Raw genomic sequence first — 144,179 nt, forward strand, 5'->3', positions numbered from 1 at the left:
CAGGTGAGTGAACATTATGCTCAGCTGTTCCTTAATCCAGCGGTGCGCAACCCATGGGAGGGGGTAGCGGCTGTCTTCTTGGGGGGTTGTAATGCTTTGATCTGGGTCTGCTGGTGGCGGGGGAAGTGGCAAGGGAGTAGACTGGTGCTTTAAATTAGAGGAGCAACAACAAAATGTTTCCGGCGAAGTTGTTTGTTTTTTTGCTCAACAAAAATTGTCCTGGCTCCGGGGGTCGTGAATGAAAAAAGGTTGAGCACCAAGGCCTTAATCGAAAGCCATTAAATATAGGGCCAGTCACAGGAGAAACAAGTCCCTTGTCTCAACCCAGCAGTACCTGAAAGACTGGGAGAGCACCCAGCAACACTGGACTAGCTCCACACCATGCAACACTCACCACATCAGGATCAGCTTGGAGGGTACCTAGTCACAGGAAATGCTGACCCTCATTTTCAGTCAGGCCTAGTCTACACTAGGACCGTAGTCCAAAATAACCCTCCCCCCCTCAAGTTCGAATATTTAAGTGGTGTGCCCACATTACTAAGCCTGTTATTCCAGAATAAGGAGCTGTGCAATTGGAACTCTGTACTCCTGATTTTCACAAGGAATAATGCTAATTCCAAACTTGCAAGTCCAAAATAACATTAGTGTGGATGCTCCGGTGCCACTAATTCCAATTTATTTGCCTCTGGAAGGCCTCCTGCAGCTCCCCATAATACTTCCTAGGGATCTGAGTCCAAAGTAGGCTCTGTTACTGTGGATGCACTAATTTTGATGTTTCCCCGTAATGAGGACACGCAAGTTTGAATTTGTTAAATCAGGAATCCATAAGTCAAATTTAGTAAATTTGAAGTAATTTCCTAGTGTAGATGTGGCCTCCCTGGCCAGCCCCCTGTCACAGGTAAAAGTAATGACATCACCACCATAGCAGACTCAGCATATAACTGACCTGGCTCCACATGAATCATCTGACATTCTCTCACTGAGTTTTTGCATAACCAGTTTTAATTATTTTTTCTTTATGTGGGCCAGCTCACATAATGCATGCATAGCAGGGGACGGATGTCTAAGGACCTGACCTACTCCAGTTTAAATCCCAAGCAACTCCCCTGAAGTCAGTGAAATTATTAAGTAAAAGTTAATCAGGTTTTTTTATTAGCTCAACTCTTACTTCATTGAATTTCCTTCTACTAATAATGTTCACGGGTCAAAATTATGAGAGGTCTTTGTTAATAAAATTGTTATTGTAGGTAGCAAAAATGGTATTTCCCATAAATATTTCAGCCACCTCTTTCAGACACTTCTTTCTTCAGTTTCTCGCTATATTTCTTGGGGTCTCTTCAGCTCATAAACTCTTTCATAATTCAAAGGCGAGGACTGCATCTTAGGGTACATCTACATTGCGGCGCTATTTCGGGATATTTCCGGTATCCCAAAATAGCTATTCCATGTCTTTAAAGCAAGCCTGTTATTTTGAAATATAACAAGCTCACTATCCTAACATCCCTGTAAACCTTGTTCCATGAGGAATAAAGGACATTATAAAATAGTGATTTATTTCAAAATTGGCACTGTGTAGACAGCACCAAGTTACAAAATAAACTATTTCAAAATTAACTTGAAATAAGCTATGCACTTTGCGTAGCTCAAATTGTGTAGCTTATTTCGATTTAAGGGTGCAGTGTAAATGCATCCTCTGTGAGTATTTAAACAGCACCTATTATACTACAACCTTTGCCCTTTGTGACATTTGGGCATTATGATATGTAAATACAAAACAAAATAAAGAACAAAACTGCACATATACTGGGAGAAATTGGTTAAATTCTGAATATTAACTTATTCTAGGGAAGTAGCATGTTTCATTACAAAAGACTGTGCTTCCTTTTAAGCATTGCCAAAGGTAATAGTTTTCCTGGAATATACATTTTAAAGCGTTTCTGTGGAAAGGTTTTCACTTCACTTAACTAGAGACAGGGACACAGATACCATGGTGATAAGCACTTCAGCAATTCCAGCAGAATAAATCAAAACCATTTATCAGACATTTGGTGCACAAGTAAAACGGGACTCTGCTTTTAGCTTTACAAGACCTAAACACGACCAACACATTCCTGCAAACCACCCACCCCCACGTCCCAGAGTCATTTATTTCAACATGTGAACCTTGTGGGAGTTGGTTGAATGGGACCAAGATGTGAACCTACCCTGGGTTTGGCTTTGCAAAAACAACACTATTTTTAGCGGCAAAGGGAAAAGGCATCATAGAAGTCATAGGTTTCAGAGAGATTTAGCTGATGTCTGGAATTGTTATAGCAGATTGTTTGCTATTTCCCCTATATGTGACTTTAATTCTTCCAGTTTTAAAATAAAAAAAAAATCATACTACCGGTCTTTGAGTGAAAAAAATTAATGGTTGTTATGGATGCCACCATTTTGCATTTCATTCATACATCATGGTAAAGCATGCTAGTGCTTATTTTAAGGGAAATTTCAAATGCCTGCTGTTTCCAAGTGACTCAGGCATGTATAATAGTGATAGAAATGTAGCCGTGTTAGTCTGGGGTAGTTGAAGCAAAATGCAGGACAATGTAGCACTTTAAAGACTAACAAGATGGTTTATTAGATGATGAGCTTTCGTGGGCCAGACCCACTTCCTCAGATCAAATAGTGGAAGAAAGTAGTCACAACCATATATACCAAAGGATACAATTTAAAAAAAATGAACAAATATGAAAAGGACAAATCACATTGCAGAACAGAAGGAGGATGCGGGGGGGTGGGAAGGGGGAGGAAGGAAGGTAAGTGTCTGTGAATTGCTGATATTAAAGGTAGGGAGAGTGGGATGTTTGTGAGTTAATGGTATTACAGGTGATAATTGGGGAAACTGTCTTGATAATGGGTGAGAAAGTTCAAAGACTTGTTAAGTCCTTGTTGGTAAGTGTCGAATTTTAACATGAATGACAGTTCAGAGGATTCAGAGTGAAAGACTCTGCCTCACACTATCCAAGAAATTAAGAAACCACCTGATAAGTATTTTATACAAGAAACAGAAAACCATCAAGAATGACATTTCTAACTTAGATCGTCTCATCTCAAGACAAACATCCACACCGACTGACACCTTGCAAGACTTTTGTTCCACCAGACAAGAAATCTACTATACACACTTCTATTCCCTACAACAAAGAAAAGACAATAAATTTTCTAACCTGCTCCATACCACTGGCTACAACAGCAACTGCCTCAACCCACCGGATAATATTGTTAACCTCTCCAGCTACAAACTCAATCCAGCAGAAGAGTCTGTCTTGTCCCGGGGTCTCTCTTTCTGCCCCACGTCCCCCACAAACTGGATACAATTTTGTGGTGACCTTGAGGCTTTTTTTCGCCGCCTCCGTCTCCGAGAATATTTCCAAACCACCACTGAACATCAATCTGACCTACCAGATCCCCCCTACCAACACCAAAGGAAAAATAATTCTATATGGACTCCCCCTGACGGTCGGAATTACAATCTGGATTTCTATATACACAGCTTCCGCAACAACGCACAGACTGACATTATTCACAAACGACAACAAGCGACACACAATCTTAGCCGCGCTGAACACCATGCCATCCAGAGTCTCAAAAACAACCTGGACATTGTAATCAAACCAGCTGACAAAGGGGGTGCTGTGGTCATTATGAATAAGGCCGACTATAACCAGGAGGCAACCAGACAACTCTCGAACACCACATTTTACAAACCTCTCCCCTCTGATCCCACCTTGGACTACCAAAAGAAACTACACTGTCTCCTTAAAAGCCTCCCCACAGCTACTCGGGAACAAATCCTCACAGAATCACCTTCTGACCCCCGACCAGGATTGTTCTATCTACTTCCCAAGATCCATAAACCTGGGCACCCCGGACGTCCCATCATCTCTGGTATTGGCACGCTCACTACTGGTCTATCCAGCTATGTAGACACTCTTCTCAAACCCTTCGTAACCAATACCCCCAGCTATCTCCGAGACACTACTGACTTCCTAAGGAAATTACAAAACATCGATAACCTCCCCAATAATACCATCCTTGCCACCATGGATGTAGAAGCTCTATATACCAACATCCCACATGAAGACGGATTACAAGCAATTAGAAACACTATCCCAGAGGACACTACTGCCAACCTGATAGCAGACCTATGTAACTTTGTTCTCACCCACAATTATTTCCGGTTTGAGAACAACTTATACCTCCAGATCAGCGGCACAGCCATGGGTACACGCATGGCCCCACAGTATGCTAACATCTTTATGGCTGACCTAGAACAACGTTTCCTCAACTCCCGTCCCCTTTCACCCCTCCTCTACCTACGGTACATCGATGACATCTTTATGATCTGGACACATGGCCAAGAAACACTGGAGATATTCCACAGAGATTTCAACAACCTACACCCCACCATCAACCTCAGCCTGGACCATTCTACACGAGAGATCCACTTCCTGGACACCACCGTACAAATCAACAATGGAAAATTAGACACCACTCTCTACAGAAAACCCACTGACTCATACAGTTACCTACATGCATCCAGCTCCCATCCAGAACACACCACACGATCCATCGTCTATAGCCAAGCCCTTCGATACAACCGCATCTGCTCTAACCCCACTGACAGAGACCAGAAGCTTCAGGATCTCTACCAAGCATTTATAAATCTCAACTACCCACCCAGAGAAACAAAAAAGCAAATTGAAAGAGCCAGACGAATACCTAGAAACCATCTACTTCAAGACAGACCCAAGAAAACCAACAATAGAACACCACTTGTCATCACCTACAACCCCCAACTTAAACCTGTCCAACACATTATCAAGAAGCTACAGCCTATATTGGAACAGGATACCATACTCAAAGAGGCTCTGGGAGACAGACCCATAGTCTCCTATAGACAACCACCTAACCTCAAGATGATTCTTACCAACCACCACAGGACATACCACACTAATACCAACCCTGGTACCTTCCCTTGCAACAAACCCCGTTGCCAGCTTTGTCCACATATTCATTCTGCTGATACCATTATTGGACCTAACCAAGTGAGTTATAAGATCAAGAACACATATTCCTGCGCATCCAGAAATATAATCTACGCTATCATGTGCCGAAAGTGTCCGTCTGCTATGTACATTGGACAAACATCTCAGACACTTCGCCAAAGGATTAATGCCCACAAAACAGATATTAGACAAGATCACAAAGAGAAAACAGTTTCTTGCCACTTTAACCAGAAAGGACACTCTCTAAATGACTTAGCCACCTGCATTCTGCTACAAAGACCTTTTACATCTGCACTTGAAAGGGAATCCTCTGAACTGTCATTCATGTTAAAATTCGACACTTACCAACAAGGACTTAACAAGTCTTTGAACTTTCTCACCCATTATCAAGACAGTTTCCCCAATTATCACCTGTAATACCATTAACTCACAAACATCCCACTCTCCCTACCTTTAATATCAGCAATTCACAGACACTTACCTTCCTTCCTCCCCCTTCCCACCGCCCCGCATCCTCCTTCTGTTCTGCAATGTGATTTGTCCTTTTCATATTTGTTCATTTTTTTTAAATTGTATCCTTTGGTATATATGGTTGTGACTACTTTCTTCCACTATTTGATCTGAGGAAGTGGGTCTGGCCCACGAAAGCTCATCATCTAATAAACCATCTTGTTAGTCTTTAAAGTGCTACATTGTCCTGCATTTTGCTTCAGGCATGTATGGGTTTAATGATAGAGGCTATCCTCACTATGGCTATGTCTACACTGCACGGCTATTTCAGGATACCGGAGGTATCCCAAAATAGGTACCCAATGTCTACACAAACTGCCTGTTATTTCAAAATAATGGGCATGCTATTTCACCATCCCAGTAAACCTCGTTGCACAAGGCATAAGGGACGGTTTAAAATAGCATTTTATTTTGACATTTGGCGCTATGTAGGTGCACCAAATTTCAAAATAGATTTGAAATAAGATACACAATTTGCGTAGCGCAAATTTTGAGTTTAGGGTGCTGTGTAGATGCACCCTATAAGTCCAAGAGACATTCCAAAAAACTTGGACTTATATCGAAACAACTTCCAGTGGGGAATTCTTTTCCCGCGGCTGACTTCCATTTCTGCAAATTGGGGTGGGTTTTTTTGCGTGACTTAAGAATGGGGAGACTTATAACGCATCAGTTCTTACAAATGTCAACAACTTTAATGCAGAACAGATGTATACTGGGGCGACTTATGGGTGAATGCCCTGAATTCAAGTGAGAACTGCCTGAGCACGCAGAAGTGGATTCTACAACAGACGCTGGCTGGAGTTCAAGCTACAAGTGCCCCTCATTTGGAGTAAAATAAACCAGTTTTTTCCACCTTCCTCTTTCTCATTGACTTATTAGCAAATGTTATTAACTGTTGTTAACAATCTGCATCACTACACATAGCTCCCTCATATATAAAACATCAGAACAGTCAGAACTATCAATTTATGTCTCCAATTCCCCCATTTAATGCCCATAAACTAGCTACCCAATTAAATATAAAACAATATAAAACACAACTGTTGCATGAAACATTCTGTCCAACTTAATTAACATTCTAAATTGTGTCTGTGAATGTAGCACTTAAAGGGACAATGTCAAACAGTAGAAAGGACACAAAATGTGACTGTCACAAATGGCACAAAGAGTGCAGAAGTTACTATTCTATTTCTCTAAATTCATCAAAATGATTCTTTGGGAGAGATTTAATAATCCAGTTTCCTTCTGCTTATTTATAAGTGGCTGTTGCTTGATGCTATTCTCTGAGCCGACTGCATTGTTGATGCTGGCATTCACATGGAAAAGCACAACACTGGTGGGGAAAAATTTTATTTTTAAACACCACTGAGTTGGAAATAACCATGGAAAAAGTAAAGAAACTGTGACCGTGTCCTGTTAAAAGTCAAATCAGGACTCAAGGAGATTTAGCATAGGAAAAACAAATCCATCCACTGCTTAAAATTGGCCATCATTTCTAAAAGTGCTGTGGTAAAAGGTAAGTCTTAAACAATAATGTTAGCAACTAAGGGTAAGAGTTACAACAAACAGGAATCAGGAGATTGCTGACACAGTTGCCATCAACACACATACTGTGGAAACAGACTAAATGGTATCACAGTACCCACATCATAAAACAAACTCACATATTTGCAACAGATATCTCTCATATAAAAACATTCAGTAACATTTAGGGGGCATGTCTGTCCCCTCCACGTGTAAAATATTAAATAAACATTGTGATAGTTGGTCTGACATTTTTTTAAATATCTACAGAACACATTTATTTCTTGCCAAGGTTAAAAAAAAAATGTATTCAAGGACTTAATTCAATCCAAGCTGAATTTTTCAGTATTTCCACCTTTTGCTTGCTTGCCGTCATCCTTATTAGCCATTGGGCCAGGCTGTCACAAGACACAAGAGTTTTCAATCCTTTACAGTCTTTTATCAATGCTCTGATCTGTAAGTAGGGAACGTGTCTGTTCGATGAAGCTTCAGGGGGCTTGAAACATCTTCACCAAATCAGATACAAGAAAAACAAGCACAGTTACTATACACAGCACTTTACTGTAGATCTAGCTAAAGCATGAGACATGCATTAGAGTCACTTTAGTTACTTAAGGAAAAGACTGTCACTGCAATCTGCCACACTGCCCTAGGAACTGACCAAGAAAAGAACAGACAGCCACAAATCCCTTTTGGGCTCCTTCCTCCAGGGAGAAGCAATCTGCTACTGGTGTCTGCATCTAGGTAGACTGCTTCCCTAGCCATGCTAATTCAGCTCTAATACTTCTACCTGATGTGCTAAGCAGGGTCTCAAACTCATGGCCATCTGCAGCCTGAGCCCTCTTCCCCCTCTCATTGCATCCCTTCTTGCCAACTCCACTCTCCTGAGAGATGCAGCCTTGGTAATTATCAGGGGGGCTGGCACAGGACAGCAGCAGGGGTTGTGCCTCCCGCACTCATGAGGCTGCAGGGACTCCCAGACTGTGAAAGCCCTCAGGCTGCAGATGAGCATGAGTTTGAGACCCCAGTATTAGGGCAAAAAGCCGAGGCTCCACCCATTCCTTTCTCGAAAAAGGGATGTAGTTTAGACATACCCAGAATGTGTAGAGCAAGCAGCCATTTTGCCCTAAATTAAATAGAAACATAAACAGAGCCACATAGGCTGGGTCTAGACTACATCCCATTTTTGGTAATTAGGCACGTTGATATTGCAAATGAAGTTGGGATTTGAATTTCCCGTGCTTCATTTGCATAATGGAGGCTGCTTTTTTTCAAAATGGGACTTTTTGGAAAAAAAACCTGGCAGTTTAGACGGGGCATTTTCGACAGAGTACAATGAGGAGTACAGGATCTTTTGAAACAGGGCATTTCTGTCGAAAATGCCCTGTCTAAGCTGCCGTTTTTTCCCCAAAAAGCCCCGTTTTGAAAAAAAGCAGCAGCCGTCATTATGCAAATGAAGTGCAGGACATTCAAATCCCGGCTTCATTTGCAATATTGATGTGCCTAATTTACATCACTTTACCAAAAAAAGGATGTCGTCTAGACGTAGCCATAGTGCTGTATGTACTAATGCTGGGTGGTGCCTTACTTCAGAGGTCATCCCTGGACGGTCCATGGTTAAAGATGGTGCAGAAATGGAAATTTGAACATTAGCAAATCAGTTTCCAGTCTGAATTGGAACAAAAAGTTGTAATGACAAAACATTTCACAAACCAATGGCATACAAAAAGTTTTGAGTCATCAGTTCAACACAAGATCAGGTCATTTTATTTTAAATGTTGATTCAAAATGGAAAAATCATATATTTTGGAAAATTCACCAAAAAAAGTGAAATTGAGGTTTTTTGCTTTCGAAACTTCTTCCCCTCACAGCAATTTTACAAATATCAGCCTTCTCTGCTTCTCACTTAATAATATACTACTCAACATATGGAAAGGTATTGAAACTGGGCCTATGTTTACGACAAAGTTTATTTTATACTATTTCCTTTCCCCTAAGTAAGTTAGTGCATTCTACGATTTTGGTGAATAAAATTGATTACATATGTTACAGGTACTGTGTGAAAAGCAGTTCTAAATATTGAGTGATACAATAATCCTACAGGTGTTAACTAATGGGAACACTATTTTATGTGTTATTTATTTCTAGAAGTCCCCGGACTTACCAGAGAATTTAGATCCATTAAGCAGTCCCAGCTGTAGATTTTTTTCAAGGATCCTTCTATTTAGTTTATCAAATCTAAGCAATTTTTAAGTACAAAAAGAACAGTTTCTACCAATACTGTCTCCCTATGTATCTGATATCAAATAAATTGGTGTGAAATTATTTCTTTAATAAGGGGCTTTATCATAAAATGCAGTAAGACCAATCTGTTGATTATGGAGGCAGTGTTTCTAATAATCTTTTTCTTGTTGTGTCACAGGCTGGCATCACCAGGTCATCCTCACATGCCCTAATTTATGGGAGCAAATTCAAACAGGCATTTAAGCAAAATACTGCTTTTACTCTTCATCCCTTTTTCAAAAAATTTGCTGCTATTATGTTATGTCTGCGCCCCCTAGTGTTCAGATCATCTTCAAAGACAGCAGGGAAAAATCTACAATGCTTTATTTATAAGCTGGTGATAAATGAGGCAGGAGAACAAGAATGGTCCAGGCTATCTCTAGGCTTGGCAAAATTGGATTTTTTTTACTAAATACAATAAATAATATCAATGTTATATTACATTTCTGTACTTTTATCAATTTAAATTTTCACACTTGTGGGAAGCTATAGGGGGTCAGACTCTAGATTCTGAGATTCAAAAAACTAAAGCTTTATAACTACTAAAATACAAACTGACATCGTATGTCAAACTATGCAAAATAAATATCCTTATATCAAAATCTCAAGTTCTCAAGTGTCACTTTTCTTACTTTGCCTAGCTGTAAATTTCAGTCATCAAAGATGGTAATAATTTTTTGTCGGTTTGCATGTGTACAAATTGTCTGTGAAACTGACATTTTACCAACACCAATAAAAAGTTTCAAGTTTAATCTATATCGCAGTGTTGCCATCACTTGTGATTTTTTTTGCAAGCCCTTGTAATATATGGTAAACCCAGTTCCTAGAGTCATTTGAATGTGTGAAAATCTCAGCTTTAATTTAAAAAAAAACCCTGTAGTGCAGACAAAAGATGTGAAAACATGAACCCCAAAGGCTCAAAACTAGGTGGAAAATAAAAAGTACCCCACCTTTAAAAAAAGAAAGCTCATACTTTATGCCAATCTCATGATTTTGTTAGCGCTGACTCGACATTTGAACCCTTGAGCAAAAGTGATATTGGTACTTTGCTATCAGAGCTGCAGTGTGCTGCCTAGCTAGCCCCTCACTGACGAAGCCCTCAACTGAGGAAAAAGACACTTCCCACATTCTCCTAGAACATCATATACTAGGGGAGCCCGGCTTAGTAGATTTTGTGTGCTCCAACCCCATGGTGGAGCAGCATGAGTGCTGGAACGCCAGTGTGGACTCCCCAGTGCAGAGTCTGTCCACATGATCCCCTTCTCCATGGGACTCAAATGCAAGCAAGAGCAGAAAGGACTTTACTTCTTCAACTATTTCTCTTTCTGGGCTAAATTGTTGTCTGACTTCCCAAACAAGGTTGCTGGTAGCCTCCCCCGTACATCATCCCTCATGGGTACCGGCCACAATTGTCTCAGAGTTCTCTGAACAGCAGGAATGTTCCCTATTGGTGCTCTCTGCAGTGCAGTAATCCCAAGATTACCCTATCCTTCAACACAGTGAAGAGTTCATGCTGCACCCTCTTGAGGGTCAGAGCAGCCAATGTTTTCTTCCTGCAAGTCAATGAGCTCAGGGAAACATTTTACCTCCATGCTGCATGTCACTGGAGCCTCCTCCTCAGACAGTACAACTCCACTCATATAAAGGGTTGAGCTCAGATAACAGCGTCTAGACTATTACCTCTTCAATATCGACAGGTAGCAAAGCTATTTCAGTCCCTCTTCATTAATTAAATGTAACAAAGAAACTGTCCAAATTTTATTCCAGCGTCCTCCAGAGAGAAAAATCAGGCCAGAGGGGTTGTGACAGCTTTGGGTTCCTGCCATCCAATAATTCACTACTGTTGCCTTGTTTAAAATAATACAAGGGACAAAGTAAAATTAAATTATACGTGAATTAAAAATACATGCACAATGTAGGGCCTGATCCTGAGAATAACTGAGCACCCACAATTCCCACTGAAGTCAAAGGTAAACAAAACAGTCCAGACATGTATGGAGCTTAGTGAAACTACATCATGGATGTATCTGAGCCAACAGATGTACAATATATTGGAGATGTTGCGGTATAATCTTGTGGGATCAGCTTTTAAGTGATAAGAGTGGGATTCTCAAACATGTTTAGCACTGCTCTGATTCAGCTCCTACCGACCTTGGTGGGAATTTTACTAGTAGATTTAGATCAACACTGATCATTTTAAAAATCACATGCTGGACACTAAAGGTAGGACCATCTCTTCCTCCGTGTGTGTACAGTGTCCACAGCACACTTACCACTCGACTTTCCTACCTGATAAATTAGAGCATGGAATTGGCCATCCGGATAAAGACTCTTCCTAGCCACTAGATGTCCTCCAATGATCATGATAAAGGAAATAAAGGGCTGTATAGATCTGATGAACCGACCCCATAGGAAAATCTAATGACTGAAAACTGCCCAGGCTCTCATGAGAAATCTCACAGAGTGGTCTGTGTTATCACTGCTACGTCCCATGGTCAGCCTGTCCGAAATACACTAGCCAGAGGAACTGCAGCTGGGCAGCTGAGATTACAAGGAAGCAGTTATCCCACTGCAGAATTCTAGATGAATTATTCCCAGCAAAACTACCACACTGTGTGCTTTACTGTACCTCCTTTCCCTGGTTTTTGTTGGAGGGTCTGGACTGAGAGAGATGGACAAGAATGGGCATGGCTGTTAGCGGGCGGATAGCACATCTGAATGGTGTGGATTTAAAAAAAAAACCAAGCAAATCATTTTGATCAATTTAACTCACTTGGTCTTTTCAAACCCTTTGGTTGTGAGAATAATTTCAGTTTGCTGTAATCAACTGACCACTCTCATGAATAAGGCATGTTCCAGGACTGGACCACCAGCATGAGCCATTTTTTCAAAGGCTTATAACTTGGCCAAATTTGAGCAGATTTACCCAGAAACAGCAATGTACATAATCCTGACCCAAAGGCCATCTGAAGACACATTTAAGTCCCTGCTCCAAAGCATGGGGGTGCTAGAGAAAGAAAAGGCCTCTAGAATTTTTTAACAGGGGCAAAATAAAGTATTTTGTGTAGATTTGTTCTTGGACATGGCTGGAGCATTTTAGCTGAAATTTCCTAATCTAATTCAGCCTTAGACACAGGAGCCAGTGTTCCCTGTAAGCTGTGCACTTTGGCAGCCATCCAGGAGAGATTCACATGCTGCCCAGCAGATTAGCAGAGCACCCACAGCCGTCAGCATGTGTTTCCATTGGTGGTGCACATCTACACATGCCATGGTGTACATGCAATTTATTCTGCACATGGATGGGGGGAAAAAGAGAGGAACATTGCATGTGACTTAGTAAATTTCAGCCTGAATGGTTAAAGTGTGGGAAATTATAAGCAACTAATAACAGGATCTTATAATGGGACGTGCAGGGGAACCATAAATAGGTGATACTACCATCTCTGCCTATAACAAGAATTGTTTCTAGCACAACAGGTGCTCAAATGGCTCTTTGGTCCTGTTTGTGACAGTTCGACCCTCCCTGCACCATCTCTCCCTTACCTTGTAGGCCATAGAGCTGGCCCGCACTGTGCTGCCGTGTGATGTGCTGCCAGTAGGCACTCCGAGGCAAGGGCACTATGGTGCTGAGGGAGACAGCTCGTTCGCTCATTTTCATCTGAAGCTGTAAGAAAGCAAAGGGACAGGAGGATGAAAGCACTACCGCAGGGTTTCTAATAACCACCAGAGTGTGTTTATTGCTAAGGCAATAGTTGCACACAAAAACCCTACTGGAGCATTTGGTGAAACTGCCAAACACGTAGGTCCAAGACACAAAGGTTTAATAATTGAAATCTTTAGCTGACCCAGAAGCATGCCTTGGATTACAATTACTATTAAAATTAGCAATAACAGAAATGCTAAAAAAGACAATGCCCAGTTACGCTCTCCTGAGGAGCAGGTGGGTCATGATGGACTTCTCCAGTCTCCATAGGAGCTTCAACTCCCCTTTCAATCTACCACATTTTATGCACACCCAAATTACATATTTCATTAGTTCTCATACAAACATCCACTAAGTATTATGAATATTTTATGGTTCATGCAACTCGTGTAAACTTCAGATTACATTATTTTTGCTGTTCTTGCTACTTTTGTGTTATTTTTAATTTATTACCACTGACTATACACCAATGTTATATGCTTGACCAGGCCACTTCTATATTTTACTGGCTATCAGAGACTCATTTTTCTCCAATTAGCTTTTGGTGGCATATTTTGTATATTTATTGTCCTCCAAATTAAGCACATCCTATGGAAAAACCTCACAGTTGTCCTATATAGCCGCAGTTTTTAGTTTACTTAGTAACAACATCACTAAGAAAACACTCATATCAAAACTAGGTTGAAGCCAGCCAAATCGCTACAAATATAATTTAGAAATGAGCCATACATCAATTACTAATAGGAGCTTCTAACAGAATGATAGTTTCATCCCTCCATCCCCAGCTCTTGACAAAACTGCTTTAGTTTTATACTTTGCACTCGTAGCAGTGACTCAGGAAATTAGGGGCCAGATTCCACACAGCCAGATGGAGGCCATGTCTTCATTAAATGGAAGATCGACTCTGCTGCGATCGATCTTCTGGAGTTCAATTTAGTGGGTCTAGATAAGAATTGCTAAATTGAACTCAGAGGGCTCCCCCATCGATGGCCAGTACTCCTGCTTCTGCGGGGAGTAAAGGAAGCTGACGGGAGTGTTTGTTTCTATTGGCCTCCCGCGGTGGGGTTGGTGGGGAAACTTGAAATGAGGTAGATCAACTCCAGCTACGTAATTAACATAGCTTAGAATTGCGTATCTTGATTTGATCTTTCCCTTTAATGTAGACTTAGCTTGAGAGAGGGGAGCAAAGTCAGCTTAAAGCTCATGTTTCTTCTTCCTGGTCCTGGGCCAGCACTAGTTCCCCTCAAGGCTGTTCTAAGCCCCAAATGGTTGAAAAAGAAAATCAATGGAACACTGGTAGTTTCTAGCCATTCCCCCTTTGCCAGCAGCAAAACCTCCTTGCCATCAGAAAATTCCACTTCAGTGGGGATCAGTTAGCCTGGCCTACATACTGTAACTGAGAATCTGACCCTATGTCTTTTTCTGTTGGGATATGGTTAGGAAGTCGTTCTTGTTCTTTGTGCATAGTTTTTTTTTCTTATTATTCTTGTTCTCTGTCTCCTCGCTCATCCGTAGAGGAACAAACATCCTTCCCTCACATGCTCCACTGAGAATGACAGAAGAAACCAGGAATGGGCAATAAACCAGACGTGGCTCACCAAGGCTATCCCCTAGCAGGCCGCTGGAGCTTTATTCATCTGCACCTCCACAGGTTGAAGCTTAAAGCTCTTTTTTGGTTGCTGATCGTTGTTCCCAGCCAATGAAAGCTGCGGGAAATGGTGTCCCGGTCTGCACCACTTCCTGCAGCTCCCATTGGCCAGGAACAGTGATTCATGTCAAATGGGAGCTTCAAGTGGCTGTACCTGTGGAAACGCAGGTAAATAAAGCACTGGCTAACCCTGGTGAACTATGTCCGGTCCGTGAGTCGGTTATTGCCCACCACTGCAACAGAACAAATCCATCCCTGATGCACCTTCATTGAGCTAAATATCTGGGCTTGTCCATCTCTCCAGAGCTGCACCAACACAGCTACACTGTTACTGTGCTTAATAAAGAGGACATCTATATAACCCCCGAGAAGCCCTCCCTGTCTGCAGTGGGAGTTCAGTTGGTATAACTGCAGGTTTTCCATACTTCTGAGGAACACAATTATACCGATCTATGTTTGTAGTGTAGACCAGACTTCAATACAGCCAGATCATCAGATTTCCACAGTGAAGAGAGCCACAGAAACACCTAGATAGGGAGTTAGTGTGAATTGGGCCTATTCAAACGACACTGGTCTGAAGAGAAAGGCTGACAAGATTGTGATGATTAAATGCTCTACATTACACAGAAGCCTTTTCAGCAGAACAACTGGGGTGGGGGTGTTAATATTGTGTTGGCGGGAGCGTGTATGTGGAATGGCCAACCCAGTTTTGAGCAGAGAAAGCTTTCAGGTGACCGAACAGAATTAACAAACAGGCAGAAGTCTGACAAAGACAAACTGTTCTCATTAGTGACAGAGTCAAGGCTGCACACCATCTAAATGTTAGGATGTGAAGAGTAAACTATGTATGTGAACAGGGCTATGGCTACAGCATTTCACACAGAGAGTCAGAACAGCTGGCATGGACTGGTCTGCCAACTAAGCCCACTGCCCCCAAATGTTTAAGAGACAGGTAGCGTCATGAAAGAAGGACCTTGTGGCAGCACTCCCTATAAGCTGAGCGCTCATGCAGCCACTCAGGAGAGATTCAAATGCACCCACCTGATCAGCAAAGTACCCACGGCTAAGCTGATTGTCTGTACTGGTGGTTCACATTCACACATGCCTCTGTGCAAGTAAAAAACATTATTCCACACATGGATGGAAAAGATTAGAGGGAACATTGCTCTGTGACAATGCAGAGGAAGTGGTGGGATATGGCAGAAGGGACCATGCTAAATGTATCCTACCCATGGATACAGCTGGGTGAATCTTCCACAACCAATTCATCTTGCTTTAGGGATTCATTATGAACTTGGCCTTGGTTCACTAAGGTAAACCCAGCACAAGTAGTGGGTGGATATTGCCCAAGTTACTGATGAACTCTTTCATCCCTAGCTTGGTAAATGGCAGGTTTGGGCTGTATTGTATTGAATTTGGGGGATTCATTCAAGTCTGAGACTCAAAATGAAATAAGGTTTGTCTACCATCTTCCAAAAAAAGACACTGCTGAACTTTACACACCTCTATTCCGGAAGGTCTTCCCTGGCTTCTTGGTCTTTAGGGCTAGTACCAACAAGGAACTAATACATTCATTTGATAGCTGAGGATTTTCAAGTTGTGCTGCAGGATGACATGGTTCATGCCTTACTGCACATTCATTTCAACCGACAAACATGCAGGACTTTGGAAACCAGGCATTGTGTAGTATTAGTATGGCACAGCCTACAGCATTTTTATAGTTTGCTCCACTGGAAACAGGAAAGTTAACCAATTACTGTAATTTCAAATCATATCAATCAACCAACTAAAGCCCTTTGCAGTACCACATTCTTTTCATGATAAGGGCAGTTTCTAAAAGGAGACATGTCAAATTATAAATGCCAATTTTTTTGGCTCTCTTTAAATGTTGTGCACTGACAGACTGCACCTGCAAGACTTGGGTATGCTGCCATTTTACAAATGCAAACAACTAATGAATGCACAAATCAACAAGCCACCTCTTACCTCCATTCTACAGAAAAGAAAAATGGAGGCAGAGAGAAAGTGACAGCTCAGATCAGAGAATAACCATGTATAGCAGAAAGAGGAAAGAACCACGTCCTGTTCCTTAACCAGTAGGCCATTTCCCCCCTCCCCCCCATTTACTCCACACTTGAAGCAAAATATTGAAAGATTAGATAATGCTATGTGTATTTGTCTCTGTATTTTGTTATATATGAGACCAAGAATGGAAATAGAGAGATACTGAGTAGCGGGTAATTCTTGGGAGATTTTCAAGCCAGCCTAACCTGACATCTTGTTCTCATGATATTTCCTGCCTGATTTTCAGGCCAAGAAGTTTTGGATGTTCAAAGCATGTTCTAAACTTTTAGATGCTTCCATGAACCTCATTCAAACTTCCTCAGCTGTCCAAGCTACTAGTGTGAACAGGATCAAACAGTTGCTGGTATCTTTAAATGAGCAGGTGAATACCAAAAAAAAAAAAAAAAAAAAAAAAAAAAAAAAATCACAAAAGCTAACAACATGTAAAATTCAAAAACACGAAATAAAACTTGCAGAGAAAAGTGATCATCTTCCTACTTCATAGTCAACAATACAACACAAAGATTCTCTTCCTCATGCAGACCTAAATTCTGTCAAACCTTTTCATCTGCAAAAAAACCTTAGCACATAGATACACCTTGCAGCTACCTCTGAAGGTATAGGTAGACCCAATGTATTTCAGATGAAGGTAGAAAGCTGTTACCAAAGCTTAGGGACCCTCAAGGAGGATGTCCTACCTCCTGACCACTTTTTCAGCTTGAATGTCTCCTCTGATCACTACTGTGTTAGTGCAGTATCAGGAAAGATGTGGAATCTCAAATAGAGAAGTCCCAGGCCACTTAGGATTCTGGGGAGACCACCTGTCTCCTGCTGATATATTTCTGCAATTCAGATCAGTAAATACATTTGAGCTAAAACTATCCCATGGAAAACCCAGCCTCAGGCCCCTTCCCTTACCTGGGACACCCTCAATTATATCCCATAAGTCTTTATTTTAAAGTAGGCAGCACTGTCAATGATACCATGCGAAGATACAACCATGCAGGAGCGCTGCACTACAGCTGTTAAAAATATTCTGAATTTTGACTTTGAGGAAATTTTTCATCAATTCCATTTTAATAAATGTATTTTCTCCTGCTTGGGGAGGGGAGACAGGATTGCTGGGGTCCTGGGCAACATGGGAAGGGCAGGGCTTTCAGTGGACGGGGACAAGCTGCTCCCAGACTGTGCCATGCCCCTCCTCCCTACTGAGCCACCCATGCCTGGCAGCATGACGTGTGGCACTCCTGCAGCAACTTAAAGGACCTGGGGTGACACAGTAGTAGCGGTGGCAGCCTGAAGCCTCAGGCCCTTTAGAATCACCAGGACCTGGGGCAACTGCCCTTTTACCTCCTTCTTCCCTTGTCAGTGGGCCTGTTCCTGCTAACAGTAAGCTACACAATTCTCCAACTTGAATTCTGTGGCACTGCTTCCGGCAGGGCTGGATTTAGGTGGGGGGCAAGCTGGGCAGCTGCCCGGGATGCCAACCAATGGGGGGCGTCTGATGGCAGCTGTAAGGGGCACTGTGCGCCTGGCCACGCAGCACTCCTTAGAGCTGCCATCAGGTGCTGCACGCCCGATTGCTGCTGTAAGGTGTGAAGCGCGCCGAGGGTGGGGTGCACATGTGCCATGCGCCCAGGAGCAGGGCTGCTCACGTGTCGAGCGCCCACTGCCTGGGGCACAGGAATGGCTCGAGCCAGCCCTGGCTTCCGGTTCTGTTCTGAAAGCCAGACTAAGGGCTCTAAACCCCAAAGTTTAAAGAAAAAAAATCTGGAGCGTGTCAGTTCCGTGGAGAAGGGATGATCTTTTTGTTCTGTGTTTATACAGAGCCTGTTGCAATAGGGTCATCTGTACAACTAAGGCTCCTAGGTGTTCCTGTCATAAATCATATATTTTAGAAAGCATGTTATATGCCAACATAGAGCATAATCTGAGGCTACATCTACTCTGCAGCCTTTTGTCAGCAGAGACAATGCAAATGAAGCGGTCATTAGCATTTGTCACGCTGTCGTTTGCATATTCTCTGCTGATGCTTTTTGCGGTAGAGGTTTTTGCGCAAAAACACACAGTGTAGACGGGGCCATTTTGCACAAAAAAAACCCCTTTTGCACAAGAATCCTTATTCCTCAAAAAAGCAGGTATACAGGATCTTGCACAAAAGGGTTTTTTGCCCCATCGACACTGCGGGTTTTTTTGTGCAAAAACCTCTTCTGCAAAATGGATCAGAAGAGACAATGCAAATGAGAGCACAATAATGCTAATGGGCACTTCATTTGCATGGTCTCTGCCGATAAAAGGCTGCAGTGTAGATGTAGCCTAAGTCTGGGTCATTCCCATTCTCTTGAAAACTGTTACACTGGGAGCAAAAAGCACAGTAATATTTCCATGCTATGCTCCTTCCTTGTGGAATTATGTTCTAAAAGACATGCTTCAAGCTGGGTCTGCATTTTACTTTCCTTTAAAAGAAATCTGTATCTAAGAATGGAGGGACAGAATCTTTACAAAATGTGTGTATTTCACAGAGGAAAGGGAAGGGGCTAGCAAGAGGCAGAGAGAAGGGCTGGCTCTCTCAGAGGAGACAAAGTAAAGGTTAGAAAGACAAAGTGCAGAAGGTAAAGCTGTGTCTAGACTACAGGGTTTTTTGGAAAAAAGTGACCTTTTTTGAAAAAAATTTCACCTGCGACTAAACTGCTGCCACGTTCTTTTTAAATTTAATCGAAAGAACACGTAGTTTTTTTGACCGTGGAAAACCTCATTTTATGAGAAATAACGTCTTTTTTTGAAAGTGCTCTTTCTGGTTTCTGTCTAGATGATCTATTTTGAAAGAAGCTTTTTCGAAAGATTCTTCCGAAAAAGCCTCTTTCAAAAGAGGCTTGTAGTCTAGACCAGTGTTTCTTAAGACCAAGAAGCACCAAATAATAATTGTTTTTTATAAGGAACACCAAGGATTTTTTGTTGGGGGAAAAAAAAAAAAGAGGTCAGGGAAAAGTTTTTGAGCCCTGTAAGGGTGGCTATTGTGAACTCTATTGTTCTCCGCAGCACACCTCCAATAGCTTTGCAGCACATGGAACACAGTTTAAGAAACACTGGTTTAGATGTAGCCTAATATTTTTTAATGGACCAACTTCTGTTGGCAAGAGAGTCGAGCTTTCAAGCGTAAACAGAACACTTCTCAGGTCAGGGATGTAGCTATTTAGAAGAAGTCATTCACTTACACCCTCATTCCTGTGAGGTGTGGACATTGTGCCTGGGATCTGAAGGAAAAGCTAACGTCAGGTCAACTACTGATCTTTAAAACACCCACGTCTTAAGTTGCTAATATTGAATCACTCTAAACAATACACATTTCCACCTCCGTGATATTTATTAAAAACACAGTCGCTTCAATAAAGTATCAGCAGAAACTTCAGTGTTAGAATACATTTCAGCACCATGGAAACAACAAGGGATCTATTCCAGGAAATCTAAGACTAGAACTCTGTGATTTTGATCATTCCCCACCTGCACAAAATCTTTTAGCTGCCTGAATTCTATTTAACACGGTCTCTGAGGCCTGCTCTATAGTAGACCAGACAGGTCAGTTTAAGGTGCCAGTTTAAGCCGTGGCAGCATCCACGTGGCAGGAGGCTGACAGGAGCACACATACCCATCGGCTTCCTTTACTCCTTGAAGAACAAGGAGTACTGGACACTGGTGGGGGCTGCCCTCGGTGTTCGATTTAAAGGTCTACATTAGACCCACTAAATTGAATGCTAGACGATCGACCTCCAGAGCATCGATCTTCTCATTATTGTAGACATGCCCTGAGGTAGGTTGGGGCAGGAATGCTGGAATAATTTTGATAGTGGGGGGGTGCTAAGAGCCATTCAAGCAAACTGTAAACTCTGTATATAATGGAAACCACTTCAAGCTGGTGGAGCTGCAGCACCCTCTCTCCACTCCCTCATCTCTAATTCCAGCCCCTATAGATGAGAATGGAGTTTAAGTGACATTACAGCATTTGTGAGGTAAGTGGAGTTAATAACTAGACATCCTTAGAGTATGGGAAATAGACTTGAGAGGAAGAAGATTTGATGAGGAGAAATCAAGAAGCCAGAAGGAAAGCCTGCTGTGAGTTGTGACCAAACAGGAAGGGAAATGGGCTTGGAGAGATAAGAAGAAGCAATTCTATGGGCTGACTACAAAAACTGTGTTAAGAAAGCTCAGATTTCATGCAAACCCTTCCTTGACCATAATTAATTCACTGGTATCCTTGCAGCAAGAGAAGGAGCTGGAATGACATGACGATTTGGCTGGTTTTATTGCACATAAGCCCTCAGTGCTGAGAAGTGGGTTGAAAGCAGTAGGAAACGAAACACTTAGTGTGCAGACACACAGTGGTTACAAGATGGCCAGGAGCAGAGAAGTGTGAATCCATGTTGCATCATCTTGATGAGTTAAAGGACATCACACTCAAAATTTATAATGTGAGGAGTATTGCTTAGATCAGGGGTCCTCAACTTTGGAAGTCCCAGGGACCACAAAGATACTCACAGTACATGCTGAGGGCCACAATGTAAGTGGGGTTGCATATACAGGCAAATATATATGCAAATATATGCAAATAGCTTATTTCATGCTGACGGGCATGAATACAAAGATTAAGCCTTAAGTCGTGGTGCCGGACTCAAACGTGGCCAGTATGAGCCAGTCTGCACCTCTTAGACTCTGACCACAAGGCTAAGCAGCCTGGTGCTCCTGGCATCTCCTCCAAAGGGGCTAGAAATGCCGACACCCTGTCTGTTCCAGCCAGCCCATCCCACTTGCATCTTTCAATGTTCACTCACCTGGGTGATGCCTTGCCATTGTGGAATGTGTTCTCAGTGGAGACCGTGTTCAAAGGATCCCATGCACGGGCTGCATGTTGAGCCCCACATAAACCCAAACCACACCACGGGCTGCCAACGAACGGGCCGCATGCTGCATGTTAAGTAGCCCTGGATTAGATATTCCCTTTCATGTCATTGGTTAAAGATTATCAGGACCCATCCAGTCACATCTCATCCGAAAGATATTGCCCTTTTCCCTGGTGGGACACCATCTTCACAAAGAAGATACTGTGGCGCTTGTGAAGGCTTGATAGTGAAACCTGCACTAGCACAAAAATACTGTATGCTAATGCATGCTTTTCCATCAAGACAAACATTTATGCTCAACCTTACTTCAGAGCACTTCTTGTGGTGAAATCTTCTGTTAAGGGCAATGAAAGGGACTGGAATTTTTCTGACCTTTGTAACAGACACCTGCATAACAGAGTGTGGAGACACTCTCACAAAGACTGACATTTTGCTGGCTGCTTGGATGCATGACCTTGGTAATCACTAGTAGTGATTTCGCCGTATGCTGAGATTTACTGTCAACCTGGATGGTGTAGTCTGTTGATAACGTTCTTCTGCTGCATATACCTCATAGGAAAAGCAATTCAGAGGCATTCAGGGGTCAGTGATGGCCCCATACCATTTCACCATTAGAGGCAAGACAAACGCTGTTTTGTAAAACAACACAGTATGATGGGATGTTGTTGTATGGCGTTTCAGGCAACCATGGAATTCTGTGCCATGTTAGCAAATCTATTCTGCAGTAAGAGAGTAGTAAAAACACAGCGGTGAAAAGCAAGTTACTATTTTAGTTCATATTTCAATACATTAATGAAACGGTATGTAATTCAGTTTCTTCTTGAACCTTCTCTGGACAACTGTTTCCACATCTTAAATCTTTCTCCTGAGCAAGGTGAGCCTCCCTGACTGCTTCTTCCGTAGGAGTGCCCTTGTCCAATGCCTACAATACTTTGCCAATATTATCTGTATCCACTCTTATTTGTTCACTGGAAATAAAACAAATTATTTCTACTCAGGCTTGCAAGCATTTGAAAGTTTTCCATGGATACGGGGGGGGGGAGGGGGAGGGAAGGGGAAGGAGAAGGCCAACTTATGACTTTTACTGTGACCCCGTGTGTCATTCTAGGGCTGCAAAAGATGTGTAAATCTGCCCAAACTCTGCGTTTGAGAATTCCCCTGGCATGGGAGCTGTATTAGAGACCTATACAGAGGACAGTTACTAAGATGGAACCTAATCCTGGGGATTGGTTCCCAGCAGTTTGAGGAAGTCACTTTTGTACCTCCTCTTGGCTCCTACATTAAACACAGCTCATCCAGAATTATTAAGAAAGGGATAGAAAATAAGACCCAGAATATCTTACTGCCTCTGTATAAAACTATGGTACGCCCACATCTTGAATACTGTGTACAGATGTGGTCTCCTCACCTCAAAAAAAGATATTTTGGCCTTGGAAAGGGTTCAGAAAAGGGCAACTAAAATGATTAGGGGTTTGGAACGGGTCCCATGTGAGGAGAGGTTAAAGAGACTGGGACTTTTCAGTTTAGAAAAGAGGAGACTGAGGGGGGTATAGAATCATAGAATTACAGGACTGGAAGGGACCTCTAGAGGTCATCGAGTCCAGCCCCCCGCCCTCAAGGCAGGACCAAGCTCCGTCTACACCATCCCTGACAGATGTCTATCTTACCTGTTCTTAAATATCTCCAGAGAGGGAGATTCCACCACCTCCCTTGGCAATTTATTCCAATATTTGACCACCCTGACAGTTAGGAATTTTTTCCTAATGTCCAATCTAAACCTCCCCTGCTGCACTTTAAGCCCATTACTCCTTGTCCTGTCCTCAGAAACCAAGAGGAACAAATTTTCACCTTCCTCCTTGTGACACCCTTTTAGATATTTGAAAACCGCTATCATGTCCCCCCTTAATCTTCTTTTTTCCAAACTAAACAAGCCCAGTTCATGAAGCCTGGCTTCATAGGTCATGTTCTCTAAACCTTTAATCATTCTTGTCGCTCTTCTCTGTACCCTTTCCAATTTCTCCACATCTTTCTTGAAATGCGGCGCCCAGAACTGGACACAGTACTCCAGCTGAGGCCTAACTAGTGCAGAGTAGAGCGGCAGAATGACTTCACGAGTTTTGCTTACAACACACCTGTTGATACAACCTAGAATCATATTTGCTTTTTTTGCAACAGCATCACACTGTTGACTCATATTCAACTTGTGGTCCACTATGACCCCTACATCCCTTTCCGCCATGCTCCTTCCTAGACAGTCGCTTCCCATCTTGTATGTATGGAACTGATTGTTCCTTCCTAAGTGGAGCACTTTGCATTTCTCTTTATTAAACTTCATCCTGTTTACCTCTGACCATTTCTCTAACTTGCTAAGGTCATGAGTGGTGTGGAGAGGGCCGATAAAGAAAAGTTATTTATTAGTTCCCTAAATAGAAGAACTAGAGGATACCAAATGAAATTAATGGGGAGCAGGTTTAAAACTACTAAAAGAAAGTTCTTCTTCACACAGCGTGTAGTCAACCTGTGGAACTCCTTGCCAGAGGAGTCTGTGAAGGCTAGGACTATAATAGAGTTTAAAGAGAAGCTAGATAATTTCAGGGAAGTTAAGTCCATAAAAGGCTATTAACCAGGGGATAAAATGGTGTCCTTGGCCTCTGTTTGTCAGAGGCTGGAGAGAGATGGCAGGAGACAAATCGCTTGATCATTGTCTTCGGTCCACCCTCTCTGGGGCACCTGGTGCTGGCCACTGTCGGTAGACAGGAAACTGGGCTAGATGGACCTTTGGTCTGACCCAGTATGGCCATTCTTATGTTTTTATGTTCTTATGTAAACGCGTGAGCCAGAAATATTTTTTTTTAAAGTCCAAAAAACCACAACTCACTACCACCACAGTCTGCATGTGTTTTCTCATTCTCTCTCTCCCCCTCAAAAGAAAAAAAACTAGGCAATTTACATAAAACATGAAACATTTGTTACTAGTGTGTGATTGGTTCACTTAGTACACATTTCGGAGATTTATCAAACAATCTAATTATAAAGTACCTGAACTTGCATCTGGTAAATCTTAGTCCTGGGATTATTATTTTGAGATTAGGGTTGTCAATCACAGTTAATACATGTGAGTAATGCAAAAAAAATTACCGAGATAAAAATAGTTGTCATTAATCACAGTTATAATCACACTGTTAAACAATAACAGAATACCAATTAAAATGTATTATACATATTTAGGATGTTTTTCTACATTTTCAAATATATTAGTCTTAATTGCAACACAGAATACAACGTGCACAGTGCTGACCTTGCGTTACTTTTATTATAAATATTTGCACTGGAAAACAGATAAAAGAAATATTTTTAATCTCATAATTAACTCTGATTATTTTTTAATCACCTGACAGCCCTACTTGAAATGGGGCTTTTTTTTCTGCCAGGTGAAGTAGGTTCATGTAATCAACTCAAACTGCTTATTACAATCATTGCTTATTTGAGGCAGCTACCAAATCCACTGCAAAATAAATGCAAATACAGTATGTGACAGACCCAGATCAGTTGCCTGCAGTAGCCTGGTAGAAGGTAAGTATACTGGTCACTAATAAATATTTTTCTGTTTCCTGAGTGACCAGGGCAGAAGCTGCTCCAGAACAATCAGGAATGTACTAGAAGCAATTAAGTCAGGTGGATATCATAAGGCACCTAGAGCCAATAAAGAACTTGCTGGAAGCAATTAAGTGACACAGGATGATTAGAACACCTGCAGCCTATTAAGAACCTGCTGGGACTAGTTTAAAAGGCTCCCCTTAAAGGCGGGTTGCTGGTGAGGAGGTGGGAGTAAGGTGGTGCACTGTTGAAGACAGAGAGATCATGTCTGTTTGGAGAAGAAGCCCAAGGCAGGGCTAAGCAGGTGCTGCATGGTGGCCAAATGCCCCTTTGAGAGACTGAAGGCAAGACGGAGCAGTCTCTATGGCAGGCCTCACTTAAGACAATATTCTCATGGTTATTGCAGCATCTTGCATTTTGCATAATGTGTGAGAATCCAAGGGGAAATTGTTTGCTCGGGGGTGGAGCACGGAGGCACAGCACTTGGCTAGAGAGTTTGAGCAGTTAAATACTAGAGCTGACTGAGGAGCCCAAAGGGTTGCTGTTAACACCAGGGAGACTACACAGGGATACATGCAGCTCACAGAAACACAGCCGGCCTCCCAATTTTCCATGCCCTCAGCCCTGCACTCCACAAGCCACAGCCACTTATCCTGCATCTCAGCCCCCTACTGCATGGTCTCTGGAAAGCAGCTGCTCAGACTGACTACGTCCCTCAGCAGTTATTTATAAAAGAAATCATAATTATTTACTACTTTAGTAATCCCGAGTGCTAAGCAGTGGAGAACACTTCCTGGCTGCCAGACACACTTAGTAACCCTGGAGGGAGCTCTGGTCCTCATCTACCTCAACCTTCTCATCTGCCATTTTATCCTCTGGCTTAGGCCCTCTGCCTACGGCCTCTGTGTCCTCCAAAGTATCCACATGGTTCTTAGTGTAGAGGTGGGGTCACTGCCGCGATAACGTCCAGCTCTTTATAGAAATGTCAGGTCTTCAGTGAAGCACTGGAGCATTGTTTTGTTTCATGGGCCTGATGACAAGCTTGTCTCAGGTCTTTAATCTTCGCTTTGCACTGCGTGTCCTGTCACACCCCTTTTCACACACGAATCGAAAAGTGTGTCCGTACATGTCCCAGTTCCTATGGGTCACTTGCAGATGGGACTGGATAGACTCCTCTCCCCATACACAGATCAGATCTGACAGCTGCATGGTGGTCCAGATGGGAGAGCGTTTGGTATGATGACCAGGCACAGGCACCTGGGAAGATGGCATAAAACCACTGCACATTGAGCCAACCCACGGGGAGCGGGAAGAGGTCCAGGTGTTCAGGCTGCATAGGCCACCATGACTTCTAAGGTCAGCCTTGTATGTTGCACCTCAAACATTACATCAACTGCCTCAAACACCACGTGGATGAAACCAGTCACTATCCTCTCCAATGAACTCACACAGAAAAGCCAGCAGGAAATACGATTTAAATTTTGCTAGACTTGCAAAGGGGAGGGGCAGGTAGCTGGTCACCTGGCTGTATGGCAGCAGAGTTTACACTGCTGACCAGAGCATCTGATTGAGAATTATGGGGAACTTCCTGGATGCCAGAATCAGAGACAAAACACCTGGAGGTGACTAAATTGCATGTTTGTCGACAACGCAGGGTAGTGGGAGTCTCTTGTGGAACTGTACATTTGTCAGTGAAAATGCCCTTTTTTCCCCTGACGGAAGTCGCATTGCAGTTTGAACACTCACACAGCTCTGTCACCAAAAGGCACTTTTCCTCAACAAAGCTTGCAAGTATAGACAAAAGCCTCAATCTCTTCCAACACTAGTCCTTGTTTCCAAGGTGGTGTATGAGCCATGCCAGGCTATTTTTAATCTGTTTAGTTGAGAGATGAGTGGCTCTGTTACATCAGTAAAATAGCTGCTAAGTCAGGATAAACAAATTAATTCTCACCATTTTATCCCCTCCTCCCCCCATGATGAAAGGATGACATTGCTGTTGAAGACCTGAAAATAACTTATTGTTTTAACCATCACAAAGTCATCAATACAGCTCTAAGAAATGCACCAGTGGAAGATACTGTACCTCACCTCAATACATTTGTGGAGGCAGAAAAGCAAAGTGTGTCCTTGACATGTCCTACCCAAACTTAGCCTAACTGAAGGTTGCATTGGAAATTGCTAAATTTTCAAGGCTTCCGAAGGGGCAGAGGTTTTACAGTTGCACTTGGCTTGGCATGCTGCATCCTGTGCTACGATAGCACAACAACAGTGAATCTCCTATTGACAGCATGACACTGAATATATAAGAAGTCAGCCAACACCATGTGGATCCAACAGAAGAATCTTGCCTTCAACTTCTTAATAAAAATGTCCTTGTATTCCTAACCTACAAGATGATCACACAATGCTGATTAAGCAAATGTGAATACGAGGCAGAAAATCTAGAAAAACTACTTCAGTAATACTATCTGTGAAGTGTAAATATTAGCTACAAATTAATATACTGGAAACAAGTGACTGTTCTATTACTGGACCTATTTAGGTGAAACAATATATAGTATTACATTTTGTTTTAGTAGACTCACCCTATCTCCCGCCCCCAAAGATTTGCAATCTATAGCAATGAACTATTTCTTAGCTTGGGTGCTTGACTGAAGTTTAGCTCAATTATCCAAATCTGCAAAATTAGGCTTGACAATTTAAGAGAACAGTTATTCTTTTTCCTTTCAGGATTTCTAGTTTTTCCTCATTCTGGGTGAGATGGAATTACCATGAGATCAGCCTCTCTAGCTTTGTTTTTTACAACTCTGATTCCAATTCCTGGCCCACATTCAGAAGAACAACAAACAAACAAACAAACAAACAAAAAAACTACCAGAGATTTTTTTTAAAGGAGGAAAGGAAGAGGGGGAATATTAATTCAATATATTAATTTTCCAAAAGTGGCCATCTTTAGAGGAAATTTCAGAGAATGGTTTTCATTTTATTTCAACCAATTACTCACCACCATAATATATCACTTAGACCAGTGGTTCTCAAACTGTGGATGTGGACCCCAAAGTGAGTCATGATGACTTCATTTTAATGGGGTTCCCTGGGCTGGCATTAAGCTTGCTGGGGCCTGGAACCTAAGCCTAAACTTCATCATGCAGTGTTGAAACCAAAGCCCAGAGCCCCATTGCCCGGGGGGTGAAGCCAAAGCCCAAGGACTAGGTTACAGGCACCCAATGTGAGATTGAAGTGCTTAGACTCTGGGTCCCATTACATGGCTCAGAGGTTAAGGCTTCATTCCACTCTTTTGCTGTCAGAAGGGGTTCACGATGCAATGAAGTTTGAGAACTTCCAGCTTGGACTAAGAGCTCAGAAGGGTTCTGAAAAGGATTAGCCGTTAATATGGATAATAACGCCATCCATGTTTACATTAGGAAGGATAAGAATACTTTATAAATGTCTAAACCAAGGGTGGCCAATAAGTAGCCAGGCCCCTACTGATACCCGCAGCGCCCGGGCTCCACGTGGCGCTTGACCCTAGCCAAGCCCTGCAGCTGCGCTCAGCTGGGGCCAAGCATCACATAGAGTCCGGCTGCCGTGGCGCTTAGCAGGAGCCAGGCATCCTGTGGGCTCCTCACAGTCCTCCCGCCGAGCAGAGAAGCGCTCTGCACTCAGCTGGTGGCTGGGAGGCAGCAGCAGGGCATGGTGGGGGGAGGCAGGCTGGGGTGAAGAGGGCAGTGGGGGTGGGTCTAGTGCTGGGAGGCTCTAAAAGGTGGGTGGGCTGACACTGAGGGGCACTGTGATATCCAGGATGGGGAGCTGGCACTGGGGGGCTCTGGGAGTGGGGCTAATAGTGAGGAGGTTAGGGGGCAGGGCTGGCACTGGAGACAAGGCTAATATTGGGGACTAGGGGCTGGCATGGGGGAACACGAGTGGATTGGGTGCAGTGGGGCTCTGGAAACAGGAGACTGGCACTGAGGCATTTGGGATGGGAGGCTGGCACTAGGGGACTTTGAAGGCAAGAGGCTGGCACTGGGGGGGGGGGTGCAGAGGTCTCTGGGGTCAGTAGCTGGCTCTGGGCGGTAGTGCAGGGGTAAGGGGCTCTAGAGTTTAGGGCTGGCTCTGGAGGCCGGGGCTTTTGATACCGTGAACCGGTATAATTTTATTTGCATGTTGGAATATTCATTATTTGCACAATGAATATACAAATAAAGCATTACTAGTCCGCCAAAAGTTTGTGAATGGGTTTACTGATTCCCGGTATAAAAAAGGTTGGTAACCACTGCTTTAGACAGCATGCTCTCTGAGACAGGACAGTAGACTAGATATGCCACTGGTCTGATCTAGTATGCCAGTTCCTGGGTCCCTATCGGGCTAATTTCTCTAGTTTTGTAAATCTCAAAAAACAGGTCAGAAGTCAGGATTAAAGCATTTTACAACCCCAGGAAGCAGAGATCTTTTGAAACTCTAGGCCAATATTTGTTTCTCCCTAACAAACCAGGCAGTTTGGTTTAAAACAACATATGACACTTTCTAAATTATTCTCGAAGTGTAAACATCAATTAATAAATGGAAAACCATGAGCCAGCCACAATATTTTGGAATTCAATTTATGACAAACACTTCCAAATAAACTACTCCAGTTGCTGATAAATAATGGGAAGCTAATAAGAATGGAAAACATGTGCCTACAGGATGCAGCCATCTTTTCTGTACCAATTTACACCACTGATGGTTTACAAGTAAGGCAATCAAGGAATATAATGCAGAAACTTCTCTCCTTTCAGTTATTTAGAAAAGAAATCAGAATTATTTACTACTTTAAAAATCCCAAGTGCTAAATTTAGTCAGAACTGAACACAATAACACCTTAACTAGAAAAAGAAGTAAATCGCCATACCCTCAAGCTATGTAATATCAGTAAGTAAAAAATTAAGACGACGCTCAAGAACAGGGCTGAGGAAAATATGGTCTGCGGGCAGCTCCTGCCTGAAAAAGCCTCAGCCAGTTCCCTGTGTGCCCTGCCCCCACTCAGCACTCAGTAAAGCCGGCTGTGGGGCCATATGGGCATCTCTGAATGCTGAGAACTAGGGGAGAAGGCAAGAACCTTTTATGATGCCCCCATCCCCAGTAACTTCCATTGTGGCCAATAGCAACTTCCTGTTTATAAGACAGGCCGTATGTGAAGTGCCCCTCCTCCCTCATCCTCTGGGCTCACAGAGTTTACAGCAGCAAACATGCCCCTTCAGCTGCTCTGAGTACATACACGTGGAAGGCCGGGACCCTGGCTCAGGAACCTGCTGGGCTGCTGGCTGGGAGCTGCCCAGGTAAGCATCTCCCAGCCAGCGCCTGCTTCTGGCACCTGAGCCTGTCCCTCCCCCAACCCTCTGTCCTCCTCCTGAATCCCTACCCCATGTACCCCATACACCTTCCCAAACCCTGCATCCCCTCCTACACCCTTCCCAGACCTTGCACCCCACTCTGCTGTCCCTGGTCACAACCCAAATCCCTCCACCCCCTCCTGCCCCAGATTACCACCCCCTCCCAGATCCTATGCTCCCTCCTCCTATACCTCTCCCCCCAGGCCAGAAGCCTCTCATGTGCCCATACTCCTCCCAGACCCTGTACCCCACTCCCCTGACCCAGATCACAATCTCCTCCTTCACCCAAATTCCCTCCCAAATCCCACACCCTAATCCCTTATCCCAAGCTCCTTTCTGCACCCATCCTCCATCCCAGACCCCTGCATCTCCTCCATTAATATAATGGAAGAGTACAGCCCTTGACCACTTACTAAATTCTTGAAGTCACCCCCCCCCATAAAAAATTATTTCCCACCCTTGCTCAAGATGGTGGTCTATGGACTGTGTTAGCATTAATGTTGAGTGGTGGCAACATTAATGATGACAAGCACAACTAACAATCATACCACTGAATTTTTCACACTCTGCAGTAAGCGCTCGTGTTGTTCTGCTATGGCCAAAGCAGCTGAGTGAACCTTCTGATAAATCGCTTCCCCATCTCTTGTCTGAAAGATGAATAGTCCTTCCCCAGTGTCACACATCCTGCCAAAGCAAGAACAGAAATGATCCAAATGTGAGATTTTCATTTCTTCAGGGTGATTTGTAAAGTATGTGTTTGGCAGTACTGCTGTAAAAAAAGTGTTATCAAAGCAAAAGGTAATAAAAATAACAAACGACTGTTTCCAATACAGCACATGGATTTAGATACAATTTTATACGCATATATACAAACCACTGGAATAGGATATAACAATTGCTCATCGTTATTAGAAACATACAAGCTAGATTCTATAACTCATATTTGTGGAGCAGTATTTACTTATGCACCTAATTGCCTTTCAATATAAATATTACAGAATCAGATCCTTTGTGTATTCCAATATCAAACTACCTATGCTTGAAAGGGTTTGATTCAGCTGTGAAACACAGCTTCTGTCTAGAATCTAAATTATTGAACTAAATTATTGTGTTTATCGGTTTAGATTTATTAAAGACGATGTTAGAAATAGGAAAGTGTTGTTTAGAGGAAGCCACGTGTCTGCTTCTGACCACAATAGATACTAAGAGGAGAAATGTTACCTCCACATGCACTGGTGGGTTTGAACTTTAATTGAGGAGACCAATATGAAAATTTAATGAAAAAGTAAGTAATTAGGCTTATATTATTTGCACCACTATAAGAGAGCACAACATTTCCTCTGGGACTTGTGTGAAGTTACCAAACCATTTCTCTTCAGATTTTTGCTCTTTCAGGTCTGCAAATGAAATATCCACCATAGTATAAAACATAAGGTTCTAACAGGAACTAAAATGGCATTTTAACACTAACACCGACTTGCAACTGCATCGCAGATCCTGATTCCACTAAGTAGTTCTCCCTAATTGCACAGAATTTCAGAAAAGTTTTGGGAGCAGTTTGCTTCAACTTAAAATACTTGTACTAGTAGATCCATTAGTAACTCATAATTACATCTTCATGTCTTATTGTTAAGGAAGAAGTTATCAGTACAATAGCAAATATATCCTCTTTATCAGGGCTCTCTTATGGGGAGATGGAATTTTATATTCTAATGTCTTTTCCATTTCTAATTTCTATGTTTTATTATGACACTTCTCTTTTAACCCTTTATTTTCCCCTAATTATATAAGTTGCTATATCAGCATCACTTTCTAAATCATTCAACTATTTAGCTTGGTAAGAGAATCTGTAAGTTCAGCCTCAGAAGTGCTGGAGCTCATTAAAACTTAGGTAGAGTCCCTCCAAAACACAGAGTTTCAGCTGAATTCCTTCAAAATTCATTTGTCGAAAAAATTATACAGCCTTTCAACATTCGTTTTCATTTGCTGTAGGGAATGGCTTGATATTGAAAAGCTCTGAAATTTAAGATTCACTTCTTTTGGGGATAGACTCACATATAACTCTTAATTCAACATAGTGCCCAAGTGTCAATCTTTATGTTGTACAAATTACTGGCAGAGTATGATATTCATCTCCATCTTTAAAATCTGTCCAGCCAATTCTCTGTGCTTTTGTACAACATTTATTAAAAATAACTACACAGTAAAAACTAGAATCAGTATGAAAAATGTGTGCTTTTTTAAGCTGTAGCTTAAAACTATCCATATCAAAAGGATGAACTACGAACTGTTTTCTGCACAATGTGTGGAACACTCTCTGTAAGGTTCTTCGTGACCTGTACACACTCGTTCACTTCAGTATGAGGTGGGGAAGCTCATAAGTACCACATACAATTAACCCCTCTGCCCTTATGAAAACAGCTTATAGCATAATAGCAAACCAAACTCACCTCCCTGCTTCAAATGTAAACCAAGTCGGGTCTCGTCCATACCGTCGGAGGGCACTTAATGGCCAAGAGATGAGTTTTACTCTGGGATTTTGGATATCCCAAAGACAGATATGCTCAAATGTTATCTGCAAGGTGCATTCCCCATGCACATCTAAATTGGGGGATGGCATCAAATATACATTGAATCTTTCTGGAAGAAAAACAAAAGGTTGATCTAAAGTCTCTAAGTTATATGTTGAAGACATTATAGGGTTTTACTTTTTTCTTGTATTCAGAATTACCAAGATGTATGGCCACTTTTAGCAATTACTCCAAGGATAAAAATTCGCTTCCCTCAATTGATTGCATCTGTTTATAAAATGTATAGGCAGTTTACTGCCTGTAACAAGTGTAGTTATTCAGGACAGCGATACAGTAAACTCAGGATTGACTGACGTGGCGTCCTGACAGGTCTCCTGCTCCGTCAGTGATGATAAACATTTGGCTGCATGCATTTTCGTATGTTCCCTCAGCAGACTGCGCCAGCTCTGCGCAAGTAGCAATAAGCAACTCATGGGCAGGATATCATTCACTAGAATGGCCTGCAGCTCCCATTGGCCAAGAATAGCGATCCACAGCTAAGGGGAGCCGAAGTGCAGGCAAAAAAAAGTATCTGGTGGCCTGCCACTGGCTAACCCTGGTCAACCATGTCCAGCCCGCAGACTTCTTGTTGCCCATTCCTGGCCTATATAGTGAAGCCATTTAAACACCATAAGAACAGTACATTGCAGTGGTATCTTAAAGTTAATGAAATGTTATCAGCATGACCACCTTATAAAGCAAATGAGGATTCAAGCTCTTTGGGGCAAGTGTGTATTTTACTGCATATTATGTAGGAAGGGCCTAATAGCATCATAGATTCCAAGGCCAAAGGGGATCACTATGATCTTCTAGTCTGCACTCCTGCATAACAGTCTGAAAAATGTCCCCAAAATAATTCCTAGGGGAGATCTTTTTGAAAAAAAAAAAAAAGTCCCATCTGGATTTAAAAATCAGTAGTGATGGAGAATCCACCATGAAACTTGTTACATTGTGCCAGTGGTTAATTTCTCTCATTATTAAGAAAAAAAACACACCCCACACATTTTTTTTTCAGTCTGAATTTGTCTAGCTTTGACCTCCAAACACCAAAGGAGAAAGTTCAAGCTGTCAAGATTCAACATGTGGGGTTGAGAGGGTAAGAAACCATAGAGAAGCCACATAGTGGAATTTAACAGCTCTCTGAATGCCACACAACTACACTCTCCAGCGACCTGGGAGGTGAGGTCTGGTATAGCCTGGAGCAGTGTTCCCTGTAAGCTGAGCACTTGGGCAGTTACTCAGGAGAGATTCAAATGTTGCCTAGCTGATTAGCAGAGCACCCACAGCTGGTAGCATGCATTTCTATTGGGGGTGTACATTCATACATGCCTCGGTGCACATAACATTTATTCTGAGAATGGATGGAAAAAAAATAGAGGGAATATTGGCCTGGGAAGTGTCTGGGACATGGCTGATGGATCCAGACCTACACAAGTTCACTGACAACAAGTTCACTGCTTAAATTTGACACTTTATGTATGGGTCTCAACAAAGATGCTAATTATCTCACCCATTACAAAGATAGCTTCCCCAATTATTACCCCTAATGTAATTACCTCACAGACACTATCTTCCCTCCTCACCCCCCACCTCTGTTCTAAAATTTGATTTGTCAATTATATGTGTTCACTTTTTTTGATTGTATCACTTTGGTATATATGGTCGTGCCAATTTTCTTCCACAAATTGATCTGAGGAAGTGGGTCTGACCCACAAAAGCTCATCACCTAATAAACCATCTTGTTAGTCTTTAAAGTGCTACATAGTTCTGCCTTTTGTTTTAGCTAGACCAGACTAACACAGCTGCATCTCTATCACTGACAACACTAGCTACCTATGGCTTTCAGGGGGAGCTGTGAAACTCTCCAATGCACTAGCCCTAGTTAAAAACAACAAATGGTCTGATAGCACTTTATAGACTAACAAAACAGGTAGATGGCATCACGAGCTTTCGTGGACATCGCCCACTTCTTCAGATGACTCCAGTCATCTGAAGAAGTGGGCTGTGCCCATGAAAGCTCGTGATACCATCTACCTGTTTTGTTAGTCTATAAAGTGCTACCAGACCATTTGTTGTTTTTTTCTGTAACAGACTAACTCGGATATCCCCTGTAGCCCCAGTTAGGATTGCAAAGAAGATTCAGCATTCTCTACCCAAATAGGCTTTTTATTAGGAGAGATCAAAGCCTATTTATTCAGACCTTACATTCAGAATATGTATGTTATTGTGAAGAACTATAGTAATGAACTTCTCTTCTAATAATTATGGTTGAATTATAAAAAGTCACAAGAATAGTTTAAATGCAATGCAAGTCTGCATTTAATAAGTCTCTAATGTATGTTCAACATTGCTTAAAAGTCTATATAAATGCAATTTGGAAAGAGGATTCCTTCAGTCTACTTCTCATACACATGGAATTATCCAGAGCTCCTCAGTTGCTTGTCAAACTGGTCTCTTCTCATTCACCACCTTTTTTATTCATTTGACTTGGTGCATATATTTTGGACTGAATGAAAATGAGTAACAATCAGAATCGATAGAGGAAAGTTGCAAGTAAATCAATATGTTTAATTAACATGTTAAAAAATACAATCAATATATAAACATTAATAAATATTCAATTTCAAGCAAGGATTGTATTTTAGAGGTTTAGAATCTGATTCTCCACCCTGTTACATATGTGCTGTGATGATATAATTCTGTTTAAGTCAGTGGAATTGCACTTAGACAATCGAATGAAACAGATTTAGATTTTTAACTCTGAAATCTGATTTTTTAAAAGACGGGAAAAAATCCTGCTAAAAGGAATTCCAGATTTTCTTCAGGTGAAAGGACAATCTAAGCCAGTGGTCACCAACCAGTAGATCGGGATCTACCAGTAGATCTTGGAGCCTCTGGCATGTGATCCTGACTGGTTTGGATGGGAAGCTATCAAGCTGGCACGTCAGCTGCCCCTTCCCCCACTGTCATGCTGCTCCTGTCCACTGCCTTGGAGCTGCCCCCCTCCCCCCCCGGGAGCCTCTTGCTTGTTGTGCAGGGTGTGGGAGGGAGAAGAGGGGGGCGCTGATGTCAGGGTGTCTCTTCTCCCCTATCTCCACACAGAGAGAAGGGGATGGAGGGAGCTTGGCAATGCAAATCTCTGTCACTCTCACAAACACACACGGTCCTTCGCTCTCATCTCCCAACCCAACACATACGTGGGTGGTGGTTGTTACTTCTTTTACTGCTTGCAGAGTGGGTTATTTTGGGGTTTTGACTGGTCTGTGCATTTCATCATTTTCATTTCTCTCTTACACTTAAATTTAATTCTTTGACTAGCGAGTTCTAAAATGCTGAACCTGTCATAGCTGGAGTCATTATCCTGATGATAATTGCTGCTCCTGGAAGTGGTTGGCATGTTCCTGTAGCCCCTGAGAAAGGCAGAGCAGGGGTTCTCCACATGCCGTCCTTGCTTGCAGATACCACTCCTGCAGCTCCCATTGATCAGTAACAGGGAACCATGGCCAATAGAAGTTGTGAGGTCAGTGCCGGTAGATGAGGGGCAGCACATTGAGCACATTGCTGTACATGCCACCTGCTTTCAGGAGCGGTGCAGGGCCCGGGCAGGAGTAAGCCTGCCTTAACCCCACTGCTCCACCGCCTGGAAGCCATCTCAAATGGTGCCCAGTCAAAGCCTGCTTCCTGAACCTTGAACCTCCTCCTGCCTCAGACATGAGTCCCCTGCACCCAAACTCCTTCCTAGAGTTTGCCCCCTGAACCCCACTCCTAGACTCCAATCCACTGCCCTGGGCTAAGCCCGGAGCCCCTCCCACACGCCGAACCCCTTGACACAAGAGCCTGCCCCCAACCCCTTACCCCAGCCTGATGAAAGTGACGGAAGATGGGGGAGTAAAGCAGATGGAGTGAGCAGTGTGAGGCCTTGGAGAAGGGGTGGAGCAGGTGCAGGGCCTCAAAGAACAGGCGGGAAGGAAACAGGACAGGAATATTTGGGTTTGAGGTAGATCTTACATTGCACTTAAATCCAAAAAGTGATCTTGTGGTTAAAAAGATTGGAGACCACTGATCTAAGCTTTTAAAATTAACTCTTTTAGGTTCATCTGACTATGAGTAAGTTTGGCCAGTATACAGATATGAGTGGAAATAAGCTAATAATTAGGGCTGCTTGAAAGGAGGAGAAATTCCAGCCTATGCTCCTCAAGGAGGAGTGTATTTTCAAAGTGTTTGGGTATATGCATGTGCCCGCACAAAAGGAATTCACAACTATATTTTCCATGCAGTTAGTGAAATTGAGTGCAGTAATTAAATCATGGAAATCCCCTGTGAGCATACAATTAACTGATTTCCATTTGCACATAAAATCCTTGAGCTCAGATTATGTATGCAATTATTATTTATTATTTTTGTTGCAGGAGTTATTTCAATTTCTGCCTAGGAGCCACAGTCATGGACTGAGACCTTATCTGGGTTGGGACTTTCTTAATGCAGAACCAAAATGCATTCTCTGCCCCCAAAAGAGTTTACAAAGCACCTAATTTGCCTGAAAAATCTAACCAGAATGTTTCTAAAATCTAGATCAGTGTGGGTATGTCTACACTAGAAAGTTAGTTCGAACTAACGGACGTTAGTTCGAACTAACTTTCCTATGCGCTACACTAGCGCTCCGCTAGTTCGAATTTGAATCGAACTAGCGGAGCGCTTAGTTCGAACTAGGTAAACCTCATTTTACGAGGACTAACGCCTAGTTCGAACTAGCTAGTTCGAACTAAGGGCTGTGTAGCCCTTTAGTTCGAACTAGTGGGAGGCTAGCCCTCCCCAGGTTTCCCTGGTGGCCACTCTGGCCAACACCAGGGAAACTCTATGCCCCCCTCCCGGCCCCGGACCCCTTAAAGGGGCACGGGCTGGCTACGGTGCCCGTGCCAGGTGCAAGCCTGCCAGCACCCAGCTAGCAGACCCTGCACCTGGCACGGCACAGAGCCACCCACCCGATGCCCCCCAGCCCACCCCCTCTTGCCGGGACCAGGCTGGCGGCTCCCAGGAGCTTGCCCTGGACCGCAAGAGGCGGGCACCTTCCTGGGCTAGTGCGGACATCGTGGACCTCGTCCACGATCTCCGCACTAGGCACAGGAAAGTGGCCGTCTAGGGCAGGAGAGCTGCCAGCCTGGCCACCCAGGACCAGGTGTGCATGAAAATCAAGGGGGTCCACTGAGACCCCCGACACTGAGCCCTGAGCTTACAATGGCCGTCCTGGGTCAGACCAAAGGTCCATCTAGCCCAGTAGCCTGTCTGCCCACAGCGGCCAACCCTAGGGACCCTGGAGGGGATGGACCGAAGACAATGACCAAGCCATTTGTCTCGTGCCATCCCTCTCCAGCCTTCCACAAACTTTGGGCAGGGACACCACTCCTACCCTCTGGCTAATAGGACTCCATGGACCCAACCTCCATGACTTGATCTCACTTCCCTTTAAACTCTGTTCTAGTTGTAGCCTTCACAGCCTCCTGCAGCAAGGAGTTCCACAGGTTAACTATTTGCTTTGTCAAGAAGAACAACTTTCTCTTACTAGTTTCAAGCCTGCTACCCATTCCTTTCCTTTGGTGTCCTCTAGTCCTTCTTTATGGGATCTCAGGAAGAACTTTTCTGAATGCACCCTCTCCACCCAACCCCTGCTTTTACAGACCTCTATCCTGTCCCCCCTCCGTCTCCTCTTTTCTAAGCTGAACAGTCCCAGTCTCTGTAGCCTCTCTTCATCTGGGACCTGTTCCCAACCCCTGATCATGTTAGTTGCCCTCCCCTCTCCCAGCCTTTCTCTTCCCCTCTCCCACCTCCTTTTCCCAGTCTCCCCCAGTTTTTTTCAATAAAGACAGAGTCAATGTTGGAAGAAACGTTATCTTTATTTTGTACATCAAGAAGAAGGGGGGCTAGGGAAGGGCGAGTGGAAGGAGGTGAGGGAGGAATGGGGTACGAGCCCCCGATGGGGAGGACTGGGCTGGCTCTGCGGGCTTCTGGGGGTGGAAGCTCTCCTGCAGCCCCCCAATTACTCCCTCTCCCCAGATGGCAGCCTGCGGCAAGTGCAGCCGGGCTGATGGCCGAGTGGTGTGATGTGCCCAGTGTGGGCACTCAGGGCACTCCAAGCCAGAACTTCTTTGCAAGCGGGGCACCCCTTAGAACTGTGTGTCCGGGGTGGGGGTCGGGACCCTTTAAGCGCAGCCCTCGGCTAGCCTGAGACAGTATCTCCATGCTCTAAGTCCTCCTTTTATGCCCTGCCGGCACTGCTTCCGGCCATCCTTAAGCCCTGTTCAGAGTCCACTCAATGTGGACTTACTAGTTCGAACTAGCAAAACGCTAGTTCGAACTAGTTTTTAGTTCTAGATGCGTTAGTTCGAACTAGCTTAGTTCGAATTAACTAATTCGAACTAAGTTAGTTCGAACTAGCGCTGTAGTGTAGACGTACCCTGTCAGAGTAGCAGAACAGATTAATGCTAATAAAAATCAGGAACAGTGTGGAGGGTGGGGGACTTGGGAGGGCACCAGGTTGTAAAAGCTTGAGTATGTTTCTGATTTCTATGTGCATGGCCCAAACATTTCAGTAATTGAACCACGCACTCAGGGTAGGAATTATATTCTAAAATGCTGTACACACTAAGTTCAATATTTGTATACATACCATTTTGCTCCCTTTCTACCCCAGTTGCCAACAAGTCAGGCTCTCCAAGGCTTATGTCATTAATTCGCGTTCCTAGGCATTCCATCTGCAGCACTTTGCACCACTCATCTGCCTCGAGTTCTGTATAAATGCCCAGAAAATCTGTGTGTAGGTACAATAGATTTATAGTTCACAATTAACATTCCAGTGTTTTTTAATATACTGTGCCAGCTTACCCACCTGATTCACATGCAAAGGTTTTGGAGGTGTCATCATTAAAATAAATGCCTACAGCATGTTTCTTCGTGCTTTTGGGCAGTCGTGAGATATTCTTCACATTATTGAGTTCTGTGACCTGAAAAAGAGCAATTTGGAGTTCTCATTAGGAGCCTTGAATAATGACTACTGAACAGAGGAGAGAAGAGAAAAGCATTAAGCCAAGCTGAAAAGAACAAAGAGAATGAGCCCAGGAGCACACTTAAGAAGCAGCCATCTTGACCTGAATCAGGCTTTCAGATGAACTTGAAGATTCTAAATGATGGCGCCATATTCTGTCTCATATTCTGTGTGCAAGCTCCAGTGAAACCCACTAAAAACAGATTTATATCACAGGAACGGTGGAATTCTCTCTCCAGGAAGCATCATTCGCACCAATGCAGGAAGCACTCCTATGAAGTACATGGGAAAGAACAAACAAGTGCAGCAGAAGTAGCAACAGGACCAAGAGAAAAGGTTTCATTTGAGCCATTCATTTAGAGCTGTGCTTCTCAAAGTGTTCTGCGGGCCCACGTTGGGAAAACCGCTAACGGGCCCACGCCACTTAGTTTACTTAAAAGATCCCTTACCATGGAGCCTTGTAGCTCCCGTTGGTTCCAGTCGCCATTTCCAGACAACGGGAGCCGCGGGAAGCAGTGCGGCCTGGATCGTTACGCTTGCTTTAGCTTTCCCCATTGTTCACAACCATAGCAAAGAGGAAGTGCAAGATTTGTGTAAGATTAGTGGTCACGCAGAGGTTGTATTTAGCTCCTGCCTCCCCTGGTAGTCATGGCAGGTCCATTGATATGGGGTTGAGGGAAAGGGGATAACTGCACTGAACCTGGAGATCCAAAAGGACACAGGGCTCCTAGCTGCTGCCACACGTGAGCCTGAGCCCTTTAAATCGCTGCTGGAGCCCCAGGGGACATACCTTCGTATGAATGACATTGCTCTACTTCAGGGTAGTCAAAAGATGGATCGCAGGCCAAATATGGACTGCCAGATGCTTAAAAAATGGACCTTGAAATCTTTTTATGCACTTACTATTTTCATTGGCATCTGAAGTTTGACCAAGAAATTTGGCCCTTGACAAAGCTAATTGACTATCCTTGCATGACTTTGTAGAATGTCCTTCACAAGCTCCAGTTACTGAACACTTAACCAGACTGATGTTAAAAAGAGTGTTGTGTTGGTCTGCAGAATTTAAATTGATCAGGTGAAGCAACCTAATTTACTCCATATGGCATTCTTGCAACAATTTAGCCTTTATGTTGTGGTTGGTAGAAGACCACCCCATAGAGGAAGACCACTGCCAAAAGCGGGTATAGGCATTCGTTCAAGGATTTCTGTTAGACTTGACATATCCAGAACAAAGTTTTCTTGAAAGTTGTCTTTTTCTAGATATTTGGTACACTTTCATAAAGGCCAGATTCTGCTGTCTGTACTCACTCTAAGCACTACCTTACTGTGTAGGAAGTACCATTGATTTGTAATGTACTATTTCATGAGGATTGCCTAATGGCACATGACGACGACGACGACTAGGGAAATAAAATCCTGATGAATCAGTCAACCGGTTAAACATTAGATTAACCTGATGTTTAACAGATTAACTGAATAAGTGGAATCCTGGGCGAGGGACTGCTCCAGCTGGGTTGGGGTGACCCCCATCCTGCAGGTTTCCTGCACCCAGGCCCCATGCTAGTGCTAGCTGCCGCTTACTGGCTCCTGGCCCCCATGTTGGGACTGGGGTCAGCTGCCAGATCCTGGCCTCAGCTGCCACCTGGAGCAGCCCTACGCCCGCCGCAGGCTGTGGGTGGGGGATTGCTCACGAGGAACCGGTTAATGGTTAGCCCGTAAGCATCACCAATAAGGCTGATGCTTACTGGATAACCAGTTACCTATTCACATCCCTAATGATATTTCACAGAGGCTTCCCTAATGCATATTAACAAGACTATCAATATAAGCATGGTGACCTGAAGTTCTAGAGAACAAGGAGCTCTCTGTTCTGATTTGTTGCTGAATAAGGGAAAGAATGGCCCCAGAGCTGCATCATCTGCATAAGCTTTTTACCTAGAACTCAGGAGGCAGGTCAGAAGGAGCTTTCGGTCCCCATTTATTGGTGAATATAAGAAGCACAAGCCCGCTGCCAGGAGGGGCAAAGGGGGCAACTGCCCTAGGGCCTGACAATTCAAAAGGGCCTGGGGTGCTTCTGGCCACTACTACTACTGCATGAGCAGTGGCTGGAGCCCCAGATGCTTTACTTCAAATAGCTTCATTTGCATAACCATTCTACCAGTAATTCCTCTAGTGATATTATTGGAGTGGTTCAGCTGGCCAAGGGCCACTAAGGATGTGAAGTAGGTAACTGGCTAATCGTGTAGTTGATACAATTTGCTCTTATTACATTTAAAATGCAGAGGTGGAGTGGTCTGGGACCTGACCTGAACCTCCCCTGCCCTCCAACCCCCACACTGCAGAGATGGTACTGGGGGGAAGTGGCTTTTAAGCACAACACCGACTTCTTGCTTCTCCCCTCCCCTCCTCCCGCTGCCTCGGATACAGAGGAAGAAAGGCAGGGAAGCAAGTAGTCGACTCAGCTAGTCGTTTACATCCCTAGTGGCAACATGCTCAAAATTTATTGTGAAGTGGAACTGAACTGAAAGAGAACTGGGGAATCCTATCTGGTGTCAAGGAGTGGATCCATAATGGCAAACACTCTGCTCAGGGGACTTATATGCAAGTGGTTTCCCTCTACTGGGACTCCTGTGCCATTGAGAGAACTTTCTGCTGAAGCCACAAAAGAACAAACACCAGAGCTACCATGCAAGAATCTAAAGCAAACAGATTGGATGCAAGATTTCAGCCTTCATCATCTTAAATAGGGATTAGCACACACTTACAATAAACCATGTGCTTAAGTGCTATTGTAGATTTGTAGTCCCTCTTCCACAGGCCTTCCCAGGCCAGCAAGGAGCAACCTTGTCAGGTGACTAAGCTTTGAAAAGCTTCCAATAGAATTCTTTTGATACAAATATTAAAGATTTTTTTTCGAGAGACCAGTCTACAGATTTAAACACGGGTTTTCAGTTGTTCAGCATAGCATGTCTAAGGAGTTTGGGAGGAATATACAACAGAAGATGGGGGGGGAGGGGAAGTACTGACATTATCAATTCATCTCAAAGGTCATGCCGCTATGAAGCATGACGGTGGTAATCCAAAAGGCAGAGCAATATGTTTCAATAGCAATTCTGTATGCTTCAATTCATGCTTGAAATTCCAAAGTTCATCCATTTGAACAGTAATTTTTTTTCATTCAATTCCTTTTTCCTTTCACATTAGCTCTTTATGAGCATACCATGTCACAAAGCAGAGAAGATTTTCTGTACTATTCACTCACTTTCATCACTGTTAACTTCATGGTGCCCAATACTGCATGTGATTGTAAAATCAGTTACGGCTTCTGTTTGTAAATATCCTGCTTATACACTGGGGCTATGTCTAGACTACATCCCTTTTTCGGAAAAGGGATGTAAATTAGACGTATCGCAATTGCTAATGAAGCGGGGATTTAAATCTCCCACGCTTCATTAGCATAAAAATGGCTGCCGCTTTTTTTTGGCACGGAGCTTTGTCGGAGAAAAGCGCCAGTCTAGATGCTGATCTTGTGGAAAATAAAGCCTTTTCCGAAAGATCCCTTATCCCTTATTTCAAAAGGGATAAGGGATCTTTCGGAAAAGGCTTTATTTTTCGAAAGATCAGCGTCTAGACTGGCGTTTTTCTCCGACAAAGCTCCGTGCCGAAAAAAAGCAGCAGCCATTTTTATGCTAATGAAGTGCGGGAGATTTAAATCCTCGCTTCATTAGCAATTGCGATACGTCTAATTTACATCCCTTTTCCGAAAAAGGGATGTAGTCTAGACGTAGCCTGGGTGAAATTCATTGATTTTCTATTGCTATCCATGGATATTCTATTTCTATTCTCCAATTGGGTCAGGATTTCACCCCGTGGCCTTAATTTTTTTAAAAGTATTGACTGTCTGCAGCTAGTGAAATTATAGCTATTTAGCTTCTTTGAAAATCAGGTCTGTGTGTCTAAAATTTGGCATCTAAATACCAAGGAACTCAAAATTAAGTCCAAATTTCCAAAAAATACATGCACTCCCAAATTGTCTTGCATGCAGTAGTCGGCAGGGGCTACTCTGTCATTAATGATGTCTACTCTTCTTGTCTTGGTGGAGTACCAGTGTTGATGGGAGCACGTTCAGAGATCAATTTATTTGTCTACAGCAGACACAATAAATTGATGGCTGATGGATCAATCGCTGCAGCATTGATCCACTACGTAGTGTGGACAAGGTCTTACTTGCATCTGCCTTTGCAGCCACAAACACCTGCTAACAATCTAGCATCTGTTTCAAAATTTAGAGGGCCACGTATACCACACCTTTCTTAAAAAGGCAAATTATCAGTCATTAGATTCTACATTTGCTTGTGCAAAACTTCATGCACATAAGGCTGTTAGGGACTGAAATCTGACAAAAATTACATTATATTTCATAAAGCTTCCAGTTCTGGCTTGTCGAAGGCTTAAGGCTAAAACCACCTATTGAATTTTGAGACTGGATTTACTAGTAACATATCACCAACTCTATCATTCTCAGAACTAGTCCCTTGGTTCATATGTTCACTCAAGCTATGCTTCAGATCCATAACCACTGGCTACCAGTTTTATATTACTTGTCGTTTCACGGTAAGGAATGGCACATATATTTTACACCACAATATGCCTGATAAATCTTAATGTATGATATTCCAATAAAGACACCAAAAGTGCCCTGCCAATCTTTAAGTCTCAGACCAGACTCTTATTATGAATAAAATGAAAGTATTCATTAAAATAAATGCTTAACAGCCAGTGATTAGCAGAGCGATCATACTTTAAATGTTTAATTTGCTACCAATATAGTTTTGCATTAGCGAGCTTGGAAAACAATTACAAATTACACAATTCAATTTTCCAAATGGATTATTTTGTAACTAGACAGAAAGAGTGTTTAAATTACTTCTGCTGTTTCAAGGGAAGATTAATATGACTGGATTAAAACTCAGATCCCCTTGAGGAATCGGTATATTCCTGTCGGCATTATGCAATTAGATGGTATAATATTGGAATATTAAGACTGTTTCTGGTATGTTGCAAAGTCAAAAGAGATTTAGAGAAACAAGAATTAGATATTCTCCCCTCTTTTTGTTTGCATATGGTAATCTGTAGATGATGATTTATTTATGTTTACCAAATGAACATAAGACGGTTACCTAAAAGGCAATTTTCTGACCAGCGTTTGTAGCCTGTATCCTAATTATTTTTCCTCCCTTGTGGGACTGAATGAAATAAGCGGCCAATTTGTTTGTGTACACAAATTTGCAGCCCACTTCTTAAGCTTCAAATGACTTTCTTACATAAGTCACCAAACTATAGCCTGGCCCCAAATAAATCACATCTATAGAGCCACTTAACCTTTATACAGTACATGGTAAAAAAATAATAAAAGATTCCAAAGTTAAACTGATGTTATTTGTAGAACAATACTTTACTAAGGTACTTATTTCAAAAGGATTTTTGTTCTTTTATCTTAATGAGGCATTGATTTTTCTCTATTAAATACGGGACTGTTCCCTGGAATCTGGATCAGTAATGAAACTACTGAACCCTCCCCATGCATTCATAGAAGGGACAGCTAAAATCTGGTAATTAGCAAATAAATTATGCTATACAAGCGAACATCCACAGAAATTATTATGCTTTGTTCATCACCATAAGATTTGAGCACCTGTTTTATAGAGGAGGCTAATGCCACACATACATACAAGGTCCATATACCATTAACCTTTAGAACTAACCCAAAGATTAACCTGCTTTTTTCTGACCTGTAATGCTTCTCTGCTATAGATATTTTAAACCATATGTAGGGCTGGCAAACTTTCAGTCCTGATCTTAAAATCCGTGCATATACCCCTACTCTGCAAATGAAAACCCAACATCTGCTTAATTTAAACAGAGGGGTAAAAGTAATTTTAAGTTTCTTATAGCTACTGTTGTGTTGCAGTACGGGGGCCTGAAGGGCAGAGGGATAAGGGGATGAGATACAACAGAACCTGTAACAAAATGTAAGTGTGTGGGGCTCAGGATATGGGGTGGGGCTGGAGGGGGGGGCTGGAGTCAGATTGGGGGTGTGAGGAGGGGCTCAGGGCAGGGTGCTGGAGTGTGGGGTGAAGGAGTCAAGGTTGCAGAATGTGGGGGTTCAAAGGCTGTAAAATCCCACATAATGTTTAACCAGTTAACCGATTAAAAGGTGAGTGGGCAGTGGGCTGTCCCAACCCAGCTGCTCTCCTTTCCCTTCCCCTATCAGGGAGCCAGGGGACAATGCACAGCATGCTGCATTCCTCCCCTGCCCCTCCTCTGGGCAGTTGGGAGAGAGGATTGCAGCAGGCTGTGCACTTTCCCATAGCTCCCTGATAGTCAGGGGAAGAGGAAGAAAAGCATGAGTGACCTGGTGTGTGCTGTTGCAGTTCCCCTCCTGAAATGGCTCCCAGTGCACGGGGCTCAGGGCTGGGGCAGTCCCAGCCTGGTGGGGATGCACACCTCCAGCCAGCCTCCTTAACCTGCCTGGCTGCCTGCTGCTTAGCACAGCAGTCTGCAGAAAGACCAGGAGCCTGGCTGGGGTGCACTGCCACTCCCACTGCAGCAAGCCGGCCAGCTCCTTGCCAGAGTGAGGCAGTGGGGTGCACCAGCTTACTTTCATTTCTGTTTACACATTGAAAAATGGGCATGCAAAATACAAGGACCACAGATTGCTGGGGGAAAGCAATTTTTCAGACAACTTTTAGCCCTGACCTAGACACTGCACCATCCCTGAAATCCTGACTAGGATGGTTTACACATTATGCATTACAATGATGGGGCCCTGCCACCCTGTGCAATTCTCAGCCCCAAGACAGACAGAAGCTCCCACACCATTTTATGGTGAGAATTTGGCACCTAAGAAAGGGATTCGCAGAAGCCAGCAAGATGAGTAACCACCTGGATTAAAATTCCAAGTACGAGGGTGCATCTTGGGCCCAGACCCACAAAGCATCTGTGGGCAAGTACAAAGCCATCTGGACCCCCAGGGTATGTATTTGAGTGTCTAGCCCATGCCATCCCTGTTTACACTGCTATTTTTACTGGGCTTGCTCAAGCAGAGCTAGTGAGTCTGTCTGCCGGAGCTGAAAAGCAGGTTCCTAGTTATGTCCTTCTATGTAGAAATGTCCTTATTGACTGGCCAGAAGGAAGCATCTATCTCTGCCTGAGATTTTTGTCCATGAACCTTCTAGTGTGGGGTGAGTAAGCCAGGTCAACTCTTTCGCATGAAAAAAAATCATGGGGATGAGACACAACCCTACTTTAGGTTGAATCTCTATCATCCAGACTTCCAGTCTGGCAACACCTATGGTCTGTCAACACCTATGGTCTGTCATACCACAGTTGCTCCCAGCTGGAGCCCTACCTGGGAAAACCAGTACCACACTCAGCAATTCCTCCCCTGCCCTCACAGAGCTTCTGGAGTGCTGCAAATAGCACATTGATGACACTCAAGGGCAGGGAGGAAAGGGAACAGGGGAGGGGAGGAGAAATACTCCCCACGGAGCTCGTGGCCGGGGGCTTTTCATCCACCTGACTCTTCCCCCAAGCACCTCCCCCCAGTCCCTGCTCAGTCAATGTCAGCCCCTCTGCTGCCACCAGAGTGGAGTCCTGCACCCAGCAGCAGTGGAGGAGCTGGCATCATACTTCCCCTGGCCTGATAGAGTCTCTGGTTCAGGACCAATCAGGTCCCAAGGTTGCTGACCAGGGAGGTACAACCTAAGGATGTTAAATTGCATTTAATCAGTTAATCGAGTAGTCGATGCAATTTCCATCTACTATTATATTAGTCGATAAGGGGGGGAAACTGCGGAGCCATATCAGGGTTAGCTCCCGACCCTGGGAGCTAAACCCGCTGTGGCTCTGCCTTTCAAATGTAGTAAGAGCTGGGCAGATCTTACTACATTTAAAAGGCAGAGGTGAAGCAGGGGACTGGGCGCAAGCCAGGACTCAGTTGACCCGGCTTGGACCTGGTCCCAGACACTGCGCCTCTGCTTTTTAAATAAAGAGCTGTTAGGCTCACTCCCAATCCCCCGTTGCATCTCTGCCTCCCCTGCAGAGACAGTGCTGGGGGGAACCGCCTTTTAAGATGGTTCCCCGCAGCACTGGCTCCTGCTCCCCCATTAGAGAAGCAACTAGCCGAGTAGCGACTCGACTAGTCACTTAGGGTATGTCTACACTACCCCGCTAGTTCGAACTAGTGGGGTAATGTAGGCATACCGCAATTGCAAATGAAGCCTGGGATTTGAATTTCCCGGGCTTCATTTGCATAAGCCGGGCGCCGCCATTTTTAAATCCCAGCTGGTTCGAACCCCGTGCCGCGCGACTACACGCGGCACGAACTAGGTAGTTCGAACTAGGCTTCCTAGTTCGAACTACCTAGTTCGTGCCGCGTGTAGCCGCGCGGCACGGGGTTCGAACCAACCGGGATTTAAAAATGGCAGCGCCCAGCTTATGCAAATGAAGCCCGGGAAATTCAAATCCCGGGCTTCATTTGCAATTGCGGTATGCCTACATTACCCTTCTATTTCGAAATAGGAGGGTAGTGTAGACATACCCCCACATCCCTAGTACAACCTGTAGTCAATAGCCCAGGGTATTAAGAACTCACCCAGGATGTGAAAGACCTACTTCAAATCCCTCCTGTGCTTGACTTTAATCAACATCTCTCATAGCATTGGCAAGAGCTTAACCACCAGACTTAGAGGCTGATCTGGGTGGGTCTCTCTTCTCTGTAAACTTAAATATTCATTAGGCCCTGGAGGTGGGAAGGGAAGCAAGAGACTTACTCTCTACCTGGAGAGTCAGGTTCTAGTCCCTGCTCCCATGAAAATATAATTTATACAATGTGGAACAGCTTCAAAACAAGAAAATGAGAATGATCCACATCTGGGGGTGTGCTAGACAACATTTTTCTTTCGAAAGAAAATATGCAAATTCAGCAGTAATTTACATATCTTCTTCCGATCGCTTTTTCGAAAGAGTTTTTTTTTTTCAAAAAAGCAAGCAGTTTAGATGCGGTTCTTTTGAAAAAAAAAATTTTTTTCAAAAGAACCTGTAAACCTCAATTTTTGAGGAAGGTTTTTTTTTTTTCCCCAAAAGAACAGCGTCTAAACTGCTTGCTTTTTCAAAAAAAAAAACCCTCTTTCAAAAATGTGATCGGAAGAAGATATGTAAATTACCACGGAATTTGCATATCTTCCTGTGAAAGAAAAACGTAGTCTAGACGCACCCTGAGCTTTTTACTGGGAGAAGGGAAACCTATTCCAAATGAGGCAGAGAAGGTCAGACCTGAGTCAACTACACTAACTCCTGGACTACTGGATGTTCAGCCAGATGTGTGCTTACCTCAGTCCCCAAAATTCTCCATTTGCTCTCTCCTGTCCTGCGAGCAAGAAAGCATGCTTTGAGGATGCCTATCAGATTGGGCACTGCAGATGAAGCAGGCAGGGGAATGCCTAGCTTGAGAATCCCACCAAGCCCAGGGCATGAGCTAAGGCTCCAAGCAGCTCATTAGCTGCAGGACAATATAGTGCAGGCCCCTCAGTAGAAATGTAAGCACCTGTGGGAAATGATTCATCCACAAGATTAGACAACACCCGAGTGGTGGTTTGATGAATGTCAATGGAGCATAAATGTTGGACTCTGGCATTCAACGAGGCAATTAGGTGTGTAAATACCTCTGTGAATGTGGCCCCAAATGACCAGGCATAACAAGCAGGGCTATGAATGAAAGATGAAAACAATGCGCTATAACTGAATTTCCCTTTACTTGCTTGTCCAGTAAAAGACCTTTGACATTTAGAGGATTAGTTGGAGGAGCGGTCAGAGGCATTATAAAAATTAAAAAAAAAAAAAAAGAAATCTAGAGAGTCTTTTAAAAATAATGTGAAATTGATCTGAGGATTTTAGACTTTTCAGGATTTGCCATTGGCCGTAACCTCACATGAGGTGTTTTCCCTGACCTTGGGGGAACATTCATTTTAAAACATCTATAGCGTTCCCTTATTCATATTTCTCTTTATATACATTTTACAGCTTTTTGTCTCTCTCTCCATTTATTCAAGAACTAATCCTAAACGGTAAGAGCCGGGACCACCAAATCTGGTAGGCAGCTTCCTCTTATCCTAATTTAAAGCAAAGTCAGGGATTGGTTATGCCAAGAAAATGGGAAGTGCCAGGAATGGGACTGTTTTCCCTAACGTGGCAAGGAAGAGGCACAGAGAGGAGGGACGTGATACGGAGAGTGGCCATTGGAGGCAGCTAGTACAGGGGAGAGCTATCCTGCAGAGAGACCCTGGGGGCAGCCGCACCTCCAAGGGAGTGGCCAGCAGGGATGGGGCTCTGCCAGATAGGGTTAAATAGTGCCTCTACTCCAACCCTTCCCCCCACCACCAGCCCTTGGCCATAGAACCGGGGGTGGGGGCGGGAGGTGGGTGGAGGGGGAAGGCCCCTGCCAGACAGGTAGAGCTGGGGGAAAAACAGAAGACGCATGCGGATCAGGGGCCCAGCTGGGGTGGGGGGAAAGAGAAAAGTCCTCTGAGCCCCTGTGGCAGGCAGAAGGGGAGAAAAGGCTCCTCCAGCAAGGGAAGGACAGAAAGCCTTGCTGGATGGGACCCCCTGCCCTGAGCCCCTCCTCAGCCCGCTCTCAACCCTCACCCTCCACACCCCCAGCCTTCTGCCCTGCACCCCCCACACCTCCAGCCCACTGCCCTGAAGGACCCAGGCAACACCAGGTAAGTCTTTTAGTCTTTAGATAAATATCTGTATGTTTAAAGGCCAGATAAGTTAGGTGTGCATAGTATCTCTGATTGCATACGTACAGTCTCCTAGTTATTTGGTTGTGCATTTGCACTGATTGGGGAAGTCAGGGTCTGGAAGTTGCAATTCACTGCTGGCTTCTATAGGCTCATTCTGAAATTCAACACCAGTTACGTCAGTAAGCCATACAGGCACTCCATGTATGAGACTCACTAGCATATTTTTCACATTTAGGAAGTGTCCTAATGCAGACTTAAAAAAAAAATAATGGTCCAAATTTGTGTTGTACAGCACAGGAGATACAGGCCAGCATGCGGGAGTGGGAAGAAAAGGTGGCTTTATACTTCCACCTCTTCAAGGCAGCCAAAACAGCAGTCAGTGTCAATGAGAGCAACCCTCAGACTGTCTATGGGCTGTGCAGCATATCAGTATCTCCACAGTGACACACCCTATCGCTAGGCCTCCTCCCACTGACAACCCAATCTCTGCCTTGTATCGTACCTTGGGGCTTGAGAGGGGAGGAATGAGACAATATAAGAGAGTTTGTTATCCCTATGTTGCTTCCACACCTGAGGATCTCAATCAGCCCCTTTCTGGTCCTTTACAGCCCCATCCACCACAGAAGTGGCACACAGGGGCCAGAGTGGACCCCAAAATCCTGATCCGGGTTAAGTCTGGGTAAACAACTCATCTGAACTGACTGGTCAGCTATGCCAAACAGAATACATATATCCTGGGTCTGTGATCAACGGTCTCAGATACTTCTGTGTGATGACATCATTCCAGAGCCCACCGATTGAAACCTCAAGTGGTGACATAATAAAGTTACCAGACAAGCAGAACTCAAAAGAGTTCTCAGGCTGCAGAAATTCAGGCTCTGAACCCAGATCCAGGACTACTGGTACAGTAACTCCTCACTTAATCTTGTCCCGGTTAGTGTTAGTTTTGTTGTGTCTAAAGGGGTGCATCTACACACCAGGGCTTAACTTGAAATAAGCTTCGCAAAATAAGCTATGTCAATTGTGTAGCTTATTTAGGGACAGCTGAATTTGAAATAGAGCTCTCTTCCTCCAACTTCCCTTACTCCTCGTACAATGAGGGTAACAGGTGTTGGAGTAAGAAGTCCTCCAGCTTGACAGGATTTCGACATTCTTCCGAATTGCCTACTGTGTAGACGTGGACTAAGTTATTTCGAAATAATGTTGCTGTGTAGATGTACCCTTAGAGAGAACATACTCATTTAACATTGTGCAATGCCCCCGATAATGTTTGGCCTCCTCCTTTGTCCACTATTTGTAGGATTTTCTGGAAATGCTGCCTGTCCATGTGAGGTTTTGGAAGCAGGGTGGGCCAGCAACCCTCCATCAGGTTCCATAAAGGGTAAGGTACAGTATGGGGCTGGGCAGCTGCCCCTCCCCCCACTGCCATGCTGCTCCTGCCCTTGCCCCCAGAGCTCCCTTCTTGCTGTGAAGGGGTGGGGGGAGGGGGTGAAGGACAGAGACGGGCTGATGTCAGGATGTTCCCCCCCCCATATCTCCTCTCCACAAAACAGTTTCCAAACTGCTACAGATTCCTGAGTCTCAACTAGCTGACCAATGTAAAGCGGCAATGCACATATCTCTCTCTACACACACACACACACACACACACGCACACACGCACAGCCATGTATGCACCATCCGGAGGAGAGAGTAATGCACTCTAGTGGGATCGGATGGGTTCGTCATCATGTTTAGTTTCTGCAGCGACGTGTTTGCAGCCAATGCCATGTGTCTATTGTTTCCTCTCACTTGCCTCAGTCCTTGCTGCCTTGTAGAGTGTGTGGCTACATTCATTGCAAAGTGTTAACTCTTGAAGGCTCAGCCAAGTGTTAGTTCATCATTTAGTTGCAAAATGTTCCTGGGGGAAAATTCCAAACTCTGACTCCACCACCTCAGCCAAGCTTACCAAACATTGCTGTGTGTAGTATTGTTTGTTTAAAATTGTTTAAGACTTATACTGTCCATATATATACTGTATTTTGTCTGTTGAAAAAAATTTCCCTGGAACTTAACCCTTCCCCCACCCCATTTACATGAATTCTTATTGGGAAACTGGATTCACTTAACATCATATAGCTTAAAGTAGCATTTTAAGGAACATAACCACAATGAAAAGTGAGGAATTACTGTATCACAATGCCGTGGCAGCAGATGCTCAGGAAAGAGCTCTGTCCTATTACAATAATTTGAAATCAATACCTGCAGTTAAATCTACCATCAAACCAAAAAACAAAACAACCCACCACACACTATAAGAAGAAAAGATTTAACAGTTCAGTGACGATTCAAGTGCTACCAAAATGGCTGTTTTCATCATTTTTCCTTTTCCCATCTTTATTCAAGGGTGGAGTTACGACAGCAGCGGTGCGTTACCGGGACATGGCTTGCTTTTCTTCCCGTTCCCCAGACTGGAACGAGGGGAAAGTATTTGCATTTTGTGCATGCCTTTCACTCCTGGTTGGTGAAGGGAGGGGGCAGAGGAGTAATTCATGGAATGCAAGTACTTTCCCCTCGCTCCCTTATCAGAGGAACGGGAGGAAAAGCAAGACACCTCCCGTTATTCACAGCTGCTGCCCATCCTGCCCTCCCGAAACTCCACCCTTACCATTACTGTTTTTGTGATGGTGTAAAACTTTTCTTGTGAATGATAATGTGAACAGAGGCTCCTGGTGTTACTAGATTTAATGTTACATTCGTCCACATATGAGTGTCATTTTTCAGGGTCCAGGAGGGAGGTTAATAACCATATTTCTTAAACATTATTAATGCAAAAATAGGGTTTCCTTCTACAGTATCATTTGTCAAGCTGGACTTCATTCTCTTGGGATTCATTAGCACAATCTCTTGACACGGGCGATAACACCAGGTATAGGCAAGCTGCTTTCTCATTTGCTGTAACATTGATGCCTATGTCATAGCTATTTAAAAGCAACCGTATAGGTATTTAATGAGACTATCAGCAGAAAAGAAACACAAAGCTATTACCATATATTTACAGCCATTCTTGCTGACCAGTGTGACTGTATATCAATAAAAGTGCCATGATTCCATGTTCATATCATACATCAAAGCAACAGAGCATAAAGATGATGCCTTAGTACAATACATCACCAAACCCACATTACTCTAATGATATACACAGTGAAAAACTGACCAGAGGGAATATTAGCTGAAGTCTTTGCTCTGTAAAATTGGTTTTGAATTATTAGCCGTGCTGTTCCTAGCACCAGCCCACGATTCTAATAAAGCCATAATAAGGATGTGGCTATTTTCCCCCTCTTCACTTTATTAGATTTAGCTAGTATTACTATTATTACAGACATATTTCGTTGATTATATCCCTAATTGGAATTTCACACATCTACACAGTAGCCCTCACGCCCTGACTCATGTAACCAGGCAATGCTACAGTTCTTTTGGCTAACCATGACATCATTGTGAGTAACATCAGAAAGCCTGTGCTCTACTTCTGAGCCATCATCTTCACAATTATAATTCCAAAATGGCTATATGCCTAGTACATATGCAGGCCTGCCTATGGAGTGCGGGGGGGAGGGGCACCTGTCCAGGGGCCCAACTATTCAAAGGGGCCCAGGGCTCCCAGTCACTGCCTCTGCAGTAGCAACAGCAGCAGTCGCTGGAGCCCTGGGACCTTTGAATTACCACCAGAGCCGCACGTAATGTGTTGCAGAGCTCTGGGTGGCATGCTTAAGACAAGGCAGGGTGGGAGGGGAACCGCAGAATGGGCGGTGGCTGAGGTCTAGCTGCTCTGGCCCCATCCCTTCCAAACAAGACCACACCCCTTCCGAAAGCACAAAGCTAGCCCTCCTCATACAGGCCATCAAATCTATCAGCTTGCCTGCACCTATATGAGCAGATGCAGAGAGGAAAAAAAAAACTTTTCATGACACGTGGGGGTGGGTGGAAAATGTAGCTTAAAAGTTGGCCCACAAAGTCCTCCACACTGTATGTGCTACTTTCTGTAACTACACTAGCCTTTGTTCTGATGCCACAGACTGCAAGAGAAGAAGTTCTAAAAACGTTCAGGCATCTCCTATAAAATATACTCTTTTGGTAACAGTGGGAAATGCTTGCTTTTGGGGCTTACTTTTGGGTGTTTTTTTTTTTAAACCAAAACATTTCTTAACAACCCAAAATATTTTTCGTTAACATTTTAAATGTTATTTTTACTCAAAACTTTTTTTAAACTAAAAGTCCGTCAACCACATCTACTGTTTATTTTGTGTCTGCAACTGTTTCTGGGTATAAATTTAGCTGATTACAGGTGAGATTTTCTTAAGTACTCAGAAATGGCTGAATTACGTTCCTATTGAAATCAATGGGCGTTTTATCATTTGTGTGACTGGGAGCAAAGTCTGGCCTATACTAAAAGCTATTGTAAATACCATCCAAGCTGTCTGAGCTCCCAGTTATATCCATAAATCAGTTACTTGGCATTAGAATATATCTTGCAACTTGATTTATGTGTCCAGATCCCTATGCCTTTATGAAATCCTTCTGAAGTTAGTGGTAGCTCTGTGTTTTAGTGATCCATTTGGTCAGCTCCTGCCTGGATTACATTTGTAATAAACCTGCAAATGCAAAAATGGATATCCTCTTAAAGAGGACAAAAAAATGGCCTTAGGTATTTTGTTTCCTCGTGGATCTCAAATCCAGTCTTAAGTTCAAAATGTTTCAGGCGGTGATGCATCTATTGATGATACTCTGCTTGAATATTATAAGAGATTAAATTAGTGTCAGTAATTGTCAGAACTGCACCATCATAGATGTTACACATTCCACACAGAGCTGAAATTTATCTACTCTAAATATATACTCTGTACTGATCAAATGGGAAAAAAATGTTCACTTTTCCTTGCTTTAGCAAATTGCTTATTATAAATTTGTATGATCTGCTTTTTCTGGAGCATGATGTACTACAAATAGCCTGGGGTTTTATGACCAATCCCTTATGAATTATGTAGAACAGAGATACAGATGGAGACAAATAGGAGAGAATTCAGATTCAGTATTCCCTTCAGATTTCCTCCTAAATGTCTCACAAACTGGATAAGAGAGGATCAGCCTCAACAGCTCATCTGCATTCTCAGGCACTTAGGATGTTATGCACATAATTCTTAATTTCCTAACATATTAAGCTTTTACCAACAAAGATTATAAATTAAAGCGTATTATTTCCAACACCATGCCCAGGGGAATTACTCATGTAAATTCTCAGATGAACTGAGATGAGCAGAGGACTCAAGAGAGAAGTGATTAGAAAAATTAAGAAAGTCTATTGGTCTGAAAGGAACCTAACAAGGGCTTTCATATTAACATTGAGTCAAATTCTCTAACTTCAGCAGTGTTCAACTAAGGATGAATGTGGCCCTTTGTATTTCCAAGAGTTTGCAAAATAATCCTTGCCAATATAGAACATTACAAGTTCAATTAAAACTTGGGTCTAAAGACCTGGTATTAAGAACCCGTACATTCATGATTATCGCAATTATAATTTAGACTAACCTTTCTAAGTCAAGTCTCAGAGGGGTATCCATGTTAGTCTGTATCTGCAAATATAAGGAGGAGTTCTGGGGCACCTTAAAGATTAACAGATTTATTTTGGGCATAAACTTTCATAGGCAAAAACCAACTTGTCAGATGTATTGGAGTGGAAATGACAAAGGCAGGCATAAATATACTTAAGTATATTAAATATACTTTCAGAAATGTGTGGCTGAATTGGAAAGAGTCCACAAAACTGCAACAAAACACTACACATAAGTATATTTATGACTGCGTCTGTCATTTCCACTTCAATGTATCTGACAAAGTGGGTCTTTGCCCACAAAAGTTTATACCCAAATAAATCTGTCTTTCAGGTGCCATAGGATTCCTTGTCTTTCCAAGTCAAGAACTCCGGGCCTGATTCTTGTTTACATTAAGGACTTTTTAAATTCAGTTAAAGTATTGATGGCTCTTAAAGTAGGTGTAAATATTAACTTACTCCAACTTAGGGTTGCCAGGTGTCTGTTTTTTATTCATGGCCCATGTCCGGTAAAACCAAAAAAAAAAACCCAGAAAATACCGGACATGTAAAATGGACGGAAGGCTGGGGTGGGCAGAGCAAGGAGATTTTTAAAGGACCCTTTTTTTTTTTGGTTCAACAACTTTGGTTGGTCCCCTGGGTTTTTTTTGCTCAACCAATTTTTTTCCTGCCATGTTCTGGATTTTTTGTGAAAGCAGCTGGCAACCCTACTCCCACTTACAACTTTGACGGCGTAAAGAGATCTTTAAGTGGCCTTAGAAGATTTGAACTGTGTTTGGCTCATTATTCTTGCCATGCTAAGAAACTCTGGCTTTGATTCATAAAGATACTTAATCACATCAATGATGAAAAAGAGGGGACACTTCTTGTGAACACTTTTATGATTTTTTCCCAATTTTTCAACCAGCCTGGAAGTTCATAAATGCAACACAGTTAGGACAGAAACACAAGTGAGCCAACTATTTTGAATATCTTGATTTTTTAAGTTCTATTCACAACAGATAAGTTGTCAAACTATGCAGGTTATAAAAACCTTTTATTTCACTGGAAAGTTTGTCTATGAAGTAGCAACAAAACTAAGCATTCTTGGCCTCTAAATATCTGTGGAAGCAGTGTAGAATTATGAACTCAACAGAAATTTGATAAGCTTACAAACAGCCAAATCTTACCTTGTGATAGCACCTGAAATAGGCAGCACGCTCATCTGAAAACTTCTCCAGTCGTTTTGGCCCTTTGCTTGAAGCTTTCTTGAATACTAACCAGCATCTCTGATAAATCTGGAAGCAAAAAAGAGTAAGCTTGGCATCTCCAATGATTTGAATATCATTGACATTTCTTAAAATCTTTTCTTTGTTATGCTTTAGCTTGTAAATAATTTACAAGTCACAAACTAGTTGTTGCTTATAGTAAAAATAAAACATTCTACCCACCATGGATCTTACATAGATTTACTGAAATCAGAATAAACTGAAGGTACTGAAGACATATCCAGGGGGAAAAAAAAAATCTTTCTTGATTTGATTCAGATCATAATACAATGGTATGAAGAAAAATCTTCAGAACAAAATACTTGCCTGATCATTTACTTTCATGCTAACCACTAGAAGCCAAGATGCAAAATCGTGGACTTGCTAATGAAAGATAATTTCTGATCCCAGGGGATCAATGCTATCGAGAGAACAGCTGAATTATTTTTATTTATACATATTGCATTATTATAGGGGAGTAATTAAAATAGATATTGGATTCAGTCTTGCTACATGTACTTCAGACAGTGACTTTGTAAAATCTTGATCCGAGCAGAAAGGCATCTATGGAACTTCCCTAACAAGGACAGGAGACCTCATTCTGTGTTTCAGAAGGGATTGGAAAAGTTACTGCACAACACAAGAGCAAAATCACTCAAGCATCCTGGAATCTAGAACCAAAGGGTGGAACCAATGAAATCAATGGGAATTTTACCAGAATTTTGCCATTAATCTTCCTCATATGTTTGCTGAATTCACCTGAATTTTTCTTTTGAGTTTCTTTTCTACTTAATGGAATACAAGGGAAGTCGAAAGAGTTTTTCATAGAGCCCCCATGAACCTAACCATGTGCCACTAGCCTCTCCATCTACTGCTCTATTTCTCTTAATCTGTCCCCCTCTAAATTCAATTTTGACACCCTTATTATAATTAATTGTACTATGGTTGCATCTGGGGGCCAGCCAAAATTGACACACTTTCCAAAAATGTGTGGCTAAGTTAGAAAGAGTCCCCAGAACAGCCACAGAAGTGATTAAAAGGTTAGAAAACTTATGAAAAAAGGTTAAAAAAAACTGGGCTTGTTCAGTCTTGAGGAAAGATGACTGAACAAGGGACCTGATAAAGTCTTCAAATATGTTAAGCCTCTAAATACTAAGGCCCTAAAATTGTGATTTCCTGTGAATGCATTTTGAGGGGTAAGTACTAATTTTACAAATTTTACAAATTTGCTTGTGTGATTCACACACAAAACTGGACGTCGAATGAAAAATCTCATTTTTAAAGACAACAAGGAATGCTAACGTTAAAAAGTCATCACATTTTCCATATATTCCCCTGCCCTTTTTCGCAGATTAAACATATCTCAGACTTGCATATATTTACTCATAACACAAACAGAAAATGAAGAATTGTAAACGGTAATATCAAGAGCTTTGATACCTCTATTTTTAAATATTTGTAATCATGTATCAACTATGTCACAATTAAGCCAGGGGTGGGCAATAAGCAGCCCATGGGCTCAACGCAGTTTGCAAGGATTAATCCCCGGTGGGCTGCCAGACGCTTTATTTACCTGTGCGCCTGCAGGTACGGCCACTTGCAGTTCCTGTGGGCCATGGGTCACTGTTCCCAGCTGTGAGAGAGCTGCAGAAAGTGGTGGCCTAGTTCATGATGCTCCAAGGCCAATGGGAGCTGCAAGCAGCCATGGACGCACAGATAAATAGAGTGTCTAGCAGCCTGCCAGGGACTAGCCCTGGTGAATGGCCTCTGGCCCGTGCGCTGCTTATCGCCCACTCCTGACTTAGGCCATGGTTTTGCATGACTTTGGCAATTCTTATACATAGACCTTCTAATCAGTTTACAGTGTTATTGCTGACAGAAGATAAAATGTGTTAGAAGATGTAAATAAAGAGAGAGTCACAAACATGTAAGGATATATTTAACATCCTCCCCCACTTTTTCTAGGAAGACCCAGGGCACAGTGACACAATGTGACCCACAAACTGCAAACCCAGCAGGAAAAATACAGATGATGGGTAACTTGAAGCTTGCACATGCATAATATATGGATTACCTAAAATCCAAAGGGCCGATGTGCTCTAAACCAATGGGAAAAGATTAAGTAATTAGTAACAGAGAAATATTAAGTGAGCATAGCCCCTAACCAGAGAAACTCCAAACTAGAAACAGAGGAACGGGACTAAAAGACCAGGACCAAGGACCAGACGAGACCAAGGAAAGGTGGAAGAATATCCCAGTGCTCCAAATAAATTGGTAAATTGAAGCCATTTATCAGTTCTGTCTTGTCTGGAATTATTTGGCTGGAATAAATAAATGTCCAAATGGCATAAGAGACAGTAACAATCAAAAACTGTACAGGGAAAGGCAAAAATTCATTGAGCCTAAATTGGGCAGGGGGATTGTGATTTGGTTTCTCAACTTTTACTCTCAACAGCTGTTATAAAGGGGAGCATGATCAATTGTTCCCCATGCCCAGTGAAATTAGGAAAAGTAGACACATGCTTAATCTGCAGCAATGGAGATTTAGGTTAGATATTAGGAAAAGCTTTCTAACTTAACAGCTTTTAAAGCTGTGGAACAAACTTCCAAGGGAGGTTGTGGACTCCTCATCACTGATGGTTTTTAAAAACAGGTTGGACAAACACACCTGTCGGGAATAATCTGGGTTTACTTGATCCTGCCTCTATGGACAGAGCAGGAGTAGGCACTAATTCTGAAAGGGGCCTACTTCACAAAATTCTGAAGTGGCCCCAGGCCACTCTGGAAGATGCATGGCCTCGAGCAGAAGGGGTGGAGCCAGGAGATTTCCCATGCTCTCCTGCTCACAGATCCTGATTGGCCTGGGGATAGGGAAGCGCAGGAAGTCTTTGCCCCCCACCCTCCCACCACACCTAGGGAGAGCCACCAGCTGTTTTGAACAGCTGGAAGTTCCCTCTAGGCGCTGCGTACTCCTGGAGGCGGGAGATTTTACACTCTCTCCTGCTCCCATGCCAATCAGGGCCTGGGGGTGGGAAAGCGCATTAAGTCTTTGCCATCTGCCCCCACCTTGCAAGGGGTGCGCGGTGCCTAAAGTGAACTCACAGCTATTCAACAGCTGACAGTTCTCTTTAGGCAACGCATGCCCCTGGTGGAGGGAGGAGACTTTGCATGGTCCCCTGTTCCCAGGTCTCAATTACCATAAGGGCAGCAGCAGGGTGGCCTCAGACTGGATCAATCAGCTTAGTGGGCTGGATCCGGCCCACAGAGGCTGTCTTGCTCATCCTGCCATAGGGCTTGACCTGATGTCCCTTCCAGTCCCACATTTCTATGATTCTAAACTCCTGAGGCCCATTATGTACAATACTGTAGAAACACAGATTGGTAAATAGTCCCTGCCTAGAGATTTTATAATCTAAAAAGACAAGGGTAAAAAGGGGGATATAGCACAAGCAGAATAAAAAATGCGGTGGGCTGAGAACATCATGTTAGTGCAATGGTTTTTCTACACTTCTGGGCACTGGTCTGTTACAATTAGCTAAATGGAAAGACAAGGGAAAGGGGAAGCAGGAGGGAGAAAGAGCAGGGAATAAAAACAATGAATGAAGGAAGTGGGAATGAGAGGAAGAATTGTCCAGTGGCTAGGGCACTAACCTAAGATTTGGGAAAGTCAGCTTCAATACCCTGCTCTGCCACTGGCTCTCTAGCATTGGGCAAGTCACTTAAGAAACTAAGGAACAGTCTATCTTTAAAATGGGAACAACAATGCTTCCCTACCTCATGTGGGTTTTTCCAGGATCACTGTATTTAAGACTGTTATGAGGTGCTCAGATATTAGGTTGATGGAAGCATTTAAGTGACTTAAACAGAAAGAAAGTGTAGTGGTATGTCAGCTTTGGGAGGAGAAAGTAGTTCTTTGTTCTTACAGCTGTTGCTTCCCAGCTGTGTCCTCAACCTCCTTCGGTCTGAGATGTGTTCTAAACTTAACTCTTTAGTCGAACTAGCTCAGAATTGCCTACACTACAACACTACAGAAGCTCCATGGCAGTGTAGTAGTTGTGCCAATATAGCATCTATAGTGTAGACATAGCCTGATTCTCCCTTGTCCACTACCAAAATCCTCTCAGAGGTCTTTAGTTACAGTACTGCATTATAGCCAGATCCCAGACTTCACACTCTTTGAGCCCTCTTTTGCTTCCAAGAAGGTGGGGCAACACATGTTTTGACATCTTATCCTTTCTTGACGTCTCGGACTTCATCCGTTTCTTGTTTTCCCAATACCCTGGATTTCTCCTTCAGTATCTCTCCAGGGCTATGTCTAGACTACATTCCTCTTTCGAAAGAGGAATGCAAATTAAGCTAATCGAAAGTGCAAATGAAGCATGGATTTAAATATCCCACGCTTCATTTGCATATTCGTGTCACAGCGTTCTCAAAAAAGGGTTTTTCGAAAATGAAAGTGCAGTCTAGACAAGGTTCTTTAAAAAAAGAAAAACCTTTCAAAAGAACCTGTACTCCTGAAAAAAATGAGGAGTACGGGTTCTTTCGAAAAAGTGTTTTACTTGCACTTTCAATTTGCCTAATTTACATTCCTCTTTCAAAAGAGGAATGTAGTTTAGACATGCCCTAGGTGAGTATCTTCCTTCTCCTCAGCCACTGTGCATGAGGGCTTACACAGGCACCACCATCTCTACTTTGCATACATTCTCTCTCATTAAAGGTAGAGCTTTAATTACCATCTTGATGAGGATGACTCGCAGATTTATTTTTCCCATCCAATCCTGACCATCTGTTTGTTGCTCTAACTTCTTCCCCTGGATGTCTGGTGCAGGGGCTCAACCTGAAATTTCCTAAGACAGGGACTACTAGAGAGACTGTAACCATCCAGGGCTTCTTGTCCCCAGATCCACCAAAGAGATCAAGACGACCTGGCCCTCTTCTCCACTTCTGCTCTTTCCTGGTGAGATTTTCTATTCCCCACTCTATCATCTTGGAAGTCATCTTCAAGCCTTTTCCAAAACTCTCACACATATTCAGGTTATATCTAAATCTTCCTCTACCCGATCTGTAGCATCCATTCTTGTTTCTCTCCAGACAGTTCAAAACTCTTGTCCACACCCAGAAGAGCTGACAGTTTCCGTGGGTCCCCAAGCAAGGTGTGTGAGGGTCTGGCTTCACACCTTAGTAGGAGCGGGGGCAGCCAACCCTCAGCACTATCCAAATCACGGCGATGGATCTCCCCTCCCCCTCCAGTCCTCAGAGCTGCACAGAACGTGCTGTGCAGCTGTCTGGAGGCAATTTAAAGAGGCCCAGGCAGTGTTCCCTTTAAGCTGGGCAGCAGCCCTGCCCAGCCAGCCAGCTCCATGCATGGATTTCTGAGCCTCTGACTGAGAAGGGATGATTAATCACCTGTGAAACTGTGCTGCTGCCCAGTTTAGAGGGAACACTGGGCCCAGGGCTCCAGCAGCCACCAATGACACAAAAGCAGCAGTGGTGGCCAGACCCCTGGGCCCCTTTGAATCTCCAGGTCTCACGGTAACTACCGCCTCCTCTCCACCCACCCCCACATTGGCAGGTCTGGCCACACCATTAACATCACCGGTCTTGATTGCTGTAGCCCCATCCTCTTTAGCCTCCTCCCAGCGTACCTTGCCCAAACAAAGTGGCAGTTTTGGATGCACAAGCAATGCATGATCAACATTTAAAAGAAGGAAAAGGTGAGTTAAATTGTAACTGATGTAATGAATGTAATCATGTCCGTCACTTCAAAGCACAGAGCAATGCCAGTAACTGCAGCAGTCCTGAGATGATATTGTTTTCAGGAGCTAGGCAATTATAACCAGAGAAACGGACTAAGAAAATCCAGTAACTGGATGAACATTTTCTGCTTTATTAAAGCAGCCATTAGATTGATTGTAAAGGTTAAGTGTGAGGATTTGAATCCGTAAAGTGAATAGCCAGAAGGCAAATATATTTATTTGCTGAGTGTAACAGCTGGGAAGACATTAATTTTCAAGTCGGGAATATTAATAACTTTTCATACATTTATAAATCCCGATTCAAAGGTCTGTGAATCTCATACTTTGTACTTGACTTTCTCATGGTGATTCCAAATAAAACAGTCTCGGAGAAAGATGGGCTTGTGTTTAAGGTGACAGTATGAGAATCAGGAGATCCAAGGTTGCTCAGCTCTGCCACAAATTTCCCGTGTTACAAGTTATTTGTGCACCTTAGTTTCTTCATCCAAATAAGTGAATGATAAAATATTTCTCTCTCAAGGAATTGTTTTCAGGATAAATTTGTTTGTGAGGTGATCAGGCAGTAAGGTGAAGCGCACCACTACACTTTAAATGTTTGTGTGCATTAGATATACACTTGTAAAAAATGATCCATTTATTGTGCAATTATACTGTAGACTGGCTATACTGAAAAACAGGAGACATTTCACATGGGTTTAATCAGGCTGTAATTTTATTATTAGATGTCTGAGACTAACAGTGTTCAGTGCAGTTCCGCCTCCTTTTCCATCCCTGTCACTCAGGCAAATCCATTGCCGGGGGGCTTATCATACCCCTGTCTTCCATGACTTTTCAAAGATAATCACTAATGGCTGATAATCACTAATGGCTCAGTCAGTTCCTTGAGAACAGCCTAGGTCTGGTGTCACATTGCAATGAGCCCGCGTTTTTGCAGCTTTCTACTTGAAAAGAGTCTCATTGATGTTGATTCCACTTTACATCTGGGCCTGTTTGAGGTTTCTGGATGACAGCAGGAGTTAGTAACATTCTTCAATACTTAGTTTGAAATACCATCCTGAGAGTTTATAGGACACCTGCTAATCAAGTCAGTAAGCTATTGATTGTCTTAGAATAATGTTCCAAATAGCAAACCTTAAGCAGGTATCTTTATGGCACTTTAAAAAGGTTAGGGCAAAATATGAAAGTACTGTTGAAGATAATGGCTTCTACTTTCCATTTCCTTTGATCTATGTTTCAATTAAAGACCAGAGACTGTATATACACACTAATGTAATTTAAAGCTTGAGTTCACAGTAGTAAAAAGTAGGATGTACGACAGCTTAATTTAGTAAAATTCATAAATGGATCCATATGTATTTTATGACCACTGTCAACACACATTAAATCCAACAAAATACAATGGCAAGTAGTCAAGACAAGAACTAGAGATTATGTTTTGAAACTAACAACATACAGAAAACTCAGGTAGAACTATTCATGAAAAGGATTGGGATATTTAGATTATAAACTCTTTGTACAGTGTCTAACACAACATGGTCTTGGCCCATGACTGGGGTCTTTAGCATTATGGTAATACAAATAATAAAGAAAACACGTCTGGAATAGAACAACAAATCAAATAATCTTAAATGCATTTAAGAAACAACGGGCATTGAAGATCTCCCAATGTATGGACTCTGCTTAAATTATCTGACATCTGATGGAAACAAACTGGGGCTGTGCAGCTGTCTGGCAGCAATTTAAAGTCAATGGGAACCTTTTCATGGATTTCAATGGATCCATGGATCAGGCCTTTGGAAACCAATCTATGGTGCTTACTCTGGCTAATTCCAATGGAAATCAACATGAAGCTGGCTGGAGTAAAGACTTTGGGATAAATCTTTGAATTAAAACAATTTGGAGTTCAGCATTGGGAGAGAAATATCACTCAATCTGGATTTACATGAAGAAAAATGTAACATTTTTGGGCCATACATTTTTGGGCCTATTATTTTGAAAGTTGTGTGCACAAGAAACTGATTAATATGCATTTTCTATTGAGTACGTACATACATACACACACACACACCATTTGCTATATCCATGTGAAAAACACCCGTAAAGGCAAAGCATCTGGCACTTGTAGCAAAAACACTGTCTGCCTTGTTTTCCTGCTAACAGACATAATAATGCAGTTCTATTGCATTAGGGGCTTTGAGCAGTTTGAAGGAAATAAAAAGCAGCATTGCCAGGTTCCCTTACCAGCTCAGATAACAGTATCTCTACAGAGACCTCATTAAAAAAGTACCACTAGCTGTACCCATCCTACAATTTAGATATAACCAAACATTTCTGTGAAATAAGTATTTACATGTCTGCATTGTTGTTGTAAACCAAATTATGTCATAAAGATGGAAAGCAGGAAACATGTTGCATGATGACTAAGAAAAGAGTTTTTCAGATGAGCTTTTAAAGGTGAGTTGGGCATCCAATGCCCTTGAAATTATTGGTCACTGGGTGCCTAACTCCCTTGGGCATTTGTGAAGACCTCACTCTATAACTCTGATTCAACAAGCAGGGGATAATCCCACTGACTTCACTGACATTGCTCATATGCTTAATATCTTGGAAGCCCAATAAGCTGAAATGGTACATGCTCTGAGGAAATAAAGGATCAGCAAAGCGAACGCAACCTACAGTAAACTTAGGAACATTTGGAAATGTAATACTGTATCCTTACATACAACTCAGTCGTTGCTGTAGCCATAACAACCTACAGTAGCAAAATCTGGTAATTTAAGAAAACAGATGCTCAGAAGTTAGATGTGTTTCATCATAAGTGCTTGCAGAAAATATTAGGCGTTAGCTATGAGGAAAGAAAAATGAATCATAAGGTCAGAAAAGTCACTAAAGTGAGGCCTATATCGCAAATTATTTGTAAGAGAAGACATCAATGGCTTGGGCATATGTTACAAATGGATCGTAACTGACTACCAATTATGGCTCAGTTGGAAGCAAGAAAATCCAACAAGAAAGAGGGGTGGACTTCAGATGACTTGGAAGCGTGTGATTATCAATGACATTGAAAATTTTAATTTGAAATGGGAGGACTTAGGTCACATGGTAGCTGATAAGCAAACATGGAGAACATGGGTAGCCCAATGTGCTGAGAAGCATGGGATGGACTAAGGTCAGGTAAGTACTTTGCTCAATCAGGACCTATATACTGGACAAATACTGGCTTATGAGAAGTGATTATTTTAATGAAAAATTGTATTTTTCCCTTGCTTTTCACTCTTCCCCTGCTTTCCATTCTATCTTTTTTTCCCTCCGAGTATTGCTCTGTTCTTCTAATAATTCAGATTGTCTCCCTTCCCCAATGAAGAACAGTCAGGCACATTCACAGCCTATAGAGAATTCTCTCAGATGTTTTGCTTCATTGGCAATTCAAGAACACAGTCTGTTGAACACTAGAGTTACTAGAGTTTGGGTATGTCTACACTAGCTCATTAGTTCGAGCTAAGTAGGGTAATTAGGGCAAGCAGAGTTGCAAATGAAGCCCGGGATTTAAATATCCCAGGCGCCGCCATTTTTAAATCCCCCTTAGTCCGAACTCGGTGCCTGCGGCTACACGCAGCACAGACTAGGTAGTTCGAATTAAAGATCCTAATTCGAACTACCGTTACTCCTCATTCCACAATCCATAGGGATCTTTAATTCGAACTACCCACTCCGTGTCGTGTGTAGCCGTGGGCACGGAGTTCGGACTCAGGGGGATTTAAAAATGGCGGCACCCGGGAACATACAAATGAAGCCCGGGATATTTAAATCTCGGGCTTCATTTGTAACTCCGCTTGTCCTAATTACCATACCTAGCTCGAACTAACAAGCTAGTGTAGACGTACCCTTTGTGAATTGCATTGTTTACGGATTTCTAAAGAGTGACCAAGATTAAACCCGTTTAATCCAGAAATAGGTCTGACAAAAAACACACCACACACACACACCCTCTTCTGCATTTACCTGGGTTTAGCACTTCGCACGTGTGCGGCAATTATTTTTTTTTTCTAAGTATCTTTATTATTTGTTGCAGAAATTTTAATAGGCATAGCAAGGAATAGGGTACTGACTTTCCCTTGTGCCTCTGAAAAATCTTCCCTTATTAGTATTATCATGGAACCTAGAGGCTCCAGCCAAGAACACGGCCCCCCACTGTGCCAAACTATACAAGCAACAGAGGAACCATGCCATGAAAATCATAGTCTATTTTAACCATATAAACCCCTACAATTTGTGACAATTTGGGAACCAGACTGGCTCCCAGTTAGGGAAAAAAAATAAAGATTTTTATTATATATACGTATATAATAAAAGATATATATATCTTTTTGAGTATTGATCCAGTTATCTCATTTACAAAGGAAACAACTATTTCAGTTCAGAAACTTTACAGCTCAATAAACTGAACAATAAAAGTCACATAATACCTCTTTTTTAAAGCATTATAGTCTTGAGGAAAACAATTGTACTGGATTAGTGGTGATACCTTTATATATAAAATTGATTAGAGGTCTGGTCTTACCCAATTACAATAAAATAGAGAAATAGGGCAATCAAACTTCATTGCCTTTCTTACTAAAAATGGGCTTTTTTTAATATAACAACAGTCCATAACGAAGAGAGCTATCCAATACCCAATCCTTATGGAACCAAAGCTTGCTTCTGACAACAAGTTTGATCCCAGTCCAGCCCAATTCAATCAATAACACAAACTCACATTCTTTTATAAATAGAGTCATAGCTGACAATCTATAAATTTCTCTTTTTACATTAAGACAATTATGCATAGCCACTTTTTTCTGGAACATTGCACATTTCCAAATCCTAATTGCAATATACAAATTTTCTATACTAATGCAGTTATTACATCTGAAAGTTAGAACTGTTGTTCGGATAAATAGGATAGTATGCTAAACTTTCCATTCTGAAAAAAGATTACAAATTATTCATCATGCTTGCTAAGGATTTGATTCACTGGACAGTAAGACTTTATATAATAACAAGCCCTTTGATTGAATGGAACAGAGCACTAAGATTACGAACTACAAATCTGTTTCAGATTCCAACCCTTGTCTTGCATACTGGCTTTAAGATTTTACTACAATTGGTGTGAAATTTGATTTCATCCTTAAACCTTATGTTTCCTACACTGATTAGAATGTTTATAGCTGCACATTTTAGACTGATGTGTACCTATGCATCTTTCCTATTCTAGATGTGCTTGCCTTCTCAACCCCACTTCTATCAAACAATGCTGACCACATACTTAGTTATTTTTTCTCCCTAGAGAAGGTTGACGAGCCTGCTACTGCAATAGGATTAGTTATCATCATGTAATTCTACCGGATGTATTTAAGATGGAGAAAGCAAATAAATTTAAAATGTCCAATTATACTAACAATAATATATCCTAAAGAAAGAACAAAGATTGAATCTGATCACTAATTGTAGTTGTTTTACTAAATAGGATAGACCTTCCCAGGGCTGGCTCACAACATTTTGGCACCTGAGGTGGGAGGAACCGGGGGGGGTGTAAAATGACGCCCCCATTCTCCCTTCGCTTGGGCCAAAATTTTGAAAGGTTTCAATTCTGCCTTCTTCCTGTCTATTCCTCTCATGGTTCTGCTACCTACCTCAAAGGAGAACTAACAACTTAAAATGCCTTGTTCAAAGATTTTAAGTAACACTTAACTTTCAAATGCCTGAACAGCAAATTGCAGGACAATGTAGCACTTTAAAGACTAACAAGATGGTTTATTAGATGATGAGCTTTCGTGGGCCAGACCCACTTCCTCAGATCAAATAGTGGAAGAAAGTAGTCACAACCATATATACCAAAGGATACAATTAAAAAAAATGAACAAATATGAAAAGGACAAAACACATTGCAGAACAGGAGGGGGATGCGGGGGAGGGGGGGAGGAAGGAAGGTAAGTGTCTGTGAATTGATGATATTAGAGGTAGGGAGAGTGGGATGTTTGTGAGTTAATGGTATTAGAGGTGATAATTGGGGAAACTGTCTTGGTAATGGGTGAGATAGTTCAAATGTTTGTTAAGTCCTTGTTGGAAAGTGTCGAATTTTAACATGAATGACAGTTCAGAGGATTCCCTTTCAAGTGATGATGTAAAAGGTCTTTGTAGCAGAATGCAGGTGGTTAAGTCATTGAGAGAGTGTCCTTTCTGGTTAAAATGGCAAGAAACTGTTTTTTCTTTGTGATCTTGTCTGATATCTGTTTTGTGGGCATTAATCCTTTGGCGAAGTGTCTGAGATGTTTGTCCAATGTACATAGCAGACGGACACTTTCGGCACATGATAGCATAGATTATATTTCTGGATGCGCAGGAATATGTGTTCTTGATCTTATAACTCACTTGGTTAGGTCCAATAATGGTATCAGCAGAATGAATATGTGGACAAAGCTGGCAACGGGGTTTGTTGCAAGGGAAGGTACCAGGGTTGGTATTAGTGTGGTATGTCCTGTGGTGGCTGGTAAGAATCATCTTGAGGTTAGGTGGTTGTCTATAGGAGATTATGGGTCTGTCTCCCAGAGCCTCTTTGAGTATGGTATCCTGTTCCAATATAGGCTGTAGTTTATTGATAATGTGTTGGACAGGTTTAAGTTGGGGGTTGTAGGTGATGACAAGTGGTGTTCTATTGTTGGTTTTCTTGGGTCTGTCTTGAAGTAGATGGTTTCTAGGCATTCGTCTGGCTCTTTCAATTTGCTTTTTTATTTCTCTGGGTGGGTAGTTGAGATTTATAAATGCTTGGTAGAGATCCTGAAGCTTCTGGTCTCTGTCAGTGGGATTAGAGCAGATGCGGTTGTATCGAAGGGCTTGGCTATAGACGATGGATCGTGTGGTGTGTTCTGGATGGGAGCTGGATGCATGTAGGTAACTGTATGAGTCGGTGGGTTTTCTGTAGAGAGTGGTGTCAAATTTTCCATTGTTGATTTGTACGGTGGTGTCCAGGAAGTGGATCTCTCGTGTAGAATGGTCCAGGCTGAGGTTGATGGTGGGGTGTAGGTTGTTGAAATCTCTGTGGAATATCTCCAGTGTTTCTTGGCCATGCGTCCAGATCATAAAGATGTCATCGATGTACCGTAGGTAGAGGAGGGGTGAAAGGGGACGGGAGTTGAGGAAACGTTGTTCTAGGTCAGCCATAAAGATGTTAGCATACTGTGGGGCCATGCGTGTACCCATGGCTGTGCCGCTGATCTGGAGGTATAAGTTGTTCTCAAACTGGAAATAATTGTGGGTGAGAACAAAGTTACATAGGTCTGCTATCAGGTTGGCAGTAGTGTCCTCTGGGATAGTGTTTCTAATTGCTTGTAATCCATCTTCATGTGGGATGTTGGTATATAGAGCTTCTACATCCATGGTGGCAAGGATGGTATTATTGGGGAGGTTATCGATGTTTTGTAGTTTCCTTAGGAAGTCAGTAGTGTCTCGGAGATAGCTGGGGGTATTGGTTACGAAGGGTTTGAGAAGAGTGTCTACATAGCTGGATAGACCAGTAGTGAGCGTGCCAATACCAGAGATGATGGGACGTCCGGAGTGCCCAGGTTTATGAACAGCAAATGTAACTTTTCTTGTCTGCATAGTAAACACTGGTATTTTTATCTATTTGAATAATCAAAGTGATGTTTCTGTGCCTTCTTGGTTGCAAAGATTTGAACTGCTTCCTGAAGGTCCACAGTCTGGGCCAGCTCATGCTTTAGTGAGATGGTTGCAAGGCCAATCAGTCTCTCCTGTGTCATTGTGGAGTGTAGATGTGTTTTTGTTCATTTCAGCTTGGAGAAGCTGCATTCTTCACGGGCAACTGTTACAGGAAGTGTTGGAAGTATGTGCAGAGCAACAAAAGCATTTGGAAAAAGTGTGGTAATCTTATTTGTGCACATATATTCCAGAACAGCCTTAGGAATTGATCCTACTAAAATGTATCTTGAAAGGGCTTTCAGTTCATCACCTAAATCACTCACATCAATATCGCACATGTCCTCATGTGTCAACACTACCTCTAGTGCCCTGCATTGCTGGTGTAGGTCTTCTTCAGGTATAGTGAAGAGTTTGGGAATATCATACAACATCCCAAATATAATGCTGTATTCCTTGAGCTGCATGAAATGTTCTTCAACTGACTATATTGCACAATCTAGCACCTGGTTAAAGAATTCAACTTTGAATTGTTGTTTGGGGTCTCTTATGGGATTATCCCGTGCCTCATAATCAAAATGTCTTCTTCTTCGGTGACTCTTGTATTTTTGAATGGGTGGGAAAATAGCTTCAGTGTGAAGTTCCTCTGCCAACTTCTGTGCACTCTTCAGAACATTTTGAAATCCCTCATCTGACCAGGAAGACTATAGGTATGACTTTGCTTTGTCCAGTTTTTCCATTGCTCCAGATATATCAAGGTCAACACCTTGGAGTCTCTTGCTTACAACATTTCTTTCAAACAGTATGTCATGCCACAACAGTAAGCCACACAGAAATTTGAAGTTATGTATGTTTCTGGTGATTCCATTTTCCTCTGCCACTGTTCTCCCATGAACAGTTCCTGTCATAGCATTACCCTCGATAATGGCAACTATGACATCATCTATCTTCCTAATTTGGTTTTGATAGGTTTTATCGCCTCCACTCGACTTTCCCATCATGTGACACTCAGTAGTTTCAGTGTCAGAGAGGATGTTCCCAGATGTTGCTTCAAAATTTGCCACCGATGAGTTGATGCAGAGAAAAATACACAGATGCTTTGAATTGCATTAAAAAAAATCAGCAGCCTCACTAGAAACTGATGCTGCATCACTGTCCACAGTCCTGGATCATCTAGACTTAAGGAACTAAACTCAGCAGCAGCTGTTTCTTGTGCCTCCACCACACTCTTCTCTGATCTACACTTTTCTTCAGGAATGTGCATGGTAACATCCATTTGAGATGGCGATATGGATGCTGCAGTAGCTGCCAGGTCACTGTCAGCCGACGGTCAGGGCAGGGTGTGGTGTGTGTGTGTGTGTGTGCTATACACTCGAGACTTCAACTGCTGAGACTGGGGTCCCTTGCAGCGGGCAACCTGGAGGAAGTTGACGGGCGCCCCAATAAGCTTACAGGGAGAGCTTATAACAACTCAGATTTTAGCTGCTAGAATGCACGATCCCTTCGCAGCGGGCAGCCTGGGAAAGACTGAGAGATGCCCCAATGGATCTGTCACCTGGGAGTGACACAAATCCAAACGCCCAACCTCTCCCTATACTTGTCCCTTATGACCGGCTGAAGTTCTTTTAAATTGTGCTTGGTTCTGTTACAGCAACTGAAGGAGTCAGGTTAAAGCTTAAACAGTTACAGGTTTATTAAAGAAGCTTATAAATCATATGGTTACAATGGCTATTGCTCTCTCTTAACTGCTAGCAAATACTGTATAGATCTTAAAAATGGTTACAAAGAAGATAAAGATAGAAAAATAGAAATAATAGTACCAAGTAACAGCTTAATCTTTAAAGAGCTCTAAGTCTATGTGTACACTTAAGACAGAGGACCACATCCAGGTCCAATTTTTACCCCCTTCTGTGCCTCTCGACTCCAGCGTGTCAGGCCAGGGCCGGTCCCTCAATTCCTAGGAAAGACAAAAATACGAGGTGGGCGTCCCCATAGAACCTCGGGAGGTCAAACACCTAACCCGACCAGCAGGTAGAGGGTAGATTGACACTCAAAATGAGTGTGCTGCTGGACCCATCTTTATACCCATGGGGTCACGTATTTCTCTTTCTTATCTGTGATGCCAAATAGTGCTGGTCTGCCTTTTGTGAAACCAGTTCTTACAAGGGAGTTGTGAACTTAATTTACACTTGTAAGAGAGAGTTGAGAGGATTAAACTGGAAGTACTGGAGATTCTTTTCTCAGTGGGGGATTCCTCTCCCAGGGACGGCTGTGTGTGTTCGTATCAACATGGGTGCCAGCCGGGCACTTCTTGCAGCCTCGAGCTCAGCTTATTGCCTTAATCGTTCTCTCCTCATATCTATGTTTTCAGCTTACTCAGAGTCAGAGAAACTCGCATATCCTGATCTCGCATCAAAGCAGATCAAAGCTTAATGGCTATGCTGATTTTTCTTATTGTTCCTTCTCTGCCCTGTATACAGGCATCTCAGAGAGCAAGCAAGATGGATGAGATGGGGGTGGAGTCTGTCTGGCTACAGTCACCTGCACTCTGACTAACTGGAAGATCAGGCATCTCCTCACCTCTCAGATCTTCACTGGGGCCAGAAGTCTCACCGTGAACATTTGTGTCTATGTATCTCAGGAGAGCTCCTTTCTGCTTCGATAGGAAAGCGTCCTTTGCTTTTTTCTTTTTCTGAATGTAGCCCCAGAGGGGCGTTTTCTTCTTTCACTCATGACTGCTGTTCTGTGCCAGCTATAGTGGCTCTCAACACTCAGCTGAAGGGGACAAATAAGCAGACTGGAAGCAGGGCCTGAGTGAGGGAAGATATCAGCGTCTTAGGGGCCTAACTGGCTCCTACTACTTCAGTTGACTGCCTGTTCTCCTCAAGTGGGTTCAGGGAAGCAGCAAGAAACAGGAAGCTCCCTGAGAAGCTGGTGTTAATCAGTCCCGGCTCCTGGGGGTGCTAGAGAGGTACATAAAAGGCTCCTCCTCCTCCTCTCTCTCCCTGCAGCTCTTGCTGCTTTCTGTTATTCCCTCTCACCTTTTCTCCTGCCTGCCTGTTATGTCTCTTGTGCCCTCCTTCCTCCAGCACAGCACTCCACCATCTCTGTACATCTAGAGCAGAGAGAATACATATGCACACGCAGCAGACACAATTGTCTAAACTCTGGGTCCTAGTGCCCCTCTCTCCGGGTATGTCTACACTACCCCGCTAGTTCGAACTAGCGGGGTAATGTATGCATACCGCACTTGCTAATGAAGCCCGGGATTTGAATTTCCCGGGCTTCATTAGCATAAGCGGGGAGCCGCCATTTTTAAATCCCCGCTGCTTCGAACCCCGTGCAGCGCGGCTACATGGGGCTCGAACTAGGTAGTTCAGACTAGGTTCCTATTCCGAACTACCGTTACTCCTCGTGAAACGAGGTGTACCGGTAGTTCGGAATAGTCACCCTAGTCCGAACTACCTAGTTCGAGCCCCGGGTAGCCGCGCTGCACGGGGTTCGAAGCAGCGGGGATTTAAAAATGGCGGCTCCCCGCTTATGCTAATGAAGCCCGGGAAATTCAAATCCCGGGCTTCATTAGCAAGTGCGGTATGCATACATTACCCCGCTAGTTCGAACTAGCGGGGTAGTGTAGACATACCCTCCCACAGTCTGGCACCTGAGGTGACTGCCTCAGTTCACCTAATGGTAAGGCCAGTCCTGGGCCTTCCTATAAAACTTTATCTCCCTCATTGACAAAGTTTTTTTACTTGGATAGTCAGCATTTTACAAAGACATCACCGAGGTAATGTTAAGTAGAGAAAATACATTGTTCCTACAGGAATGGGCATAGCTAAACCCATCCAGTTAGAGCCCAGAGAAACATGAAAAAGAGTTATTGATCCTCCTCTGTGACTGAGAGGAGTGTTAAGGTACACATGGCACTGTAGTCTCCTGTCGCACCAAAGGAGAAAGGAGGGGATAAAGGGGGAAAATTGCTCCAGGGCCTGGAAATTCTAAAAGCCCTGGGGCTCCCATTCGGACCCCTTAGAATCGCCATGAAAGCGCCATATGGCACTACACAGCCTCACACTATGCACTGTGACTAGCTCTGAGGGTAGGCAGGCGTGGTTTTGTGCTGTCCGGTGGCACTGGGGCCCAGCTGCCACAGCTCCACCCTTTCTGCCTGAGGTCCTGCCCCTTCAGGATATGCATAGCTGTCAACCCCACATTGCCCAGGGCCCCGGCAATCCTGTTGGCTCCTCTGGTAGTCTCCCATCCAGTTGGCAAAGGACATGTCTATTCTCTGGAAATATTTAACATGCAGCAAGGTGACCAGTTATGAGAAATGTGGCTAGATCAAAAGATTTGGAAGAAAAATAATTTAGAAGGAAGACGTTTTGGGAATTTGTTGGTGCCACCGCAGTGAGCAAGTTTTAAATACCTAGACAAAACAGATCAATACATCCACGCTCACCACTTCACTTTCTTTGCATCTGAACAGACAGGAAGAAAAGAAATGAGGACAAGGGAAACTAACAGTGCACTGAAGGTTCCCTAAGTGCAGATTCAGAGATATAATTAATTTAATGCTTAAATTAAAATGGAACCATAGCAATACCTTAATACTTCGATATTGATTCAGACACATGGCAGCTACTATAGCAAAAAGCTTTACGCAGCTAAGAAATCTTGTATGTCAAATGGCAGGAATTAGTTATGGGTGAAGAGATTCAAACAATGCTTGAACTAATATTAGTGGGAAAGAAGACTTCTGAGGCACCTGGAATTCCCCCATGTCCCAGCTCAGGGCTTGATTGGAGTAGCTAACTACCAAGAACCAGAGAACGAAAAGATGGCATTCAAGAGTTCAGTCAAAAAAAACCTTGCTGAGATAGTAACAAAATCACCAGAGACTTCATGGGCACAGCTATGAAGAATTAGATCATTACAAGAGAAAGAAAAAAATAATCACATGGTAAATCAGTTATCTCCAGGGTATGTTAAATGAGAGTTTTAATCCTATTTTGATATTGGGATGTTATTTTCATGAAGGATATGAATCTAATTCAAAGGTAGAATACCGCCTCAGTTCAACCAGATTAAAGATTTTTTTTTTAAATCATTATCTGATTTTTAATGTCAGTAAGTAAATGCTACATATTGTCATGTTTACACGTATGATGCAGTAACGTGCAGAGCCAGTCAAACAAAGCACTTAAGCAAACTGCAATTTAATCCACACACCCACTGTCCCACGTAGTGGCACTTAGACCACTACGAATATGTCTATACTACAGAGGAAGAACAAAGCTGACGATGTCAATCTTCCAGAGTTCAAATTAGCAAGTCTAGTGAAGACAGTTAATTTGAACTGAGAGGGGTGCTCCACTCAATCCCGGTAGCCCTGCTTTCATGAGGAGTACGGGAAGTCAAAGAGAGAGTGTTCTCCCTTTGACGAGTGTTCTCCCTTTGACTTCCTACAGTGTGGACAGCACCAAAAGCCGAGTTAATATACGTTGACTTCAGCTACACAATTAGCTGAATTTGCATATCTTAATTCGACTTTGTCCTGTAGCGTAGACATACCCTATGAGAGAAAACGAATTTGCTCTACTACCTTATCTGAGAGACAGCTGGCTTTTCGCTCAGTCTGAGTGGAGGCTCGTGCACTAAGCTCCAGAGGTCCCAGGTTCAGTTCTGCCTGTCAGCATTACACAATTACAGATAGAGACCAGACCATAAGCACATTTATAAATTCTACCATTTACTATGCAAGCTGCAGTTCACACTTTCATAATCATACATGGAAAGCTAAATTAGCCTATTACAGTACTGCAATCAACAACAAGCAAGCTGGATGGGAAACCAGAAAAAAAATCTTTGCTATTTCTCCCTTCCCCATTCTGATTAGCATGAACCAGAGACCTTTGGAATTTGTCAAGGCTCAACTGCTCCACCTATGCCAAAATAGAGTCCCATAGCTAGACCCTTCAGGAGAGATATTGAAAATTCAAATTCAAGTACCCACTCTGCCTAACTCAGAGGAAGGACTTGAATGTGGATTTCCCAGGTGAGGTCCCTAACCACCTGGCTATTTAAGAGGGGAGAAGGACAGAAAAGCCTCTGTGTAGCTCTCTCTCCTCCTTCCCACATCACAAACAAATTCAAGCCTGGAACTGAAAAATTCTTCCCAATGAAAGCTCATGGAAATGTATCAACTTTAACTCAGCACTTTCTAATGAAACCATTTTTTCCCCAAAAAAATTCCCAACTAGTTTTTGTGCCCAAATTTGATCAAATGAGGAGACTGGGCCAAAATAAGAGGAAGATGCTACACAAGTTTTAAAACAGATAATTTAAATTGCTTACTTTGGGGCATCATTGCCAAAGGCTGAGAATTATCAAAAGCGGCTGTTCAAAAGTAGGTAAGTATGTGCATCTATGGATTAACAAATTAATCTGCAATTAGCAAGGATCTGTCATTTCACTAACCAAAGGATAATATTCTTAAATAGTACTTTGATTGGAATTTATGCTTCTTAAACTAGGAATACTAGAAAACATGGTAACATGGAATGACTGTGAATAAGGTAACTGGATCCCTTAATTATTTATTTACAGACTAACACTTTAATGTTGTGTTGCACAATGCAGTCTGCAGCCCACTCCGGGCATGTCTACACAGTAGGGCTAAAACTGAAAGCTACGCCACTTGAGTTATGTGAATTGCGTAGCTTAAGTCAAAATAGCTTATTTTGGCTTTTGGTGCTGTCTACACAGCAGGAAGTCTAAAAAAGAGCACTCTTCTTCCAACTTCCGTTGCTCCTCATGCAATGAGGGTTACAGGAGTTGGAGTAAGAAGTCCTCCAACTTGACATTATATTGAAATAGTCTGCATCTACAATACAAGCAGTTATGTTATTTCAGAATAACATCAATTATTCTGAAATAACACTGCTGTATAGACATACACTCAGTGATTAGATAATCCAGGCCAGGATTCAGACTGACCCTGTTCCTCAGTCTATGAGCTGTGAGTGATTTTCTAGGGTCCCTAGCAGCTTTGGTATAAAAACCTTTTGTTTGCTACATCAGTGTCTGCCACACGAGTCTACATAAAATGTCATTCTTAACACTTCTACGCTGGTGTGTATTGATTTTGTATCTAAACAGACAAAGTATGTTGGTTTCCACTAGTACTGATTCATTATTATAGAGAGCTACCACACAGAACAAGACTGCCATAATATGAGCCTAAGAGCATCTCAAAGCCAGAACGCAAGGGGCTCCCTGGTATCAGGTAGAGAATTTCAACTGGCCTTACCAGCTCAGTGTCAATGTCATAGTTTGTATCGAACAGAGGCATATCATTGGAAAACCAACAACATGCTGATCATTAACATTCTTGTGGGATGTATGTGCGATAAACACTGAAAGGACTATACAAATATGAAGGAAATATCGAGCTAAAATGTGTGTTACCCATATGAATCTTGGAAACAGGCAAACAAGTTCTTTTTCCAGACAAATTCATGACTGATTCCTCCATTCAGGTCTAATCACAGACAACCGGCAATCAATCAAGTGGCCATTCATTGGCATATCAGACACTGCAGGGATGAATCAATTTGCATTGTAAAAAGCACCATTAGAGAAGAAACCAGCATGGAATCATCTCCATCAGACTCCTTGGCAATTTTCCTCAGAACAGGGGCACTGGACTTTAAGAAAGATGCATTTCAAAAGTTCACTGGACTATAAAAAGGTAGGGTTCTCTGCCCCTCTCTCTCTTTCACTAAAGATGACTATTCTAGCAAGGTGGCTGACCACCTCTTGGCCAGGGTCTCTCAAAGTACTCAGATCCTTAAAGTAAGCTAAGAATCTTACCTTGAAACAGGAATGTAGCTGTATTAAGCCTCAGTCAATAGAAAGCATTTTTGAACTTTGATTTGCTTTTAACAATCGCTAATTTTGTCCCTTACATTTGAACTCACATTTGTATCTTCTCTCTCTGTCAACCAACTATTTTGTTTTAGTCCTGTATTTTGTTTCGCTACACCAGACTAACATGGCTACATTTCTATCACTTGTCAACCAACTAGTTTTACTTTGAAATTAAAACAAACCAATAATGTGCTGAAACAAAATACAGGACTATGTAGCGCTTTAAAGACTAACAAGATGGTTTATTAGATGATGAGCTTTCGTGGGCCAGACCCATTTCCTCAGATCAAATAGTGGAAGAAAATAGTCAAAACCATATATACCAAGGGATAGAATTTAAAAAAAAATGAACACATATGAAAAGGACAAATCACATTTCAGAACAGAAGGGGGATGCGGGGAGGGGGGGGGGGAGGAAGGTAAATGCCTGTGAGTTAATGATATTAGAGGTGGGGAAGGGTAGATGTCTGTGAGTTAATGGTATTAGAGGTGATAATTGGGGAAGATAGTCACACGATAGCTTCACCAATTATCACCTCTAATACCATTAACTCACAGACATCTACCCTTCCCCACCTCTAATATCATTAACTCACAGGCATTTACCTTCCTTCCCCCCCCCCCCCATCCCCCTTCTGTTCTGAAATGTGATTTGTCCTTTTCATATGTGTTCATTTTTTTTTTTTAATTCTATCCCTTGGTATATATGGTTTTGACTATTTTCTTCCACTATTTGATCTGAGGAAGTGGGTCTGGCCCACGAAAGCTCATCATCTAATAAACCATCTTGTTAGTCTTTAAAGTGCTACATAGTCCTGTATTTTGTTTCAGCTACACCAGACTAACACGGCTACGTTTCTATCAATAATGTGCTTGAACAGAAGTGACTGTTAACACAAGTTAATAAAACAAACTACAGTATCTGTCTCTTGAAAGAAGCGACAGACCACATAATTTCCCTACTTGCTGCGCTGGAGATTGACATTCTGGAATTCAATTTAGATGGTTTAGGATAGAACCATAAAGCGAATGCTGAGGGGACCTCCAGCCAATGCCTGGATGAGAGAGTTTGTTCCCACTGGCCTCCCACTGTGTGGAAACCAGCAAACTCAGCTTAAGACGACTCCAGCTACATATTTTATGTAGGCCGGAGTTGTGTACTTTAAGCCAACCTTTCAAGACTAGTGTAGACCTGGCCTAAGACATGACTATTTTTAAACCACATTAGACCTCTTTCTGGATGATTTCATTCAGAATTACAGGGGTCTTAATCCAGTTTATCTTAATTCACTTTGGAAGTAAGGCTATATTAATTCAGAATAAAAGTGTCCACACAGGGATTTAATGCAGTTTAACTAATTCACTTTAAATATTAATTCAGATTATTTTTGTGAGGGTCCCTGTGTAGACAGGCCTTAAGGAACATGTCTCCTATCATACACAGACACCACAAACATTACTGAGTCCCATGGGCTACCACTGTGGTGCAATTCCATTGCTGCTTCATGACTGTAGGGATGAGAATATTTACTGCTCCCCAATCTCTGATGTCTCCCTGAACTCAGGCTATTTACAGGGAACATGATTTGATCTTAACACTAACATACTGAACTCACATGAAAACTCCATGTATCCAAACCCATTTGCAAAACCATCTGTGTAATTCACACAGAATAAAAAGGGAAATGGAAAATGCTAATTTTACTGGGTTCTGTGATAGAGTTTGCTTGAACATATTCCATCAAACAATATAGCTGAGGAATTTGTTTGTGGATTCAAATTCAGATAGGGATGCCATATGAACAGATGGCTATAGAGAACCTACTGTGAAATTGCTTTTTGGAGATGTTAAATGAGTCAGCACTTTCAGTCAACAGTAGTAGCACTGCAAGTATGGAAGCCTCTGCAGTTTAAACCTGTAAACAATTCCTGGCTCCAACATCAGCACCACTTTGCACCACGTTGGGCAAACCACTTCTTTCTCTGTACCTCAGTTTTGCCCTCTGTAAAATGGGGTTAATTATACTTAGCTCCTTTGTAAACTGCTTTGGGAGCTGTAAAAGTTAGTTATATTAGAAGTGCAGAACTTAAATGTTTTGTAGCTGCTTAAAATTACACACACACACACACACACACACACACACACACACACACACACACACACACCCCTAGACGATGCGGTTTCCAACTACAAAAAGTCAATCAAAACATGTACATGGTAGGCTGGAAATTCCAGTGGCCAATCTAATCTATAAACTGGGATCCAATAAAGTGTCCCAGAGAGAGTTTAAATAGTTCTTTCATAAACCGTATATTTATAGACATTTCCAAAATGGCCTCAATCAGGCTCCTAATATGCAAGTACAAGTCTATTGAGAATTTTGCCATTGCATTCAGTTTGAGAAAGATTCTATTGGATTCAAAATGCTAAATTTTCAAAAGCAAATATCTATTTGCTTTGCATGTGTGCAACCTCCTGGAATTTAAAGCTAAATTTAAATATACAGCCCCTGGCTCCTGTGTGCCTGTGTGGGGTTGTCAACAGACAAGTTTGCTTCTGGAGGACTAGGATAACAACCCACCTGCTTTGTGGGTGCAGTAGCATTTTGGATACAATCATCTTGGGATAAATCTTCAAGGGTATGTCTACACTACACCTATACGCGGCATGGAGTCCGCACTAGCAGACATTTAAAAATGGCGGCGCCCGGCTTTATGCAAATGAAGCCCGGGAAATTCAAATCCTGGACTTCATTTGCAACTCCGGTTGTCTACATTACCACCCTAGTTCAAACTAGGGTGGTAGTGCAGACATACCCCAAGAGTGCACTCTTGTGGATACCACTTAAGGGTACTGGGCATCTATTACAAGCATGTTTTTGAGAGTTCTGTTCAGGACACTATGATCTACATCTGCAAATAATTGCAAAATATATCATCACATCCAGCATTACAATAATATCGGCACCGAACACTGAAAATAAATATACACTGAATCTGATCAGTTTAAAACAGATGCAAATAGTTAGCGGTTTCAGTGTCAATTAAATGGACTCTTCCTACGATCACCAGGAATTACGAATGACATCACTAAACTGATTTTAGACCTGATCTAAGGGTGAGGGCTGAAAAGCTTTGGCTTTTCTTTAATACCCATCACCTTCAGTTGAACACAAAATACTGGATTCTCGGTGCAAATCAATTCAGTTACACTGGCTCTGATTTGCACCAAAAACTTGGCCCACGTTTCTCAGGAAATAGATTGAGCCAATACATCCTCAATTCCCCCTATACACATTTTATAAAACGGATACACCTTAAAAGTACTGCAACTCTTTGGGGGGTTTGTTTGTTTGTTTAACCATAAAAGCTACAGGCATGGGCCATCTCTTGGATCTGTGTTTGTACAGCACATGGTATAATAGGGCCTTGAGCCATGACTAGTATTCTTAGGCACTATGCAGTACAAATTAATTTACATTTAAATGTTTTCTCCTCCAAAACGTTCACTCTGTCTTCAGCTCCTGAGCAAGTCAGTCAATATGGAAATGGAAAATGCCTTTGTACTATTTACAAAATTTGATAGACCATATCCTCAGCTGATGTAAATCTGTGTCATTTCACAGGCAATATCCCCACCTACACTGATTTACACTGACAATTGGTCAGCATATGTATTCCCCTCATTAATATTTTTCACAATAAAATCACAAACACAAAAGAATTACAACACATCCAGTCAGGTTGCTCAAATTATTTGTGGCAGGGGCTAACTAGCAGGACAAGCAATTTTGTTCTGATCAGAAGCAATGAATTTTTCTTTCGAAATATACAGTGGACAGAATTCCAATTAATGCTGGTACTTTGGCTTTTTTTGTTGTCTTTCAGTGCTCATTTGCATAACAGTGCAGACAAGAACAGTGCAGACCTTTTCCCTTAACGCATTATGGGAATTTTCTAATGTGCTACAAATTGTGATAAGAGAACTAGTGGAGCTTTCACCACAGAATGCTCATAATGTCAAGTGTGAAGATGGGTACACTGGTAATACAAAGCTAGGTCTACACTACAGGGGAAATGTTGTAAATAGCATAGCTGGAGTTAACATACCTTAAATAGAATTACAGTGGTGTCTCCATTTGCTGGGGTGGATGGGAGCGTGATCAGCAGTCAATTTAGCGGGTCTTTATTAGACCCACTAAATCAACTCCAGGTAAGCATAGACAAGGCCTTCGTCAACTATTTCAAAGGAAATGTCCCCTAGACTCAGAAGCAGGATTGTCTCTTTTTAACTGAACAGAGTCACTCTCTTATTACATCACAGACTGATATGAATGCTTATTGTGTATCGCTGTGCTTCTGCATGGACAGATAATTACGGGCAGGCAGATATTGGAGGGATTTATTCTTTCATTGTTGGGCATAGCAGCCATAGATTTATTTAGAAGATATGTATGCAGTGCTAAGTAAAGTAGTAGGATGCAACACTATAAAAATGTAAAATACAATTATTACTAAATAGAAAAGTAGCAGGTATTACACAACTGCAAGCAAATTTCAGCAGCAATTTGGGTTGTTCAGCATGACACAATTATTACCCTCATCTTGCAGGGGGGGGGAGAAAGATATTGCTACTGTACAATCAGAAATTGACTGTTACAGACTTTACAAACAATGCATGCAAATACAGACTGGTTCTCTGATTTGTCAAACTTATTTATAAAATGTAATGTACATAGCAGTACAGAGCACTTTATTTTCTTGTAATACCTATTTAGTGCTCCTGTTATGAACATAAATGATATATTACATTATTAATGGTGATCAGGCTGTAAAGACCATATATATCAATGCTGTTTTACATAAAACTATGTACTTTTCTTCTCTTTCCCTGGGTAAACAAATTGTGCAGATCAAAATAAATCTCATGAGACGCTCACTTTGTATGCGTCTTCAGAACAAAACCGTGAGGATAAATTAGTCTAATCTGCTGTTTGCTAATAAAAAAGGACAATCTCACATAACACATACACAATTCTCTGAAGATCTCAGCTGGCATAAATGAAAATTGCACAGTGCTTCACAGCTTCCAGGTCTTTCAACAGCCCTGTCAGTAGGAATTCTGAGCAATAATGCAGAGGTGAAGGTCTCCAAAAGACAGGCGCACTGACAGCCTCCACAGGCCCCTGGCCAAGATGGTGATGGGGAACCCAGCTCTGTGCTCCCAAAAGGGGCTGGGCCTCAGTTGGAAGGGGCAGGGCTGCAAGCATCCAGCTCTCAGCAACACAGAGCGCACACAGTGCGCAGTGGAGTGTTCAGAGCAGTGATTTAAAGGTCCTGGGAGTGGTGGCAGCCAGGATCCCTGGGCTCCTTTCAATTCCCAGAGTCTGAGGGCAACTGCCTCTTTTGGCCCCCTCCCGATAGCGGGCCTGCCAATAGACAATAAATAGAAGTATTTAGCACCACTCTACCTCTAAATATATTTGTAATGTCTTTTTGACCACATTATAACACATAATATACATGGGAAAGACTTTTAACTCAATTTCCCTAAGAGAAACATCACTATCATTGTAACGTGTAGAACAGAAGAAACTATTACCTAGTAGATAAAAATAACTTAACTTACAGCATTTGATATTGGGTCACAGCTAGTCAGTGATCATTCATTGTGCATGTTTAGTACAAGAGCTTGTGAAATTATTTTTTCAATAAGAAATAGGACATTGAATTTTTTTCGTGGAAAAAAAATGTTGACAATTTTTCCAAAACATTTCAAAACATTTTTTTAAATTTCAACTTTTATGGGGAATTTTCAGCATTTTTGCATTGAAGTATGGTTAATTTTTGTACTAAAGTATGGATAATTTCCACTTGTGCTTTTTTAAAAAAAGTCTTCACTTTAATTGCTCACACATACATTTTCCCCCCATGAAAAGTAGGAGGAAGCAGTATCCTGATTCTTACTTTATTTATGGGTATCATATTAGATCTTTGTTTCATAAAATGCTTTTCCAACTAGCTTTAGACAGTTTGATATTTTTCTAGGCCAAGTGCTGAGTGATACATAGCCCGGGGGTATCATGCCTCAGCAAAAGTGATCAAGAATACACATAGTACAATTCAGCTTGGTTACCCTACCATACATCATACCTCTTCATGTGGTGTGTGTGTGTGTATGTGTGTGTGTGTGCATAACCTTTTACACATTAACAAACTCCTAAAACTGTCATACCTCAGGGATGTTGATTTTGTGGAAAAGGGGATCTAAATAGATTTCAGGTCTTTAATTAAAAAGTTAGCATTCATGTTTTCCTTAATGCAGTTTATTTTCAATGAGGTGCCATGAACAGGACATTGGACTGGAAGTCAATACACTAGTTCTTCTTTGTCATCTCTGCCAATCACCTGATACATGACCTTGGATAAGTCACTTTGCCTGCCTCCATCTTCCAGTTGGATTTATTATAACAATATTTATGCTCACAGAACGTTGCTTCAAGATCCACAGATGGCAAATACTATCAGAGACCTAAATATTATTAACACATGATGAGCATAATGATCCATTTTTAAGGTCCAATCCTGTTTCCACTGAAATCACTGGATGATTTGCCATTATCTTCAGTGGGACCAGGAGCATGCCTCACATAACAAACGCCTTGCCAATACTTCCTATCGCTTTTCTATTCTTTTCCAATTCAGACTTATCACAGCTATGCAATGAGTCATGACTTCCCCCTCTCCCGCTCCCACACACACACTTATATTTATGACTGACTTAAATCAAGGAAAGATCTTTTTATTTTTCATGAAACAGCAAATAACGCCACCAAGTGAGTCACTGCAAGCTGACCCCAAACATCAACATTTTGCTTTTTGAAAAAGTGACAGAATCATAGTCCATTAAATCATACTAACAAGCACTTCAGCTCTGCCTTACAGCAAATAAAATCAGAACGGTAATTGAGATAATTTGGCATGAACTACTGGATGCACTAATGGATTGTGGCACAGCTCTGTTGCCAAGCAGAGCCCACAACTATCAAAATGCATGTCCTTTTCTTAGCACTTTGATGTAATGACATAAGAGTGATAGCCCCATATATAAACTCTAAATTGCCAAAATAATCAAAGAATTGGTCAAGTGGAACCAAAACACATATTAGAGCCTATGTGTGATTGAAGTAGGCATCATCCTACATCTTATGCACATATAAAACCCCCATGAAAACCAATGTCTCCATTGGTATTTTGACTGCATGAGAGAGAATACAGGGTAACATGCTTAGCAGCTCAAAGTCTAAACATAAAGCCATGTGTACAGGATAAACAATCAGTATATTGCTTGTGTGCGTACTAGGGACATGTACCACTAGTTGACATAAGCAAATACTTTTCAGATAGTCGACACACTAGTCAACTAGTCACTCTCCCCACCCCCGCTTCTGCCTGTATCAGAAAGAGGCGGGGGGAGGGAGGGGAGAGGAGGAGGTGCTTCAAAGCTGCAATGCCACGTGAAACCTGGGACCAGACCCTGGGCTCCATGCAGTGCTGCTGCTTTGAAACACTGCAGCACGGGGTGTTTCAAAACGGCAGCGCTACATGGAGCCTGGGGTCAGCTTGGCCCGAGCTGCCCATAGCACTTTTGCGTTTGAAGTGTAGCAAGAGCCCTGGGGAAAGGGCAGAAAGCAGTGATAGGGAGAAGATATTTTAAGGGGAAAAGGCAGGGCAAGGCCTTGGGAAGAAGGGAGCCACAGTTTGGGGACTTATAGCCCACCCACCCCCATCCTTTTCCACGTTTCCACTGATCCTGTCCACGAGTAACCCACCATAATCCAGCACAGTGTCTTTTGGGAATTTTAGCAGTGCAAGGTGGGGTAGAAACCAACTGCATGGGGGTAACTGGGAAGAGAGACTCAACTTCTCAGTGTACAAGTGCCTCTACCACACAAGGTCATCTACATTCCATAATATTTGCACCTTTTTTAAAAAAATCCCACAAACCCACCAAACTGTCCTCACCATCTACCATCTCCAACAGAAGCATGGAGCATACACCAGCTCTTCATGAATGTCATGAGCATTAGGGAGGTTAGGAAGCATGTAATTTGGTAATTGTGTAGCTGACAACAATTTTGTCAGTTACATGATTAACTGATAAGCGGCTCTGTATTTAAAGGAGCTTGGGTGACGGCACACAGTCAGGCTGGCTCAGTCCCGGCTCACGCCAAGTCCTGGCACCTACCCCCGCTGTAGCTCTGCACTTAAAAGATTTAAATGTAAAGGATTTACTTTAAATGCAGAGCCAGAGATGAACATAACATGCTAGTAAAGGAATAATTTCATCTGCTATAGTGAGGTTACTAGTGGAGAAATGCTGCAGTCATTCTACTCATTAATATATTTTAGTTAAAACAAGTTACGTTACTTTCAGTATAGGAAATAAAAATCAGATTCACTGATAGTCTGGTACTCCAGTAATATTTCTGACAGCAAAATGAACTGAGGCAAGAAAATTACAAAGTTAATCAACGGTCATCATATATCTAAAACTATAGAAACATAAAATCAAGATGTTAGCCTAATTATCACACTTCCTCCATCTGTTATTTCCCCTAGATGTTTCACTGATGCTGAAAGACATCTGTAGCCGACAGGCCTGTGATATATAAAGACATAGTTCCATGGACTTCAGTGGAATTTTGCCCATTCACAGCAGCTGAGAAAAGGTTTCATTGGCTGATGGTTTACAATGAAAGTGAAGGATCAATTTTGCCCACAACAGAGTGTGGTTTTCTTTGCCATATTTTGCTTGTTTTGTGTTTACTATTTCATTGGACAAAAATGACAGAAATCTTATGTAAAGGAATAAAGGATTTTCATCCAGTCTATTATTCTCCATCAATACTAGCTTCTTTAAACATTATGCCAGCTCACTGATTATATATTAACTGCTGCACAGGGTACCATGAATTACCTTGAACCTCGGAGATTAAGAGTATCTTAACCAGGTGTTCTTGATTTGGGATTTTTTTAATCAGAAAACTTCTGCCCCACACACTCCTCTCTTTCTCCATTCACAGGAGAGTCTTCTTAGTTTATTGCAAGGGGGGCGGGAGCCAACATCTGGAATTACTGACAATTTTACATCAAAACAATGAAAACCCAGAGCACCTTACAAACTAACACCATAACTATGCATGACACTAGGGGGCTAGAAACTAGTAACCTGAAGCTATAAAACTTGAACAGAACTGGGAACTAGGAACAACTCACCTGATTAAGGTTTCATTACACTCCTATGACTCCTGAACTATGCAAGCCTCAGAATGTACCCATCAGATTTTGAGTGGACAAGACTACAGGTATTAATGATTTCAAGAGGAAGCTATGTGAAACTTAAATTATTTTAGTTTGGGCTAATAATTTAAAAATCACAAACTGAAATATCACAGGGTGAAAAAATCATGTGAAGAGAAACCAGATCCTCTGAACTCCTGCAAACAAAAACTCTGGACAACTCACAAGGCTAGCGTTTGGGGTTGTAAACAAAATTCCATTTTACTAACTTGTGTCCTAAAATGTAATTTAAATGCTCAGTGTGGAACTGTAACCCAGCAGTCACGGTGTTATATATTCTACTCTGTCACTAGTCCGCTCTCAGCTGGGAAAGCAAGCTTTTCATCTTAATCTGTAGCCATGCATTGTTTTAGTTCTAAAGGTTCACTGTTTAATTCCTCATGCTGGCCAAAATGGTGGCTGTCAAATAATTATTGTTCTGTTAAACTTCAAGTAAGTCACCTTAATGTCCTAAAGCAGGGATGGGCAATAAAACAAAAGTGGTTATCCCCTGGTGGACTACTGCAACTAGACAGTAAAACCTGTGTTTTCCAGCATGCTCAGGGATTAGGGCATTCCGGTTATCTAAAAATTCCGTTTATCTGAGGGTCCCATCAACCTAGGAAAAACCAATGGACAATAATAGTAAAACTCACGTTTTTAATATTGGTAGTTTTGTAGTATGAGGCAGTTGGTCTCACATTTCTATTTTGAGTTAAAGATGATTAGTACTTCTTAAATAAAAAATTGTTAAGCCAACCATGGTAAACCAAGCCAGGCCTGAAGATGAGACAGTATAGTGGCTGGGGGCAATGCTGGTTAACAAAGTTTTCTGGTTAACAGAGTGCTGGATAACAAAGGTTTCACTGTAGTTATCTGCGCCTCCACAGGTACCAGTGATCACAGCTCTCATTCATCAGGAGCTGTGATTCCTCCAGACCTGCAGGAGCACAGGTAAATACAGCGGAGTGGGGGCCTGCCAAAGGCTAACCCTGGCAGACCTGATCCAGCTCACTGGCCGGTATTTGCCCACCCCTGTCCTAAAGAAATATTGGAATGAACTGGCTAGTATGCAGGCCTTTTACCAAATGGAATCAGCCCTGCTCAGCTGTGTCATAGGGTTTACACTCCTATCCACAAAAAGAGGTTTCTTCAGTTTAATCGTCATTCATTTTCAAAAAAAGAAAATTTACACTGCATCATGAGGGAAGTTTATACTCCGAATGGATTCAGAAATTTCAAATATCAAAAAAAAAAAAAAAAACCAACCTGGTCCGAAGAAAAAAAATAATTTAACTAGCAAATTGAAAGTAGAAGGACTCTTATTCCATATTTGCCAAGACGCAATTTGTATACTTCCTTGGAGTATCTTAAGGTGACTGTGTACAACAACCATTTGCACTGCTATGCACCATCATCAATAAGCACATACAGTGTCCAAAACCAGCATACTTGGATGGGCTCTACTTCATGAGTTATGACAACATATACAGGCAGTCCCCGGGTTACGTACAAGATAGGGACTGTAGGTTTGTTCTTAAGTTGAATCTGTATGTAAGTCGGAACTGGCGTCCAGATTCAGCGTCCAGATTCAGCAGCTGATTCCAGCTCTGCCTCGGGCTTCCTGTAGTCAACGCTGGTCAGTTTCAGCAGAAGCTGACTTGGGGACGCCTGGGGCAGAGCAGCTGGGGTGCTGCTGGGTTGCTCCAGTAGCGCCACTCCTCGGTGCTACTGGAGCAACCCAGCAGCACCCCATCTGCTCTGCCCCAGGCATCCTGATTCAGCCGCTGCTGAAACTAACCAGCAGCGGCTGAATCAGGACCTGGGGCAGAGCAGCTGGGGTGCTGCCGGGTTGGTCCAGTAGTACCCAGAGCGGCGCTGCAGGACCAATCGGCAGCGCCCCAGCTGCTCTGCCCCAGGGTCCAAAACAAAAGCCTGGTCTGCTGGGGGGGGGGGCACACTAGCTGCGCCCCCCCCCCCAGCAGACCAGGGACACGGGGAGCAGAGCCGCAGCGGCAGCGGGGTGCCGTGCCTCTGAGGCTTTGCTCTGGCAAAGTCTCAGAGGCGTGGGACCCGCCGCGGCTGCGGCTTCAGTCCCGGTGCCTGTGGTCTGCTGGGGACCGTCCCCAGCAGACCACAGGCACCGGGACTGAAGCCGCAGCCGCAGCGGGTTCCCGCGCTTCTGAGGCTTTGCTCTGGCAAAGCCTCAGAAGCGCGGGAACCCGCCCGGTGCCCCTGGTCTGCTGGAGACGGTCTCCAGCAGACCAGGGGCACCGGAGCAGCTTACGAATGGGGCTCTCTCGCCCCGGAGCTCGCAGGTAGCAATCTGCCACCTCGACCTCCGGGGCGAGAAAGCCCCGTTCGTAAGTGCGGATCCGACGTAAGTTGGATCCACGTAAGTCGGGGACTGCCTGTATGTTCCTGGGATACAAAATTATCCCACAAATGCATTATCTACACTACAGCCTGGTAAGTCTAACTTCAGTACCAGACAAACTGGTTGAAACTATAGTAAAGGACAGAACTGTCAAACACCATTGATCACTGGTGAGAAACTTTTTGGGGTTGGGGACCACAGATAAGAAAAATCTGTCGGGGACACATAAGTGAGAAGAAAAACAAAAAAAAACCCCACACAACCCTTACTGAGAAGGAGAAACACATTCCTATCACACACCAGAGTCTAGAGGGGCCAGACTAGTAGATTTTGTGTGCTCCTGTGCTGGAGTGCCAGTACAGGCTCCGCAATACGGGGGGGAGGAGTATCTGAGTCTCAGGGGCCAAATCCAGGCAAGTTGGGGGCCACATCCAGCCCCCAAGACTTAGGTTCTCCACCCCTGCCATAGATGAACATAAATTTGTTGAGAAAGAGTCAACATGTTTTTTGAGAGAGAAATCATGTCTTACCAATCTACTAGAATTCTATGAGCATGTGGACAAAGGGAGTCCAGTGGACATAATATACTTAGATTTCCAGAAAGTATTTGACAAGATCCCTCCAGAAAGGCTCTTAAGTTAAGTAAGCTGTCATGGGATAAGAGGGAAGGTTCTCTCAGACTGGTAACTTGTTAAAAGATGGGAAACAAATGGTAGGGATAAATGGTCAATTTTCAGAATGGAGAGAGCTAAGTACAGGTTGAACCACTGAAATCCGACAGGATCACAAATGTTGCTGGACCAGACAGCCAGTCAGGGAGTCCAGCAGAGAGGAGCCCTGTCTCAGGGGAGTCATGGGCAGAGCACGACAGCAGCAGGGCCACCAGCAGTCGGTGAGCCCCATCTTTGAGAAGCCTCAGCCGGGCGGGGCAGACTCTGGGCCCCAACAGCTGGGGAACTCCATCTCCAAAGAGCCCCAGCTGGCTGGCAGCAGCATGCTGAGCCCAAGCCCTGTAGCAACAGAGCTAGAGCCCAGTGGCAGTGGGGCTGGAGTGGAGCCAGTCACAGGGAGGGGCAGAATACTGGGTGTTAAGGGACCTCCCCTGATCCAGCAAATTCCCTCATTCAGGACTGGTCAGGTCCTGAGGGTGCTGGACCAGGGAGGTCCAACCCGTAGTGCTATCTTCCAGTGGTCTTTCCTGGGACTAATCATATTTAATGTATTTATAAAGGAGCTGGAGAAAGGGTTGAGTAATGAGATGGCAAAATTTAAAGAGGATACAAAATTGCTCACGATAGTTAAGTCCACAGCAGACGCAAAGAGCTTCAAAAGGATCTCACTAAATCTGGGCAACAAAATGGCAGATGAAAGTCAACATTGATAAATGCAAAGTAATGCATATTGGAAAACATAATCCCAACTGCAGTTAGAATTGTAGCGGTCTAAATTAGCTATTACCACTCAAGAGTCATTGTGGATAGTTCTCTAAAAACTTCCACTCAATTTGCAGCAGCAGTCAAAAAAGCAAACTATGTTGGGAATCATTAAGAAAGGATTACATAGTAAGACAGAGAATATATTGTCTCTATATAAATCCATGAGATGATCCATGGCATCTTGAATACTGTGTGCAAATGTGGTCACCTCATCTCAAAAAAGATATACTGGCATTAGAAAAGGTTCAATAAAGGGCAACAAAAATGATTAGGTTTAGGAAAGGCTGCCATATGAGGAGAGATTGTCTGGGACTTTACAGCTTAGAAAAGAGCTGACTAAGGGGAATATAACTGAGGTCTATAAAATCATGATTGGTGTGGAGAAATAGATTAGGAAGTGTTATTTACTCCTCCCCATAACACAAGATCTAGGGGGCACCAAATGAAATTAATAGGCAGCAGGTTAAAAACAAACAAAGGGGAGTATTTCTTCATACAACACACAGTCAACCTGTGAGATGCCTTGCCAGAAGTTGTGAAGGACAAGACTTTAACAGGGCTCAAAAAAGAACTAAATACATTAATTCAAGATATGTCCATCAGTAGCTATTAGCTGGGTAGAAATGGTGGCCCTAGCCTCTCTTTGTCAGAGCTTGGAATGGGCGTGAAGGGGTTGGATCACTTGATGATTCCATCTTCTGTTCTTCCCCTCTGAGGCACCTGGCATTGGTCACTGTCAAAAGACAGGATGCTGGGTTAGATGGACCTTTGGTCTGACCCAGTACGGCCATTTTTATATTTAGACTGTGCAAATTGCATTTATGTCAAATAAACAAATAATTTGCTTAGGGCGGGATACATAGTTACCCTAATGCAACACAAGATACTTCCCCTACAAGCAAACATGTGCACAGAACTACTGAAAATACAAGATAACAGTGCACAATGTTTGGGATACGTTTCTACCCCCACATTTTTTTTTTTTTTTTTTTGGACACAGAAAAAAATATTTTGCATACTGCACTGTATTTCTTTTTTGGCTGAATTGTGTACATGTGCCTAGGTAACAACGTCCTAAAACAACATAGTTGGATGGTCACTAGTTCATGAGTTACTGTAACATATATACACTCACAGGGTACAACATTACCCTATGAATATGGATGAAGGTTAAATGGTTGGAAGTCTGTGATTTTAGAGCACAAAGTTCTCAATTATATTCCTGCTGTGACTGGGAAGTACCGAGTGGCATGAAATCCCTGATAGCTATAGATTTGTTGCAACTAGGGATGTGAACAGGTAACCAGTTAATCCAGGGATGGGCAATAATTTTAGCTGGGAGAACCACTTCACTAATTTTTGATGTGGCCCCGGGCTGCCCCGGAAGGGGAGGGGCCTTGGGCAGAAGGGATGGAACCAGGACACTTCCGTGCTCCCCTGCCCATAGACCCTGATTGACCTGGGAGTGGGGAGCACGTGAAGTCTTTGCCCCCGCCCTCCGCATGCCTAGAGAGAACTGCCAGCTGTTCTGAACAGCCAGGTGTCTCCTGCGCCCCTGGCAGCGGGAGAAGACTTCACACCCTCCCACCTCCAGATCAATGAGGGCCTGGGGGCAGGAGGGGCATGGGAAGTCTCTCACTCCCTGCCCCTGCCTTGCAAGGGGGGCATGGCACTTACAGTGGACCACAAGCTGGCAGTTTACTCTAAGCACCGCGCACCCCTTGCAAGGCAGGAGGAGACTTTGCACACTCCTCCTGCCCCCAGACCCTGATTAGGGGGGAGCAGCAGAGCATCCATGGCCTGAATTCACCCGTTTGGTGGGCCAGATCTGGCTCTCAGAAGCCCCTTTGCCCACCCGAGTAACCGGTTAACCAGTAAGTATCACCCTTAATGCAGGCCACTAATAATGTTTACTATTACCTGTAGGGTTGCCAGGTGTCCAGTATTGGCCCTGATGGTCTGGTATTTACGGCCTGTGTCCAGTAAAAAAAACCCAGAAAATACCGGACATGTGAAATGTCCGGTATTTCCTGTTTCCCTTGGAGAGAATCCCGGCGGGGAAAATTTTCCCCTGCCGTGTCGGGGGGTGGGGAGGGCAAGAGAGCAAGGAGCGCGGCAGAGGCATAGAGGAGGGGGGGCAGGAAGGAAACTTGCCCCTGGGCGCCACGCTAAGGGGTGCTGGGCTGGGGTGAAAGCAGAGCGCACGCTGCTCTGGCCCACATGACGCTTTGAGCAGAGACCCGGGAGCTGGCCACATGATGCCTCCCTCTACACACTGTGAGCCCAGGCAGCCAGGACGGGTGGCAGGAGCAGCGACTTTAAAAGTAAGATTTCCTTACCTGGCCGGTGCCTGGCTCTGCAGGGGGAGGGAGGGAGATGGAGGATTTGATTAGGGTGGGGCACTCCTAGTGCTAGGGATGCCTGGCTTAGGGGGAGGGGTGAGTGCAATGGGATGGGGGGCCCTGAGCGCGGGGCCATTTAAAGGCGCAACACCTTTTTTTTTTGCTCATCAACTTTAGGGTGTGTCTAGACTACAGAGCTTTGTCGACAAAACTGGACTTTTGTCGACAAAGCTATACCTGCGTCTACACTACCGCTGAGTTCTGTCGACATAACGTCAACAGAACTCAGCAGTTTTGTCGACGCTGGTAAACCTTATTTTACGAGGCATAATGCCTTCTTTCAACAGAGTTCTGTCGACAGAAGGTGTTATTGCATGTAAACTGTCCTTTGCGTCTACACTACTATGTCGACAAAGCAGCTTGCTTTGTCGACAGAACTGAATGTGTCTAGACGCTCTTTGTCGACAGAAGCTTTGTCGACAGTATCTGTTGACAAAGCTTCTGTCGACAAAAGCCTGTAGTCTAGACGTACCCTTAGTTTCTCCCTTTCTTTTTTTCCTCAACAAAATTTTTTCCTGGTTTTTTTTTTGGGGGGGGGGGGGGAAGGATGGTGTTTCAGTATCTTTTGTTAAACCATCTGGCAACCCTAATTACCCGGTAAGAACCACCAGCTCCCAGCCTGCACCCGACTGCCACTTCCAGCCCCGTGCAAGATTGCTGACTCTCAGCCCATGGGGGCTTGGAGCTGGCAGCTCAATGTGGAGCCAGAAGCAGCCAGGATAGAGCAGCCTCTGCCCATGGCCTCCACCTCCACCCCCATTTACTTAGTTAACCAGTTCAACTTAACATTTAGTCAGTTAACTATTGAACTGGATTTTGCAACACTTACATTTTTACAATTTTCTAAAAATCTAATCATCCAACAAGCTTAACATATTGCAGGTTAAGGATAATTGAGAAAATAGTGTGCTCCCTTTTCCGCCTTTGTGTCCACCAATAGTTCATACACTTTGAATCCTGTTCATCGTAAGAGACCATTAAAGCTTAATTATCCCCACAGATTTAGATGCAAATGTATGTTGATTGTTAAAAGTACAGTAAAACTCCAATTGTCCAGCATCCAGTGGTCTGGCACTCCTGATAGTCCGGCACCAACTGGAACCCGGAAGTGCTCTGGCCAGCTGGACAATTGGAGCTGCTCTGCCCCCGGCTTCCCCAAGTCTGCCGCTGGTCAGTTTCAGCAGCAGCTGACTTGGGGAAGCCGGGGGCAGAGCAGCTGGGGTGCTGCCGGGTTGGTCCCATAGCACAGCCCTCTCCCATGCTGCACAGTTCCCTGCTAATCCCCCCCCTCCCACAACCCTTCTTAGCCCCCCTTCCGGTACTCTGGCATATCTGATAATCTGGCAGCCCCTGGGTCCTAAAGGTGCCAGATTATCAGAAGTTTACTGTAATTTGTTTTTTCTAGTTTTTCCACCTCTCATCTCCTTTGACTCTCACAATTTAAAATTTAAGTCCTAACCAGCTGGTGTAACTATGAGGACATGAATTTACTTACACTATAATCCCAAACTTGCAGCGTGTTCCCCATTACACAGGAGTCCACTCACACAGAACAAATTACAGGATTAAGGCTTTTTTTTTTTTTTTTTGGTAAGATGTCTTGGACACAAAGTGCACCACACAGATCTGGTGCAAATATTTCATATGAAAAGTTCCTCCCCTCCTCTCCCTCCCCTGCCAAAAATAATACTGTTTCCCCCACAACCAATCAAAAAGAAAATCTCTATTTGAGAAATTTGTAATGTTTCAAAAGAATGGAAAACATTTCCTGGCTAGTTAGTGCAACATAAAAGCAACAAAAGTTAACAATTTATTTTCAAAGAGGCCCATCTTATAGAAAAAATGAATTGGTTGTACAGCTCACATTTTTTTAAATGTAGCATTTAGCTGGTGTGACAGATTTGCTGGCCAATTCCAGGTTCAATATGGCTATTTAGCATATGCTAAAAATGCACATCTGTCAGTTTTTAGATGACATTTTTGTGTTGGTTTTTAAGATGACAAGAGCCTCACAGTATCATGCAAGTTGGATAAAAGAAGAATCTGTAATCGTGTGGGTAACACATCAGTCTAGTCAAACAGTCCAGAAGCCTGGGGAACTCCTCTTCCTTTTGAATCTTTAATCAATCCAGAAACATCTGGCATTCAGAGCATTTTATGTTACTCCACTTATTCTACAAATGCTTCCTAGAAATTAGCTATCAGTAAATGATAGACAGTTAAGAAAATCAGCTCTCTCTCCCCTGACCCTCATCTCATTCAAAAACCAAATTCCCAGAACAGAATTTGAGTGAAGATCCACAATTCTTTAAACGTAGGCTGCAGTCACAACAGTATTGATTAAATGGGTGTCGGCAGGTTTCTGGGAGAGGGATATTGTTGACCCCTTTTGACAAAGTGACAGTACAGCCACACATGGATCCATTGTTGAATCTCCACCAGTGGCTATATAAGGGTACGTCTAGACTACATGCCTCTGGCGACAGAGGCATGTAGATTAGGCTACCCGACATAGTAAAATGAAGCGGCGATTTAAATTTACATGGCTGACGCGCTGAGCCGACAAACAGCTCATCAGCTGTTTGTCGGCTCAGCGCGATAGTCTGGACGTGCGGGTGTCAACATCAAAGGTATTTGTCGACCACCCAGGTATACCTCCTGGGAGCCAGGATTTCACCCAATGTTAGTTTAGACTAGCTCTGATCCAGATTAGTGGGCATGACGATTAAAATAACTGCATCACAGGAGCCTTTTCTATTCTAGTGTTATCGTGGATGTAGCTGGAACAATGGGAATGGTGGGAAGTTTATGCCCCCTTTCCTCCTCCTACAAAAAATTAAACTAGATGGCCTAGATTTTCTACAGAGACAACTAACCAATAGCCCTCTTCTAGGCACCCAAGTAAAAGTGCTTACCATCTTCCCAGTTCCCTTGGTTCTCAATGGCTACATCTACACTGCAGTGCTATTTTGGGATACAGAAGGTATCCTGAAACAGCTATTCCACATCTTGTGAGCACGCTCATTATTTTGAAATGTAACGGAATCACTAATCTGACGTTCCTGTAAATCTCATTGCATGAGGAGTAAGGGACGTTTTGGAATAGCGATTTATTTCCTTGCTAGAGGATGTGGTGAAGGCTAGGACTTTAACAGGGTTCAAAAAAGAGCTAGATAGATTCATGGAGGTTGTTAGCCAGGATGAGTAGGAATGGTGTCCCTAGCCTATATCTCTGGAGATGTGTGACAGGGAAGGGATCATGTGAGGATTACTTGTTGTGTTCCCTCCCTCTGGGGCATCTGGTATTGGCCACTGTCAGAAAACAGGGTACTGGGCTGGATGGACCATTGGTCTGACCCAGTATAGTTGTTCTTAATTTATTTCGAAATTTGGCACCGTCTACACAGCACTTATTTCGAAATAAGTACATATTGCAAAATAACATTGAAATAAGATACACAATTTGTGTAGCTCAAATTGCGTATCTTATTTCGACCTATGGTACAGTATAGATACACCCAGTGAGAGTTTCTGGGCATTATGTCTTTCGAAGAAGATCTAGCCTCTTCATTAATAAGTAAAGCTTTTTAAAGTGTTGGGCCCACTCACTTGAGCCTGGATTTTACGAACACTCAGCTTTCCTTCAGGCACTCAAATGAAGTGGCCAGATTTTTCCATGAATGTTCAACATCCAGCAGTGTCTACAGATAAGTATGGGAGCTACAGAGAGCTGACCTCTTATGAAGGCCTAGTCACTTGTTCATGTAAATGCCTGAGGGCTGTGCTCAGAGCGTTTACACAAGGCTAGCCTTGTAATTAGAAGTGAATGTAATTCATTTTGAAGTGTACCTAAACCATAACACCTATCTGAAACACAAACTATACAACTGATACAGGCAGTCCCCAGGTTACGTACAAGATAGGGACTGTAGGTTTGTTCTTAAGTTGAATCTGTATGTAAATCGGAACTGGCATCAGCCGCTGCTGAAACTGATCAGTTTCAACAGCCGCTGAATCTGGACACCAGTTCCACTTACATACAGATTCGAGGTAAGAACACCAGGCGTCCCCAAGTCAGCTGCTGCTGAAACTGATCAGCAGCTGATTCCAGGAAGCCCAGGGCAGAGCAACTCTGCCTCGGGCTTCCTGTAGTCAGCCGCTGGTCAGTTTCAGCAGCGGCTGACTTTGGGACACCTGGAGCAGAGCAGCTCGGGTGCTGCTGGCTTGGTCCAGTAGCGCAGCCGCTCCTCGGAGCTACTGGACCAACCCAGCAGCACCCCAGCTGCTCTGCCCCAGGCATCCTGATTCAGCCGCTGCTGAAACTGATCAGCAGCTGAATCAGGACGCCTGGGGCAGAGCAGCTGGGGTGCTGCCGGATTGGTCCAGTAGCGCCAAGGAGCGGTGCTGCGGGACCAACTGGCAGTGCCCTACCTGCTCTACCACAGGCCCCCGGCTTTGCTCCACGTCTCCCTGGTCTGCTGGGGGGGCACTAGCTGCGTCTCCCCCCCCCCCCCAGCAGACCAGGGAGACATGGAGCAAAGCTGCGGAGGACCCGGGCCGAACCGTGGCGCTTCCAGATCAGCGCCGCGGTCCGGCCCGGGTCCTCCGCAGCTTTGCTCAGCGTCTCCCTGGTCTGCAGACCAGGGAGACGCCGAGCAAAGCCACGGAGGACCCGGGCGGATCCGCGGCTTCCAGATCAGCTGAAAGCGCTGCGGGTCCGGCCCGGGTCCTCCGCCGCTCTGCTCAGCGTCTCCCTGGTCTGCAGACCAGGGAGACGCTGAACAAAGCGGCGGAGCACCCGGGGCCGGACCCGCGCCGCTTCCAGCTGATCTGGAAGCGGCGCGGGTCTGGCCCCGGGTCTGGCCCCGGGTCTGGCTCCGCCAGCAGACCAGGGAGACGGGGAGCAGCTTTTCTCGCCCCGGAGAAGGCGGGCGGCGGGACCAGGCATCCCACTGCTCTAGTTCTCTGGGGCGAGAAATCCCCGTTCGTAACTGCGGATCCGACGTAAGTCGGATCCGCGTAACTCGGGGACTGCCTGTATTTTGAAAGTGGACTAAACAAGGCGACTGTTCCTTCTGCAGGAGCAATGATCAGATCTCATCTCTACAAACATCACAGTAAATCACAGATGAAGATGACTGATTACTTATGACTATGGTGTATAGTGTAATCCCACCTCTGACCTGGTTACCCCGATGCTCCAATTCAGAAAGGCAGGACCACAGGAGGAAACCTTAGGGGACGTGGGGCAGTCAGACTCTCTAGGAAGGTGGTTCTAACAATATGGAAGGTGTTTGTTACATCACACAACAAAAGTGTCCCTTCAGCAGATGGGACTATATCTGTGAGATGAACACAGAATGGGGTGACTGTGGATGTAATCATTACAAATATCGACAGACAGGTACCTGGCAATGGTGAGAACAGCTCAAGTGTCTGGCTTATCAAGTGCAGAGGTGAAGATTCTCAGAACAATCTTCCATTGAGCATTTAGGAAGATGTAAATGCTCGTGTCAAGACAGCTACAAGAAGCAAATTGGGTTCCCATCCTATTGTTCAACAATCCCCCCATCAAAGACGCGTCTACACTGCATTTTTCCAGGGAAACAGTCATTTTTCTGGAAAAATAACACTTGTGTCTGCACTGCCATTGAGTTCTTTCGACAGAAAGGTTTTTCGGAAAAAGGCATGTGTGGATGCAGAAGAGGGTGGTTTTTGGAAAGAAGAGGCCTGCAGGAAATAACACATGTGTCCTGGTGGCCACTCTGTCCATACTAATCACAACATAAATGCAAAATAGCATCCAGTCAACGTGGACGCTTTTGAAAAAGCACATCGTTTTTGGTGGGCTTTTGCTGTGTGGATGCTCTTTCGAAATAAGCTTCTTCAGAATATGTCTTTCAGAAAAGCTTCTTTCGAAAGAAGCTTGCAGTCTAGACATAGCCAAAGGAACAAGTACAGGTTTCCTTATGTTCTGTGTATCTTGACATATCACTGGATTAAGTGCACCAGTACACAGATGTGTAAATGCAGATCGTCAGCTACCGTAGGATATCATATTATGTTCATTAAATTTAATGGAGTTATGACAATTTATGGAACTTAATGAATTGACCTGCAATTTCTATCAACCCCTATGATACAATGCAAAAAAATAGTTTTATAAAACCAGATCATATTATAGTGATAGTTTTCTTAATGGATAACTATAAAGGTTTTTAAAGTACCACATGTTATTTTCAATTTGCAGGATGTTCTTTGACTTGCAACCATACCATGCAACTGATTAGTGAGCTGTATGTGTTTTCCAGCAGAAATCTCTCAGACATTAAAGAAACATTATAAAGCAAATACATTAGGCTGAATGGCAAAGATGACCAATGCATTTAGAATGGCAAGAGATTCAGACACAATTGTCCGTGTATATATTAATTCAATTCCGTCGCAGTATGTGTTTGGCCTCAAGACATACGAGACAGTCAAAGCGGGTTTTAATACTTTGCTTTTTTTCCAGAATCTAATTTTCTCATGAATACATCCTCATCTAATATATGGGCCTTCTTATCTTGCATATGAAAGTGCTGCTCTACGTATTTCCCATGATATTTTAAGAAGATTAATAATTTTTAATTTTTCCTAAATCTCTAGTGACAACTAATATTTAAGCTGGGCAAGTTTCCCTTCATTATGATACTGTAAATGAAGTGAGTCTAGAGATGTCATAGAAACCAGTCGGTTTTAAATCTCATAGAATTCAGAGAAGTACACAATCTAAATTTACAAGTTACACATCCACTCACTAGCAGCCAACATAAATAGCCTCTCAATGTCATAAAGTAGCTGTTAAAAATAGAATGACTATAGGGTATTTTTTCCAGTAATTAAAGGCAAAGGAAAACCAATGGCAACAGCTAAAGCAAGCACTCAACCCAACAATCAAATGGAGTGGCCTAGGGGATAGGCCATTCGCCTGGGGGGCACAGGATGGTGGGCTTTAGTCCTGTCCGCCTACCAGACAGCCAGCACAGGATAATATCACTCTGATATTTCATGATGCTGACATGGATCTTTACTAAGTATCAGGTTTAAAACAATCAAAAGGAAGTACTACTTCACGCAACACACACTCAACCTGTGGAACTCCTTGCCAAAGGATGTTATAAAGGCCAGGACTTTAACAGGGTTCAAAAAAGAGCTAGATAAATTCATGGAGAATAGGTCCATTAATGGCGATTAGCCAGGATGGGTAAGAATGGTGTTCTGAGCCTCTGATTGTCAGAAGCTGGAACAGAGTGGGATCATTTGATGATTACTTGTTCTGTTCATTCCCTCTGAGGGCAATTAGCATTAGCCACTGTCAGAAGACAGGACACTGAGCTAGATGGACGTTTGGTCTGACCCAGTCTGGCCATTTTTATGAACTTGAACACAGGAGTCTTTGGGCTAGTTTCTCAGCACAAAGTAGTTGGAGAGATGCCCTAACAAGGCAGATGGGGATTCCCTACAGTGAAAATCCTGGAGGGACATAAGACTGGCTACCTCTATATTACCAGATTCCCCCTCCCCACTCCGGAAACATAGAGGACATAGCCAGAGCATCCTGTGCTCCAGAAATGCATAGAGAAGTGATCCTGCCACCTTAACATCAGGTGCTCTAGACCCCAACCATCACCAGAATTAAGAAAGCAGAAAAATGACTTACAGCCACTTCTCCCACCCCACTCCTGAACTGAGCATGGTGTGACATAAGGACATGGCCTTTGCTATATATTACAATCCTGTCTTAGAGAATTATATTGCTGTCTATCACTTGGTGTATATGAGCACTTTGTATGTTTAAAAAAGTCAATCACCATGAAGTTCCAAGTATCATTAATTTGTAAAAGATTAATTTTAATATTTTTAAAAAATAGAGCCATTAGTCAACTCTACAGTCAGGCAAAAAATCCTCAAACGTTTTCATTACATTTTTTTCTGATTTGGCTTATTCAGTGCAAAGACAGGAATCTTTTGTCTCAGAAATATAAATGAAAAAGCAAGATCAGTGTCTGTGTAATCTGACTGAAAGCTCCTCTATTTTGATCATGTTGACCAAATACAAGAGGAATCTTCTTATTTCAGAAAAGATCCATTTTGCCATAATCATGTATATTACATGCTGGACTTTGTGGACCACTGGTCCATTCTGGTATGGTAATTTGAATGTATGTATCCAGGCAGCGGGGTGACAACCTACATTTGAAGGAATAAAGGACCACATGCACAAATGTAGAGCATGCCTTATTTAACAAGGCAACACCCCACAATATTTGGATTTAAAACACACACATTTTATACTCATGACCCATTACTGGGGCTCGTAAGTACTATCAAAATACAAAGGAACAACTGCTGCCCATTAACACAGAGCAGGTGATCAGTGGAATGAAATGAATCTTAAAATATTGCATACTAAGAAATTGCCAGCAGTACAACCCAGCTGCAACTCCTTATGCATTTCAGGGGCATCATTTAGAGCTGCTTTTTTTTTTTTTTTTTTCTGGTAAGGATGGAAAGACTCAGATGTGAATGTTGTGTTTTCTTAGAAATATATCATGTTCTGCAGAGAAAGCATGTGGTAAAAATGTTGCTATGGGAACAATTTACATTAATTTAATAAAGAACAATCAGGTTTTTAAAAGTTCATTCTAGATAAATGTATAAAACCACAAATTAGATTTCAAGTTATACACTGGCTTTCCAGAATTTTGCCACTGATTCCCTTTATGAATAAATGTTTACTTTCAAAAAGAAGTACTTGATGCTGGTGGGCATGGTTCTCAAAACTTGTTCAACAGCATCCCACTCTCATAGAAACGTCAGCACTTAAGAAACACTGTACAGGATGGAATTAGCCCTAAGGATGGAATTAGCTTGAATTTACACTAGAGAAATTAGGTACAAAATGTGGAGGAAGAGCCAATTCCCTGATTAAACATGTGCCAGGTTTGTTGGACAAAAACATTAGACCAATTCTCCATGGAATCCTTCCCATTTTGGAATGAGCCTCAGGCAGCTGTTCACAAAACAAGGATTTTTTTTCCACACTAAATATTTCAGTGAGAAAAATCCTGTATTGAAAGTTTCCCAATGGGAAGTTTTCTTCGGGGTTTTAAAATTGTCTCCCTTCCCCACCACCACACATTCCTACTCTTCCCCCAGCTTCTCTCACATAGGAATCAGAGAGCGGGATTAATGCCACAATTTTTAAAAAGGTTTCCACCTTGAAATTTTGATTCAAAATAAAGTTATAAAACAAAACAAAAAGAATGAAAAATAGAAGTTCCTCCTATAAAAATATTGATGTTTTCAACTAAGCCCTATTTTGCCACTCATACCATTTCAGAAAATTTGCGGCCAGCTCTATTCCTGAGGATTTTCACCAGCATTCACTTCTAATTCCTCCCTGCCCCTCAACCAACAAGTGGCTCAATACACCCAACACCAACTTCAGCTGAGTGTCTTATTTTAGCCAGCAACACACAACCAAGATGGAAAGTTGAAGTAAATTGCTCAAGGCCATAGATTCAGCTTCTGAGTCAGGATCAAAACACAGTAGCACCTAATGACTTCACTATATATCCATAAAAATAGCATTCCTAACTCAATATCATGAAGACAAAAGCAAGAAGATGTTTCATCACACAGCTACTGACGTATTTTACTTCTCCAATCTAAATGCATCTAACTCAAGAATACATCAGGAAAATACTCCTGTAGTCCAACACACCAAGATAGAAGCCAGCAAAATAAAGTAGGATTGGATAATATTGGAGTGTAACAAACTATTCCAAATAAGTTAATCACTCCTCTCAATCATGCATGCTTGTGTAGTCCCCTTACTAAAGGTGCCTCTGCTTATTTTCTGGAAAGACCTTGTGTGCTGCAATCCAGCCTCACAGACTACAATTCCCATGAGCCCTTCAGAAAAAGAGGAAGGAAGTGACTCTTATGTGAGAGAGTATGTCTAGACTATAGGGTTTTGTCGACAAAAGTGGACTTTTGTTGACAAAACTATACCTGTGTCTACACTGCCGCTGAGTTCTGTTGACATAACATTGACAGAACTCAGCAGTTTTGTCAGTGGCTGTAAACCTCATTCTACGAGGAATAATGTCTTTTGTCGACAGAGTTCTGTTGACAGATGCAATAATGCCTTCTACACTATCCTTTGCGTCTACACTGTCATGTCAACAAAGCAGCTTGTGTTGTCGATAGAACTTGATGTAGTCTAGATGCTTTTTGTCGACAGATGCTTTGTCGACAGTATCTGTCGACAAAACTTCTGTCGACAAAAGCCTGTAGTCTAGATGCACCCTCCAAGTGCATGAGAAGAGAGGCCTAGCAGTCTGGGACTCTGCCCTTGGATTTTGGAACAGAAGGGGAGCCAGGCTGCTGTGGAGGAGTTTGATCCAGTCCAGGGGCTGTTAGAGTGCAGCTACAGACTGGGACTAGATGCCTTTGGAACTGGGATCTATCAGGCTTCTTCTGATAGGCACAGCATGAGGCTGTAAGGAATTGGGCATTTTTGGGAAAGTGCTGCCTGGGACAGAGCTGCTGCCTAGCTTGGACCCTCATAAACACTGCCTACAGAGAATCTCCATTACAGCTGCAGTTGTTCAAGCGCGCCCACTCAAGCAAGAGTCTGGGACTCTGAGTCCAGGGGTGTGCATACTCTGGGGTGGGATCAATATTGGCAGTGCAAATGCTAGATATATAAGTTCCAAATATTGTTGTGCCCTTTGTTAATGCTATTCATTGTTAATCTGTTAAACCGTGTTTATTTAAATTAAGTAAAGATTGTTTATTTTAATGTAATCTACTAGATTAATATGATTTGTAGTTGTTGTTCTGGAATTAGATCCAGATTATTGCTGGAATGAGTATGTTCCTGGAGGCTCTCAAGGCACACCAGTAAGTGTGTACAAGGCCAGCCAGGTGGAGGCACCGCCATTGTACATTCTTTATGAGCAAGGGACTGCAGCAAGGTGGTGGATAGGTTTTCCCCAACCAAATATCACCACCACTGGGGTACTCAGGATCTCCTTTTATGTCAAGACCATCAGGCGCCCTGGCACACCTGTGAGTGTGACCTGCTCCTGAGTAACCCAGGGAGAAAAAAGGGGGTTACACTTGAGTGAACTACAAGACCTATATCCTAACCATAAACCTATGGAAAGACAAGAAGAGATCCTTTTATTCATCTCGATTATGTTTTTGAAATAAAACAAACTCAATGGTTGCCAACCTTCCTGGTTTTGCTGGGAGTCTCCCAAAATCATGCACTGTCTCCTGGAGTCTACATCAGCCAAACCAGAAGATTTTGGGTGCTAACAGCCCAGCAGCGCAATAAGGCTTACCACACGCTTACCTGCCTCGGCACCATGCTGCTCCCTGAAGTGGCAGGCGCTGTGCCTGTGGCCCTATGGGTAAAACCAGGGGATGTCTGCACTCTGTCCCCACTCCAAGTGATGACTCTGCAGCTCCCATTGGCTGGGAACTATGGGAAACAATGAGGGCAGTGCTGCCAGAAGGATGTGCAAGTCATCTTTGGGAGTGGCCTGAGGTAAGTGCTGTTCCCCTCACGCCCTCCTATACCCCAACCCCCTGCCCCAGCCTGGTGAAAGTAAGTGGAGAGCAGGGAGAAGGGGATGGAGTGAGCAGGGAAGAAGTCTCAGACAAGGAGCAGGATAGGGCCTGGTATCCGGGTTTGTTTAATTAGACCGTTGGCAACCCTAATAGCTAAGCATGAGTAATCCTACTGAATCAAATGCAACTTCCCACAAAGCATGCCAAGTTACTTATGGCCCAGATTTTCAAAGAACATGGCACTTGTACAGGCACCTAACAGATATAGAAGTGGAAATCTTGAGAAATCTGGGTCCAATTGCTAGTGCTGCTGAGTAATTTGTATTTACCAGTTTCACTATGACGAGTTAAAAGTGACTGCTACTGCACCCCACAATACATAGAATCTGGAAAGTGATAATGTATGTATTGTAGCCTCATCTCGAGACAGGGCTGTCCAGGGGTCAGGACATTACCCAAGGTCTCTCAAGACTTGAGTTCAAGTCCCTGCTTCCACCACAGTCCTCCTACGTGACCTGTCCCAAACATCTAAGCATTAAGGATGTTAAATTGTGTTTAATCAGCTAATTGAGTAGCCAATGGAATTTCTATCGACTACTCAATTAGTTGATAATGGGGAAACTGCAGGGTCTCAGAGGGGTTAGCTCCTGGCCCCAAGAGCTAACTCCACTGCTGCTCTGCCTTTTAAATGTAAGAGCCGGGTGGCAGAGGTACCACATCTGGGACCGGGTGCAAGCCAGGACAGCTGAGTCCCAGCTCGCGCCCAGTCCCCCACTGCACCTGTGCCTCCCCTGACCCCCGTGGAGATGGTGCTGGGAGGAACCAGCTTTTAAGCTGGCTCCCCGTAGCACCAGCTCCTGCTCCTCCACGTTGCTGCCTCTAATAGAGGGGGGTAGAAGCAACTAGTCGAATAGTAACTCAACTAACCAATAAACCTAGGCTTATTGGGTAGTCAACTACTCACTTACATCCCTACTAAGGATCAGGATTTATTTGCTGTTTTATAGGGGCCTACATCCACCATTTAGGTGCCACTTACATTCTCAGAGCGAGCACTCAGCTGCTGAGTAACCTTGTGGGCAGCAAAGTTTACACTGGTTGGCAATCAGAAAGCTGTTTTAAGTGCTGGTGTTTCCCATGGCTAACAAGCTGCTCAGAGCCAGAGCCCCCAAAGCGAGATTCTCAAAGTTGCCAGAGAATGCTTGGCTCACCATCAAGCCCATCTGAATGCATCTGGGACCAAATACCAGCAGCAGCAGAGCCAATGAAGGACACCAATAGACAGAAAGGCAGCACTGCACCAAAAAGCCATCATGACAGGGATTGTTTTTTTTTTTTTTAAATAGAACTCTGCTCATGTGTACATCTGAAACAAACTCTCTCCCTCTGGTTTAGAGGCTGTCATTCCTTGCAAGTAGCCAGTCTGGTGGTTAGGGCATTCACCTGGGTTGGGGATATCTAGGTTCAAACCCTGATTAGGAGCAGGGACTGAAACAGAGCCTCTCAGGTTAGTGCCTTAATCACTGCGGGTATGTCTACACTATCACCCTAGTTCGAACTAGGGTGGTAATGTAGGCAACCAGAGTTGCAAATGAAGCCCGGGATTTGAATTTCCCGGGTTTCATTTGCATAAAGCTGGGCGCCGCCATTTTTAAATGTCTGCTAGTGCGGACTCTGTGCCGCGCGGCTACACGCGGCATGGACTAGGCATATAGCCGCGCGGCACGGAGTCCGCATTAGTGGACATTTAAAAATGGCGGCGCCCGGCTTTATGCAAATGAAGCCTGGGAAATTCAAATCCCGGGCTTCATTTGCAACTCCGGTTGCCTACATTACCACCCTAGTTCGAACGAGAGTGGTAGTGTAGACATACCGTGCTTTATTGAGGATTCCAGTGTGAGTCCCAGTCCCTCCTGTGTTAAAGCTGTATCAGTAAGCCAGAGAGTGACTAACTGTGGTTAGAGTACTCATTCCAGATAGGGAAGCCCTTGGTTCAAATTCCTGGCCTGAATCAGCATCCTGACCATCAGGATACTAGTGGGGATGTCAAAAGGTGTTTATTTTGGTAAATGTGCAACCACTGAAATGTTCACTATTTTCACTACACTTCCTTGCCAGCTCTGATACAGAGGCTGCAGTGGGAGGAGACAGGACACAGGGCCTGCATATAACTGTTAACCTTAACTGATGAGCCCAGGCTCATCAATTAACCTTTCACAGGGGCAGAGAAAGGTCCGCTTTGGCTGCTAAAGCATGAAATAACTGACCTGGCCTAGGCACCAGACTGGGGGCTTTCTTTGCTCAGGGTCTTCTCCTGGAGCTCGGTGCCTAAGCCTCTCTCTACAGCATTACTATCCTAGCTACCTGCAGTGGCTCCCCGCACAGATTTGTTGGCTTCTGGGGATACCCTTTACTTAGGTGCCTAACTCTGTGGAGCTCTGCCCATGGAATAGGAGTTGCAAAGCAAAGCAGCAAGTACCTCTGAGGATCTTGGCCTACATTCCACACCTGTAACTTGGCATATCAGTATAAAATAGCACTTCCTCCCCCACCTGGGTGTTGTGAGATAAAAACCATCATAGATTGTGAGCTGTTCAGATATTACAGTAATGGGGGTCATAGGTACCAAAAATAGACATCTCCAAGCATCCGTACAAGCCATTGAAAGCTTTGGCTGAAGCAGAATTATGCTGGCAGGTTTGTGGTGGTTCAGAACTACAAGAGGGTGTGGTTCTGTTCTTAGGCTGCTGCAGCACTTTCTACACAAACTGGTCCTATATTTAAGTACTTACATTAATTATAATTACTGTAAGTAGTACTAAAATGAAGTGGAATCTGAAATCTCGGCAATGGGGAACTGAGACATTTACAGCAAATGCAAGCCATGTTATTTCTAGCATTAGCCATCCGGAGTAATAGTAGAGAGACCATGACACACTGCAAAATTACTCATTGCATGTGTATGGGGATGGAGTTTAGTCTGAAGGTGGAACCTCAGCTCCCCAGCACAAACCTTGGCCACCTGAACTAAAGATTAACCCCCTTAAGTGGTGTTTATAGGAAGCCTATTACTCATGCCCCCACTGGATTGGAAAGTCAGTGATTTAAGAAGGGTATAATTTAGGTCCAAATGTGTGTCCTTGACTTAGAGTCTAGGTCATCATCCAAATTTTGGGTTCTGTTCAGCATTTGGCTCTGAGTGCTCTGTATAAGGGCACTCTCCACACCATGTTTGTCCTATCTTAGATCAACTGATGATAATAGACTGCCAAGCTCTTTATCTTGGTTAATTACAATTAATACTTGGCACAAAAGGCAATCAAATTAAGTAAATCTGATATAAAGAAGAGAAACTTTCAGAGAGATTAGTTATGATCTGTAGAACTGGAATTAAATAGATGAACAACAGAAAGGTGTCCATCTACATCAGGGCTACTCAACACATGGCCGTGGGCAGCCCGTGGCCCATTTGTTTGCGGCCCTCAGTGCGGTTTGTGGATGTATATGCAAACCACACTTAAATTGTGGCCCTCAGCATGTGCTGAGAGTATCATTGTGGTCCCTAGGGCTTCCAAAGTTGAGTAGCCCTGGTTTACATACTAAAAAAAACTGAAAATACTCTTCCACAAAGAACGAGCTACAAGGTTTTCCAAGTGGTCTTACCACCACTGACCACTGGCAGGGATGAATTACATGCCCATCCACCTTCTCTGGCACATCTATCTATTATAGTTACCTGCTATTTGGAAGTTTGGGCTGTTTAATTATCTGTTGTGAACTGCGTGGTGTACTCATTTTTTGTTTCAATGGGAAATTATGTGGACTGTGTTATCTGTATCTACTTCACAAGGGTTTTACCCTCCTACTCAATATTGATAAATACCAGAAAAAAAAAAAAGTTACTCACAATAAAGATCTGAATGCAAGGCTACCACGAAATAAGATTAATAATTTCACTGGATAATACTTATATGTATTTTGAAACTTTTTTGTTATTGATTAAAATGTTTCTATATTTGGGAGAAATTACAAGGGTAGAAAGGTGTATGCATTTTCTAATGACAGGTGTTGTGATTCAAAAAAATATACTTCATAACTGTTAAAGCACCAATGGATATCACATATCAAAATGTGCAAAGTAAATATCCTTAAATCAAACTCATAATCAGCACTTTTCTTACTCTGAACCCTGTAAACTTCAATTATCAATGGAAATATTTTTCATGTGTTTGTGTATACACATTGAAATCAATGTTTACCAATATTTACTGAAAAAAGCTAATCCTTCCAAAACTAGTTGTGCAGATTCCATGAACATGAGGAAATTACAAGCAGTACTGTATTTTAGCTGTCAGAAGACTGCACAATACAAATTTTATGCAACACTTATGAAAAGTTCTCCTTTTATACTTCCTTCGGTGTCTGTTTGTATAACATAATTTATATGTACCAAGTAAATATAGATCAGAAAGATCAGACATGCAATAAACCAGCAAAAACGTTTAGACATCTACAGAATCTTTCAAATAAATTCCCACGTGATAAACCTCAGTGTAAAGCTTCAAAAATTAGGAATGATTCAGATTTGCTGAATTAAAAATGCAAGTGCTGTTCATATTGACATACATAAAAACCAGAAGGAATTCTAACTTCTCATAAAGGAAGTGCAAGTACATCCAAAAGAAAAATGTATTCTATGAACCCACCTACTCCCCACCTCAAACAGCCTTCTAGCTAGGTTGCACATTTTATTCAATAAAAACCATGCTTTGAAGCCTGAAAGGATGATTAACTGTAGCTTTTAGGTAGCTTGCCATGCTTTGATACCCAGAAAAGAGACAGCAGCACCATAGTCTCAATAATGCTAATGGGAATTAATCACACGAGAGGAGAATAAAAGCCAAAAGACATTCCGCAAGGAATTGATGTGCTAATATGCATTGCACCCACATTTAAAGCCATAAACATTTCACAATAGTAACTAAATACAGAATTTCAAAAGACAAGGAAGTTGCAGACAGACAAATATATCAGAAAGTATAATCTATTGTGCACTCATAAAACTCAATGGAGAGAGAGTTTTAGAGTGCTTTAAGAACGTTAATCTCTCTCCCCTCAATCCTCAACCCACCTGAGCTTTTACATCACAAATGCAAACCATCATTATGTAGGAATGCACTGTGCAGTTGGCATCAGAGCATCTGCAACTGCAAACCTCAGGGAAGATGCATGGTTGTGACAGACACAAATTTTACTGGATCCAAAAATCAAAAGTTTGCATTGCAGAAAGTAAGATCTTGTCTATACTGGGGGGTCCAATCAGGAAAATTATTCCTAATTTACTTTAAATTCACACCCTTAGTTAACCTTTGCATCAATGCTCTCAGAATTAAAGTGTCCTTAATGCTTAATATATAGAATTCAAGGGGGCTTAATTCAGTGTAAGAACACCCACACGAGGATTTAATGCAAGGGATAGGCTGGACATTAGGAAAAACTTCCTGTTAGGGTGGTTAAACACTGGAATAAATTGCCTAGTGAGGTTGTGGGATCATCATCATAGGAGATATTTAAGAACCGGTTTAGACAGACATCTATCAGAGATGATCTAGATGGTGCTTGGTGAGGATAGGGGACTGGACTTAATAAGCTCTTGAGATCCCTTGCAGTTCTAGTATTTTATTATTCTATGAAGTTAATTAAGCCATTAAATTCGTACTTTTCATTCATTAGGATTCATTTTCTTCAGTTTCAACCTGTACACAAACCTTAAGAATCAGGCCTTCCTATCTAACCCCGAAGAAAGTTTTAGTTAATCTCCAAAACAAAATACAGGACTATGTAGCACTTTAAAGACTAACAAGATGGTTTATTAGATGATTAGTTAATATCCCTCCATCTATGCCACTGCTGCTCCCAGCCCCCAGTGATTCTCAAAAACTGCCCAATACCATCATCCAGGTTTTTAAAAGAAGACACCAAAACCCAATCCCCTCCCCCCTCCATATTTCGGAAACTCTCCTCCCAGTTCAGATCCTGCCCGGCATCTCAAGGGCAAAGTTAATGACACTAAGTGACCCAGAGCCAATGGAGAGTTCGCTTGTGTGCCTAAATAGAACAGAAGCCATGTCCTGCTCTGCCCCTTCCCAAACAAACACACAAGTGGATTTCTTTGCTGCCTACTGCTCTGCGCCTCGAGCTGTTTCTATATTTGTAGTGCGACTGGCACAGTAGGGCTGAGCAGGCGTTTCCCTGGCGCCCAAGAGTACCCTTCACAAAGTGGGGGAGGAACTAAGGTTTAGTCTTTTTAGAGCACTTTGCAGCAGCAGCCCTCCCGCACGCCGCCTCCAGCCCCGTCGCCCCACCACGCTAAGGCGCAGAGCGCCGGGCAACCCACGAGAGCGCGGCGCACACGCACACGGAAAAGGAAAGCACAAATACTTACACCTAAACGTCTGCTCCTAATCTTTACATACCCTTGCTTCACTAGGTCATTAAAATTGGAAGCCATCCGGGCGGCTCGCCCGAGCGGAATCCAGCCCCTCGGCTGAAAGGCGTCCCCCGGCCCGGGGAATAATCCTCCTGACCCAGAAACTCGGCGGCAAGAGTTTTAATCCACTTGGGAGCGAGGCGCGCGAAAGAGCCCCCCGCGCATCAGCTGACGGCGCTGGCGGCTGCAGCGGACTGGGGAGTGGAGCCGGCTCAGCGCCGCGGCTCACGCAGCCAGCGGGATCCGCCCTCTGCCTTCGCCCCGCCGGGCAGGGAGCCCCGAGCCCGCCTCGCCGAAGCTGCCCCTGGAGCAGAAGCCATGCGGGTTGCACGGGGGGGAGCCAAGGGCGAAGTAGGTGCGGTGCGAGGGAGAGAGGCTGGGGAATAGGCTGGTGTGAGGGTCTCCCCTGCTCCCGTTCCCTGCCTGCCCTCAGCCCCTTTCCAGACGCTCGCTCGCTGCTCTGGACAGTGACTTGGCTCCTCGCTGGTCTTTCCCCTCCGCTTTATCCCTGTCACTCCTCCCTAGCCCGCTCCTCCACCCTTACTCCGTCCGCGCCCTCTCATACTTGGCCCAGACCCACTGCCCAGGGGCGCCCCTCCAGACTTCGGGGCGGTGGCCACCTGTGCATGTCACAATAGTGGGGGGGGAGGGCAATGGGGGGTCGGACTTAGGACAGAAGCTTCAGTAGTGATGCTGAGCATGCTCAGTACTGGCCAAAGGGAGGGAGTTGAGGGGGGCAGTGGCTCCCTGATCCAGGAAGGGGTGGGGCCTCTGGCAGAAGGGAAGGACCAGGAACATCCAGCTCTGTGTACCGTCTCCCCCCCCCCCCCCCCCCAGGGCTGCATGGAGCACATGGGGTGGCACTTTCACAATGATTTAAAGTGCCCTGGCCTCCAGGTGCTGCTGCAGTATAACTGCCAGACCCTGGGGCAGTTGCCCCCTTTGCCCTCTCCTGTTGGCAGGCCTGGCCAAGCAGCAAATTGGGGGGTAGGGGAGACACCAACCACCATGTCCATCCTCTCTCTCTCTCTCAAACACACACACACACACACACACACCATCTCTTTCCAGGGGCTACTAAGGCACTTGAAAACTAGTTTTTTTGCAGCTCGTTTAGCAATTAGCTGACAGGAGCACTGTATTTAATTCCTATATAAAAGAAAGAAGAAAATTAAATAAATATTAGATCCACTCAACTCTAACACTAACATGTTCTGGCATCTTGTGGCAAGACACTTAAGGGACACAGATTAGCCTTACATTTGTAATGGATTTTTACTTTGTTACAAATTCTTTAGAGAGACACTGTCAGGGCCCCTGCGTTCTATCTGCTATGGGAGGGGAGGGGAATCTAGTGGGTTATAGCAATTGGCAGATATATCTGGGTTCTATATAAGAACATCAGAACAGCCATGTTCGGTCACACTAATGGTCCATCTAGTCCCGTGGACCCCAACACGGTGCATTTCAATGCGTCCGCCAGGTGCTCGGGGCTGGCCTGGCCCCGGGCACATGGCGTACGGGCGCTTGCGGGGAGAGCGCGCTTGGCGGGGGGAGCGCCGGGCGCACAGTACTCGGCGGGAGGGAGGGGGAGCGCCGGCTCCGGGCGCGCGGCCCTTGGAGGGGGCCCTGCCCCCGGGCGCGCAGCTATGGGGGGGGCCCCGCCCCCGGGCGTGCAGCTAGGTGGGGCCCCGCCCCCGGGCGCATGGATGGGGGGGGCGCCCCCGGGCCCCGCCCCCTGGCGCCCGGCGGGCAAACGGCCACGCCCCCTGGCGCCCGACCACCTAAAAAGGTTGGGGACCACTGATCTAGTCTATTATCAGGTCATCCAAGGGTGATCAATGCCAGGGGCCCCAGAGGGAATGAACAAGTGATTCCCCTATCATACATTCCCAGCTTCTGGCAAACAAGCTATGCACACCACACCTGCCCATCCTGGCTCATAGCCATTGATGGACCTATCTTTCTTGAACTTACTTTGCTCTTATTGGAACCCTTTTATAGTTGGGCCTTTCCACCATCCCCTGGCAAGGTTCCACAGGTTGACCATGAAGAAATAATTTCTTCTGTTTGTTTTAAATCTGCTGTCTGTAAATTTAATTGAGTGACTTTGTGTAATGTCAGTGAAGGACTAAATAACATTTCCTTATTAATTTTTTTGCCAAAACATTCAGAATTTTCTAGACTTCTAACATATCCCCCCATCTTTTAGTCATTTCTTTTCCAACCTGAAAATTCCACTGAATTCCACTTTTAATATTTTCCGTTGCTCTTCTCTGTACCTTCTCCAATTTTTCCACATCTTTCTTGAAATGTGGTGTGCAGAGCTGGACACAATACACCTACTAAGGTCTCATCAACGCAGAGTAGAGTGGAGGAATGACTTCTTTTGTCCTGCTCACAACACACCTGTTAATGCATCTCAGAATCATATTTGCATTTTTTGCAACAGTGTCACAAGTGTTGACTCATGTTTTACTTGTCGTCCACTATGACCCCTAAATCCCTTTCAGCAGTAGTCCTTCCTAGAAAATCACTTCCCATTCTGTATGTGTGAAACCGATTGTTCCTTTGTAAGTGGAGTACTTTGCATTTGTCCTTATTAAACTTCATCCTGTTTACCTCAGACCATTTCTCTAGCTTTTCCAGATCATTTTGAATTTTGACCCTATCCTCCAAACCAGTTGCAACCCCTCCCAGCTTGGTATCATCTGCACACTTAATAAGCGCACTCTCTATGCCATCATCTAAATCATTGATGAAGATACTGAACAGAAACGGTCCCAAAACACACCCCTGCGGGACCACACTTGTTATGCCCTTCCAGCATGATTGTAAACCGTTAATAACTACTCTCTGAGAACAAAATGCAGGACAATGTAGCACTTTAAAGACTAACAAGATGGTTTATTAGATGATGAGCTTTCGTGGGCCAGACCCACTTCCTCAGATCAAAAAAATTTTTTTGATCTGAGGAAGTGGGTCTGGCCCACGAAAGCTCATCATCTAATAAACCATCTTGTTAGTCTTTAAAGTGCTACATTGTCCTGCATTTTGCTTCAACTACCCCAGACTAACACGGCTACATTTCTATCTCTGAGAACAGTTATCCTGCCAGTTATGCACCCACCTTATAGTAGTCCCATCTAAGTTGTGTTTGCCTAGTTTATTGATAAGAAGACAGTGTCAAATGCCTTACTAAAGTCTAGGTATACCACGTCCACCGCTTCTCCCTTATCCACAAGGCTTGATATCCTGTCAAAGAAAGCTATCAGATTGGTTTGACATGATTTGTTCTTTGCAAATCTATGCTGGCTCTTACAGCACATGACTATATAGAGGCAATTTTCCATCTTCTCTATTCCTTTTCTAATGATTCTCAATAATCTATTAGCTTTTTAGACTGCCACTGCACATTGAACAGATGTTTTCAGGGAACTATCCTCAATGATTCCAAGAGCTCTTTCTTGAGTGGTAATTAATTTAGAACCATCATTTTGTATGTATAGTTGGGTTTATATTTTTTCATATGCACTACTATGCATTTATCAACACTGAATTCCATCTGCCATTGTGTTGCCAATAGCCCAGTTTTGTGCAGTCCCTTTGTTACACTTTGAAGTCAGCTTTGCACTTAACTATTTTGAGTAATTTTGTATAATTTGCAAATTTTGCCACCTCACAGTTTACCCCTTTTCAAGATCATTTATGAATCAGTAACTGCACTGGTCTCAATACAGATCCTTGAAACACACCACTATTTATTACTACTCTTTCTTTCCTATCTTTTAAGTGAAGTACCTGGCAACGTTTTCATGATCATCTAATTATCCTTCAATTACCTGAATGACAAACCTTTTGTTATCTTAATTGCCCTGCTTCTCTCTGGTTATAAACAAACAAACTCTCTGCCCCAAAGCAAAGCTGGGAGCAGCACAAACTCTGTTGCAGCTTTCTTAGGCTAGGGCAGTGGTCCTCAACCTTTTGGGGCTGCCAGGAGCCTGGGAGCGGCATTGCGCATGCCCAGGACCTAGGGTGCAAGAATGGCTCGGGCTGGCCCTGGTCACTAGGCGGGTGCACATAAATGCCCCGGTGTGCACTATGGCACCCACGGGCACCATGTTGGGCACCATGCAGTTTAAACAGACCTCAATGTGAAATTAAAAGGTTCAGACTTTGGTGAGGGGATGCAAACAGACTTTGGTGAGGGGATGCAAACATCTCTAGCCTTCCCCATGGGACCTCTGCCAGTTCCCTTTCTTTCCCTCTCACGCTCCTCTCAGTTGTGTTCACCCTTTTCCTTCTCCATGTTTCAATCTCCTCTCTCCACTTCTCATATGGATTTTACCTGGACAATCCAGTTTTTGGCTTCTGTGTCCAGGTGCCATAATGAAGCTTGCCAGGAGCCTGGTTTTCAATAAGATGTACAGACCAGACACCAAAAGCCCAGTTTCCACCAAAAGGGAGCAGAGCTGGACCATGAATCTACCTGAGTCCCTGCTCAGCCAGCACCAACTCCTATTAGCAGGCAACCCCAAAGCAAAGGGATTTGTGGGGGGAGACAAAAGTGGATGGATCTGGGATTAGGAAGGGAGGAGCAAGTGACAGGGACAGAGCCTGAGAGAGAATAGGTGGAGAAGGGAGCATAGGCTCAAGGGTCCAGTTGCCAGCTATTAGAAAGATGGCAACCAGACAGATTTTTCATTGTGTGGTATTATTCCATGATTTCATTCCATGATTTCAAAAACATTCCATGATTTCAAAGTTTTGTCCATCTAAAAATAGAATGAAAAAAGATTTTTAATTAAAAAAAAACCCAAACAAAATAAAGAAATAATCATATTGGGTCACTAGAAAAATCTTTGCTGTGATTAAAATGTAACATTTTGTTCTGATTGGTCTTTTTAAAGTACTTGCTGTCAAGAGTAGTGTTAGAATTAGCTAAGCATTTTTTGTCATTTTAATTTTGTAATCTACGGGTATGTCTACATGACAGCATTATTTCGAATTAACTTACTTTGAAATAGTTAATTCGAATTAAGCTAATTCAAAATAACGAATCTATACACAGAAACTATTTCAAAATAGCATTTTGCTATTTTGAAATAGCACATCCACACTGAGTGGACCCTGAACCGAAGTTAAGGCTGGCCAGAACCAGTGCTGGCAGGGCATCAGGTTAGGACTTAGTGTATGAGGCTACTGCCTGAGGCTAACTGAGCTCCGTGCTTAAAGGGACCCTACCCCCACCCCAGACAGACAGTTCTCAGGGTTCCCTGCTTGCTTGTCTACCTCAATGAGGGACAGCAAAGCAGTCCTCTCTTGGAGTGCCCTGAGTGCCCACACTTGGGACACCACAGCACTCGGCCACATGGAGCTAGAGCTGCCCCTGGGCATGCCGGTGCATCTCGTGGGGTCATTGCCATCAGCCCAACTGCATTTGCTGCAGGCTGCCATCCGGAGGGTCCATTGGGGGGGCTGTCAGGATCCAGGAGGCCCTGCGGAAGAGCATCCACCCCAAGGAGCCCTCAGAACCTCCATGGTCCTCCACACCACGGGCTAGTGCCCCATTCCTCCCTCACGTCCTTCCACTTATCCCTCCCTAGCCCCCCTTCCTGATGTCAAATAAAAGACACGTATGTTCAAAAATAGAAACTGGGTTTATTGAACAAAACTGGGGGGGGGGGTGATGAACCTCTGGGGAGACTGGGAAAAGGAGGTGGGAGAGGGGAAGAGAGAGGGTGGGAGAGGGGAGGGGGAAACCTGGGAGGAGGGAGCTGGAAGGGGGAAGCAAAGGGAAGAAGGGGGAGGGGAAGCTCAGGGCCCAGGGTTGGGGGTCTCACCAGACCAACTTGACTTTCATGCTAACCTGCTCCTGGGTTCACATGTGGCATTTGGTGGCCAGGCTGGCAGCTATCCTGCCATAGACAGCCGCGTTCCTCCGTCTAGTGTGGAGATCATGAACGTTGGGGGCATTCCCTCCCCCCCAACCTGAATAAGGTCCATGATCTCTACTCTGGACGAGGAAGGCGCCCACCTGCTCCAGCCCCTGTCAGGTTCCTGGGAGCTGGCAGGCTGCTCCTGGGGAGCGGTGGAGGGCTGGCTGCCAGTGGCTTGCTGGCTCATGTTTTGGGGCCATTGGGTCAGGGGCCCCGGTGGCCACTGCTGGCTCTGGGCTGGCAGGCTTGGAGCTGGCACAGGCACTGTGGCCAGGGACTGCCACTTTAATGGCTCCTGGGCTTGGGGAGAGGAGAGTAAGCTTTCCTGGTTGTGCCCAGAGTGGCCACCAGGGCTCCCTGGGAAGGGCTGGAGGCCCCCTATTTCGAATTAAGTGTCTAAACAGCACTTAATTCAAAATGGCTATTTTGAATTTGGTGTTACTCCTCGCAGAATGAGGTTTACCAAATTCAAAATAAGGGCTCCACTATTTTGAATTTATTTCAAAATAGCGGTTTGCCTGTGTAGACGCTATTAAAGTTAATTCGAAATAACTGCTGTTATTTTGAATTCACTTTGTAGTGTAGACATACCCTACTTTGCTCTGCCTATTCTCACTTACAACATAAGAACATAAGAACAGCCGTACTGGGTTAGACCAAAGGTCCATCTAGCCCAGTATCCTGTCTACCAACAGTGGCCAACACCAGGTGCCCCAGAGAGGGTGGACCAAAGGAAATTATCAAGCGATTTGTCTCCTGCCATCCCTCTCCAGCCTCTGACAGACAGAGGCCAAGGACACCATTTTATCCCCTGGCTAATAGCCTTTTATTGACCTAACCTCCATGAAATTATCTAGCTTCTCTTTAAACTCTATTATAGTCCTAGCCTTCACAGCCTCCTCTGGCAAGGAGTTCCACAGGTTGACTACACGCTGTGTGAAGAAGAACTTTCTTTTAATAGTTTTAAACCTGCTCCCCATTAATTTCATTTGGTGTCCTCTAGTTCTTCTATTTAGGGAACTAATAAATAACTTTTCTTTATCGGTCCTCTCCACACCACTCATGATTTTATAGACCTCTATCATATCCCCCTTCAGTCTCCTCTTTTCTAAACTGAAAAGTTCCAGTCGCTTTAACCTCTCCTCATATAGGACCCGTTCCAAACCCCTAATCATTTTAGTTGCCCTTTTCTGAACCCTTTCCAAGGCCAAAATATCTTTTTTGAGGCGAGGGGACCACATCTGTACACAGTATTCAAGATGTGGGCGTACCATAGTTTTATACAGGGGCAGTAAGATATTCTTGGTCTTATTTTCTATCCCTTTCCTAATAATTCCTAGCATCCTATTTGCCTTTTTGACCGCCAATTCAATCCTACTGCTAGTACTTAATAAAATCATGTTTATTTACTATCAAGCCCAGTATAAATAATTGTTACCTGGGGGAGAAATCAGTGGGTACATCCTCTTTTCATTGTTAAAGGGGGCTTACCTAAATAATTTATTTGGGGTTCTGATTCCATTTGGGGAGTGGTATCCCAGGAAGCTGGGACCATCACTGTATTTTCCTCGAACCTGAGGAGTTTCATGTCTGTACTGTCCTCGAGGGGGCAGTGATCTCAGCTCTGTGCCTTCGCTGGGGGAGACAAGATGAGTTGGCCCAGCAAGATAGTGGTGAGAAGCCCCAGAAAGCAAGAAGGTGAGTATCAGTGGCTTTGTCAGCACTCTGGGAAACACCACCAAAGGGTCTTTTGTGACCACACCTCGTTACATACACATTGCCCTTAAAATCAGTGAGAGTGAAAATATCCTACAGTCTTTCAACATGTACATATAATTTCCCAATTAAAAACTGACATCCTATTTTGAAGCCTGATTTAAAGTCCATTATAAACAGCAAAACAACTCCAATGTAGGCTCTTAGCCTTAGTTTTTGTGCTGTGCCAGGTTTAAGATCCAAGTACAGAATGGACTGTTCAATAATAGGGGCTACCCTGCAGTTCTCAAGACATGTAGTGGTGACCTTTGATTTTCTGCATTCCCCAGAAAGTCCCTTGGCTGCTTCACCAAGGACCAAATGGCGCCACTCCAGACTGAGCCTAGGCCCTATGAAGGTGGTGGAAAGGTCACACACACATATGCCACTTTTATTCTCGCACTATGTGGCTGCCTTGATGAAAAAACAGGGCTGGCACTGCACAGCAGGCTGCACCCAGTGGGGAGCCATTGTTTTCAGGAGTCTGCAAGCACTGCTGTGCATAACAATGAAACCCGGAGAAGGGGAACTACCAGCGCCCTCAGCGGCACTGTTCAAAATAACCTCTCCAGGCATGCTATTGCTGGGGAAGGAATGGCTCACCTTGTAAAACCAGACATTTTTAAAAGTGCATCTTTTACTACCTGCAAACACTTCCAAACACAGGCAACCATTGTCTGGATAGGGGTATACGCCACTACAGGGGAGCTGACAGCCTACATGAGCCCCTGGGCAAGGTGTGAGGGGAGGGCATGGCTCTGTGATAGGGTTGCCAGGTGTCTGGTTTTCACACGGACAGTCCAGTATTTGCGGGCTCTGCCCGGTAAAAAAACCCAGGAAATACTGGACATGTACAATGTCCGATATTTCCCGTTCCCCAGGGACGGAAACCCAGCGGTGACAATTTTCCCCTGCCACATCTGCCAGGGGTGGCGGAATGAGGGGTGCGGCACAGTCTAGCGAAGGGGGAGCAGGAGGATACATGCCGGGTGCCACGCAAGGGGGGCGTCGGGCTGGGCTGGGAGTGGAGCGCGCACTGCTCTGGCCCACGTGACCAGCAGAGACTGGGAGCTGGCCACATTATGCCTCCCTCTCTCTACTCTGTGAGCAGAGGCAGCTGGGCCGGGCAGCAGGAGCAGCCACTTTAAAAGTCAGATTGTTCCTCCGTGCCTGGCTCTGCAGAGGGGACGGGGGAGATTTGATTGGGGCGGAGACTTCCGACCCTGGGGATGCCTGCCTCAGGAGGAGGGGGAAGTGCACTGGGATGGGGGAATGCTGGGGGGGCCTGGCTCTTAGGCAGGGGTGAGTGCATTGTGGGGTTAGTGTGTGGTCCCAAACTGGAGGGAGAGGTGCAAATTTGCTGAACAACTTTGGCTCCACCACCCCCTTTTTTTTTTGCTTTTGTTTACCAACTTTGGTCTCCCCTTTTTTTTCCCCCCTTGACAGAATTTTTCCCCGGTGTTGTGGGTTTTTTTGTTTGTTTGTTTGTTTGTTTGGGTTTTTTGGCGGGGGGGGAGGGTGTTCGGTATTTTTTGTTAAACCATCTGGCAACCCTACTCTGTGCTCCCAGAAGGGGTGTGGCCTAGGGTACAAGGGGCAGGGCCAGGGCCAGTTAGCCTTCTGCATTACCCAGAATGTGGTTCACTCCCTCCTCCAGCCCTTAAAGCAGCACGGTGTCCATTTAAAGGGACCCAGGCTACAGCTGCTGCCATTGCTACAGTAGCAATGGTGGTGCCCCTTTGAATCTCCCAGCCCTGAGACAACTGCCCTGATTGCCGCATTCCTTCTCCCCTCCCCCCCCCCGTCAGCAGAGCTGTACCAATATCTATCCCTTTTAGACTGAGACTGCCAGATTACTGCAGTGACATCCTTCTTACAAAGAGAGGAGCTGGGCAGATAGCTACAGGACAGACCAGGAAAAGCCAGTGAGTTACTGAAAGCCAGAGATCAATAGTAAATGTAGCATGCATCTTCTAGGTAAGTAACTCAATTCTTCAGGCAGGAATTGCTTTTTTATGTCTAGTTTACTGACCCACATAAATAGTTGGCACCAAACCAGCAACAAGCTGGCCCGTCAGCATAAAGTTTTCTAACTTCACTGAGAGCTGTGGGAGCAGAGATAGCACAGGCCTGTGGTCACCATGGCTGTGTCTAGACTACATGCCTCTGTCGGCAGAGGCATGTAGATTAGACAGATCAGCAAAGGCAAATGAAGCCGCAATTTAAATGATCGCGGCTTCATTTACATTTACATGGCTGCCGCGCTGAGCCGACAAACAGCTGATCAGCTGTTTGTCGGCTCGCCGCTAGTCTGGATGTTCCCCCTGTCGACATCAAAGCCCTTTGTCGGCAGCCCCGTTATTCCTCGTGGAATGAGGTTTACCAGGGCTGCCGACAAAGGGCTTTGATGTCGACAGGGGGAACGTCCAGACTAGCGGCGAGCCAACAAACAGCTGATCAGCTGTTTGTCGGCTCAGCGCGGCAGCCATGTAAATGTAAATGAAGCCGCGATCATTTAAATCGCGGCTTCATTTACCTTTGCTGAACAAACAAATCTACGTGAGTTGCTTCTATAGGCATCTCGATGAAATGTAGCTGAAGGGACCAGGGACACAATGCAGGTAAACTTTAGGGAGTCAACCCACCATTTCACCCACTGCCACACATGCAGTTTTGTATTGGGGAAGGCAGGTCGTAGGTCATGCTATTTTCTCAATGCTGATATTTTGCTTCCCTACTACATGCCTTAAATGGACTAGCTCATGGGCCCACCTTCCAGGATGAGAAACAAGTTCTTTAGCCAGGAGCTCTCCAATTTTACCTTTGACATTTTGTAGGTTTCCTGCAAAAGCAGACAAAAGTAATAGAATTACCTTGATATTATTTTCCACAAAAACCAAGGTTCTATATCTTTGATGATCCTCCCCCTCCGCCCCTCCCTTCCATCCCCTCCCCCCCCCCCCCCCCCACACACACTGAGATTCATAATTGCCAGACAGGCCACCATCTAGACTGGCCTCTTGTAGAACACAAGGCATAATGAGCTTCAATCAGTTTCCCCCCACTAATTCCTGCCAATGTCAACAACTTTTGGTTGCATTAGAGCACGTCATATAGAACCACATCCTATCTTGCTGTGAGAGGAACGTTAGTGTGGCATTAGAGGAGAAGATTTAACACCCTATGAAAAGAATTTGACCTTGCTAGTGTTCCTTTTTTCCCTCATGGGTTGTTTCTGATAGGGTGTATGGAACTAAACTGAAAGCAGAGCTAGTTTGTATAAACACTGTCACCTAAAGGGCTATTTAATTCCTGGAAATAATTTGACTGGTGAAAACCTGCTCCTAACTCTTTTCAAAACCAAGGGTTGTGGCCTTTGGGCAGTGATGAAAGTTAAATTCAGGGGTCACAACAGCTAGGGGGCAGGAGTCACATGACTTCCCCATAGGACCCTCCATGTAACTCCACTCTGCCCTCACCCCAAGGTCCTCACGCTTTTCCCTATGTTAAACAGAGGGAGGGAGGGAGGTGGGGGTGGTACAACAGCCAGAGGAGATGCTGGCATTCTGCTCCTTTCCCTGTTTGGGACGGAGTGGGGCAGCAGCAGCACATGGAGAAAGGAGCAGAACACCAGAAGCTCCTCTGGCTGCTGTACTGCTTCCAGCCTTGCCCTCCTGCAGGGCTGCTACTATACAGAGCCAGAGGAGATAAGCAAAATAGCCCTGTGCACGCAGGGAAAGGAGCGGAACACCAGCAGCTCCTCTGGCTGTTGTACCGTTGCCAGCTTTCAGATCTTAATGGCCACTTTCTTACTGGAACACCCATACCAAGTTATTTTCACATTTGTCTTTGAGGGACTGTAAAGTTATATCTTGACGTGGCATGGGCTTAACCAGGCTGCAAAGCTTTGTCCTCTCTTTGGGTACGTTTACACAGTAGTGTTATTTCAGAACAACAAGCGTTATTTTGAAATAACTTAGTCTGCGTCTACACAGCAGCAATTATTTTGAAATAATGTCCAGCTGGAGGACTTATTACTCTGACTCCTGTAACCCTCTGGCTGTGTCTAAATAGGCATGATTTTGTGCAAAACCATGCTGCCTGTCTACACTGGCGGGGAGTTCTTGCGCAAGAACACTGATGTTCTAATGTGAAATCAGTGCTTCTTGTGCAAGAACTATGATGCTCCCCCTCAGGAATAAGCCCGCTTGTGCAACTGTTCTTGCACAAGAGGCCAGTGCAGACAGGCAACATGAATTTCTTGAGCAAGAAAGCCCAATGGCTAAAATGGCCATCAAAGCTTTCTTGCGCAAGAGAGCATCTACACTGGCACGGATGCTCTTGCGCAAAAGCACATCTCTTGCACAAAGGCACATGCCAGTATAGACGCTCTCCTGCACAAATACTTTAACGCAAGAACTCTTGTGTTAAAGAGTATTTGCGCAAGATCATGCCAATGTAGACGTAGCCTCATTGTACGAGGAATAAGGGAAGTCGGAGGAAGAGTGCTCTGTTTCATAATAAGTGCTATGTAGACTCTCCCAATTTCGAAATTAGTTATGCAATTACCATAGCTCAATTTGCGTAGCTTATTTCGAGTTAAGCCCTGCTGTGTAGACGCATCTTTTGTGACATCCTTTTATATAAAAAGAAGAAAAACAAAGGGAAAGTCTTCTATCTAATTTCTCTGATTAAACATGGCCCAAAAATGGCCCTCTCTTGGCTACAGGAATGTTTTTGGAATTTCCCAAATTATGCAGCTATCCAGTTAGATAATCGGAATTGTGCAACCAAATGGAGCAATATGAACATTGGACACAAAAAACTTCACTCCAGGAGGATTTCTTTGGAAAATTTCAGTGTTCACTCCAGGAACATTTATTGTGGACCATTTTCTGCAGAGGATGACTATAGAACTTGGAAAATCTAGGGGAAGGCAGATTCTCTGATTCAGCTCTGGAACCGTGCCTCTGGCAGACTAGCATGGTGTGGTTACTGTGGTGGTAAATGCTGAAAAAGAATTAAGCATTCCACGTTCATGTAGGTGAACCTACAGGAGTAGTCAAGGCTAAACATTGCCACAAGTGATCAAAGACTGGATCCTTAAGTCTAGTTAAACATATTTCTGGACAGAGGAATCGTGTTAACGATGACAAAGTTTGGGCAGTCCTAAAATTTGGTATATTCTTTGGAGCCTTCATGCCTTCCTTATATTTGGAAATAGATGGAGTGTTTTTTGCTGGAACCCATTCAATGTCCCATTTATTGCCTGCTTTTCAAGAATGGTAAGTATGAAATTAAATAAGCAAAACATGGACCTAACTTTGAATGAAATTACAGGTTGAACCTCTTTAATCTGGCAACAGCTGTGGTCTGGCATGATTTTAGTTAGCTGGATGGCCACTTATCATGGGCGTGGCCAAGTTTCTGTGGTGTCATAAAGTTTGTTTACAGCCACCAGTCCTTACTTTCAGGGCTCTGTGCTGTTATTTAGCTCTAATTTACCCCTACATGTCTTCTAAGAGCCCAATAAGGAATGGACGTGTTGGTTCTTCCCGTGGTTCACAAATTCTCTGGTTTGGCACTAGTCAGATCCCAAGGGTGCAAGACTAGAGAGGTTCAACCTGTATTATAATTGCACTTGCAAATCAGATGACAGCAGATGCAAATTCAGCTCACTGCCCACCTAAGAAATACACATGGTCATTAATGAGCAGAAGTATTTACCCATTGCACAAGTGGGAAGGAAACTCTCACTGAAAAATACCTTGTAATGTTATGATTTGTGAAAATAAATAATTAACCACGCTAATAGGCCATTTTATGAAATAACACAGGTTGTGCATTGCTAGGTTACTGCATCTTGCCTCAGTCTTGCTGAAATAATTTTATTTTATATAGGCCAAAAGGGTGGAAAACAGAATAATTTTTAAAAAAATGAACAGCAACAAATGGAATATATCCTTTTACTGGAAGCTGTGCTCCAGAGTTTAGTATTGTGTTCCTAACAAAATTACTGCCAAGATGGTGAATGTTAAGATAAAAATAAATATATGCTGACTAAATCTGCAAGTAAATTGAAGGCATTTGAATCCTGGGTAGCATTACTTACAGAGAAACCAAACATTTATTTTGTTTGCTTTGTGTTTTTGTGACAGGTTACATGCATCCAAACAATTTTGTCATCCCCAATCTTGTGGGGACATACGCCTTCCTCCAGCCACACAACAGTGACTCAGGAATTATGTAGAACTGAATGTCAGAGCACAAGGTCATCATCCATTCTTCCTTTTCCAGTATATAATTCATCAGAGTCAACAGCATATCAGAGTGCAGCTCCTGGACTGTCAGCTTCCTTTGAAGTGGCTGCTAAGGGAGAGCTCACATTAAGGCAAGCTAGCTTCTCTGGGTGGCTGGAATCATTGTCTGTGTAATTCTCTCAGCCTGAGTCAGCACAAAGAGCATTATTCCCAGGATTATCCCTAAATCTACTGTTACAGCTATCAGTGAAAACAAACCTACAAGCAGCAAGGAAGCAGTGCGTCTGTCCTGGAGATACAGGCACCAATGACAAAATGCAAATTCTGATCAATGACATTAAGAGATGTGTTAAATTCCATGTGGGTGTTTAGCTACACTAATTACATTAATGTCGGTGCAGCTTGCCTAGCTAAAGCACTGTGTGCCATTTTGAAAAAAATGTATCCCCAAAATAAGATTACATGACATAAAGAAATATAAACAGGCAAGGGAGGTGACAGCCATGCTGGGCTCCTGGGCAGGGCGGGGGGGCTGGTTCCATGCTTCTGGAAGGGACAGAGCCTCAGACAGAAGGGGCAGGGCCAGAGCAGCAAGCAGACCACCACCACCCCCTCACAGCCCTCAGTGCCTCCTGGAGCATGCCCCCCCACCCCCGACCTTAGAGTCAACTGGAATGGCTGTGCAATTAGGAACATACTGGTAATCAAAATAGGCCCAAGAAATGGGTTGAGAATGGCCCTCCCCATGACTTCACCCCTGCGTGCCCTTAAAGCCCCGCCCCCTGCGTCATGTTCAGCACACGGCTCAGGTGGCGGGTTGAGCTCTGCGTGCCGCATACAGTACGGACGCGGAGCCACTCAGAGTGAGGGGCAATGGCGTGCAGACACGATGGCCCACCGGGAAATTCCTGGTATCCCGCCAGGCCAGTCCGCCCCGTGTGCGGTGCTCTGGCAGCAATTTTAAAGGCCCCAGGGATGCAGCAATGGCCTGGGGCCTTTAGAATCTTTGGGCCCCGGAACAACTGCCCCCTTTGCCCCCTGGCATCAGCAAAAGAAACCTCCTATTGCTTTTTTAGAGCTTTCTCCCGCACAGGTGCTGGTAAGAGTTGTGTGGGACCAGCACTGAGCCACCAGCTGAGCCTCAGCAATGTGCTTGGTTACTCATAACATGCTAATGGGAAGCTAAGGGAGAGGTGTGGGCATTGGGGGCAGGTGGACTAACAGGGCCATTTTGTCTGGCTTTCCTCATGACTAAGCCAGCACTTGCTCAGAACTTTCAAGCACATTTCTGTATCAGCAGCCCTCATGGTCGACCCCATGTTCAATGGATGAAATCCCATCTTTAGAATATTCTAAAGTAGACTGGCAGGAATGTTTTCTCTACAGACCGGCCAAGAGATAGAATCCTAGTAATTGGTAACCAGGGGCTCTGTTCAACCCAAACATGCCTCTTTTGTTAGGAGAGAGAGGAGAGAGAGTAGCATAAAGCTGGCTATATCTGGGAATTTGCCTGGCATAGGAAATTCTCAGCTAACTTCAGGGCCTCTTGTTGGCTATTCTCATTTGCTGCCACAGGAGGGCCCAAGAATGTGGCCACTTCTTTCCAAGTCCTGCGCACATCCACATTAAGGGAGCCTGCCTTGAACTAATTTTGAGGTTTCCCCATAGTGGGGACATGCTATTTTGAAATAATTTATTTTGAAATAATAACTTCAGAAAAAAGTATTTCAAAATAATTTCCTAATGTAGATATGCCCTTAGAGATTAAAAAATAGATAGTATAATGAGCTTTCGTGGGCACAACCCACTTCTTCAGATGACAATTATGGAGCAAGAGACAAAGAGGGGAAAATATAATATATATTATATTATACTATCTATAATACTATCTATATTTTTGTTAGTCCCTAAAGTGCTACAGGACCACTCATTTTTTAAGCTTTTTTTTAAAAAGTTACAGAATAACAAGGCTATCCCCCCTTAGACTTTTAAACTATGCTATACAAAAATTCAACATTGGTTGCATACTGAAATTGATCTGACATAGGGAGGAAAAATATGGGCAATCTTGTGGTAAGAAATAGATCAGTGGTATGGCTGTATGGCACTGGCTCCCCTCTGAGGATCCTGTGCTATTGGGAAGACTGTAGGAAACAGAAAAGGTGCATCAATCAAATGCAACGGTCAGATAGATAGTTCATTCCTGAAGCCACAGAGGAAAGCAGGAGAGCTGAGTGAAATGCAGTGAGGTCCTCTCCTATCCAGATAATAAAGCTGAAATCGTAGCTCGTTGAGCCTCAGAACAGCACCAGTCAACATGTCAAGGAATGAGAGACAGACCTGCCCAAGGGCACATGAGGATATAGGAACTACACTACCCACTTCCACTAAAACTACAGTGGGGGTTTCCTGGACAGGAAGCGGAAGTGATTTGGGAAAAGGATATTTGCCTATTGGACATTCAATTGCAGATGGGGAGGCCAAGGTAATGGACTACTTTCAGAGTTACCAACTGGGATGGTGTTGTTCTCTTTAGATATATAGGGAACATGACAAGAATCACCCAATAAATTTTTCCTTGTTTAGTTCACACATGATTTGGGATGTACTGCCTGTTAAGGGGACCACAGGAGGATATTTAATGATCCAAGAAATCCAGGGAGGGGGCTCAAGTTGGTGATACCTGTTAGTTTTAAGCAGGACCCCTAACTATTTGAACCTGGCAATTATGAGTCCCATGTGACAAAGAAAGCCTCACATTCCACTTTAAATAAAGCATAAATGTAATAAAATCATTAGGAAAATATCACTTCTGATGAAAGCACCTCACCTTTCATCATATCATTTAAACATACAGAAATACATTTATGGATTAAACTTCCACATTTAGCTTTATAGGTCTCCTAATGCTGAATGATTCCATTTCCAATGAAGTTTGTTTTGCCCTAAATACTCATTACTGAATCAATGTCAAGCTAATTTGATCTCTGTGTTAACAATGTCTCCAAGGCAAATTTTTATCTTGAATCAATGCATATTTAAGCATTTATTGCTGCATGTCTGTTGAAAAATTATGTCTGAAAGTGTACAATTTTTGTTGATAAATGATAGAAGGAAAATATATTGTCTAATTATAGTATTTGCAAATTGCATTCCGAAAAGATGCTAATGGTCTCATTTCAGAGTATGAACTAGTTTTATTTACTGCCTTTATAATCAATAAGAGTAGGGCTAGATGTTCAGGGTTCGGATTTGCAATAGCAAGCTTATTTTCCATAATTGCACACCCAAATTCAATTGGTTTCACATTCAAGTGAGCAGAACTGCCCATTAGCTCATTCAGGACTGGATCATGACTCATCCAATCTTTTGCTCAGAGGAAGGAAGAGGATTTGAGATAACCCCAACTCCTACAAAGTCCTCTGGCAATGTGGCTGGAGTGATAAATGAGGGACTGTGGACCAGAACTGTTCCCATGTAAAAAGATGAATGTGGAAGGGGCAGAGAATGGCAATGTTAGCTTCCATGCTATTCTGCCAGTATGTCACATATGGGAAGAGTAGCATTCAACCAGTAAAGGAACCCAGTAAATTACTAATCCACAGGATTAAAGTGGGTTTCAGTAAAGGAATTGTGAAGTGGATAAACTGAAACAGTTTGCATGTGGAAATGTACACCTAATTTGTCTGAGGGCTTGTCTTTGCTACAGGGTGGATCGACACTTCAGCATTCAATATAGTGGTGGTTGATTTAGCGAGTCTTGTAAAGACTAAATCAATTGCTGATCACTCAATCAACTCCAATATTCCAGCAGAACAAGAGGAGTAAGGGGAGATGACAGCAGAGTTTTTTCTGTCAACCTCCTACAGTGTGGCCCCATGATAAATAGATCTAAGCTATGTAAATTTGAGTTATGCTGTTAACACCATTAGATCAACGTGTTCTTAGAGTGTAGACCCTCTCTGAAAACCTGCCCCTGATTTATTAATCTTCTTTGCTACTCTTGAAGGTGAAAGTTGATCTGAAAGCAAGCATGGGATCAATCGTTAATTTCATGGAGGTTAGGTCCATAAAAGGCTATTAGCCAGGGGATAAAATGGTGTCCTTGGCCTCTGTTTGTCAGAGGCTGGAGAGAGATGGCAGGAGACAAATCACTTGATCATTGTCTTTGGTCCACCCTCTCTGGGGCACCTGGTGCTGGCCACTGTCGGCAGACAGGATACTGGGCTAGAAGGACCTTTGGTCTGACCCAGTACGGCCGTTCTTATGTTCTTATGTTAACTCAAATATGTACTAAATACAAATCAAGGAAATGTAATTACCTGGACAATATGATAGTCATCTTACTCAAAACAAAGTTACTTAGCTCATGATTTAGGACAGAGGATTTAATGAGGCGCAGGAGGTGACTGTCCCCCCTCAACCTGGTTTTAAGTATGTATTGCACTTTTTCAAACCATTAGGTATAACTGAAGGGTAGGCTGCCAATGACTCATTTCCCTCTTTCCCTTCTTCCAGCACTGCTCAAAACCTGGCTCCACTGAGGGTACGTCTACACTACAAAGTTAGTTCGAACTAACTTAGTTCGAATTAGTTAATTCGAACTAAGCTAATTCGAACTAACGCATCTAGAACTAAAAACTAGTTCGAATTAGCGTTTTGCTAATTCGAACTAGCGCGTCCACATTAAGTGGACCCTGAAGCGGGGTTAAGGCTGGCCGGAAGCAGTGCTGGCAGGGCATCAGAGGAGGACTTAGAGCGTGGAGATGCTGTCTCAGGCTAGCCGAGAGCTGTGCTTAAAGGGCCCTGACCCCCATCCTGGACAGACAGTTCTCAGGGGTTCCCCGCTTGCAAAGCAGTCCTGGCTTGGAGTGCCCAGAGTACCCACACTGGGCACATCACAGCACTCGGCCATCAGCCCGGCTGCACTTGCCGCAGGCTGCCATCTGAGGAGAGGGAGCAATTGGGGGGCTGCAGGAGAGCTTCCACCCCCAGAAGCCCGCAGAACCAGCCCAGTCCTCCCCATCGGGGGCTCGTGCCCCATTCCTCCCTCACCTCCTTCCACTTACCCTTCCCTAGCCCCTCTTCTTGATGTACAAAATAAAGATAATGTGTCTTCCAAAATGGAATCTGTCTTTATTGAACAAAACTGGGGGAGACTGGGAAAAGGAGGTGGGAGAGGGGAAGAGAGAGGCTGGGAGAGGGGAGGGCAACTACAATGATCAGGGGTTGGGAACAGGTCCCATATGAAGAGAGGCTAAAGAGACTGGAACTTTTCAGCTTAGAAAAGAGGAGACAGAGGGGGGACAGGATAGAGGTCTCTAAAAGCAGGAGTTGGGTGGAGACGGTGCATACAGAAAAGTTCTTCATTAGTTCCCATAAAGAAGGACTAGAGGACACCAAAGGAAAGGAATGGGTAGCAGGCTTCAAACTAGTAACAGAAAGTTCTTCTTCACAAAGCAAAGAGTCAACCTGTGGAACTCCTTGCTGCAGGAGGCTGTGAAGGCTAGAACTGGAACAGAGTTTAAAGGGAAGTAAGATCAAGTCATGGAGGTTGGGTCCATGGAGTGGTATTAGCCAGGGGGTAGGAGTGGTGTCCCTGCCCAAGGTTTGTGGAAGGCTGGAGAGGGATGGCACGAGACAAATGGCTTGGTCACTGTCTTCGGTCCATCCCCTCCAGGGTCCCTAGGGTTGGCCACTGTCGGCAGACAGGCTACTGGGCTAGATGGACCTTTGGTCTGACCCAGGATGGCCATTGTAAGCTCAGGGCTCAGGGTCGGGGATCTCAGTGGACCCCCTTGATTCTCTTGCACACCTGTTCCTGGGTGGCCAGGCTGGCAGCTATCCTGCCCAAGCCGGCCACTTTCCTGTGCCTAATGCGGAGATCGTGGACGAGGTCCATGATGTCCGCACTAGCCCAGGCGGGTGCCCGCCTCTTGCGGTCCCGGGCAAGCTCCCGGGAGCCGCCAGCCTGGTCCCAGGAAGAGGTGTAGCCAGCCCGTGCTCCTTTAAGGAGTCCAGGGCCGGGAGGGGGGCAGTAGAGTTTCCCTGGTGTTGGCCAGAGTGGCCACCAGGGAAACCTGGGGAGGGCTAGCCTTCCACTAGTTCGAATTAAGGGGCTACACACCCCTTAATTCAAACTAGCTAGTTCGAACTAGGTTTAATCCTCGTGGAATGAGGATTACCTAGTTCGAACTAAGCGCTCCGTTAGTTCGAATTAAGTTCGAACTAACGGAGCGCTAGTGTAGCGCCTATGAAAGTTAGTTCGGACTAATGTCCGTTAGTGCGAACTAACTTTGTAGTGTAGACATACCCTAAGGGAGCTTGTCAGGCGATATTTTTGTCATAGGCATGCACCACTCCAGACAGCATGAATGTCAAACACAATGGAGAAACAAACAGGGCATGAACCTCAAACTGGCTGTGTGTTCCATATTTAGATTTCACCAACTGAGTAACTTCCGTGAACTTCTTTGGCACTATAACAGCATTCATAGGGAGCCACAGACAATCCCCATAGATACTCCAATTTATGTAGCCACCCAGGCAAGCCTGCTTTTGTGACAGATGGTCCCTTACTCCAAAAATATCAATATTCAGGTTACTTGTAGTCCCAAAAGACCAGTCACTTAGCCAAGATCAGATCTCAAACTGAAGACAATGTTTAGCCAGTCCTGTAACTATAGGTTTACTAACTAACCAGGGAAAAAAGAAATGAGTTGTTTACAAGGCTAAAGTGGTTAAACATATACACACACAAATGAGATATAATCTTAAGTTCAAAAATCGAAACTTGTTATATAATTTAGGGCTAATTGAACGCCAAGCAGCATTGGTATCACTTGCTTATATTTAGGAATCCTTGGCCTTCCGCATCCAGACAGCACAGAGATAACATTTTTTCTTATCAGGAATTTTTAATTCCTTTCCCCAGAATTCAAGTGGTGATGGGAAGAGGGCTTGTGCATGTTCCCTCTTCAGGGTTGTGTGGGAATCAATCAAAGACTCTTATGCAGAACAATGTCAGATATCTATATATCTTTTGTTGGGGAAAATGCTTCTTATGCTAAGCTAGCATTTCACATTGGTAATGCTTCTCCACTGATGGTAGGGGGATTAGAGTTTTCACAAATGTTTTGATAGTGAAAACAAATATGTAAACCACTGATGGGCAACCTGTGGCCTTGAGGGCCACATGCAGCCCAATGGGGGTTTATATGTTTCCCGTGAAACATTTTATTTACTGTTGCTGATGCACAAGTTGCCAGATTCCGTTGGTTTCCACCCAGGCTGTTTTTTTCCTTCTGGGGTATTACTAAAATGACACACACGTAAAGCAAGGGCACATGAAGTGAAGGGTGTGCTGATTGCACAAAACGTGACCGTGAGAGCCGTATGCTCTCTCTGCATCCAAGCAAAGCCCTGCTATGGTGCAATCAGCACACCCCGCAAATTCTAGCTACACAAGCGTAGTTAGTGAGATTACCATATCCTGTGTGACTATCTTGCTTATGACAACCTTTCAAGTCCATTGAGTTGAAGAAGGGCCACTCATACAGCCCGCTCACTAGCCTAGTTTGGCCATCACTGATGTAAACATTACCTTATAACAAATTACACATACAGGCAGTCCCCGGGTTACATGGATCCGACTTACATCGGATCCCTACTTACAAACGGGGTGAGGCAACCCCGCACTAGCTGCTTCCCCCCAGCAGACCAGGGAGATGCAAAGCTAGCACTCCCCCCCCCCCCCCCCCAGCAGATCAGGGAGACGCGGAGCGGCTTTTCTCAGCAGACACCTCAGCTTGAGAATAAAGGACTGAGGGAAGTGAGGTGTGGGAGAATAAAACTGAGCTCTGGAGAAATGTTTGCCTAGAGTTTCCCCTACAATATGTACCAGTTCCCACTTACATACAAATTCAACTTAAGAACAAACCTACAGTCCCTATCTTGTACGTAACCCGGGGACTGCCTGTAATACTAAACACAGGTAAAGCAGACTCGTTTCCAGCCATGCATCTGTCAATGTTCAGTAAGGCCCAGAGGCTTGGTATGGGCTTGTGTCACAACTTTATTTCAAATATAATTAGTATTTTCATCATAATAAAGACGGTTAAAGTACATTGCACTCCAAAAGTGTTCAAAAGTATTAGTGGTAACAGAGGCTCATATGCAGAATAAAGATTTAGGTAGCAATTTTTAATAGCCCCAAAACTGTAGACTCTGAACTAAGGTGCTTGTGACATTGTCATTAAAGACAATGTGTGGATCGTATCTGCACTATGAATGAAATTCTCACCTGTTTTTACAACAAATGGAATGTAAGAGATGTTTAGGCCTTCTGCACAGGAAGGAATTTCACTCAGTGGTCACTAGACTTTAGGTCCTGTTTGTGTCTGTGTTTTTTAAAAGATTGGATTGAAGAGACAACAGCATGGTACAGAACAGTACAAAATCAAACAAACTCCTCTGCAAAAAACAACACAATTACTGACAGAAATGCCCTTGGAAAAAACAAACAAGCAGGAAATGCAAACACAAGCAACGCTCCAGTTCTGAGCCCTAACCAGAGTCTGATATCTCTCAGCTACCCATGAAAATCCCCTTCCCACCAAGGGACAAAGACAAGTCAGATGGAATCAAGCTCTCTCTTGGTCCCAGGGCCCAGCCCATACCCACCACCACTCAGGTGGTGACCCACTCCCTAACCCTCATGGCCAGCTGGAGAAATCTGCATAGCTACTACAATGGGGAAAGGGCATCGCTGCTGAAGATACTCTTGGTAATGGATCTGTGTGACGGGGCAGGACCGCCCCGCCACTCGCGGGCGCTAACGGGGACCCCCGGGGAGCTAGACGCGGCCGCGGCAGGGCCCGGCGAGGGGGAGAGCGGGGCCGGGGAGGCCGTGACGCGTCATCACGGCGCGCCCAGGGACGCGGCCAATGACGTCACGGCTGCGACGGGGGAGGGGGAGAGGGAACCCGGAAGAGCCGGGAAAGTAGAAAAGGCGCGGGGTGCGCCCGGCAGGGGAAAAGGAGAGGGAAAGCGGAGCGGGGACGGCGAGCGGGAGGCGACGGAGGGGGTAGCCCCGGAGCAAAGGGGGCCGGTCAGGGTGACCACGTAGGCCGAGCGGCCCAGCGGAGTGGAGGAGGACCCAGGGCGGGTCGTGTATCCCGGGAGCAGGTGTGTTTGGGGTACTAACCCCCCTGCTACCACCGAGAGGCACGCTCTCGGTGTCAGGGCCCTGGGTCGGGGTCCGGAGTGAGGGCGGGCCCGGACCCCCCACTCCGCCAAGGAGGTACGCGAGCAAACGGTGCATTGGGCACTAGCTGTCTGTAAGCAAAGTGGTGGGGCGGCGGACTGGTGCCGCACCCCGTGACAATCTGCCAAAGGTGATTTAACACTATGGCATTGATCAGGTGCAGCGTGTCCCATGAGACTCGTCTACCACATGGTGGCCCCCTGCTGAAGCAACCCTTACTGCAGCCGGTACCCATTTAATGGACATAGAAAGAAAGAATTATGGGTATGTCTACACTACCCTCCTAGTTCGAACTAGGAGAGTAATGTATGCATACCGCACTTGCTAATGAAGCCCGGGATTTGAATTTCCCGGGCTTCATTAGCATAAGCGGGGAGCCGCCATTTTTAAATCCCCGCTGCTTCGAACCCCGTGCAGCGCGGCTACACGGGGCTCGAACTAGGTAGTTCGGACTAGGTGCCTATTCCGAACTACCGGTACACCTCGTTTCATGAGGAGTAACGGTAGTTCGGAATAGGCACCTAGTCCGAACTACCTAGTTCGAGCCCCATGTAGCCGCGCTGCACGGGGTTCGAAGCAGCGGGGATTTAAAAATGGCGGCTCCCCGCTTATGCTAATGAAGCCCAGGAAATTCAAATCCCGGGCTTCATTAGCAAGTGCGGTATGCATACATTACCCCGCTAGTTCGAACTAGGAGGGTAGTGTAGACATACCCTATCTGAGGCTGGTTACCTTTTCCACCTGTTCCCAAAGACAATCTGGTGAGAATTTCCCCTGGATCTTATAACTACACTTTTTATGAGTTGTCTTTACTCCTCTCCACCCATGTACTTGGGGAGTCATCAGTTGTGCTCTCAGGAGTATGCACACTGATTAGGGGGAGAAAACTGGGAGAAAAATACAAAGTATTCCAATCCAGGAACAGCCACAATGCAGAACAGTGAGGTGCACAAAGTTAAGAAACAACTTATCCATGTCTGCCAATGGGGGGGAGGGAAGAGAGGCAAAGGGGCTAACTGCCCCAAAAGGGCTCAGCGCTACTGTAGCAGCAGCAATGTCTGGAGGGCCAGGCTCTTGAAATCACTGTTGGAGCCCTGGGTGGCACTGAGGGCTACCTAGGGGAAGTGCAGAGGGCTGCCTAGCTCCAGCCATGCCTCTTCTTCCTGAGGCCCTGCCCCCCATCTTTCCCAGGAGTCCAGTGAGGTGGCTGGCCCCAATGAACTTGTCAACATGGTCGACATTTCCCATCTGGCAATCATTAGGTTACATCTGTTGCCCGACGTATGACTGGTGCATTAACTGTAGTGATTACTTAATTCTGAGGTTTGGTAGGTTCTTGTCCCAAGAATAGACAAGTATTATAATTATGGTTTATTTGGGAACCCCAGCATGCAGTTTTCCAACACTTCCTTCCATATTTCTAATATGGTACTAGTACAGTTAGCAAAGTCATCACCACTCTAACCAGAAAGACAGAGACAGATAATACAGAATGTACGTTTGAACATACATTCTCAACTACCTGAAATGTTAGTCTCTATCTTCCCCATCACCATCATCTTCCTCATGACCCTCGCCCGCCACTGGCCATCATCCTGGCACTTCACAAAGGCTATTTTCTCCCTTCCCAAACACAGAGACGGGGATACAACTGTTATAGTGTGGTAGGGTGAATGTAGCCAGACATGAACCCCCTCTTGTTTTTCCCCTCTCTCCCACCCCAGAGAGCAAGAGAAAGGCAGTCAGCCTTTGATGCCCTGGGAACGCAGGTGTACTGCCTGTCCCTGACTCTACCATAAACAGAAACCAGATAGTAAATGGGCTAGCTGACGACTGGGAGGCCTCCCGTCGCCCTGATGGCTAGTACCAGTAATTGACACACCTGCACTGTCCCAGGAGAGGAATCTTCGTCCATCACATACCAGAGGTGCCCATTGTCTGCATTTTCCCAGGTGTGAATTATGCCTTGCACCCTTCGTGGGAAACTTGGCATTCAAAGCTATTTTTCCTAATTGGCCACTTAAGACCAGGAAGAAGCCTACGTGACCCAAGGGGTATAAAGAGGGGTTTAGTAGCCCACCCCATTTGAGCTCCAATCATCTACACCTGCTGGCAGGTATTGATTGTCTCCCGAGGTCTGTGGGACGCCCAACCTCGCCCTACTTCTTCCCGAGGGATTGAGAGAAAGACGCTGGCCACGCCAAGTCTGGAACGCAGGGGTGAGAATATATACCTGCTATGTGTCTATTTTGCATGCATTTAATAAGAGCTCAGAGAACCAAAAGGGTTTCATGGTACCTGTAAGTGACTTCTTAGTGTAATTTCTGTCCTGTCCTTTGTAGTGGCTGTGTTATCTGTAACACAGTAGTAGCATTTAACAGCTAAGTTTACCCTGTAACAATAAAATAGTAACTGTTTAAGCTGTGACCTGACTCCTTCAGTTGCTGTAACAGAACCAAGCACAATTTTTAAAAAGAACTTCAGCTGGTCATAAGGGACAGGTATAGGAAGAGCTTGGGCGTTTTGGATCGTGTCACTCCCAGGTGACAGATCCATTGGAGCATCTCTCAGTCTTCCCTAGACTGCCCGCTGCGAAGGGATCCTGTATCCTAGCAGCTGAAATCTGAGATGTAATAAGCTCTTCCTATAAACTCGGGGCGTCTGTCAGCCTGTTGGCTGCCCTCTGCGATGGGACCCCAGTCCTAGCAGTAAAGTCACGGACGTTAAACTCTTTTCAGGGTGCCCTCCAGCCTCCTAGGCTGCCCACTGCGATGAGACCTTGCGTCTCAGCAGTAGAAGACTTGGGTGTAACACACACACACACTGCCCTGACCGTCAGCTGACAGAGATGTCATTATGTCCAATGCATATTGGAAATAGGAGAAAACCTTACTATTTATTCATATTTTCTCATCCTGCTATTGTTGGGAACTCCCATCCTAGAGGCGGAGTATATTAATGATCTCAATTGATCGTATATCAATGTATTGCTCTTGTTCTCTTGTAGCCAGTCATCTGGCTATTTTAAAATAGAAGCCCGATATCATGAAAACATTGAGCTGATAAGTTGGCATTAGTTTGATCAGTTCAAGTGTGATCAATTAATTCTTGAAGTCTGACTTCCTTTGCTCTTCATACAATGTCCCATAATAATTCTTTCCCATCAGACATGGCTCGCTTCCTTTTCAACCACCTTTTCTTAGACAAATATTTGTTTTAGCAGACAGAATAAATATTCCACTTGACATTTGGGTCCCAATGAGACCCTCTTGGAACTTAAGTGAAGAATAGACATATGTTGATCATCTACACAGAAATGAATTTCACCGTCAGTGCACATACAATGCCTTTCTAATTGTTGCTTGTAGTTATCAGGGTTCTAACTGGTTAACTGTGAACAAAAAAACACCCCAGCTAATTTGATCTATTTGCATATGCAAATACCTGAAAGTATGCATAGTAGTTGAGGGAGAATTTTCAAAATGGGCTTAAGCATTTTAGGGGCATAAATTTCCTTTTGAAAGTCTCACCCGTATACACAACATAGGCACAGTGGTCTGCAACTGAAGTTTCTCAAAGTCAGGACCGACATTTTCTCTTGCGTCCATGATTTTAATTCTGTACCAAATAAATTAAATCTAGCTCCAACTGCATAGTTCATAACTTTATCCTTTAGTGCACAGAGGACTGACAAATTAGAATACTTTGGGGGCTTTAAGGGATTGCTGCAAAATGTACTGTTACGTTAGAATTCTAGGATCAAATTATTCCCTCCCTTATGCCTGTATAACATTCCTTCCATTCTCCTCAGTTTAATTCCATGGGATGTAAGTGCCTGATCTTGCAAGGCAATGAACACCTCTAGCAACCACTGACAGCATTAGGACTTGTGCCGATGCTCAAAAATCTCATGAGATTTGGACTCTAAGGACTAGCTTCACCAAAGGAGTTAGGCACATAAGTACCATTTAGGCCTACAAATCCAAAATTTAGATTCCATAATATCCTCACTCCGTTATCCCCCCTCCCTCCCCCAACTCCACAGGCACCAACAATTCCACTGGTGTAAATGCTGTTTCTGCCAGAGGGCATGCACACAGCTCTTTCTTGACTAAGCTCCAGTGGGATCCTCACACTGGGCAGTGTCCCACCTACCTTGCCTTTGGACCCAATCTGGTAGCCATGCTCAGAACATGCCTACTGGACCAGGCCTCATACAAAACAAAGCCTTCTTAAAACCTTTAACCTAGTGGTGAGCGCACACGCCCAGTGTGTGGAAGACGACAGTTCAAGCCCCTGTTCTACCTAACATTGTGTAGGTAAACTGGACTTAAATACCATCTCCCAAAAGAGTGCCCTGGATTTATTTGAGGGTGGATCTGTCCCATTAAAGCGGTTCCTCTTTGTATAGTGTACACTTTCTTTCATCCAATGACTAGAGTCCAGTATTTGTAGCATACAGCTGGGATGGTAGAGACCTATGTTCAACTACTGATCCAATGACTATTTAAATTATTTATACTACGTGGAACAGCTTCAGCAGGAGAGACTGAGAAAGGCGAGGTCCATCTGGAATGCCCCATTCTTAGTGGTTAGTTCAGCTAAAGGTGCGAGGGGAAGACCTGAATTTAAATATTTGCTCCAAATCAGGTGCAGGGGGACATGGAACTAAACCTGGGTGTCCCACATCCCGAGTAAGAGTTCTAACCCCTGGGCTACTGGATGTAGGAGGAGCAGCTTGTCTAAGCTGCATAAAAAAGGGCTTGGACTCCTAACTCGGGAGCGACCTCATAGCTATGAATCCCATGCAGAGGGTGGTGCCTTCAATTTGGTCTTTGAGGTGTCAGGCTTAGGAAATACTGGAGAGAGGAGCATGGCCTAGTAACACATTTAGATGGTATGACAGGGTGTGCATACCCCGCACTGAAGCAGGTGAGGTTAAAAGTCTGTGGGCGGAGGAAGTTCCACCCCTTCACCTGGACTGGGCAGGCTTCAAATGCTGGAGCAGCATAAAAGGCATCAGAACAGCTCAGTCCGGGCAGGTCTCTGAAGGAGAAGGACCTTCGGCTGGAGCTCCCTGACTCCGCCATCCAGCGACCCAGACAGAGGGAGACATAGCGCCAGGAGACTCAGCCTCAAAGCTCCCAAGCAACCCCAGGAAGAAGCAGCTGCAGGGGAAAAAGATGACCCAGCCACTTCATGGAATGCCGTCCCACCAGCATTAGTAGGAAGTGACCCAGGGAGGGTGTAGGAGTGGCCTCTCCCACCCAGGTGAACTTGGCATGTTTCGGCCAGATTCCCCGCCAAGGGAGTGGTAGACTGCTCTTCCACTTGCAGGGCCCAGGGTTGGGACCCAGTGGAGTAGGGTAGGCCTGGGTCTGCCTACCGGGGCAATTGGCCCCTAAGCTCTCAATTTACTGACTTGAGCTACCAAGCTGCGATGCCTTGAGTTAAAGGGCCATTCCCTATTGAGTTGGGCTACCCAGGGCCTACCCTGAGTCAGAGGGCCACCTCTCACTGACTCTAGCCACTAAGGTATACTACCCTGGACCAAGGGGCGGGGCTCCTAGAGGTCCAACAGCTGACTAAGCGGCGTCCACGCCCTCGTGTAACCTCTCCCAAGAGATGGGCTGTGCATATGCCGTGACAGATGGCTTCTGACGCAGTATTCTGGCTTTTCTGAATTCCATTCTTAGGGACCCAACTCTCCCCAAGCATCATATAGGTAAGGAAACTGGACACCTAACCTGGAGTGGTGCATACCACTAGCTGGCATCATATTTAAGAGTAAGGCTCTGAAACACCCAGCACAAGGGCTGGCCTGCACTGCAGCACAGTGTGGGCTGTGGACAGGCGAATTGCAAATTACACCAGAACAGTGTGCTCAGAACTGCCCCACATGGATGCTACTGGCACAAGCTAAACAGGTGTCTATTTTACATTAACATAATCCTAAATCCCCTTTTAGGATCTAGCCCCAAAACAGATTAGTGTACACAATAGTCTGTGTGTTTGGTTAATATTTGATAGATGCACAAACATCAGGGTGTACGTGTTTTGCTGTAAACAGACTTGTTTGTCTTCCTTTGCTCAGCTTGTTTAAGGGGAATAAGATGGCATTCAGATGGTATTTGGACTGTTTGGGGGCATACAGTTCATGTCTCAGATTGTGCGCTTTAGCCAATGCACTATGCGCCACATAAATATGAGTCAACTCCATATTGATTCATCTTCATTTACTATGCTAGACAAGGAGTTTTTGTACCAATAACGAAATAAAATAAGACTGCAGGAGTCCCAGTATGGAGCTTCTGTTAAGTAATCAATGTTATCTTTTGTCTTAAACTAGTGAAACTGAAGTAATGGCAATTCAAAGAGCAGCCCTTATTAAATCTACTATCTAACTCACAGATCTTCTTTGAAAGCAAAATGCTGGTGAGGTTATAGAATTAAGATAGATTTTTTTTAACAAAAAAGTACAGTGAGCTTGAATAGTACCTATTCTTGCTGCGGCTGCATTATCTGTCCTTTGGCACAGTCTGAAGCACAGATGAAAAATTGGCTGGGTGCTCTGTTATTGGCATTTAAGCACATCACAGTAGTCTTGTGTTTAAAGTCTGAACTCATACAGCTTTAGACATTCCTATATCTGACATAATTCACTTTGGTTGGGATTTCAAAGAATCTAACAGACATAAAAGCCCAACCCATTGAACTTGCAATGGGATTTAGGTACTGAACTCCATTAAGTTTCTCTACGTGCAATAAAACTTTTTTGTTTAAATTTCCAGAACTAGGATTCGGAATTGCTGAGCTCTGCCACTGACATGCTGTGACCTTGGGCAAGTTACTCAGGGCTATCATGAAACTCTTAAGCCATAACTTTCATGGGAGAAGGCAAACCACTTTAGATAAGCAAGGAGATTTGAAGGATGGGGGCAGCTATGGGAACACATGGTTGTGGAGGTTGAACACCCTTTAACAGGCCCTACTCTTCAGGGCCAGCCTTTAGTGAGCCTAGCATTTACTTATCTTTTTCTGTGGGTAAGTATTCACTTCTGCTCTGGGTGTTTCAAACAGACTTTCCTCTCTCCCTCCAGCTTTTCCACAGAATGTTGCTAAGCCCTTAATAAACAGTTTAGAACATGCAAACAGTACCAGCAATAGGAATGGGGCTACTGATGTAATCAAATGAAGCACAGGCTTACTAATTTGTTGATCCAGGACCTTAATCAAGCCCTTTAAAATGGTAAATTGCTGGATCTCTGTCAATAGGAATAGTTACTGATAGTGGCTGAACAAGTGATGTCTGCATTTCTGGACTAGATTCTCAGTTTCTATAAGTTGTATTTCCACTGATTTCAAAAGAAGCAATATCAATTTACACTGTTAGGCCTGGATTACTCTAAAGTGGAAGGTCGACTTAAGATATGCAACTCCAGCTATGTTAATTACATAGCTGAGTCAACATTTCTTAAATCACCATCCACACAGTGGGAGGTTGACAGAAGCCAATGCTCCCATCGGCTTTTCTTACTCCTCGTGAAGATCAAGAGTACTGGTGCAGATGGGGGCATTCTCCCAGTTCAAATTAGTGGGTCTTTATTAGACCTACTAAATCGAACCTCGGAAAATCTACCGCAGCAGCATCGATCTTCCATGTAGTGTAGACATGGCCTTAGAAAGTCTGGACTGCCAAAGCTTCACCTGTGGTCTTGTCCTCTGACCTGGGCATGCTACAGTGCAAGATATCAGATGTTGGCTGACAAATAAGCCTTTCACAGAAACAAATCAGGTCTTAATTGAATGTGTGTAGCTAATCACTAATTGAATCCAGTGGGAGCAGGCTTGAATACTTAAATCAGAGATGGTCTCTTGATGAAAAGAAAAGTCTCTAGGTGCCAGTCGTGGCTTAAATCAGGGCTGCAAAAGCTATTATATATTATTAATTTCCTCAGCAAAATAAGTCTTGCTCTGGTATTTAGCAACACTTTATAATTCCTTCTTAGC

General features: G+C 43.9%; 1 protein-coding gene across 2 annotated transcripts; it reads right to left on the minus strand.

The window, feature by feature from the left end:
* Window positions 1–6,219: 6,219 nt before the first annotated feature.
* Window positions 6,220–113,542, minus strand: DOK5 (docking protein 5). 2 transcript variants are annotated; one of them, XM_014579313.3, is made up of 8 exons: window positions 112,906–113,542; window positions 57,821–57,928; window positions 40,101–40,215; window positions 39,882–40,022; window positions 33,098–33,287; window positions 31,196–31,331; window positions 12,912–13,032; window positions 6,220–7,591 (listed from the first exon to the last, which is right to left on the minus strand). In XM_014579313.3, exons 1-8 carry the CDS (start codon window positions 112,969–112,971, stop codon window positions 7,527–7,529), a joined length of 942 nt encoding a protein of 313 aa, XP_014434799.2. In that variant the 5' UTR covers window positions 112,972–113,542; the 3' UTR covers window positions 6,220–7,526. The 2 variants fall into 2 exon arrangements, with proteins under 2 accessions (XP_014434799.2, XP_006134726.2); XM_006134664.4 differs by having other exon boundaries at window positions 6,222–7,591; window positions 39,882–40,001.
* Window positions 113,543–144,179: the final 30,637 nt, after the last annotated feature.

Source organism: Pelodiscus sinensis, chromosome 18 (assembly GCF_049634645.1).
Source record: "Pelodiscus sinensis isolate JC-2024 chromosome 18, ASM4963464v1, whole genome shotgun sequence".
Classification (NCBI taxonomy): Eukaryota; Metazoa; Chordata; order Testudines; family Trionychidae; genus Pelodiscus; species Pelodiscus sinensis.

Excerpts from the sequence above, each read along its gene's own strand:
- DOK5 (XM_014579313.3), bottom strand. The coding sequence starts at position 112,971 with ATGGCTTCCAATTTTAATGACCTAGTGAAGCAAGGGTATGTAAAGATT. Across the intron at positions 40,023-40,100 it reads AACCTTTGCATGTGAATCAG|ATTTTCTGGGCATTTATACA; the intron begins GTGGGTAAGCTG and ends ACCTACACACAG. Across the intron at positions 13,033-31,195 it reads AGAGTGTGAAAAATTCAGTG|CTTCAGATGAAAATGAGCGA; the intron begins GTATGATTGTTA and ends GCTTTCTTACAG.